The 116,746-nt window shown below is 35.6% G+C and overlaps 5 protein-coding genes across 8 annotated transcripts in view; 1 reads left to right on the forward strand and 4 right to left on the reverse strand.

Moving 5' to 3' along the window:
- The window catches only part of LOC121376294 (poly [ADP-ribose] polymerase tankyrase-2-like), a 6,622-nt gene extending 1,084 nt beyond the window's left edge, over positions 1-5,538 (reverse strand). Inside the window, exons 1-4 of one of the 2 annotated variants that reach the window (XM_041504131.1) lie at positions 5,479-5,538; positions 4,558-4,823; positions 3,727-3,862; positions 1-223 (exon numbers count right to left, since the gene is read on the reverse strand). The exon at positions 1-223 is cut by the window's left edge and continues 1,084 nt beyond it. In XM_041504131.1, the coding sequence (XP_041360065.1) occupies positions 1-223; positions 3,727-3,862; positions 4,558-4,821 (623 nt within the window). In that variant the 5' untranslated portion in view covers positions 4,822-4,823; positions 5,479-5,538. Of the gene's footprint in view, positions 224-3,726; positions 3,863-4,557; positions 4,824-5,314 lie in introns of both variants that reach the window. The other variant, XM_041504130.1, reaches the window with a different exon arrangement.
- Positions 5,539-6,831: 1,293 nt separating this feature from the next.
- Positions 6,832-20,367, reverse strand: LOC121374945 (vacuolar protein sorting-associated protein 28 homolog). Its single transcript, XM_041502090.1, has 9 exons — positions 20,230-20,367; positions 17,530-17,564; positions 15,105-15,142; positions 14,476-14,565; positions 12,545-12,647; positions 10,357-10,458; positions 9,837-9,890; positions 9,272-9,363; positions 6,832-8,848 (listed from the first exon to the last, which is right to left on the reverse strand). The coding sequence occupies exons 1-9, from the start codon at positions 20,261-20,263 to the stop codon at positions 8,728-8,730; spliced, it is 669 nt and encodes a 222-aa protein (XP_041358024.1). The 5' UTR covers positions 20,264-20,367; the 3' UTR covers positions 6,832-8,727.
- A 293-nt stretch (positions 20,368-20,660) lies between these two features.
- Positions 20,661-32,833, forward strand: LOC121376355 (calcium and integrin-binding protein 1-like). The gene is made up of 7 exons (XM_041504203.1): positions 20,661-20,794; positions 24,177-24,211; positions 25,336-25,435; positions 28,934-29,081; positions 30,338-30,450; positions 31,498-31,586; positions 32,269-32,833. Exons 1-7 carry the CDS (start codon positions 20,744-20,746, stop codon positions 32,288-32,290), a joined length of 558 nt encoding a protein of 185 aa, XP_041360137.1. The 5' UTR covers positions 20,661-20,743; the 3' UTR covers positions 32,291-32,833.
- Positions 32,834-39,287: 6,454 nt separating this feature from the next.
- On the reverse strand, positions 39,288-67,136 carry LOC121374087 (protein FAM166C A-like). 3 transcript variants are annotated; one of them, XM_041501005.1, is made up of 5 exons: positions 66,969-67,136; positions 54,900-55,173; positions 49,745-49,857; positions 42,296-42,380; positions 39,288-41,137 (listed from the first exon to the last, which is right to left on the reverse strand). In XM_041501005.1, exons 1-5 carry the CDS (start codon positions 67,037-67,039, stop codon positions 41,042-41,044), a joined length of 639 nt encoding a protein of 212 aa, XP_041356939.1. In that variant the 5' UTR covers positions 67,040-67,136; the 3' UTR covers positions 39,288-41,041. The 3 variants fall into 3 exon arrangements, with proteins under 3 accessions (XP_041356939.1, XP_041356937.1, XP_041356940.1); XM_041501003.1 differs by having other exon boundaries at positions 42,290-42,380; positions 66,969-67,134; XM_041501006.1 differs by lacking the exon at positions 42,296-42,380 and having other exon boundaries at positions 66,969-67,134.
- Positions 67,137-74,235: 7,099 nt separating this feature from the next.
- Positions 74,236-116,310, reverse strand: LOC121376091. The gene is made up of 6 exons (XM_041503869.1): positions 116,241-116,310; positions 105,716-106,103; positions 90,515-90,665; positions 89,256-89,545; positions 87,451-87,623; positions 74,236-75,711 (listed from the first exon to the last, which is right to left on the reverse strand). Exons 2-6 carry the CDS (start codon positions 105,779-105,781, stop codon positions 75,600-75,602), a joined length of 792 nt encoding a protein of 263 aa, XP_041359803.1. The 5' UTR covers positions 105,782-106,103; positions 116,241-116,310; the 3' UTR covers positions 74,236-75,599.
- Positions 116,311-116,746: the final 436 nt, after the last annotated feature.

Raw genomic sequence — 116,746 nt, forward strand, 5'->3', positions numbered from 1 at the left:
TTTGTTTTCTTCACTAATGAAGCACCTGCATCTAGTAGCACCTCGACGACTCTCTCCTGCCCGTAACATACTGCAGTGTGCAATGCTGTCCACCCGCCATCATCGGCCTTGTCCACCTCGGCTTTGTGTTCAATTAACAGTTGGCAGGTTTTGTAATGCCCAAGACATGTTGCTGCATGTAGTGGAGTGAACCCATCAAGCTGAGTCATATTTACTGAAGCTCCTGCAAAATAAGATACAAATTCAATGTGGGTATAATACCATATTAGCAGCTGTTACACATGGTTCTCATGGAACAAAATTTGCAGAGAATGTGTTCATTACAGATTGTGCGACATATTATCACAGGTACTAAATGAATATTGGATATTTTATTGCTATGTTATTACACCAAATTTATTTGACCAATTATAAAATTTACACATATCAGTATGTAAAGCAAGTTGTAATCTTACAATTTTTAAAAATGTAAATCTGATCGAAAACAACTTTAGCGCATTAAATATTTCAAGCCTAGATTTTAAAATCACCAAATTCAATAAATTTCCAGGACACATAAGAATCTTGTTAAAGAATTATTATATGAGAAGAAAGGACAACAATCAATTTTGTGTTCAGTATTCATCAGTCGGTAAGATTTTACCTGTGAACATAAATCATTCTGTGTGAAATGCAAATCACAAAATGGTCAATGAGAAACTTTCATTAGCAATGCTACTAACTCAATATTACTTGTTTTAGTAATACCAAGTATAAAAATACAACACTAAACTACAATGATTCTTCTCATGTGGGTAACTTAATTGCATGCAAGCAAGTTAAATCAATTCCTACACATCCCCCACACCTTTTTTTTTTATTATTATTTTTTTTTTTACAAAATATGATTACCTCACCAATAAAACATAATTTCCGAGAGTACTGCTAAATCAATACATGACCCCTACATGATCCAACAAATTTCTGTATCTCCTATTTTCACAGGTAATATGTCTAAAAAATGGGTAAATCATTACGTAAGTCAAACTTGATCTATAATAGTACATGGTAAAGCTAAATCAACAGATGGACGGAGACAAAATCTATAGCAGCAGACAAAGTGAGTCCAAACTTCGCTTTGACAAGCGTGCCAGTCGTTACATGGTGAAATCGGTGTCACTTTTTGTACAGAATCACGGATGAATGGTGAAGAACTTGAGGGACACCTATTCATAGATGATAATTAAGTGTTGTGTGTCCGAGAGTTTGAAGCGACTCTGGTGCCACAAAATCATGCAACAGGCTTGTACAACACCCGTGTCAGGCACTACAAGTGGGAGAGACTAGATCAGGCCTAGATGTGCTGCTGACTGTTGAAGTGTGTAACTTTAATTCTATTATCAGGTGTATCTGCTGGAAATTGTACTAGGGTGGGGATCTAGACTATGGCAAACGAAAGTTTTATATAGAGGTTGAGTTATGCTTCACCCAAAAATACATTGAAAAAAACATTTGACGTAGAAAAAGGGGAATAATTAACTAGTTTCACACAGACTTTTTCATAATAATGAATAAATTCAACATACAAACAAAGATGTCAAAATTATAAAATAACACAGGCAAACCTGTTCTAATGGCCACCTGTAATCAGCTGTCTCCTGCAGTAAGTGGCCACCTTTTCCCTACCAAAAGATGTTTTAATGTAAATGCACTTGTAATAATAAAGCGGTCACTTATCTAACGCACCTAGCAGCCACCTAAACTGGATCCCAAGTTGCTAAAATGCCTGTGTTAAGCGGCCCCTGTAAATTAAAAATGTTAAAATATACAGCAACGATGTGCAGCAAATAAACAATCTTCACTATGTATCGTGGAATATTTAATTGGCTCTGGGTAATCTAAACTTGACGTTGGTAGATTAATCCATTAGGACAACAATCTACATGGAATAGTAATTAAATAAAAAGAGACGACAAACTTGTGAGATAATGAATTCCAAACGGTTAAATTAGTGTTTTTCAGTTACATTTTATTATTTTTGAAGAAGGCGACATGTGGAAATGTGATGTTTAAAAAACTCTAGAGCACTTCCATCATTTAGCAGTACTGACGGTAAAAAAGAAAAGAAATTTGTTTACAGAATGTAAAAGTTACACTTGTATGCAGCAGCGACTTATGCGGTCACTTTTGACTACCCACGTGTCGTCGTTTAATACAGGTTTAATTGTATTGGGTTAATATAACTCTTTTTGCGTATTTGGGGGTTCTTTTTATTAAATAGTAAAGTCTCCCTCCTGTTAAAAACTTTGCCCTCTCAAGTGTCAGAGAGAAGTGACTTCGCTCTATGATTCTGACCTCGCATGAGGCTTCCTACAGTCCTTTAGAGTGCTGCTAAAGCAAAAAAAATAAAGAGTTTGTTTTTGTTTAGTGACACCACTAAGCTACTTCCCACCCCCTGCTAAAGCAATACATGTTCCCTACCAGGCCCAACAAATTTTAGTATCTTTCCTAAACTTAAGGGCCATAACTCTGAAAAATTGGTAAATTGCCATGAAAGTCAAACTTGATCTGTAACAGAATGTGATAAAGTTATCCACATCATTCAGCTCAATATCTCAAAGCTTTTGCAAACAAAATAATAATGATAATCCAGAAAACAAATGTTTGTATCAAGGGCCATAACTATTGTTGAAAATGGGTAAATCGCCATGAACATCAAACTTGATCTGTAACAGTACACGATAAAGAGCTATACATAAAACTTCAGCTCAATATCTTGAGGCATTCTTAAAAAAACCTGCATGTGAGACAGACGGACAGAGATGAAACCTATAGTCCCGTCTGGTTGGACAGTTAGGGGACTAATAAGATATTATAGCAGGGTACAATATTTCACGTGAACCATTGTTCTGTTCGTGTGTAGGTTACACAACTTAAAAATCACGAGAACTGCCAATCGGTTACATGGTGAACAATTACATTCTAAAATTAAAAGTAAAAATCAGTTTATGTTTTTAAATACATATGAACCACCAATGTAGCACAGAACCGTAGTTCAAGTGCTTTAGAATTAGGTTACAAGAACTATATTCACGTAACCAAACAATCGGTTACCTAAGTAAAACTCACGTGAACTGATTTCTGGTTACCTAAGATTTTTAAATACTGTCCCCTGTCGTAGGTAAATATACCGGCCTCAGTGGCATCGTGGTTAGGCAATCGGTCTACAGGCTGGTAGGTACTGGTTTCAAATTCCAGTCGAGGCATGGGATTTGTAATCCAGATACCAACTCCAAAGCCCGAGTGAGTGCTCCCCAAGGCTCAATGGGTAGGTGTAAACCACTTGCACCGACCAGTGATCCATAACTGGTTCAACAAAGGCCATGGTTTGTGCTATCCTGCCTGTAGGAAGCGCAAATAAAAGATCCCTTGCTGCCTGTCATAAAAGAGTAGCCTATGTGGCAACAGCAGGTTTCCTCTAAAAAACAGTGTCAGAATGACCATATGTTTGACGTCCTATAGCTGATGATAAGATAAAAAAATCAATGTGCTCGAGTGGTGTCGTTAAATAAAACAAACTTTACTTTAATTTTACTTTAGGCAAATATAATACTGAAATGGCATAAGGGAACGGCAAAGTCTGGTTAGGCATTATGAAAAAAACATTAGAAAAACTATATGTGAGACGGACGGGTGGTAGGATGAACAGACAGACAAGGTTGGAGACTAATAAATGGATTAGGGTACCTGATAACAACAGATAGCGTGCTATCTCAGTGTGACCATATACTGACACACAGTGTAAAGGGGTTCGGTGATGGCTGTCCTGGCTGTTGATGTTCACTCCATTTTCCAATAAGCATTTAAGTACTTCTAGATGGCCCTGAAGCAGAAACACAACACAATTTCATGAAGTATTAATACTATATAAACTTTTCAGTATGTCAACTATTGTAAGCTCTGCATATTCTTAATTATCAGCATTTCAGGATCTGATGTCTTGCAAAAACATTATTAAGTCATAAGTGTCCGAGATAAAGTAGAAGGGTGGCACTGGCAGCTCCACCCCATAGGAAATGGAGTATTTTCAAAGAAAAGTGGGTCAAGTACATTTAATTGTTATATTATTATAAGCCTTTAAGAATATGTATATTCTTTTCATTATTGTTGTTAGCATTTCGGTCATTATTTTATGCTATTCAGTACTTCGAATTACTCTAACCATTCAGCCTTTCTAGAGGAGTATAAAAACATTCTATAAATATTATTTTAAGCATTTCACTACATGCAATTACTGCTATGCATTTTGACCCTGAAGGGAAAGTAAACAACATGTACACCTCTATTACCGTAAGAATTTCAGGACTCATCAGGGCTCACACTGGAACAAATTTTATTTTAGTAGAAAAGAAGTCAAATATTTTCACACCAAAAAAAGAAAGATTAAAAATGATTATTTTAAAGAAAAATTTATTAGCCAGACCAAATGTTGTAGCCACTTTGTATAAAAAAAATTTGCAATTGGTGATTACTGAACATTATATATCAAGAGTTTTTGTCAAGACTACTGATGTTTACCCTTGATGCAGCTATATGGATGGGCTGGCGATGCCACTGGTCGGATATATCACACTGAGTTGCATCAAACTTGTACTGTAGCAGCAGTGACAACATCTGGACATGTCCACTGTATGCTGCCTCACACACAAGATTTTTTCCTCCAGACACAAAACTGGGTGTAACTTTGCCATTCTGCAAGTAGTCTCTCACTGTCACAAGATCGTCGGATGTCACCGCATTTAATATGAAAGCATGAGCATCATCATCATCTTCATCTTCCATATCTGACATGACAGGACTGTTTATTACACATTCATAACATGCATACAATTATTCAACAATGCATATAATTATTTGACAAATTTTCCAGGATTTCATTCTTGAAAACCTATTGTGGGTTGAAAGTGCAAAGTGAGATGGAAACCAAACCCAAAATATGAAAATAATAGAATCCTAAACAAAATATTCACCTATTTATTGCCCAACATATGTATTATGTAAGTCTAGACAGTTCTGAAGATATGAGTAAATTAATGCAAAAATAATGTCTTGTATTCTCTGCTAGTTCTATGAATAGTAGCCTACTAGTAGGCCTATTGTGAAAAATGTAGCGGTTTCCTCTCTAAGACTAAATGTCTAAATTACCAAATGTTTGACATCCAATAGCTGATGATTAATAAATCGATGTGCTCTAGTGATGCCGTTAAAGTTAAACAAAACAAACTGTGTATAATTAAATCTGCTATAAATAGGCCTAACTATAGTACATGCCTACCATAAGATCATAAGTTATAACGGGCACTCTGCCAATCATCACAAATGTCGTCTAAATTAATTGCTACTTTATGAGAAAGTCAATATTATTTTATGTCTGAACTCGTGACAATTATAATGGTATATTACATATTGTAATAGATATTTTTGTAATGGTTTATACACCTTTATAACAAGAAATTCGTTCAATCCCTCTTTCTATTGTTAATAGGAAAATTTGTGAGATTTATCTCCCCCTGCCCCCAGCATTATTTCGTGGTTTCACACCATGATTAATTTTCTTTTCTACTTTGTAGGAACTCTCTTTTTGCTACTATACACATGGCAGTTGTGTATTAGGGTTATCATTTTGTTTGATGTTAAGTAATTCCTTTATTATCACACTCAGGTGTATAAAAGGTAGATTGGTAACCTGATGAAAAAGTAAAGTTTGTTTTATTTAACGACGCCACTAGAGCACATTGATTTTTTATCTTATCATCGGCTATTGGACATCAAACATATGGTCATTCTGACACTGTTTTTTGAGGAAACCCGCTGTCATCACATAGGCTACTCTTTTATGACAGGCAGCAAGGGATCTTTTATTTACACTTCCCACAGGCAGGATAGCACAAACCATGGCCTTTGTTGAACCAGTTATGGATCACTGGTCAGTGCAAGTGGTTTACACCTACCCATTTAGCCTTGCGGAGCACTCACTCAGGGTTTGGAGCCAGTATCTGGATTAAAAATCCCATGCATCGACTGGGATCCAAACCCAGTACCTACCAGCCTGTTAACCGATGGCCTAACCGCACCACTGAGGCCGGTAGTAACCTGATGATGTCCTACCACACTTCTGTTAAGTACTGTGTTGAGTAAATGTCCAGGGTTCATACAGATACCACCAAAATCCACAACTTTTGAAAGGCATTTAAAAATTTTGATCATCTTTAACATTACAGTGTTTTGAACTCTCCCCGAGTTATTTTATACTTATAATTGCTAAATGTCTTGTACAGTGTAGAACATCTTCATCACACAATTCAAACACTGGCATAAATTTAGAATAGCATTCTGTTTAAGCTGTTGATATTTCCTCTAGTCAACTCGAAACTATTCACTGGCATAGGGGCCCCTCACTTTTCAGATATTTTGCTTTATATTTGCTTCATAATAGTGTAAGTGTAGGCTAAATATCAAAGTGTGCCCCCCCCCCCCCCCACACTTTTTGGCACCTTCCTACACTCGTGCTAGTATTTATAGTATAACAAACTTTAGTGGCGAGCATAAATCAAAACTTCTTATTCACTGCATGTGGGTTGAATTAACACACCCTCCCCCCAACTCCCTTTTCGAAAATAAAATAAATAAATATTCATAAATAAATAAATATTTATAAATAATTAAATAAATAATAATAATAAAGAAATTTAAAAATAGAAATAATAAAATTATTCTATGGAAATTCTTCCAGGAATTAAGGATGCATAACAACCCCTACCTCCCTCAAAACACAACAAACATATGTTCATGCTAATTTTATCATTTTATTGTAGTGTCATAATTAATAAAGTAACAATTTTATGACAATTAAAAACATACATGACAAGATTACTTACAATAAAACATACTGTCCTAAATAATATTAACGTAGACACCCATGTGTTGAAAATCTGTTCTACATATTCATACATAAAGAGTTGTGTAGCCGAATGGAGTAGTGGCGATGTGTGTGTGTGTGTGTGTGTGGGGGGGGGGGGTTGGAATGGTTGATTATTTATTACCATGGATGAAGATGTGAGTTATATAATGTAGTGAAATTAAACATACAAAGATGTAATAAATTATTATTTATTCATAAAATCATACGAATATCATACAAAGGTGGCGTTACAGATGTGTGTAAAATTTGTATAGCATGTGTTCTATATGACATCTATAGCAATAACCATCTAATGGATGGTCTCAGAATGTTATCACTTCTCCCTAAACGAATAACCCATGAAAGGGGGGGGGGGGGGGGTAAAACACCCATGCGGATAAAAAGTTGAAAATGGAAGTGTCAAAAAGTGCATGTTTATTTATTTATTTATTTATAAAGTGAAATTTGAAATCACAGTTAAAGAAGAATTTCATGAAATACACATGAACAGTATAATTATTAGTCTTGGCAATTACGGTTTGAAATTTCAGGTTTCGAGCACATCCGAACGCAGCATAAGACTTCTCGTTACAGTGACACGTTTCACACACAATGTCAGCATGGGATGTTCCTTTTCATATATGATGGGTGGTATGAATAAAAATCTAACTAATTTATTAATGTATGTCAGTTGTTTTGTAGAACATAAATGTCTTGATATATCCATTGTTCTTCTGCACAGATTATCTAAAACAAGATAATTGTTTTCCACTAGTCTGAGACTCCAGTGAACTGAATTGACTGTTCATTGTTTTAAATGAATCAAAATAATAAACATCACCTAAATACCTTTGCCATGCATCTGTTATTTGTTTATTGACTGTAGGAAGGTACAAATTTTGTGGACCAAAAAATTTCAACACCTTTGTTCCTGACTGAATTCATTTGGAGGGGGGGGGGGGGGGGGGGGGGTTGAAAGGTATTAGAGGGTTATTCATTTAGGGAGAAGTGATGAAAATTTGAGACAGTCCCTAAAACATTAATACATATGTGTAACCAAATGTAAAAAGTTAAAATCAGCTGTTTTGTTTACTCAAGAAGTGGTGCAATAGTCAAAGAATCGATCACACTCAGTAGATCCCACGTCTTTTCCATTAGCATAGCCTCTTGATCCCCTACCACCATTTATATTTGCCTGTCATGGTGTCACCCCATAACATGTGTAGCAGTATGTGTAACCCCCTCCCCCAATATAAAATCCTGGCTATGCCAATGGCCTTTCCATATTGAAATAGGTGTTCATGATTGACATATCAAAGCTTGTGGTATCTGCTGTCTGACTATGGCGAAAAGTTTACTAAGTATTAAATGCACTGATTCAGTAATAATAGCCCATATGATAGCAGCAGATTTCTACACACCAAACTGTCATAATTTAAAAGCACAAACATTCCTTTCCTTTTTCTCATTTACTGAACTTTCTGTCAGACGTACATAACATATTCAGTAGTATCATACATATAAAAGACATATTATTTTCTAATTTCTGTATTGGCACACGTACACATACACATCATCCTAATAAACCATTAAGTTTGAAAATGTTTACTGATAGCAATGCTGATCAGATTTCACAGTTGATACATAAATGTGTTGACATTTTATGGACTTGAGTGTGGACATACTGAATAACTTGAAGTTAGCTCTTGAGATCATCCTGCTTTATAAACATTTTGTCACAAGACTGAAAAATAGTGTCTGCATTGTTGAATGCCAATTGCTTGGATCTAATGGTCATGAAGGACTTGGTTAAAAGCATTGTATGATGATTCCAGATCAAAGAGCATCTGTCTTACTTGTCCATCGTCTAATTCTTCTGATGCCTTCATGGAGCTTAGTGTGTCCAGCCTAGCACAAAAAAATACATGGGAAAACATATTAAAATGGATGAATATTACAAACATTATATGACCACACAGATAGCATGCATAGATATTTTATCATCAGCGATCAGATAGAGAATATATTTAGAATTTAATAAAAATGTTGTATAACTTCAAACATTTAAGCACATCACCAGATTAATGTTATCACCCTAAATGTTTCAGAATCATTGTAATAAGTTTGCGATGGTGTAACTTTGACAGTCTGTAAGCTTTGTTCATACTCACTATGTTGTTTTCTTCCTCTGGTTTTTTATTTTTACAATATATATGACTATAATATGTTAAGAAATGAATTAATAAGTATTACCTATATAATGGTTCATCAAAACAACATTTACTACATGCATAAAAACATTTAAACATTTTTAATTCAATAAATGTTTACCATTTTTTAACTTTCTGTCTCCCTTCAAAATCCCTTGGAAGAATGCTCAGTCTGTTCATCGTTTCCATCAGATCTCGTAAATCAGGATGAATCTGAACATTTACAATAAATAATTTTAAAAAAAATCATAAAATTAACTTAGATAAAATTATATTAATAAATAGAAATTTGTGTACCAAGTAAAACACAAAAATTAAGTTAAAAATTTTTTAGTGAACAAATGCACTCCTTAAAATGTTTAGGAATTTAAAAAGATTGACTTAAATTGTGGTTGACATTAATCTTTGTCCCTAATAGTACATTCTAGTCTTAATTCTTCTAATGTTTATTCTATAGTAGTTAATTATTCACAAGACATGTAATTTGTTTTGCATATCTAATTATGCTTAGTTACAAATAAATGTGAAAATAGATGAACATATACAAAATTACATAATAATTCTATGGACTCCCATTCATGCTGGAGTTATATTATTGGCAACTCATCATGACGTTAAGAGTTTATTAATGAATATAATACAAATGAAATTGAGAAACATTAGCACACTTATGGTTTCACAGTTACCTCATCCATGGCTCTTATTTCCAGTCTCAGTTTGTCCATCACAGTAATAAATAACTGAAATACGAAAAAACCAATAACTTTTATAATGCTGGGTTTTGGAAGTCCTGCAAGAAAGAGATTACGCTAGTACTGAATTGTTGACTACACAACCTATATCATCAGTTTTAAATGAATGGAAACAACTCCTCTCAAGGTGACATCTCTGATGTTCACCTACTAAAAATAATACTGTATCAAAACGTTTCACAAAAATAAAATAATTTTGTTCTTGCTTATTGCACCTTTCTTTCGGTCAACTGACTAGACGACGATTACTGTTTTACAAGTTAATTCTATTAGTAAGGCTCCAGATAGGTTGTGTGTCTCAGATAATATGTATTACATGATATCCATCGATGCAGTCAGTTAATCCACCCACACATCATAAATGCCTATAGTATGTCAGAGCACCACAACATGCACACATAAACATATCACACATCTTCAATGCAGGATAAATCTAGGAAGACGTCAAACTCACCGAGACAATATCAGCAATACACTTGCTGGTGTTTCCTTTGTCATCCTTGATAGTTATTGGGCGATCTTCCTTGATCCTCTCCAGAGCTGCAGGGCAATCCAGCTGTAAGAATTCACAATAAGCCAGTCATTGAGACCACAGTCCAATAAGACATTTTGACCAATCTTAAATAACAAACTGGTCGAGTAAAATGAACTGCCAAACACTAGCACATGTTTTAAATATGGAGTGTGATCTTTGCAATGAGATTCAAAGTAATACTGCAGACTTCACACAACGATATATGACAAAAAGGAATGACTTCAACTTTACAAATCAGTTTGCCTGCTACTCAAGCATAAATAAAGAAGTCAGAAACATTCTTTAAAAATACATACTGTATAAGATGATAGGCCACTATCTCCACTGAAATTATATATAACATATTGTTGTCTGAAATCAGTGAAACAGAACTGGTCAAGGGTCAACACTTCCTAGAAATGGCTTGTTTATGTTGAAAGAATGTCGCCAGTGTATTTTGTTAAAGACTTGCCTGATGTCACATGAATTTTGTAAATCTATATGAAAGAAATGTGAAAAACTTTGTCGTTTCCAGAATATTTTTAAAATGTATTGATTTGTTAATCAAGGTTTTGGTCTTGATTTTATTTGCCACTTGATGATGATTATTTAATAATAAGTGTCCTTAATAATATATATATAGAGGTTATTACCAGAGTGTTTTTCGGTATCGTCAACATCATATATTAGGAATAAAAATTGTATTATGTGAGCCTCTGGCGAGCATAATACATTATTTTTATTCCTAATATATGATATTGACGATACCGAAATACACGAGGGTAATAATCTCTTTATCATATAAGCTCAAGCTTAATACAACATGTTTTTGTAAACTGTACACGCAACTTTAATTCCAGTCCGTCATTGCTAGATATTCAAATGATGTAAGAATATGTGGCGCGGTGTATTTTTGAATGGAAATGACGTCAAACTCGAATGACGTCATTTTGGATGGTCTTACATCAAAATAAAGTTATGCCAAACATATTTTGTTTTCTGAATGCTGGACAGCTTTCAGTGTCAAATTGCCATTGAAATGTTTTTATTTGATGACTATGAATGCATACGTCAATCATGGAGTGTCACCCAAGTACATTTGCTTAAATGTCAATAAACCTAGTGCTGAGACCTCGACTAATTTACATCTAATTTGCAAAGTTATCAAATTCTCAAAGTATGTGATCTGAAAAATATCACATACTTTGATTGCACTGAAAATGTAAGATATTATATGATAAATAAATATATATATATATATGTGTGTGTGTGTATATATATATATATATATATGTATGTATGTATGTATGTATGTATGTATGTATGTATGTATGTGTATGTATGTATGTATATAGTCAAACCTGTCTTAAGCGGTCACACAAGGGAGTAGATAAAAGTGGCCGCTTAAGACAGGTTGCCACATAGTCTTTAAAACATTTGTTGTTGTTTCTTGTTTTACTGTACTACTAATCAATGGATGTGTGCTTCACAGTTGACTATAAATCAACTTATGACAGGTCTCCTTCAGAAAAAAATGCAGATCGAATGAATTAAATTAACCGTTCTCAACAAGTTTGTTTTATTTTTCTATTTAATTATTTAATTCCTACTTCATGCGGTGTATTGTCATAGTAATTTAATCTACAAATGCCAAGCGTAACCTGCCCAGAGGCAATTTGATGCATTGCAGAGTCATACTTTCTTAATTGATACACAATAGAGATGTCGGGACTGAATGTGGCCACTTAATACAGGTATTTTAGCGATTTGGGATCCGATTTAGGTGGCCGCTGGCCACATTAGACAGGTAACCGCTTATTACAGGTGCATTTACATTATAACTCATTTGGGAGGGAAAAAAGTGGCCGCTTAAGGCAGGTGACTGCTGATTACAGGTGGTCGCTAAGACAGGTTTGACTGTATATATAATCTGAAGTGAAGACTGTGTATATTATATTGTTAAACAATAATATATTGTACTATAAGCTGGCGGACTAGTAGATTCTAGTTGGTTCTGATCCGGTGGGCTAGTGAAACATTTTCCATTTCTGCACCCCTGCTAAAATTAATCTTTACTTTAAGTATGTTAGAAATAGAGTTAAAAAAACAAACTATAAAATACACCAACCCTATATTTTTTCATAAATTCTTCAATAGTATGGAATTCACTCTGGACTTGTTTGAATGCAGCTTTATACTGCACAAGCAACTTTGAACATGCAGCTGTGTACCTGTTAACAAACAATATATCAACTGAGTAATTTTGATTGCAAGCCATGAAGTACTAAGTATGCAATAAACAACTGTGTTTTGGGGACTATATATACATATGTAATATAATTTCACAGTTTATCTGACCTTTACGTAACTCAAAATAGACAAATCAACCAAATAAAGCTCTTGGACTAAATTATTTCATATCTAACCAACATTCCTGTTCTATAATTAAATAAGATATCATAGGCAAATATAATATTGAAATGGCATAAAGAAACGGCAAAGTCTGGTTATGCAAAACTGACTGAGGGGTGGATTTATCAGTTGGTGACTTGTCCATGTTTTCCGTGTGGGGGATACTGGATTATGCAAATCCATAAATAACAAAATACAGTCAAACTTTAATAACTCGAACTTGAAAGGGACGAGCAAATAGTTCAAGTTTCAGGGAGTTAATGTTTTTCAAAATTAATATATAACAGTTCAAATTTGAAACTGTATTGCAACTGGATGATTTCGCTTGATATTGTAAGAAGTGTATGCTTCACTGCCTACCTCTAAACTCTGAAAACTATGCATCCCCAGTTGAAAGGAGAATTAATATATAACTGTCACCCCACCCCATCCCATCCCAGCTAAAGTAACTAAATGATTAGTAATTGATAAACATAAATTGATACATAAATAGGAAAGCTAAAGTTTGACATGATTTACACCTTTGAGAGTGAAAATAAACAGCGCTAACAATTATTACAAGTGCTCTCTGTCTGTAATTACGGTATGTATTATGTAGCGAGGCCCTCTGCCATGTATGAACACAGACGACCAAACACAGGATCATTTCGTTCTGCTTAGTCAGCGATCTATTATTGTGTAATTATCACCTTAATCCTCAACAGCCAATACCACCCGAGATAGGCACGCTTTGCCTGACTGATCCGATTGATAATTCATTTGTCTTTAAAATACTAGTGGCAATTGATCAATCCACAGGCGTCGAGGTATAGAAGTGCATAATCTATTAAATTTTTATGGTGGGACCAAAGAATTAGGTCGAGAGATCGATTTTTCTTCTTCTTTTGAAGGTCATTATTACTAGTTTGTATAGCAATTTGGCTGGGACCATCGCTTCAATTCAAGAGTTCGAAAGTTGAGTTATCGAAGTTTGACTGTATATAATATATATTAAAACAAGCATTCTGAGAGTACTGCTAAAGCAATGCATGTCCCCTACAATTTTTCGTATCTCCTAAATTCAAAGTCCATAACTCTGAAAAGTGAGTAAATCACTATGAAAGTTAAACTTGATCTATAAGAGTACATGATAAAACTACACAAAATGTCATGTCAGTATCTTCAGGCATTGTGGAAAAACAAAATCCGGAAAACTATATGTGGAATGGACAGACTGATGGACAGACAGACAAACAGGACGGAGATGAAGCCTATAGTCCCTTCCAGTTGGACCGGTCGTGAACTAGTAAGCACAAGATAGTCTTGTGCAAATATGTATTTGATAAGTGTAACCACATAATCAGACAGCTATGAGGCTTTAAACTGTTACACATGCAAGTCTCTATAAATGTGGTCTTATTTTTAAATCTAGGCCTGTAATTTTTTTTAATCTGTCTGCTAAAATGTTAAAAGGGTCAGTAAAAAACCCCGAAACACCCATACTGACCTGGTTAGAAAAAATGCTAATTTTGTACACTGAAAATGACATCTCTGTTACAACTTAGTTGAACAGATATGTATTAAGGTCATACTAGATATGCATAACAATAGAAAAAAGAAATGCAAAAAACTCACAAAAACTTTACATGTATGTACCCCAGTACTTACTCTTTAGCAAGAATTGCATCTTTGATGTAAGCTTTTTCTAAACTCTGTAGTGTATTAATGAGGGCATACAAATCTGCCATGTTGTCATATCTAACAGGAATAAGAAATAGATCATATTATTATTAACTGTTAATGTATATCAACATAGTAAAATAAATTATACAATTCATGTAGTTCTGTTAAAGTGTTTGTAATAACATGAAACAGAACTAAAAATATTGCATGCACTAGAAAATAAAACACTACAACATATGTAAAATTTATTTTAAAACTCATAGAGCCTAGAAATATTTAGCATGAAATTATTGCATGAAAACTAAATTAGATAGAACTCTAAAGACAAGAAATAAACACTAACTGAACTTTGTTCCACAGACTGTTTTATATGTACATGTATATTAATTCAATAAACAATAAATATTACTAACCTCTAAAAAAAAAATCAAACATTAATGATACATGTAATACATATATAGTAAAGTCACTATTAGCATTTAACATGATATAATTAAGTACTTTTCTAATTTACTTGCATCCTAATAAGCCAGAGAGAAAATGCTAGTACACAAAAGTGCATGAAATACTTATAGTAACACATGTATGCATGATGAAGATTGCAGCTTGCTTACTTTTCTCTTTCCCTTGCTGTCTTGTATAGCTTCACCTCCTGTAAATAATAAATTATAAGTCATAACATAATATTATGTTCAACAACATTTTACCATTAAGTTCAGTGCTCAAAACAGCAATCAGGGAATCAAAATCCCATCGCCCGACGCCCGTGCCAAGTGGAATTTTCATGTCGGGCAAGTAATTATGTTAACTGCATCTGCCCGATGACAAGTGACTAATGTAACACCTAAAACTTATTTTAATTTTGTTACAAATCTCAGTAAAACCTTTGGAAAGAGTTCCGATCGTTCGAGCATTTACATAGATTCTATGGAGAACTAACCCTGAATGTTGTAACAATCGGAACTCTTGCCAATGTGTTAATACACCAAAACAAATATTTTGTTGAAAAGTTCGATAACAACTTACAATTATTCCCCTTTTACTATCGACTGAGATCGGTAATTTCCGCCATTGAATGTTTGATTGAATCCATACAAGTAATCATTTCGATGATCTTCAAATTTGGAAATAGCGTCCAATATGCTTTACAGCTTATATAAAAATAAAGTATACATGGTTTGTGTTGTAATCAAAATATATAATCGTTGCAAACATGGTATATGAGGTGGGATACAGTTAAAAATTATTATATTAAAACGTTAACATGGTTTTGGAATCTGCTCTTTGCAAATGAAAAGGGATATTATGAACTGTATTCTTATAAAAGTTGTAAGATATTTTAGTTTAGATGTCATAAAACTAGTAGCAGAACATACTTAATGTTTCTCAGTACTTTGCAAATGTAAATCTACATTCGTGTAAAATGAATGTCTATAGTACATCCCATCATACTATAAACATCTTGTTTTTGTAAATAATTTTAGTTTCGTTTGACTTAAGAAGAAGAAAAGTAAAAGTGTTTTGGAAATAACAAAAAACAATACTATTTTGTGTACAATTTACAAATCAATCGGCTCAGAAATAAATAAATTGTATATAATTTCATAGTATGAAAAAAAGCATTCCTGTGGGACGGACTATAAGGTGAAAGTTAGATATCATTAGCCCTACGTGATAATTGTGACAAGTTAGATTTCATTAGCCCTATAAGCAATAATCATGATGGTGCGATGCCCTCTAAGCATACATGAATATATCCTCTTTTTTTGTTTGCTTTATCAATAGTTTTTAACAAACAAATTATGTTCAATAAATTAAAAATAGGCCTACAAGACTGCATTCGAGGTATGACCCCCCCACCCCACATAGTTGTTTACCAAGCCTGAAAGATTTAAAAACATTTGCAAATAGAGCTAATGTTTACTTGGAGCCCAGCCAAGAGAAGTGTTTTGGGGCAGAAAGTGTTAAATAATATACTCACAATAATGACACATGGTCCAAAATCCCTAAATGATTTTGAACGAATGCCAGCCATAAAATAATGGCACATGAGTGGAAAAGGTTCTCACCACATCCACAGCCATACAGCAAGTGGTCACTAAGACATACACTGATAAAATAGTTATATTTAGATGAACAAATAACAAAGTTTAAATCAACAAAGAAACACTATTAAAAACTTAAAGTTTAAATCAGCAAGTAGAGAAGACAGACAAAAGTACAATAAACAGTGGATACTACTGAACAGACATATAAATTTAGTACGTCCTTGTAAGTGATGTAACCTATTGCCAAATTCTTTATTTATGCACTTAAACCAATTACTTTCAAGGTTATTACATTATTGAGCACTGTATTAAATTAAGTACAGTAACAAAATTGGTTACCGTAAAAAGTATGGGCAAGTGGAAAAATATATGGGACAAGTGAATATCTGATTGACACTTGCCCTATGGCAAGTGATTTTTGTGAAAATGTTTGAACCCCTGTAGCAGCCTGCAAAAAGTAGTCCATATTTAGATCTAGCAGTTGACACAGAAATTGACAGGTCTGCTAAAACTACAGGTAATTAATTTGTTTTATGAAACAAATGTACAGTCCATGTACTAGCTCATGATTTTGTTATATTTTAATTCCATAATGCTCTAAAATACATCTCAGTGGTCCTAATTTGCCACACACTGTCCAAAATCCTCCACACACACATACCATGCTAACTAATTTCCAGCAGGTTACATATTTTCTTAGTAGGACATATTTAAAACAAATAAAATTGGCCTGCTATTTAAAAAACCAAAAAAAACCCCAGCAGACCATATTTTACTTCCTATTTTGATCCCTGTAAATTACAAGAGATAAACACTTGGCACATAATGCATGCATAACAACTCATTTGAGAACTACATGTACTAGACTAGTGGCCCAGATAAGCAACTAGACCTGAATTTTGATTCATAATCATGTATCAAACAACATGCACATATATGCAGTTAACTTTCTCAAAATCCCTGAACAGGGATTAAAAATAAAAATGGTTACCTCATATAAACCAACATTATTTGTTGAACTTGCAGCTGTAAAAGAAAAGTAAGAACACTAGTAATCAAAAACTCTAGCAGGGTTCGATCAATGAATAAGTAATAATACAGGTATTGTTAGTGCCAGTATAGGCTGCAAAAGACTTACCTTAACAGTAAGTTAACATTCTGCAAATTGAGCAGTCGCCCCAGTGCTCGATTACTTCCATTAATTGGTCAACTGCTGCTAGGGATTTAAAGATTTCACTATGTTTTCAGACTATAAATTTGTGACCATGTGTACATAAGATATCAGTTTATATGCTCAATCAAATCAGCTGATGCATATAACATTTACATCATCCTCAGAGCCCAGCTCATGGCATATTATTAATAAACAGTACAGAAGACAAATACATAAACATTACAATATTTAAAAATAGAAGAACAAAATTTGACCCAATTATTAATTTTTGAAAAAATACTGCTCAGGTCTACATTTATTTTCAGTGCAGTCAACCAGTGAATGAGTGATGTGGCATAAGACATTTGATTCATTCTGTTAAAGGGACATTCCTGAGTTTGCTGCATTGTAAGATGTTTCCAACTAATAAAATATTTCTACAATTAAACTTACATATTAAATATATTTTCTTGTTTAGAATATCAGTGTCTGTATATTCAATGCATTTCTGATCATCTCAATATTTGTATGAAGCCTAAACTGGATTTTGTCTTCAAATAATTTCGTACATACGAAAAGTACAAATATTAGAATGATTAGAAACACGCTTAATATACACCCAGTAATATTTTATGCATAAAAATATATTTCATATGTAATTACAATCATTAAAAAGTCTCTGTTAGTCGATAACATCTTAAAAATTGCAGCAAACTCAGGAATGTCCCTTTAATATTATAATAAATCAACATGGCAACTGCAAGCAACTCCTTTGAAAACATCTCATTCTTAACTGATGCTAATTTTGAACCAAATTTTACTAAAAATGTTAAGCTTTAAAGTGACAGATCCTAGTTTTTAAATACTACAACATAACTTTCACTATTAAAGCTGTTTTTGATCACTGAAATCAAACACTACTTAGATTTTATTGCTTAGATTAGCTATTTCTATGCATCCAAAGTGTTTCTGGTCATCCTGAGTGGTCTTTCTAATACCGCAAAATGCATTTTTCATAATGCTAAAAAGGCATGTTCGTCTGAGAAGTAATGGTTATCAAAACAGTCTCTAGTTATTTCTAGACAATATTTTAAACATCACAGATTTTAGCTTCTCTCTGTTATAACCAAATCCAAATGTGTTGCAGGTTTGTAGATTAACTAAACTTAGTAAATAGTATGACCCGAAAATAGGGTCTACGCCTTTAATTTGACTAAAACAAGCAATCTAAGAGTCCTACTTAGAAAGCAACTGATATCCTGTACCAGTCCCAACAAAAGTCAGTATTTCCTAAGTTCAAGAGTCATAACTCAGTGAAAAGGTGGTGAATTGGCATGAAAGTCTTTAACAGTATATGAAAAAGCTATACACAATTTAAGCTCAATATCTTTAGGCATTTTGAAAAAAGAAATTGGAAAACAAATTTTCATATCTCCAAAGTTCAAAACTGTGTGAAAAATGGGTAAATCACCACGAAAGTCAAATATGATCTGTAACAGTATGTGATAAAGCAGTATATCAAGGCACTGCAAAAAAAACAGTAAACATAAAACTGTGTGGGAGAGACGGACAGACAGATAAACGAACAGGACAGAGACAAAACCTATATTCCCCTCGGGCTGGACCAGTAGTGAACTAATAACTTGAAATTTATTTCTGAATATCCACAACTATTCAGCAGCTGTAGCATTATTGCACTATAAAGATCTCGTGATTACACAAAAAAAACCAACTTAAACAACCCAGATGATACAATGCTACTCAACGACCAGGATCACAGGCATTCGGGTCCTGGTTAGAATTTCTGATTAGTTAGTTTGTTAGTATCACTGGTGTTGTATAGTTAACATAGTATTATCGAACACAGACTCCCACTGGCTAAAAACATCCACAGTATTATAGAAACAAACAAAAAACACATTTACAACATGTAACTTACATGTATCAGTCAATTTCAAGAATGACAACTTTAAGTACAACAATGGACCGACAAGGTGTTATGTGAGATATGACACTAAACAAATCAGTGTTCGGTGTCTGTTTTTAAAATACTTAAATAGGATTAGGTAAAACAAAAACCCTCCATTTCCCCAGCTAAGTTAGTGCATTTAACTTGTTTGTAAATTAGTGTCTTTTACTAATTTTAGTTTTCAAATAGAATGAAGTAGAATTGTGGCAAATTGATCAATCACTGTGATGAGTAGGCAATTTTAGGGAGTGAGCTGACTATGCAGATTGGAGTGACAAGACTTTCTTTTTAGATGGCATGTAATGAAATAGTAACCAGGGTTACAGGGTTACACATTGACAATGACACAAAAATGTCAAAGATCTACCCTGCAAAATGACTTTGGTATAAAATAACATAAAGTCATTGTTAGAAATTACTAAAAACATAATTATGATGATAAACTTCATTATAAAGTGAAAGTACCTAATTTTGTAAATTATTTTGACCAGCTGAGCTCCCTTTGTAAAGTTGGTTACCATAATAACAATAATTGCACTATTAGTTACTGAAGAAAAACAACAACTTACCGCTGATATTTGAAGACTGCACTTGTGCAAACATAATTGATTTTGCTGTATTAACTTAATTTTAAAGTGTCACCTTAGACTTATTGAATGTTAGTCATGACTAAAATTGTTTTTAATCGTGACTTCCGGGTATCTGTTTCCTACTGGTTGTGTAGATTGCTCCGATATATATAACATGTCCAATATTTAGAATGAATGAGGACCAATCTATGACTACAAAATATGAAATAATTCTACGAAATACAAATACATAATTAAAATACCCATTTATAATTAACTAGCAAATCTATGAAAAATATCAAACATATCAATGACTACAATGCTATCTGTACATTGAACATGCTTTTTCTTAAACAAATTTTTAATAAGAAGTGGTGTGCATAAATCCTAAATTGCCAAATGCAATTATGTTTTTATATTATCTCACAAACGTCATAACGGGTGATGTTTTGGGTTTCTGTTTGGGTAGAAGTGTCACCAACATTGAGCAATATTCAACAATATTTTTTTTAAAATGGGAAGTTCACAGAGTGCTTTTACGGAACAAGAACTTGAAGACTACCAAGTAAAATATAAAAATATATGAATACTATACAGTAAAGGATTTGTTTACGATTTTATTTTTCAGGTTGTTCCTAACTACGTTATGCTTCCATCTCCATTCAGTAGACAGTTCGTTCCCTCGTGCACGGATCGCGCAATCATCATCCGATTTGTTTTTCTTTTCGTGTCATTCATTTGTGAGGTTTTTCTTATAGTTCTATGACATTTTCATCAACAATAAAATTCAGACAAGTATCGTCAACCGACTCAACGTCCCTAACTGCGTTATACTTCCAACTCTGTTCATTTTGTTTTCTCATGCACGGTTTGAGCAATTAACATCTGATTTATTGTTGTCTGCTTGTCATTAATTTGTGAGGTTTTTCTTCACAGTTCTAGAACATTTTTATAAACAATACATTTCAGACAAGTAAGTTACTAAGTAAGTATCTAAATACAAAACTTTACAAACTCCTAAAACTATTAATTTTATTAAGTGGTTTTTGTTTATTCCTTAAAGGGACAGTCAACTCGAACAAGAGCCTTATGTGTTGGAAAGATGCATACCCGGACCACCAACACATACTGACACTTTAACAAATGAAAAACGCATAATTTTAGAGTTAATAAAAAAACATGATTATTCCTGCTAACTCGGGGCAGACATTTTGTTTTGTTTTTGTGACGTCCAGTGGTATAGCTTGGGTCGAAGTGACGTCAGCTCCGTTCAACTCCTTTATGCACAGTGTAAGCAAACGCACTAATTTACGACAAGGCGCTTCGCTTTCATCAACCTGACTTGTAAAACAACATAAATGACTTGATAGTATAATAAACTATTTAACTAAATATATTTCAATTTGCATCAATAGAACGAAATAGAGTTATAGTATTTTTCTCTTTTAAAAAATCAAAAAAAAAAGGAGCATATTATTAGGTCTATTGGTAGGGTACGTTGGAGCAAAAACGACCACTAACGTTACCCAAGTGATAATTTTCTTTTCTTTAGGATTACGTAATTGGTCAGTTTTTTTTATTTTGGATGGGAAAGTCTATTTAATCAAGGGTTTTACAGAATTACTTACAGTAATAAAGCAGGACGGTTGATAATGTTCATTACGATTTGAGGGGTGTCCGCACGGTTATCACACAGTACCCTGTGATCTTAACCTTTAGACTACTGGATTAATTTTTAACAAAAACCACGTTGAGTGGGTACAAGTTTATAATTTTTACTCACATATATTCACTTAAATCTTTTATAAATACATGAAATAAAGTTCATATATGAATCGGTAAGTATTATTTTCGTGTCCTTTTTAGTAATTTTTATTATTTTAGATCGGCTAATGGTGATTAGAATTAGGCAAAAAATCGAAAAAGTTGCGTTTACTTACGGGCATTTGTGGCCAACTGTCCAGTATTTATGTCCATTATTCCCGATAACAGTGGTTTTCTGACCAGAATTTTTTTTTAAACCCGAACTAAGATTCATATTGAAATATTTGGTAATTTTCGTTGTTGGTAAAACTATCAAATTTATTATCAAATTAGCTGTCACAATCAGCTATCGATCCCTGAAAATGACCGCGACGTGCCGCCATTGTTGTCAAGCGAAAATACTTGCCGAAAACCACTTTATGAACTAAAAATTTCAAGGTATTTTCAATTGAAAAAAACAAAACAAAAACCACCATTTTGAAAAAAAATCTTTTTTCTTTAATTATATTTCCGTTTCCGGTGAGTGTCGTGTGCAAAACGGTGGGAAATATGAATTGGGGAATGCACTGTATACAGTGTACAGTATATCGACTGGCGTGACGTCGGGCGAGATATCTCGCCAGGTTAATAAAAGAGGCACGTCTTTTTAGTGTCTAGACACAGTGTCTGGGGATCGTCTAAATATACACCTGCCAATCAGGAACCACAGGTACAGGCCACGGAAAGAAAAGACCAATTAACCAAGAAAACACTCCCAATTATTATTTCAGTATGTGGGTTAATTTATGTACAAAACATAATACAGTTATTTCAACACTTTGACAGTGGTGGTTTATTTTGTATTGAAAAATAATATATACTTGTTGCTGGCTTACTGGGATGGATATTATTACAGAACATTGCGATGCATCCACAAAAATCAGGTATGTTTTGTTTCTTCAGTTCGAAGACTAATTCTTGATGTGACACGTTAGGTATTACGTAACCACCAGCTCGCCAGAAGGCATATTTACTGGGATGGTACAAAAATGCTGTGCCCGTTATATGTAATAGCCATCACATTTAACCGTTTTATTAATTAACTATACGATTATACTTGTTGATATTAAGCAATAATGTGCATTATATATCGTTGATTATGCATACCAGGCTAAATGCCTTAATTGTCCCTTCCTTTAAAATTACCAATATGAGGTCCATATGACTCATAGAAATTGATTTAAAATGGTCCATATGACTCATAGAAATTGATTTAAAATAGAGGAAGATGAATTAACACTTGGTGCTTGTCACATTAGCTTACAGTTTTAACTGGCATACTTGTACTATTTGTGGAAAGTATCGTGAATAAATCGAAACGTGAACCAAATATCGAAAATGAAATCAAAAATAAGAAAATCAAATCGTGCCAACCCTAACACCAACCCTCATCCATAGTCAATAATGCTGTCTGCTATGCAATGAATGATATTGTAAATTTATACTTCATTGCATTGTCCAACAAAACTATACTTGATTATTCTATTGTTAATCTGCCCAACAAAAATAATTTCATTTGTCTTATTTCTCATTTTATTTTGGTACAGTTTTATAAGTTCACAAGATTTATATTTTGACAGTGCAGGTTTTGAGCTGTTGTTCAACTAATTGCCAAATGCAAATTAAAATTGAATTTAAATATATTTCATTGTTAATTTGCCAAAAGGCCAATTTAAAAAATTGCAAGCCCTACTTCTGTGTAACTGAATTTTGACCAGAAAATAAATGAATGCTGTTTAAAAAAAAAATCACTTTATAATAGTAGGGTTAGGTATATTTTATGACTGAAATATGTTGCTTCAGGATCCAGAATTGGGGGGACATGCATGCATGCATGCGTGCACGAGCACACACACACACACACACACACACACACACACACACACACACACACACACACGAGACAGACAAAAATAAAAGAGCAAACAGTATTTCAAAATGTGTTTTTATCCAAATAAATTTTGACTCCTAACTTATTTTCTTGACTCCCATTTTTCAGTTGTGGGAGTCAAGTGTGGCTGTTTGGCTAATTAAAACTTTAATTTGGCTACCAATTTTCTGACTTAATGTCATCAGATTACTAATAATTTTGGGGTCCTGTTTAAAACGTGATAGTGAACAATTTTTATTTTATTTTTTTGCAGACTTTGACATATTTGACAAAGAAAGAAATTTTGCAGTAAGTATTTTAAATGCTGTGTATTGTTTTCTGTTCATAAATTACATAATAAGCCTGAAATCTACATTGTACTTGTTTGCCAAAACATTATACCTTGATCTGAATACTGATTGGTAAGATGGCATCCTGGACTAATTAATGTTTGATATGTTTATAATTATTAACCTTAGGTCACCAAGTAATGTGGATACATGGTGATAATTTTTACCACGATGGGGAAGGGACTACATATTCAGTGTACAGAATGTAAAAATTTAAAAAACTGTCGAATACCATTTGTGCATCACTCATGCAAATTTAGTTTTGCATAACCAGTTTTTGGTGTATGCATTCAATTTGGGGCATCATTTATATGTACATAACAAAGGAAATCAGTTACCCAAAGTTTCATTTCTCAGAGGCCTGGTTATTTTTCGTGCTGGGGTGTCGTTAAACATTCATTCATTCAGAAGCCCTGGTGTACATCAAACAGGTTGAGCTATGATTGCTATGGTTTCATTAGCTAAAGCACAATCACATTGTTTTTGATATCTTATAGCTACAGAGTGTTCATTAGTAGGTGGGAAAAGACATCTTTTTTTTTTAACATTACAAACATGAATGGTGAACCCGCATTACTTTCATTTCAGTGTGGGACTACTTGACACACTTGCTATTAGTTAAGCTATCTCGGTATCATCTGAGCCCAGGGTCAAGGGAACCTGCAGTATATACTCTCTATTACTGGGTAATCATACACTCAGGAGACACACCAATAATGGCGAAGAGCCTGAAACTTGGTGTATGTGGTCTTACACCTCCCCTTTGAGCCTAGTGATACAATCACTCTGGGTTGGAACCTGTAATGGAATGAAAAATCCCCCATTGCCTCAGGTGGGATACAAACCCAGTGCCTACCATCCTCAAATCTGATGACATAACCACTACACCACGAAGACCAGTGCTGTTGTTAATGTTATCACTGCCTTCTTTTCATGCTTACAGTTGTACAGATCACTATGCTCAGTAAATAAGGCCATCTACTTTTGTCAAACAGCCCCTTTCTTTTAAAGATAATGATGAGTTGTAAATGCTTATAATAAAACCTCCACTGTTATGTTAAATTATTGTTCTTCATCTTTTAGTGTTTTCAAGCGATTCTCTGCCCTTTCCCCAGATGTGGTGTCAAAGAACAAAAATGTCAAACTTGAAAAAGACGTTGTACTTAAACTTCCAGAACTTGAGGTAAGTATTTAATATTTTCTCGAACACAATATTGCTCATAAATTATGTACACTGCAGGGCATATAGAATACTGTAGCCTAACATAGTGTTTTTTACCATCAGGCAGTCAAAATTCCACACCTACCATTTATATATGAGTATTATGACTGGAAATTGGCCTGTGTCTTTGAATAAGCCCATATCTCCTATTTGACAACATTTAAGAAATTACGCCTTTATTTGTAAATAATCCCCTTATCACAGTAAATAAAACAAAAATGCAAGTTTTCTCAATTTATTTAAAAGGTCATACTTCCTGTAGGAACACTGTAGCAAACAATTAAGCCCCAGTTACAATTTCTGGATCGTGCGATTGGTGGCGATTTGGCAGAGATACGACCAATCGGCAATGTTTGCGAAGATCTCCATAGCGGTCACATGCTGCGATTGCTTTTAAGACTGGTGGTAGGTCATCGTACGATTGGTGGCACGCTTGGTCGTGCGATCACCAACGATTGGAGAAGATTGATCGCAAGATCAGTCGTAGGTAATCGTGCGACTAGTCGCATGATCAGTCGTGTCTACCTGCGACCACTCGCACGATCAGTCGTGTATACCTACAACCAGTTACACGACTGATCGCATGCAGTCGCAGCCAGTCGTGTGATCGGTCGCAGGTCATTCAATCAAATATAAAAGGCTCTCAATCGTTCATCAGGATCAGTACCAGGGACGCACCTAGTACTGGCGCCGACGTCTCTCTATGCGCTGGTTTCTTCTTTGGAGAAGTACAGCTGCGGCTACAGCACCCAGCTGTTGTTGCTGTTCCATCTGGAGCCGGACCGACATAAGTTCGAGTCTTCCTGGTGGCATAACGATATTCCCTCTTCGGGTGTCGTAGTGGAGAGTGACCTGAATCCCCAGAAGCGCTCCATATATACTGGTTTCAGGCAGCTAAAGACAGGTGGTACCACCAATTGTAAGGTCGTGCAACCAGTCGGGTCAGGTCGTGACTGGTCGCACTACCGATTGTGAGGAAGTACCACAGGTGGCACCACCAATTGTCAGGTGGCACGACCAATCGTGCGACTGTGGGACCCGCAATCATCCACGACTGGTGGTACGACCATGTAAGACCTGTCTGCAACCTCTTACGATTTGGAATCGCAGGTCAGAAGTTTTGAACATGACCATCGACCTTGCTGCGACTGATTTTGCTGTGGCGATCACCCACGACCTCTGCGACCAGTCGCACGCTCTTTGTACGATTTGCCCACGATTGCAACATTTTTCAGTCGTAACCTGGTTGCAAGCCCGGTGTGACTGGGCCTTTAAGCACAAATGTATAATAACATCTTATTACCACCAGTGAGATTTAGCAATCTAACCATATATAATATTGTTTTCAGTTTCATGCCTGCAGTGTCTCTTTGATCTACCCAAGCCCAAGTCTGAACTAAAACCAATGTCTATTTCTACACCTTTGTTGAAGGCCACTTTTAATGCTAATTAGGCAAATACGTTATTTTCAGTTGCAATGACCTAGATTGACAACTATAACTGGAGAGTGTAAGCTATGAGAGTCCCCTCCCCCTCCCCCTTCCACACCCACACACACATGTGTGTCTTTATCAGAAAAAGTTTGTGTCGGGGGGGGGGGGGGGGGGGGAAAGCATGTATACACAAATGCCAGTTTGTTGTTAATTGCTGTTGAAAGTCTAATTTTGGATGTAAATAAACAGCAGTGGTAAATAATTGTAACATAGATTGTTTTGATAATTAAATACTATTTAAAAATATATATATATATGTGTGTGTGTGTGTGTATGTGTGTATATATATTGTGACAAAATCCCCACATCGTTGTTACGCGACTGTGGTGATATACCTGGTGTTGTGTGATTCATGTCGAGCAGTGGCCACTGTAACTTATAAACTCATTCCCTAATATTTGTACTCTTTATTCTGTATTATTTGTCTATTTCCTGTACTATATATCTTTAATCTGTATCTGTTTCCTGTACATTACTTCTCTAATCTGTATTCTGTATCTCTTTCCTGCACATTACCTCTCTACACTAATCTGTATTTCTTTCCTGTACTATATCTCTTTAATCTGTATCTCCTTCCTGCACATTACCTCTCTACACTAATCTATATTTTTTCCCTATACTATATCTCTTTAATCTGTTTACTTACAGTGGCCTTAATTCACAACACAGGTTGTCAACAGAAAATAATTTAATAAATTTGAGAAATGTATATTCTCAAATTGGTAGATGGGAGGCACACAAAGTGCAAGATAAATAAAGAGTAATTATTACAGTAACTGTCCTGTAATATGAAGTAATTAAATGAAAGAAGAACAAAGTCAGGTAGAGTTAAACTCAAGAAATGTATTCTTGTAAATAATTAATAATATTAACAACAGCAGTATAATAGTCAGAATATATAGCCTATATATTAACTACACAAAACACATCATTTTAGTATTTAGAATTAAATTGTGATTTCATTAATAAACTTAATGCCAACTGTCATGATGTCGCACTTTTTATACCCCATACCAACGCCTTATTTAGGCAAAAAGGGTCAGATAAAAATAGGAATATTCCATATACGGTAAAAAAGGTCATGTTATAAATAGCGCATACTATATAACATAAATAATGTCAAGTTAAAAATAGCACTAAGTCGTAATGCTGGAAATTAGTAATTAATAAATACAGCAAACTAATATTTAAGGCAACCACTATTTTTCTAATAACTACTGTACACTAGCATATTTAAATAATATCCTAAATTATCTGAACAATAGTCCGTTTACAACCTAATTAATATAGCAAAAGGCTGAAAATCATTCATATGTAAAGTTCAAACATGGCGGCTTCCATGCAAATAAAATTGTGCTATTTTCACAGCTTCGACTGGCTAGAAATGGTAAACACGATAACACGATAACGACAGGTAGTGACTGATACATCATTTGGTTACATAAAAATTCTATACTATTTCTTAAATAGTAAGAGTAATAATGACAAAGAATATTTTAATATTTCCTTGAAAAACAATCTCTGAGCCACTAGTCTGCGGTCCGTCAAATAACCGTGAAGGCCTGTAATGGGAACTTTGTCATCAAACAACAACATTAATAATTACTAAATGTCCACATTTTGTTAAAATATATATATATATTAATAAGAAATGGAACACTGTAATTAATAGATGTGGTACTAAAAAACTATTTCAATTTTTTTTCCTGGTTCATTTAATTATTATTTATTTTTATTTATTGTTTATGTATTTATTTATTTTTAACTAACCTGGTCCCTTGTCTAGGAATAAGCCCACCTCGTGCTAAACTCATAGTGAGTTGTCTTGTCCCCCTAGGCTTATTTCTGGTCAAATACGGTATTACTGAAATAACACTTTAAGTTTGTAACAAAATGATAATTACACAAATATTATCTTTTTGTTTTTGCCTGAAACAAATCAAATACAGTTTCTTGAACTTGCTAGGTGAACCCATTTCGAGAGAGAATCTGTGAGGTGTTTTCTTCTGCTGGAGATGGTGGTCTGACCTTTGAGGATTTTTTAGACATGATGTCGGTATTCAGTGACCAAGCACCCAAGAACGTCAAAGTGGAATATGCATTTAGAATTTATGGTGAGTACTAACACTATTTAAGAAAGCTTTTCAGTTATTTTTATAAGAAACAAAATTATAAATTACAAACCAATTAACACAAGTCTTCCAGATTGTGTTGTTGTCATTACAAAATAGTCTTTATATGGCAGTTTATTACTGATATGAGGAATCTATTAATGAGTTTTTGTATATCTCACCAGAAGTTGTATATCTGATTGGTTAACAGTGAACCAAGACCATTTTGACCATTTTGGTTGTACAGGCTAGATCACATTATACGACATGACTCAACTGGATGGTCACGTCATGATCCACGACCTGTTCACACTATACTATTTCCATCGTCTGCGAACGAACATGTTCAGTTGTGTCAAATGCCATCTTGCTAACTAAAAAAACCTACTCACGGATGTAATAGAACAATGTATTGATGTACAGTCATGGTAAAACTTTGTGATCACCAAATCGGTTGGTACAGTTCTTTCACTGATTGGCCTTAACTTAGGGATGTATTGGGATGTTAAACTTGTCCTTTTGAAATGATTTCATATGTGTACCCACTTGATATTGACGATTTGTTAATGTGATGTCACGTGTCGACTCCCTAAACACGGAAGATCCCTAGTATCCATAAACTGTCAAAAACATCTCCGCAGACACTGCATAGTGTTCTGATGAACACCAATTAACACCAAAATTACTAACAACAACATTTGTGCCATTCTAACCTCAATCAAACCCATCGTTCGAAGAAGTTCATTTTCTTGGAGGCGTGGCATCACACTGACGACGATCAAATACCACCAAAAGTATTTTTCTGAGTGATGAGAATCCATACAGTAGTTTTAGAGTTCAAAGATAAGTAAAATGATGTCAAACAGGAGTACATGATCAAGAATGCAATCACAAAGCATGAATAGCTCATGCAATTGACAGGACACCACTTAAATATCGAAGGGAGTGGTTACACGTTCATTTACTCATTTTTTCATGAACAGATTTCAAGTAAATTATATTCTATATAGAGAATAACTGGTTACTGTCTTAAGATATCGGCTTTATTTTGCGAAGGTTAGAATGGCGAATGCAGCGATGCTCTGCCGATAAAACTGATCAAACATCATAATATACATTTCATTTGCAAACTGTATTTTATCACAAACCTTACATTTAGTTCTGTTATATACACAAGTTGCAGCAGTGTATCATTTAAACAGTTTTGTACAATCAGAAAACCTAAAGTTAACAAGGCTGATTTTTGCTTTTTGTTGAAGATTTTGACAGTGATGACATGCTGTCGAGCAATGACCTAAAGAAAGTGGTTGAGAAGCTGACTGGCAGCCAGCAGAAACTGGATGATGAAGACATGCAGCAGCTCATTGATAATGTATGATGATGTGTGCACTGTTAAACCTTAACGCTATTTGTCGGAGTGCAGGGCTCAAACTTAACAATGACACCAATGGCAATTGCTGTCTAAGCGATATGAATTGCCATAGGTTAGGGACTTTACCAATGACAGATTTTTGCCTCCGGATAAAAGTTATTGTCTTTGGTTGAAGGGGTAGTTTTTGTTTTTATATTTGTTGCAAACTTTACTGGTTTAAAATTTCTTTGGGTGAGCCAAAATGGCAGTGGCAAAAACATCTCAAAATGGCCGAACATTACAAATTCTTAAGTTGAATTGGGGCATAGTTTACATGGTTTGCTTATTGATAATGTATGTAGTTTACTCTGTTACACCTTCACGCTGTTAGTGGGTGTAGCTTGGTTGGTTGCTCATTGTTGATGTATGTTGTTACACCTTCATGCTGTTAGTGGGAGTGGGATGTAGCTTGGTTGCTCATTGATAATGTATGTTGTTACACCTTCACACTGTTAGTGGGTGTGGGGTGTAGGTTGGTTGCTCATTGATGATGTATGTTGTTATACTGTTACACCTTCACACTGTTAGTGGGAGTGGGGAGCAGCTTGTTGCTCATTGATGATGTATGTTGTTACACTGTTACACCTTCATGCTGTTAGTGGGAGTGGGGTGTAGCTTGTTGCTCATTGATGATGTATGTTGTTACACTGTTACACCTTCACACTGTCTATTTGATTAATTTCACTATAGAGGAAGCAACATGAAAATAATCAGGGTTATCTCATTAAAGCAAGACAATACCAGTCCATAAAACCAAAATGGCATCAATAGCATCGCTTTCTTACTACCGTATATATGTATTACAATTTTATTTATTTTTAAACAGAATATTTTTTTAATTCACACAAAAATTTTAATTTTTTTTTATTTCTAAAAACACTTACTTTTTTCTTAAGTCAGACCAAAGTGAAATTATTTACAAAAAACATTTTTACAAAAGGATGGGACAGACTAGAAAAGTACCTGATGGATATCAATATGTAATTATTACTATTTTGTTCTTGTTAGATTTTAAGTGAAGCAGATCTGGATGATGATGAATCCTTGTCGTTTGCAGAATTTGAGCATGTTATCTCAAAAGCTCCTGATTTTGTCAAGTGAGTATATCTTGGTAATAGTCATCACAGAAGAATTTTCAGCAAGAATCTTTCAATTTTTTTAAATATCATTATTAGCGATGTGATTAGTGATTAATCAAATTTGGTCAAACATTGATCAGTTTCACCATTTGACCAGATAATTGAATATATGATTCATCATTGAATACAATGCTGAGTTCATTCCTTTCTAATCCCTTGGTTCATGTTACACCTATATTACATACAGAAATGAATTGATTAATATTTGATCATTGATTGCTTTGTGTAATCATAAAATTCTATCCCATTCCCACTACTAATGATGATTTGAACATAAGAGTTATTTGTGGGATACATTTGGGGCATTTTTGTGTGAATTAAAAAAATATTCTGTTTAGAAATAAATAAAATGCCCCATTCACTTGTATTCCACGTTTTCAAACAGTATGTAACAACTGCAAAATATTCCATCTTGTCATCAGATTCTGTTTGACAAAAAACTTTAATACCAAGCATCTTGTTGTCTTCAATATGTTGCATGTTGTTCATTGTTTTTTTAAAATCCATCTTCAATTTTCAAGAAAATAATTATATATTTTGAGCTTATTACAGCATTACACATTTAATTTTTATTCGTCTCCATAAGAGATTTTTAATTTGATAAATTTTGACTGAATTTTGTTTTTCTTTTTTCTGACAGTTCATTCCGGATCCGACTTTGAGAGCATCAGCAGAGATTGAAAAACAATATTACAAACTATTTCCTTTTATAAACTTTTATAATATGGTTTATTCATTACATATATCAAGAATAGCAGGTGGTTTTAGAACAAAGAAATGCATATTTGGGTTTGACACAATCAGATATATTTTTAAATATTAAATATATAAAACTAATTCCTTGGTGTGCATGTAACCTCCTGCTAATGTATTATGTTAGTTTATGTTTACTTTAACACAACTAACTCATGACAATTCACCCAGAATTACTTTTATCCAAATCATATACTGTCAATTAGGGAATGTTAAGAGAACATAACATTTTAGCTAATTTAGCAAGGCCATCAAAAATACTATTTCATGACACTAAATATAAAGGGACATTCAAAGAAAAACTTCTGAATGTATGTTTTGTCAGTGATTAAAGGGACAAACCCTAGTTTTTAAACACTACAGCATATTTTACACTGTTAGAGCCATTTATGATCACTGAAATCAAACATTACTTATATTTTATTGTTTAGATTATCCATTCCCGTAGAACCGAATTGTTTCTGGTCGTCCTGTTACCGTTATTTCTAATATCACAAAATGCATTTTTCATATTTTTAAAAAAGCACGTGTCGGAGAAGTAGCGGTTATTGATTCAAGTTCACAGACTCTTGTTTCACTCTGTTGTAACTTTATCCAAGTGTGTTACAGGTTTGTAGATTAACTAAAGTTAGTGTCCATTTTTACGAGTTGAAAATAGGGTCTGCACCTTTAACTGAACAAACAACAATGGTTATACATGCTTTAAACTAACTACTAAGAATAGCAGACAACAATAGTTAACAAACACATTACTGCAAGTTTTTACTAAATTTAAGCTGCATAACATAAAAATAGATCCAAATAATTATTTCAGCCGATCCAACAAGTTGAAGTTTATGTTTTTTAGTGTCTGATACACAGACCTCCCTAAAGTTCTATGTCGCTAATATGTCACTTATTTGGATTTTGCTACATTTTAAGATCACTAATATAGTATGATTTACCGTACATCTTCCTTTTTTGGTCTTCTTCAATATTTGGACCGAGGAAAAGTGGAACTGGCATACACACATTTTTTCAGTTTTTATCAGTTTATTTTTAACTAGTTTTTATTGCTAGGACTAAAAATTGGTGGCAGGGAGTCATCCTCTTAACTGTGAATCATTACATTTATAGGCTATTACATTTAATTATGTACATTTATTACAAACAAGCCAAAAGTAGTAACTTAGTAAGATACATGTAACTCATTGAGGAAATACAATAAAGCCTTAGAATCCAATAATTCGATTTATCAGATATAGGACATAAGTGGATCACTAGTTGTGACTGGAGACAAATGTAAATTTACTTACAAAATGACAATCAAGTTACCTTTCCACTCATGGAAGTCTTTGATAAATAATTATGTGTACAACTATGCTTACACGTTTTTCAGAAATGTATATAGTTACTAATACTTGAGATTGTGTTCTGACCAGTATGTACTCACTCTTACAGTAAATTATAATCTGATAACTATCAGTATATTGAAATCTGTCTTCATATGCTTAACATTTAGCCATTATTGCTGATAGATTATAGAATTCAACATTGTCATGAAAGTTTATGAACTGTTATTTCCAGTCATCTCCTCATCGGTGTTTTGATCAATGTACATGTCTTACAATGGCATACTTGTGATTGAATGATTTGTTTTTCTAACAACATTCCTATATTATATTCATATATTTTTATATGTACTCACACACACATATACATATATACATATATTTAGTATTGTCACTTGGCATGAATGATCCAGCAATTGGTCATGGTGGAATACATTCCCAGTTATTAGTCTCATAAAAATTACATATTGCAAATCATTGGGGTTTTTTCCTAAAAATATTAAAGAGTGAAACAAACATTAGAGCTAACATTTACCTATTTTTCTAACTTTCAACACAAACACCTCCACTGCTAATGATAAGTGAACACATATACACCACATTAATCTACAAGGTTTGCTTGTCCGAATAGTATACAATATGATGTGATAAATAACAAATACAGCACTAAATAGAACAGATTACTGACAGAAACCATTTGATTTTCAAAACCCCACTATCTTGTAGGATTGGCGATATGTCATTATTCTAGTTCCTCATTGTTCCTGTATAATACATGGTGAAATTAAATATTTTAATTTTAGAGAGATAATACATTCTATCCATCATTTTTTAGAAACATTACAATGGCATTGACAGTTTCTACTTCATTTTCTCTTCTACACTGCAGAAAAAAGGTAGAATATTGAAGAGGACTCCGTCCATAATTATGTCCGTCCACATGAAATAGTTTTGTTTTCACAGCTGAGTAAAGCAATTCTACCAATACCGTTTGTTTTAAACACATTTTTTATTACTCATGGTTATAAATATTAGAACAAAAGTATCAAATATAAGCACATTTAGAACCTAATTGTGGTACAAGACATAAAACGTTTTAAATTTTAATTTGCCTTTAAATGGTACAAAACCTGCAAACTTGTAATACTTTTTGACAGCTATGACATGTTAAACGTAATTTACACAGCCACTCATAGTTAGTTAATGACAATAACATACACTTTAGACTACATTGCAGTTGGTTGACGAATAGCGCTTGCTATGATATAAGGGATCACTTGTATATGTTTGTGCAATCTTTTTGGCATTTATTAAGATTCCTTTTTTTCATTCTGCATCTTAGTCCTTTGATCAGTTGTTTGTCTATTATACTGCGACTTATCTGTGTCTTAATCCAAATTCTTTTATTGAGTCATTGTCAAAACAGTTACTGTATTGACATAAAGAACTGCAAACATAAATTCTGCAAGCAAGAATTAAATCTGAATGCTGTTACAACGCTTATTTGACAGTCCTCCAAAGACAACTACAAAACATTCTCTACAATTTAATTAAACATGGAATACTCTACCCCATCCCACCCCACATTAATGGAGACGGTAACGGTTACTTTTAATAATGACTTGTTGGTTGTATTTGTACATACTTTGCTTTTGTTTGTTACTGATGTATTTTTGGGTTGATTGCTGGTAGATCGTCCTATGGTTATAAATAATAATATATTATGTAAATAAATCATCTAGTTTTTAAATGTGCAGTAGTTCTGTTGTTATTTAAACACTAATTGCGAAGTTCCCACCCTTGCTACATCTCTCATGTCTCGTCACAGAGTCGGACTAAAGTCAAGCTCAACAGGGTCTTCTTTCCCTGGCAATTCTGCCAAGCCTGTTCCCTTGGCTATGGTTTCACTGTATGGTAGAGAGGGACAGTGGGAATCTCATTAATTCATTCATGCACGTCACTAATTAGACGACGAGGCATTTGGCTACCATGATGGCATCATGTTAACTGTTGTCTGTGAATATCATTGTAATCACTAGCCTTTGTTTTATGCAGTGGATTTTTTGAACAAAATACAGGACAATTTTTCTGGTTAAATACTGCCAAGCTTTTTGATAATCAGCCTTTTTGTTAAATTTCACGTTTTGTTATTTTTCATAACAGTTTGATTGCTGTTGTTCATACATTGCCATTTTAATAATATAGAATTCTTTTCACATTGCATCAAATATACTGAACATTTATTTTTTATTTTTATTTGGAATAGTTCAGTTATCACAAAACATTCTACAGGGTGTATACTACCAAATCAAATCCCATAGACGACAATAGTAACATATGTGGCTAAAACTCCTACCTGCAACGTATCAACCGACATAAACGCCACGGATATAAATACTACCACCCCTTACACTTAAAGTGAATCAGAAAAAAATGGGGGTCAAGCTGCTCGTTTCTGAGATAACGGGTAGCGTCTATATGACTACCCTAATTTCGCACAAAATTCGAGTACTTTTTTTTACAGGTACCCCATACATGTTTCAAGCACAAGGCTACTTGACACATTGGTACTAGATGAAATAAAATTGCAATTTTTTTTTACCCAGATGAAACTATTATTTTTTACAACCAACCACATTTATAACCAATCACAGGACTTGTGGTGTTCACTTCTCTATCAAAAGTTCGGTGCACCTCGCACTTTGACCCAGCCGGAAGTTATTTGGTTTAGTACTACCTATAGTTGTCCCACAAAACATAAAATACCAAATAAAAAGGGAATAATTGAACACTGTTTTCTTACTGTCAGCAGGGCCGTTGAATCTGAGAGCCAATGAATTTCTGGCTCTGATCGGAGAGGTATACAAGACTTCATTAACACCACTGCTTTATTAGTCCCCCACCAGGCCAACCGGAGGGGATAATAGCTTTCATCTTCATCCTGCTGACCGTCTGTCCCACAAAGTATTCAACACTATTTTTCACCCATGCCTCTAGATATTTAGCTGAAATCTGGTTGGTAGCTATATCATGTAGTTAAAGATCAAGTTTGACGTCGGTGTGAATTTACAAATTTTTCAGTTACATCCAAAATTTGTCTTCCAATTTTTTTTTTTGGCAATGCCTCAAAATAAGATGAGCTGAAATTTTGTGTATAGTTTTGTCATTAATGTTACAGTAATCCAGATACCGACTCCAAACCCCGAGAGTGCTCCGCAAGGCTCAATGGGTAGGTGTAAATCACTTGCACCGACCAGTGATCCATAACTGGTTCAACAAAGGCCATGGGTTGTGCTATCCTGCCTGTGGGAAGCGCAAATTAAAGATCCCTTGCTGCCTGTTGTAAAAGAGTAGTCTATGTGGTGACAGCGGGTTTCCTCTAAAAAACAGTGTCAGAATGACCATATGTTTTGACTTCCAATAGCCGAAGATAAGATAACAAATCAATGTGCTCTAGTGGCGTCGTTAAATTAAACAAACTTGACTTTTTAATGTTACAGATCAAGTTTGACTTTCATGGTGATTTACCTGCTTTTTGTAGTTCTTGGCTTTGAAATTTGTTTCCCAGACTTTTTCACAATGCCTCAAGATAATGCCGTTAAGATCAAGATTATAGCAATTTACACCTTGGCCCTTGAAGCTGGGAGATATGGTAGGGACATGTAGCATTTTTCTCAGAATGCTTGTTGAAAATGTCATTAAGATCCACAATAATGAGTGCATAAAAGAAACAGTTGGGGAGGAAACAATGAGCTTAGAACAATATATGGCAAATGCCTCAACTACTTTTCCTTGGTGTTACTGTCGCATGCCATCGACCTATCTGCACCATCAATCAACCCGTTATTCCCATAGCCATTGGTAGATGGTGCAAGTATCAATTGATTGTGCTGCACCACCAATTAACCTGTTGTTCCCATAGCCATCAGTAGATGGTGCATGTATTAATCGACTGTGCTGTGCCATCAATCAACCCGTTGTTCACATAGCCATTGGTAGACTGCGAATGCATCAATCGATCGCTCTGCACCATCAATCAACCTATTGTTCACATAGCCATTGGTAGATCATGCAAGCATCAATTGATTGTGCTGCACCATCAGTCAACCCATTGTTTGCATAGCCACTGGTAGACTGTGCAAGCATCATCAATCGATCACTGCACCATCAATCAACCCATTGTTTGCATAGCCACTGGTAGACTGTGCAAGCAACATCAATCGATCAATCTGCACCATCAATCCACCCGTTGTTTGCATAGCCACTGGTAGACTGCAAGCATCATCAATTGATCACTCTGCACCATCAATCAACCCGTTGTTTGCATAGCCACTGGCAGACTGTGCAAGCATCATCAATTGATCGCTCTGCACCATCAATGGATCCATCATTGGCATGCACATTGAGAAACAGCATAGCAAATTGAAGTGTACGATCACTACAATTGTGCTTTAATAAATTCTTCACCTCGAAAGTATTGAACATGTTCTGGTTATGTTTCCTTTTTTATTATTATTAATACACAAATGATGAAAAGTAGTCCAATTCAGATTTAGTCATAACTTCTTTGTGACAAAACATACTTTATAAAAACATTTTAAGTATCAAATCATCATTACATAATGTATTCAAAGTAACAAATTGTTATCATACTGGGAGTAAATAATGGAACTCTTTCATTATTTCCTATCATTACAATAATATGAAGTCTGGAAGACGGATCCATTGATGGAGCAGCGCGATCTACTGATGGCCACACTAATGATGGATCCATTGATGGTATAGTACAATCGATGATGATTTCAGAATTTACCTATGGCTATGTTGATAACAGATTCACTGAAGGCACAGTATGAGCAATCGATGCTTGTGCAATCAATTGATGTTTAAATGATTTATCGATGGCCTAATGATGGATCCATAGATGGTTCTGTGTGATTGGATCTGTTGTTAGACTTTAGGTAGGTTATGTAAACATCAATCAATCACACTGCACCTTCTATGGATCTGTTGTTAGACCTTCGGTAGGTTATGTAAACATCAATCATAGAATGTGCAGTGTGATTGATTGATGTTTACATAACCTACCGAAGATCTAACAACAGATCCATAGAAGGTGCAGTGTGATTGATTGATGTTTACATAACCTACCAAAGGTCTAACAACAAATCCATAGATGGTGCAGTGTGATTGATTGATGTTTACATAACCTACCGAAGGTCCAACGACAGATCCATAGATGGTGCAGTGTGATTGATTGATGTTTACATAACCTACCGAAGGTCTAACAACAAATCCATAGATGGTGCAGTGTGATTGATTGATGTTTACATCACCTACCGAAGGTCCAACGACAGATCCATAGATGGTGCAGTGTGATTGATCGATGTTTACATCACCTACCGATGGCCTAACGATGGATCCATAGATAGTGCAGTGTGATTGATTGATGGATCCATAAATAGTGCTGTGTGATCGATCAATAGCACATGACATTATCCCCTAAATAATGCATGTTTTTATACTTATATATGGACATGTCAAAATGCTGTCTGTAAATGAAAGAAAAAACTAATTTTATGATAATCAATTTATTTCTCTATTTGAATATGTCATGTTTGTACCAGACCATTATACATTTTAAGCAGTGAATCTGCTAGGTTATTATAAGGCATACAGGAGCAACACAAAATTTAACAATCACATTGATACAAAGTAACAAATCACCTATAAACAGCATCTCTTCTTTCATAAAAGTAATAATTAAGTACACATCTTTAACAAGTTATTCTTGATGAAATTTCCTGCAACAATAATAAAAACATCACACTGAAGCTTAAAAACAACTACAAAAGTAGCTTTCTGACTGATTATTAAGAAAATGCTAAAATGAAATAAAGATATACAAGGTTTAGAATAAGGACAAAAACCCAACAATACTGAATAGTATTCACATTATTGACTGAAAGACCAGCTGAAGCAAACAGAAGACTATCAATACAAAAACATGCAGTACCTTCACCTAAAACACCTAAATACGTTCAAGTTGAACTTGTACCTTTAGTACACCCACTATCTAATCCCCTACTACTGGCCAATTTTTATCCAAAATATCTTTTGTAATTACTTAAAATGTTTATGATTTGGCTTAAGTAATTATATATGTAAATCATCAATATAATGTATTACATAATTATATATTCTGTACAAATATATTTTATTACATTACATTAGTTCATCAACCATCATTTGAAGGTGAACTAGTTTATCATGACCCTATACCACTAGGGTTTCAAGCATGTCCATCCCGGGTCCGGACTCTGGCAAAGCCAGGGACCTGACCTGGGACAGAACCATCATTTGAATATACTGGTGAATGTTTGTTTTTTTAAACATTTCATCAAGTAACCTAATATACAATTAATTGGAAGAAAAACAATGATCATAATTCACTTGAGTATTCAAGCTGGTATCTTTGTAATATATATTTATGTATAAAAATTAACAAAAAATATACAGTGAAACCCCTCTAAACAAGACATGCCAGGGATTGAGTAAAACGTCTGGTATCCAGTTTATACGGTGTTTTTTTCACAGGTAAAGGCCTCTTGTGGTATAATTCTCATTTATAATAATATGACAAATGTGACCCAATTGTCAAAAAACCAATACCAATCACATGTTCTGTCATTTTAAAAATTATTTAAAAATGAAATGTTATTAACATATTTCGTTTCCACCAAGCCAAGTCAAATTATACTTTTATATCATTAAATAAATGTTGCCAAAAAAAGTTAATTAAAACAATGAATTAAATCCATAGATGGTTGTAGGGCATTGTGGTAAATCAAGTAACTTGTGAAGAGATTGCAATGATTATTAACTCGACACAACATCAAACTTCAAATACAGAGGTTTACTGCAAACTGGATTTCAATTACTTCACTGTTATTTCTCAACAGGACGTGAGCAACCTGTCAAAATGACCATACAACTCTGACAGCTAACTCAAGCATCAACCGTCTGTTCGTAACCACATAATTGGTTGAAAAGTCAGAGACTGTGAAAATGTCCGGTTTTGAGAGAATTCCAGTTTACCAAGGACTCAGGTTGGAGGGATTTCACAGTACATTAAACAAACTGTGAAATACAAGAATTTTGTTTAAACTATTATTATCTATCACAGTAAAGCTTGCGAAACAGGTCTGTATACTGAAAATGATATAAAAGTTTTGTTTTATTTGAGATCGTTTATTTTTGTGTACTCTGATGGATTTTTATCGCTTCTCCCAATGTGCATCCCTTAACTCCCGCTCTCTCTGTGACGTCCTAGGTATTGCACGCCTTAAGATCGGTCCCCGTCGTGCTATGTGACTCACAAAAGGGAGGCAAAGTCGTTCGGAATGGCGTGTTGCCATTGTGACGCTAAAAATGGAAAAATTATATTGAATGAGGCAAACTCCAGCAATAATGATTAGTTTCACTGAAATAAAAGGAAATGAATGGAAATTGTTAGATTTTCGTGACATTTTAAATTTAGCAAACTGAATAAGGCAGGGAGCATGTAGGGAACAATGGGTCTTTTAAAATGGTGTGCACTTACCCATACACAGGATATCACAAACATGGGTATTTTAATATGATAGTATGATGTGCACTTACCCATACACAGGATATCACAAACATGGGTATTTTAATATGATAACAAGGTTTTTGCCAGAGGGTAAAACAGGTATGGAGCCATACCCAAATTTTTGGCAGATTTTATATTTTTAAGATAACTTTTTGACAAAATTAATTACTCTTATCATTACTGTCTGATTTTCTTAACTCTAACCCTAAACGTAACTAATTTTCTTTCTGGGGTAGGCCCCTCATACCCCCTGTTGACTGTGGTTGCATTCAATTCAATAGCGCCATACCCAAACATTTCTTTTTGGCAGAAACACTGGATAATATGATGTGCACTTAGCTATACACAGGATATCACACACATGGATATTTTAATATGATGTACACTTTCCCCTGGGTCTGGTAAGTTGATGTGTACTTTCCAAAACACAGGATATCATTTTCCCATATTGAGGATATCACATATATGGGTCTTGTAATGTGATGTGCACTTTTCCATTCATAGGATTTTACATGCATGGGTATATTAACATGATGTGCATTTTTCCCAAACACATGATATCATGATGTCTGGAGCAGACAATGTTATTGTCTGAAGAAGACATTAACATGGTCTGGTGGAGACATTAACACAATCTGTAGGAAACATTGACAGGGTCTGAAGAAGACATTAACACAATCTGTAGGAGACATTGACAGGGTCTGGAGGAGACAATGTTATTGTCTGTAGGAGACAATGACAGGGTCGGGAGGAGACAATGTTATTGTCTGTAGGAGACAATGACAGGGTCTGGAGGAGACATTAACATGGTTTGGAGGAGACATTGAAAGGGTCTGAAAAGACATTGACAGAGCCTGGAGTACACATTGTGAGCTCCATTGTATGTCCCCATATCAATATCCAGTTATGTTCATGAAACATACATATTTAAAACATAATAATACATTTACTATCCGCAAGATCGGTTTCCGGCGAGCTATGTGGTCCAAATATGGGAGCCATAGTTGTTCAGAGCAGCGCCTTGCCCTTGTGATGCTAAAAATGGGAAAATGATTTTGATGAGATGAAAAAAGCAGTAATGAATAGTTTCCCTGAAATGAAAAGAAAATGAACTGAAAATAATAAGTTAGATTTTTAAATATATATGTATTAAATTTTGCAAACTAATATGAATCAGAAAAGAAGTCTGTTGCAATGACAATAGGTCGTTTCCAATTAACAGCCATTGTAAGATGTATACCTCCAAATCAAATCTCATAGATGACAACAGCAACACATGCTGCATAATTCAATGTTTGATGCAACATATACAACATGGATATAAATAAATACTACACCCTCACTGAGTCATGTGTTAAATACTACACCCTCACTGAATCATGTGTTAAATACTACACCCTCACTGAGTCATGTGTTAAATACTATACCATTATTGAGTCATGTGTTCATATTTGAGAAGGGGAAGCTATCCAATTTGATTTCTAATTGTTACTTGATGAAAAAAAAGGTTTTCTGACATCATCAAAATCATATGTTTTTCTGTGTATTTAATACACATTTATAGTAGGCCATTGTGAACAGGCCCAAAATATTTACTTTGTTTGGCCTATTAGAGGGTGTATACTACCAAATCAAATCCCATAGATGACACTAGTAACATATGTGGCTAAAGCTCCTACCTGCAGCATATCAATCGACATAAACACCAAGGATATAAATACTACCACCCCTCACCTGAATCAGAATTTTTTTCCAGAGATAGCAGGTAGGGTCTATGACTACCCTAGTTCTGCACAAAATCTGAGTACTTTTTTTTTACAGGTACCCCATAGATGTTTCAAGCACAAGGCCGGCTACTTGACACAGTGGTACTAGATTAAATAAATTGCATACAGGTTTTGCCCAGATGAAACTAATTTTTTTTACAACCAACATACTCACATTTATTACAAATCATAAGACATGTGGTGTTATCAAAAGTTTGGTGCACCTCAAACTTTGACCCAGCCGGAAGTTATTTGGTTTAGTACTAACTATATATATGTAAAAAAAGTTTCTGTGCCCCTCTCCCACTATAGCATACCCCCCCCCCCCCCCACACACACACACACATATACACTTCACATATTCATTCCCTACAGGCCTGTATAGTCTTTCATTTGCTACATTATTAAATCACCTATAAAATATATAACAACTATTTTAATTTCATTTTTATATTGGATGCTTTTTACCCATCCGGCATGCACTGTGGAAAATAGTATATTAAAGACAAAGTTGATATGAATGCAAAATGCATGTTCACACCATGCCATGGAATTTCCAATTCACTTCTAAACTGGTGTGAGACCACCTAAGTCATAGGCACAAATTCAAATCCATTACACTGAACTGAACACAAGGACAACCATAATGATAGGGTCCGAAGGAGACAATGCTAGTGTTTGAAGGAGACACGATAGTGTTCGAGGAGACATTGAAAAGAGTCTAGAGGAGAAACTGGTTAGAGTCTGGAAGAGACACTAATATGGTCAGAAGGAGACAGAACATGGTCAGAAGGAGACAGAACATGGTCTGGACATGTCATTGACAGGGTCTGGAGGAGATTGATAGGGTCTGGAGGAGACAATGACAGGGTCTGGAGGAGACAATGATAGGTTCTGGAGGAGACAATGACAGGGTCTGGAGGAGACAATGACAGGGTCCGGAGGAGACAATGACAGGTTTTGGAGGAGACAATGACAGGATCTGGAGGAGACAATGACAGGATCTGGAGGAGACAATGACAGGATCTGGAGGAGACAATGACAGGGTATGGAGATGACAATGACAGGATCTGGAGGAGACAATGACAGGGTATGGAGATGACAATGATAGGATCTGGAGGAGATGACAATAGGGTCTGGAGGAGGCAATGATAGGGTCTGGAGGAGACAATGACATGGTCTGAGGAAAACATGGATAAGGTCTGAATGAGACATTAACAAAGTCTAAAGGAGACATTGATAAGGTCTGAATGAGACATTAATCAGGTCTAAAGGAGACATTAATAAGGTCTAAAAGAGACACTGATACGGTCTGAATGAGACATTAACAAGGTCTAAAGGAGACACTGATAAGGTCTGAATGATACACTGATAGGATTTGGAGAAGATGCTGACATGGTTTGGAACAGATATTGACAAAATCTGGAGGAGACATTGATATGGTCTCTAGAGAAAATGGTATGTAAGAGACAATGATGAGGTCTGTGGGAGACACTGATAAGGTCTGTAGGAGACAATTATACAGTCTGTAGGAGACACTGATAAGGTATGTAGGAGACAATTATACAATCTGTAGAAGACACTGATAAGGTCTATAGGAGACAATTATACAGTCTGTAGGAGACACTGATAAGGTCTATAGGAGACAATTATAGTCTGTAGGAGACACTGATAAGGTCTGTAGGAGACAATTATACAGTCTGTAGGAAACTATGATAAGGTCTGTAGGAGACAATTATACAGTCTATAGGAGACACTGATAAGGTCTGTAGGAGACAATTATACAGTCTGTAGGAGACACTGATAAGGTCTGTAGGAGACAATGACAGGGTCTGGAGGAGACAATGACAGGATCTGGAGGAGACAATGACAGGGTATGGAGATAACAATGATAGGATCTGGAGGAGATGACAATAGGGTCTGGAGGAGGCAATGATAGGGTCTGGAGGAGAGAATGACATGGTCTGAGGAAAATATGGATAAGGTCTGAATGAGACATTAACAAGGTCTAAAGGAGACATTGATAAGGTCTGAATGAGACATTAACAAGGTCTAAAGGAGACACTGATAAGGTCTGAATGAGACATTAACCAGGTCTAAAGGAGACACTGATAAGGTCTGAATGAGACATTAACAAGGTCTAAAGGAGACACTGATAAGGTCTTAATGATACACTGATAGGATTTGGAAAAGACGCTGACATGGTTTGGAACAGACATTGACAAAATCTGGAGGAGACATTGATATGGTCTATAGAGAAAATGGTATGTAAGAGACAATGATGAGGTCTGTGGGAGACACTGATAAGGTCTGTAGGAGACAATTATACAGTCTGTAGGAGACACTGATAAGGTCTGTAGGAGACAATTATACAGTCTGTAGGAGACACTGATAAGGTCTGTAGGAGACAATTATAGTCTGTAGGAGACAATGATAAGGTCTGTAGGAGACAATTATACAGTCTGTAGGAGACACTGATAAGATCTGTAGGAGACAATTATACAGTCTATAGGAGACACTGATAGGGTCTGTAGGAGACAATTATACAGTCTGTAGGAGACACTGATAAGGTCTATAGGAGACAATTATACAGTCTGTAGGAGACACTGAGAGTGTCTAAACAAGATATTGATACGGTTTGGGGTAGACAATAACAAAGTCTGTAGGAGATACTGTGAGCCCCAGTGTATGACCATTTCCAGATTCAATTCCTTTATGAAACATGCATATTTAAAACATAATAAAACCTATAAGTATTATGCACAAGATTGGTCTCAACTATGAAGCAGACTTTTTCAGAGTAGATAACTGCTATTTCAAAAAATGACACTGAATGGGGGTAAATGAAATTTTCATTAGTTTCAGTGTAGACAATGAATGGAAAATATGTTCAATTTGACAAAATGAAATGAAATATATAGATATACTAATATGGTATGGTGAAGACACTGGTAGTGTATGAAGGAGACACTTATATGGTTTGGAGGAGATACTGATAGGATCCACAGGAGACACTGATAGGAATATGTCGGAGACACCGACAGGATCTGTAGAAGAAGCTAACAGAATTTATAAGAGATATTGATAGGGTCTCGAGAAGACATTGATAATATTTGCAGGACACATTGTGAGTTCCAGTGTACATCCATTCGCAAATCCAGTCCCTTTAAATCTCCCCCTTCATGAAACATGCATATTGAAAACAATAAAACAGTTATGCATAGTTTAAGCTGTTATTTACCAAACTATCGACCATGAAGTTGAACAATCACATTTAATGAAGTTCTCTAATGTTATTACATTTTCTATTGTACAGATTAACTCAATGATATATTTTCAAACAATCAGAAAGACTATTCAGTATGGTAAGTTTAGCTTGAACACTACTGCGGTGTCAGCCCACAAAACACTGCAGCAAGTATTTGCATCCAGTCAGAAATTCCCAGAGTTTATCTTAGTCTATCTACTTATAATATATACACATCTTACCTGTGACAGTCTGGAAAACCAACAGCGAGAAACACTCCACGCAGCACACAGCAAATAGCTGGGGCACATTGTTTACATCAAAGAACATCTTATGATATCAATCCAATGTCAAAGTGACATATCACTCAGAACACAAATTACTATTAATAAAAATTCTATTTGCATAGAAAATGCAATAAAGCTTTAGTTTATTTTTTCCCCAGTTAAATGACATTTGTATTTAAAATAGTGATAATATAATTTACATTGTGGCGTGTTCTGTTTATCTTTTAATGTCAAATGTCAATTTTGTTTTACTTTAGTTAATAATCTCTCAAAAATAACAAAATTTGTTTTGTATGGGTGTACAAAAGGTGACTAATGTGCTACTAAAGACCAGATTCAAAGCAGAAGCAGCTATTATGAAATAAGAGAAATACTACATAACTAAGCAAACTACACCAAGAAAGAAGCTGTGAAAAGAGAACTGAATTCAGTATTTAAACTATATATTGTATGATAACTAGTAAATGACAAAGTGTTTTGGTTTTATTTTAAATAGCCCCAGAAGGAATATTAATTGGGAGTCACCAACCACCAAGTAACCAAGAAATTAATGAACTAGTTCTATATTCAGAAACTAAACTACCAAAGGACAGATCAAAGAACACCAAAGTAACAGCAGTGAGTACAACAATGAAAGCACCTGTATATCCCCCAAATATTATTCTGTATCTCCCCCTAATATCCTGTATATCTGCCTAATATTATCCTGTATATCCCCCTAATATCCTGTATATCTCCCTAATAATATCCTGTATATCCCCCAAATATTATCCTGTATATCCCACTAATCTTATCCTGTATATCCCACTAATATTATCCTGTATATCCCCTAATATTATCCTATATATCCCACTAATATTATCCTGTATATCCCACTAATCTTATCCTGTATATCCCCTAATATTATCCTATATATCCCACTAATCTTATCCTGTATATCCCCTAATATTATCCTATATATCCCACTAATATTATCCTGTATATCCCCTAATATTATTTTGTATATCCCACTAATATTATCCTGTATATCCCACTAATCTTATCCTGTATATCCCCTAATATTATCCTATATATCCACTAATATTATCCTGTATATCCCCTAATATTATTTTGTATATCCCACTATATTATCCTGTATATCCCACTAATATTATCCTGTATATCCCCCATATATTATCCTGTATATCCCCCTAATATTATCATATATACCCCCTAATAATATCCTGCATATCCCCTAATAGTATCCTGCATGTCCTAATAGTATCCTTATATCCTCTTATTATCCGTATATCCCCCTAGTATTACCCTGTATATCCCCCATATATTATCCTGTTTATCCCCCTGATATTATCCTGTATATCCTCCTAATATTATCCTGTATATCCCACTAATATTATCCTGTATATCCTCCTAATATTATCCTATATATCCCACTAATATTATCCTGTATATCCCCTAATATTATTTGGTATATCCCACTAATATTATCCTGTATATCCCCTAATAGTATCCTGTATACCCCCTAATATTATCCTGAAATATCCTCTAATAGTATCCTGTATATCCCCCTAATATTATCCTGTATATCCCCCTAATATTATCCTGTATATCCCCCTAATATTATCCTGTATATCCCCCTAATATTATCCTGTATACCCCCCTAATATTATCCTGTATACCCCCCTAATATTATCCTGTATACCCCCCTAATATTATCCTGTATATCCCCCTAATATTATCCTGTATACCCCCCTAATATTATCCTGTATACCCCCCTAATAGTATCCTGTATATCCCCCTAATAGTATCCTGTATATCCCCCTAATATTATCCTGTATACCCCCCTAATATTATCCTGTATACCCCCCTAATATTATCCTGTATACCCCCCTAATATTATCCTGTATATCCCCCTAATATTATCCTGTATATCCCCCTAATAGTATCCTGTATATCCCCCTAATAGTATCCTGTATATCCCCCTAATAGTATCCTGTATATCCCCCTAATATTATCCTGTATATCCCCCTAATATTATCCTGTATATCCCCCTAATATTATAGGAAACATTACAACACAATCAAGTCTAAACTATATATACAAACATATTTGGAACAGAGAATTACAGTCATATAATCATGCCATGCTTTTTCTAATGACATGTAGATAATCCATCTAGTGCCACAGATGTTTGTGATACATGTCATATATTATGCAACATGATATCTTGTGGCACTGTTATAACATCCAATTTAGTCATAAACATTTAGTATTTTTGCATTAAAAAATATTAATAAATGATCTCAACTTTAAATTAGTCCAGTGACATGTAATTCTTATGGCTATACTAATAAAGGAGTAATGCTTCTGTTTATTAAAATATGAATAATTTGTGGTATGCAATCATACAAATATAAATAATTCATTTTTTTTTAATATCCAAATTCTGATGTTTACATTATACTTATACAAATATGAATCATAATTTTTTTTATATCAATAACAAGTTTTCAAAGATGATTTTTTATAAATATAATAAATGTGCTTTTGAATTTGTCAGACTTTAAATTTTCAGTTGAGTTCCAGTCTATTCACTATTTAGGCAGTGTGAGGTCTGCCATTATTTGTGATATATAACATAAATAATATAATGTAATCTATCTAAATAGTGACACACAAACAAGTAATCAGATATTGCAAGTTGAGGTCATTCAACTTACGGCAACATTCCCCATTCATATAATGTTATACCTATGATTTAACACTCGTCCAAAATTAAATAACACTAGTGTCACCCCCTGTTTTGTTACCCTGGATGTGATATACTTTAACCAAATGTTTTACAAAGTCATATATTAATACATTTTTAAAAGTTCACAAGTTCAGTTTGACAAACAGCTAATTGATGAATTATTTTGCTTAGCTAAACATTTTCAAAAATGAAAACTTTTCCAATTTGTGTTTGACAAGCCTGTCGTTGAAAGCATTAATGCCATTATTGTTGAATGAGCCTAAGCTGGTGATTATATGTGCACAGACAAACAGAGAACTATGAAAGAATTAAGTGGCAGCAGACTGGAGTCGTACACCCATACTCACAATGCATGATTTTTCTTAAACTGATCCTCGTTAGACGTAGGCAACACGAAATAATCAACACGCCTCTTCGTCCCACTCTTGTCCTGGTAGTATTCTCGGTGGGACTGAGCTAGCTGGAAACAAAAACATAAATTATAGTGTAAAACAGTGAAATCCATCTAAGGTCTCACTACACAGATGTCATCTGACATTGAAATCCATGTTAAATTGCCGAACTTCAAATGAAGATTGCCAACAGAACCGGTTCTCGTTGGCACTAACATAATACACCATTGGGAACATACATTATGTAAGCATTTATTTTCACTCCAACATTGAGAACATTTCTGTCTCAGTTTTTTGCTATATGACCACATCAGGCTGTAGTATCGGTCTGAACAGGTGGTTCATTAACCGATTCACTCCGGCTGTCTCTTTTGCTATACACCCATGTCCCAAAAGGTCAATGCACAATATTACAAAATAGCATGAGCAAAATGGCTTTCCTCTGGACGTTTCGTCCACAGATGATTCATCCACCATACAATTCGTCCACCCACCTCGTACAATTCGTCCACTTGATTACATTTAGACCAATAAATCTAAAATGATATTTCTTAGCCATTGAAATGGTCAGTTATTTTCGTTTTGTGGTAAACTACTATAGTATATGAAACGAACTAAATTTTAGTGGCATTATCAACTTGTTATTGTCTGTCTGTGTCCATTAAGGTCTGTGTCCATTATGGCCTACTACTTTATTGATATGTTGTTATTCATATTGCTCTTCAATTATACCTATAATTCTGACATACTATTTAGAAAACGAAGCTAGTAACTAAATCAAAATTTCATCATTTATGTCAAAAATGCCATAACGTGACATCATTCGAAGTAACCAATCAATAAACAACAATATTATCTCCATTTCGCTACCAAGTTCCAAATCTTATTTTTTATTTTTTTTATCCCACTGCCCTCTTTCCTTTCTCAACTTTTTGAATTCGATCTCATTTCTTTTCAATCTGGCAATTCCTCCTATCTTTCAACTTCTTTCAGTCCACCTCCACATCCCAGTCCTTGTCTCTCCAACCCCAACATGTCTCACTACACAGATGTCATCTGACATTGAAATCCATGTTAAATTGCCGAACTTCAAATGAAGATTGCCAACAGAACCGGTTCTCATTGGCACTAACAACATACACCATTGGGAACATACATTATGTAAGCATTTATTTTCACTCCAACATTGAGAACATTTCTGTCTCAGTTTTTTGCTATATGACCACATCTGGCTGTAGTATCGGTCTGAACAGGTGGTTCATTAACCGATTCACTCCGGCTGTCTCTTTTGCTATACACCCATGTCCCAAAAGGTCAATGCCTATTACAAAATAGCATGAGCAAAATGGCTTTCCTCTGGACGTTTCGTCCACAGATGATTCATCCACCATACAATTCGTCCACCCACCTCGGACAATTCGTCCACTTGATTACATTTAGACCAATAAATCTAAAATGATATTTCTTAGCTATTGAAATGGTCAGTTATTTTCGTTTCGTGGTAAACTACTATAGTATATGAAACGAACTAAATTTTAGTGGCATTATCAACTTGTTATTGTCTGTCTGTGTCCATTATGGTCTGTGTCCATTATGGCCTACTACTTTATTGATATGTTGTTATTCATATTGCTCTTCAATTATACCTATAATTCTGACATACTATTTAGAAAACAAAGCTAGTAACTAAATCAAAATTTCATCATTTATGTCAAAAATGCCATAACGTGACATCATTTGAAGTAACCAACCAATAAACAACAATATTATCTCCATTTCGCTACCAAGTTCCAAATCTTTTTTTTTTTTTTTTTTTATCCCACTGCCCTCTTTCCTTTCTCAACTTTTTGAATTCGATCTCATTTCTTTCCAATCTGGCAATTCCTCCTATCTTTCAACTTCTTTCACTGTCCACCTCCACATCCCAGTCCTTGTCTCTCCAACCCCAACATGTGCTTGTCTCTTGTGGCTATCTGTGCCACACACCTGCCATTCCCCATCAGCTTTTAGCTGTAGGCTTAGTCTCACCACTTCGGGGAGTGTTCAGTAGTTACTTCTGGCACTGTTAAGAGGCACTTAATTGTAACCACCTACTATGCACCCCTACTAGTTACCGGCGGTCGTTAGTTAGTACCGTAGGTCAGACCAGCTTTATTAGCGGCAGAGGACGAGGATGCCAGGTGGGTGCAGGGAAATACACAGAGAATGCACCCGTGGAGGAAGTTCTAAATTTAACTATAAAAATGATAGTGGACGAATTGTCCAAAAACTATTTTTGGTTGTGGATGAATCGTCTCAAGTTCAACAGTGGACAAATATTTAGTGGACGAAATGTCCAGAGGACGAATAATCTGTATCCCGCAAAATACATCCAGAAGGCTTACCATTAAACATACATATTGTTTTAATTCTTCACCATTTCCAAGAAGTGAATATGTGAACCATAACTTGTGTCACAATTAGAAACTATAGTGGACCGTGATGAATGAACTCTCACCCGGAAGTGATCTGTGTAGTGTGACCATACCCAATGGTTTTCACAGTAACAAATGACAAATTAGAAAGGCAAAAACTTTTTAAATCTTAGGCAAAAAAAAAGGTTGGTCTCTGGTCAAGATGAAAGTTCCAGAATTGATGCGATGATGTAGCTTTTTCCCCCAAATTTTTTGTAAAGCATGGATTGCACAGAAAAGGTAGGTATATTTGATACCGAAATAAGGGGCATATTTAAACTGAAATCAGAATGCATATCCTAGTGCCTGCACCATGGTATTTGGTTCCAAATGTGTTTTTGAGGTCTTAGCAAGAAAAGCCCGGAAAAAATGGACGTCATAATGTGAAAAATTATCCCCCAAAATATTTGACCTGTGAGGGTTAAAATCGACGAGCGTGCTGACCAGAGACCAGAAATGTATTTTCTTTGGCCTTGCCAAAAAGGATTTTAATTTATGAACTATTTACATTTTGAATTGAGCAACTCATCATTTTATCATCAATTTTGTATAGAAAGAAAGGTATAGCTATGAATGTATGCATGCTGTTTTTAAAGCCAAAGATGGCAAAATGGTCACTACATCATTAAAAGTGGCAAAATATGTATAGTGTTAGCATTACCGTGAACTAGTGTTTTCAGGTATTAGAAAAGGAAATATCTACTATTGTGACCACACTCATAACCAAACATGTGACATGATGAATCAAATTTGATACAATCCCTGATGGGTGTACTCCTACAGTGCTAAGGACTATAGCCTGACCTCTGGTAAGCAAAATGTGACTAGGCGGGTCATGATTGTACCTGAAGTGTGGCTACTGTGATCCACTAACATGCTCACATAAAACGAATCATACACATGTATCTTAAAATACACACTGTGTTATTTGAAAACAAATCAAACACATGTATCTTAAAATACACACTGTGTTATCTGAAAACAAATCAAAGACATGTATCTTAAAATACACACTGTGTTATTTGAAAAAAAATATCATACACATGTATCTTAAAATACACACTGTGTTTTATGAAAAACATATCATACACATAGATCTTAAAATACACACTGTTATTTGAAAAAAAATCATACACATATATCTTAAAATACACACTGTTATTTGAAACAAATATCATACACATGTATCTTAAAGGGACATTCCCGACTTTGCTGCAATTTTAAAGATATTATCGACTAACAGACATTTTTAATTTTTAAATATATTTTTCTGCATAAAATATTAGTGGCTGTATATTAAATGTGTTTCTGATCGTTTTAATATTTGTACTAGGTTAAATTTCATCTTATTTCCTAAAATATTGCTTTTTCGTACGTACAAAATTATTTGAAGACAAAATCTAGTTTGGGTTTCTTACAAATATTAAGATGACTAGAAACACACTGAATATACACACTGATATTCTAAACAAGAAAATATATTTACTATGCTAGTTTAATCGTAGAAATATTTTATTAGTCGGAAACATTTTACAATGCAGCAAACTCGGGAATGTCCCTTTAAAATACACACTGTGTTATTTGAAAACAAATCATACACATGTATCTTGAAATACACAGTTTTATTTTGAAGAAATATCCACTAAAAGACATGAGGAACTTTAGACTTTATCTGCACGTGTATGCTGCATGATGAGACAACAGTCTGTGATGACATGAGGAACTTTAGACTTTATCTGCACATGTATGCAGCATGATGAGACAACAGTCTGTGATGACATGAGGAACTTTAGACTTTATCTGCACATGTATACAGCATGATGAGACAACAGTCTGTGATGACATGAGGAACTTTAGACTTTATCTGCACATGTATGCAGCATGATGAGACAACAGTCTGTGATGACATGAGGAACTTTAGACTTTATCTGCACATGTATGCAGCATGATGAGACAACAGTCTGTGATGACATGAGGAACTTTAGACTTTATCTGCACATGTATGCAGCATGATGAGACAACAGTCTGTGATGACATGAGGAACTTTAGACTTTATCTGCACATGTATGCAGCATGATGAGACAACAGTCTGTGATGACATGAGGAACTTTAGACTTTATCTGCACATGTATACAGCATGATGACACAACAGTCTGTGATGACATGAGGAACTTTAGACTTTATCTGCACATGTATGTAGCATGATGACACAACAGTCTGTGATGACATGAGGAACTTTAGACTTTATCTGCACATGTATGCAGCATGATGAGACAACAGTCTGTGATGATATGAGGAACTTTAGACTTTATCTGCACATGTATGCAGCATGATGAGACAACAGTCTGTGATGACATGAGGAACTTTAGACTTTATCTGCACATGTATACAGCATGATGAGACAACAGTCTGTGATGACATGAGGAACTTTAGACTTTATCTGCACATGTATGCAGCATGATGAGACAACAGTCTGTGATGACATGAGGAACTTTAGACTTTATCTGCACATGTATGCAGCATGATGACACAACAGTCTGTGATGACATGAGGAACTTTAGACTTTATCTGCACATGTATGCTGCATGATGAGACAACAGTCTGTGATGATATGTCTAAAAATTAAAACAAACAAATAAGAAACAAGATGAGAATACCTCATTAAATCTGTACAACTCTTCCTTCCTGTCATGGTCTATGTTTGTAAGCTCATATCGTGGCGCCAGCGTCCACCTGTCCCATGACCGATTCCGATTGCTGATGACAGAGTCCGGGTCATGAGTATAGTAGGTAGGGAAACTTCCTCCTTTACAGTATGGACTTGCAGAGCTGTTCAGGACTTCTGACCGGTAATCTTGAAAATACTTTTGGGTTGCATTGCCAAATGTTTCACCATAGTCAAACTTTATTGTAGGACAATGACCTCGATATCTGGACAGAAAAAAAGAAGAAGATAATATCATTTATCATATATTTGCTAGCATATCCAGTGTAATCAAAATATGTGATATTTTTCAGATCACAAACTTTCAGAATTTGATAACTTTGTTGACACTCCATAACTGACATATGTATTCATAGTCATCAACTGGGATCGATCCCTGTCTGTGGGCCCAGTGGACTATTTCTTGTTCCAGCCAGTGCACCATGACTGGTATATCAAAGGCTGTGGTATGTGCTATCCTGTCTGTGGGATGGTGCATATAAAAGATCCCTTACTTCTAATCGAAAAGAGTAGCCCATGAAGTGGCGACAGTGGGTTTCCTCTCTCCATATCTGTGTGGTCCTTAACCATATGTCTGATGCCATATAACCATAAATAAAATGTGTTGAGTGTGTCACTAAATAAAACATTTCCATTTCCTTCATAGTTATCAAATGAAAACATTTCAATAGCAAGGATATCCAAAATGACATCATTCGAATTTGACGTCATTTCCATTAAAAAAGACACTGCGTCACATATTCTTACGTTATTTGAATATCACGTAATGGCTGACTGGAAGTAAAGTTGCATATACAGTTTATAAAAACATGTTGTATTAAGCTTGAAAATATATGATAAAGAGATTATTACCCCTGCATGTTTCCAGAGGCTTGCATAATGCAATTGTTATTCATAATATATATCAGCAATGCTAACAAACACTCTGGCAATAACCTCTCTAGTTTTGGTGTTTGACAGCAAAGTAGAAAATTTGGCCCAATTATCTAAAAAAAAAAAGCTTAAATTTTTTTTACAAACACACAATTATTTTTCAACATAACAATCACTACATTCGCAATTGATGAATATTCAATATGGAGAATGGTAGTGCTAGCCCTGGGTGTCACTGTAGAACATTGGTTAATCAATGGTTAGTTAATTATATGTCAAATACAACTGATACTTATTCTTTCAAACATACTTTTACAAAGACAGGAACACACCATAGTTTTTCATATACATGTACCAATCATGGAAAACTTAAGACAGATTCATATTCATATATAGGTATTTTAAAATAGTTTTGTCTCAGGTTAAACTGTTTTTAATATACTTTTCCACTGGACAACTAATAAATGTATTTCTCTATGCTCAACCCCTTATTTCAAAGCTTGTTGTTATGGAATGGTTTGATTTGATTAGTTTTGTTAAACTTTTATTATTATTGCCCCAGTGCTTCAGTTACATAGTGGAGGTCATTTTAAGAGAATAATTAAAATATGATTTACTATTTAAATATTTTAACACAGCTCACACTAAATAGAATTTGTTTTCAACAAACCCTATCAGTCTTCAACTGAAGGGAGTGGGAACTATTTTCGCGTGCCCCTATCCAAAACGGTTCAGGCACGTCCACCATGGATCCGCGTTCTGACATCGTCAGCCCACGGTTCCATGGCGGAAGGGGGGAGGGGTGTGTGTTTGTATGATGGGGACATATAATAAATGGTAAGACCTTAAATATAAAATTCCATTAACAGGGACAACTGCATTTAACTTTACTTATATATATCAAAGTGATATATTACCTATATTTCTTTATTGTTTAAAAACACCATAAAATTTGTAGTCAGGCTATATCATTTATCTTATTTATTAGTTGGTGTCATTTTTGATCGGGCTGTTCAAATGTTTATTATTAAAATAATCAAAAATTAAAACAAATTATACATTTTATTAGCCTATCTTTTAGCCCTAGGGAAGGAGGTTGGTATAGGCGGGCGGGGCATCGCGTCCAATCCAGCCCGCGCGTAACCCCAGGGTAAGGCCAGAAGCCGGCCGGATTTCCACGGGGAAGGCGCGCCGGGGGGGGGGAGGCCTCCTACCAGGCATTCTATTGGTCAAAACCGCCTACGCCCTACCGCACCCAAAACAGCACCCTACCACGGCGTCCCCCCCCCCATCCCGCCTAACCCAAAGTTATCCATACAGCAGTCTGGTCTCAATTAACGATGTTGATATGAGGGGTAAGGTAGGAGGGAATGATAGGGTTAGGAATGATATGTAGTGATTACCCGCCAATCACGTCCGGACCGACGAGGTGGAAACGTATCTCCGAACAGTTGTTTCAGTTGTTGGCTCCGAGGTGTCCCATGGATTTCTTCAGCATTCGTACGCCTACACCCGCAAGGGTGCGTCACCCATACATATGACATAGTCATTGCTATATAAACCCAAGGGACGTCCAGATGACCACTTATTCGTTAGGTGGACGACCCCGGTAGCAGTCCGGTTATTTTCATTTTCACACTGAAGGTATGGGTGGATTAAGCTTAATAGTATTTATCATGCAGTGGTGGATCCAGAAAATCCATTTAGGGGGGCCCAGTGACATGAGGCAGAATGCAAAGGGAACTTTGGGGGAGGTTTGGAGGGGGATCGTAAAAAAAGAAGAAAATTAATATATAGAGAGAATAATACATGAGTGGCCGTTAGATACCATTTATCTCACAACGAGTTGTTTTAAAATGTATCTAACAAGCGAAAGCTCTCAATCTGGAGCTCGACGCGGTAAGACGTGTTTGTTTCACTTGTGTACACTGCACGTGCTTTCGTGTGCTCAACTTGGGGATCCTTCATTTCGTTGTTTTTGTCCGCGAAATGAAGTTTTCTACTGGGATGTATGCGGCCATTGGAACTGATTGAATGCTGGAATGCTTCTCGTTTCGACAGCCTGCACCACCAGGTTGGATTCTTTTTTAGCGAGATTCCTTGCCTCCGTGTCATTTCTCCGGCTGACTATGTCGACTTGTTTTTTCATGACTTGTATGACGGTCATTCTGCAGAACGCCACGGTTGTTCGCGTTTAGTATCTACATGTCCAAGCCTGTCCTAGCAGCAATGGAAGATTGACCGCCCCACTCTAAGAAGAAATAGGAAGCAGGGTCGGCCCCTACTACTCTTTTCTAGACTTTACTTTGCTTTATAGTGATACCATCTCGTATCCTCCAGAGTCGGCCCATCCGCACCACTATACCAACCCATGACGACTGGACATACCCTAGTCTGATACTCTCTCTCGTTCAGATGGATCCGGCTTCTCAAGATCTGTATTTCAGCACAGCACTACACCTTCAATATCTAACGACTGTCAATCTAGGGGTTTTCTTGACAGGATGTGACCCATCTCGTCCCTATAAGCTGTACACACAAACAGCCTTTTTTTTCCTTTTCTTTTTATTGTCCCCAGAATATAAAATGGCAGTGTCAGGGTTGGGGTGCCCTGAGCTCACCGTCTCACAATATTTTTTAAATTTCATATGGTATACACAGTTTTATATACATACATATAAATGGCAAAATGTATACACACGAATAGATATAATCCACACACTTTATGTATATTGTTGTTGTTGATATTTTGTTTGGTTTTTTTATTTATTAATTTTTTTAAATTATTATTATCTGGGGCCAAGAAGGAAAAAAAAAAAAGATAAAGGAGAAGATGTTATGTACGGAATTAGTATTGATACAAGAAAGTATTATGAAAAGGTGTGTGAAGGAGTAGAAAGTGCGAAGAAGGTATTTTAGAAATAAATATATCTCAATATTTGATAGATTTAATAAACTTTTATGATGTTTGAAATAAATTATACCACTGCTCCCATTCTGTCTTAAGATACATTTACAAACGGCCTTAACAAGGCCACTCATGTGGATATATAGATCTGACTTTAAACTTTTAGATCTGCGTTCAAAAGTTTATGTCGAAATTACTTTCTGTTTTTAATATTATTAAGTAGTCCGATCCTCTCTTCTCGCTCTTATTAATTTTTAGACTGTCCTTCTAAAATGCTCCAAATTATATAAATATTCCGCCGAGCAGTCAATTCTTTTTTTGGGGGCTTGTAACTTTTTTTTTTTTTTTAAATTCTATTAACTTTTTTTTACTAATTGCCATTTTCAAAATTCTGCCCATTTTCAACTCTACCCTCCCCCTCCTCCCATCCCGAATCAGGCCACCAATCTTATCGGAGGTCGGACTCTGGATGGGCGTGTTCGAAACCCTAGTGGTATATGAACACGTTAAAGTAGTTATCTATCTATTTTACATATCCTCAAAAACCAGGTTTTAAGCAAATTTTAACATCTTTTTAAACTAAAAGTTATTTACAGCTGTTGCACTTGTAGCTAACTTATGTGTCACAGACACATGATTGTCAGGTTAACTATATGTCACAGTGTAATCAATTTCCATTGTGAAGTTTTTCATTGGATGTATGCACTGGTGACCTGGTCATCAACTAGGAGCAGCCAGTTGTATGTCTTGAAATTGTTAACACACGTACGTGTGTAAACAACCCATGTGTTATAAAAAAATAATGCATGATGTTCTCACCAATGTCATAAACCCATGTCATAATTTAGTGTATTAACCTGTGTAATAATAGTATGCAAATTTAAAGGTATATGCAAATTTGCAAGGTCTCTAGATAATAATATCAATGGGTCATTTGTTTACAAGCCAAGATCTGTATACATCAGCGTAACATTTTCATAAGATTTAGTTAAAATGTGTGATGTCAAACTAATTTGTGCTAATTGTGATGACATCATTTTACCAATGGAGGCAACAAGTTCACTATGATTTACTAAATATCGAATGAAAATATTATTTTAGAAGTGTTTTTTAATATATAAAATATTAACCGTGTCTAGTTAATAAGTATTTGTCTCGGCAGAGCCTCGACAAATACTGATTAACATAGACTTGGTTGATATTTTCCATATTAAAGGGGAAATAAAGTCAAATATGAGCCTTATGTGTTGGAAAGATACATACCCGGACCACCAACACATACTGACACTTTAAAAAATGAAAAAACACGTAATTTTAGAATTAATAAAAAATGTGATTATTCCTGCTAATTGGTGGCAGCCATTTTGTTTCTTTTTCGTCACATTCGGTACTCTACCTTTGAAGAAAGTGATGTCAGCTCCTACCAACTCCTGTATTCACAGTGTAAACAAATGCAGTAATTTACAACAAGGCATTTCACTTTGATCAACCTGACTTGTAAAACAACATAAATGACTTGATAATATAATAAACTATTTAACTAAATATATTTCAATTGCAATAACAGAATGAAAAAACATGGTACATCATTGATGTGTTTTGTAGCCAGTTTATTTTGTATCGGAAAATAATAATAAATACTTATTGCTCACTTACTGAGATGGGTATTATTACAAAACATTGCGACACATGCCTGTTCACCATTCCGCAAAAATCAACAAGACACTATGTTTTTTTTTCTCCAGTTCTACAAATAATTCCTGACTGATACATTAAGTGTTACGTAACAATTTGCTAACCAGATGGCGCATTCAGTGGGATGGGGCAAAATGGGTGTGTCCATTATATGTAATAGCTGTCATATGTTTACCATTTTATTAATGAAATATACCAATATATCTGTTGATTTTAAGTGTTAATGTGCATTGTATTGTTGAATAGGCATATCAGTCCAAAAGCCTTGCTTAAGTATTCCTTTAAAAAACACTTGTCACAAATCCTCTATATATTATATTATTTCGCATGCACATGTACTAGTCCATCAAGATAAATATTTTAGCCTGTTATTTATTATTGTGATATTTATTGTGGAGGTCGAATAGTTGTCAAAATGTTATAAAAAAACCCTGACAATAGATGTTGGTGAACTAGCCCATGTACATGATTAGTGAGATTTCTAGTCAGCTAATGTTGTAAAATTTAATAGCGATCTCTGAAACTTACATAGCGATTCGCGATGTGATACTTAACAAAATGTTCCTTGGTACCCAATGCACACTCACTGGTTAGCTTGAGTACTCTGCTGTTCGAGAAACTATACAGACATTTGGACCATTGTAATCGCTCTCTCAGTAAGAGATATCTCTATATTAAAAACACAGAATTGCTGCCTACCACCCACGTACTATAATACAATAATAATCCTATGTTTGACATTAAATACCATTACATTAATAATTTTCTAGTTTGTTGATAACAAATATTTCACATATTAACCACCAATACATACATTACAGGTGCTGACAGTTTCTTCCTGTAGTGTGTGTATTAGTGACGGACAGTGAACTGGAACATAATCGCTATAAAGCAGTGTTCGAAATAAGCACTTGTCCGCTTGTCCTGACAAGAGAAAATCTACTCGGTTGTCCAGAGAACAAGTAAAAATGTTCAATGCAGCAGGGCTCATGCGAGCGGGTGAAGTGAGCCAAAACTTCGTCTTGACCAGCCTGACTTCGCTGTGCCAGTCAACGTAAGGCAAAATCTGTGTCGCCTTTTAAAAATAGTGACCACTTATATTGTACACAATCAGGGATGAATGATGAAGAACTTGAGGAATAGCTATTCATAGATAATAATTAGTGTTAAGTGTCTGGGAATCCATAAGCGACACTGGTGCCACAAAATCATGCGCCGGCTCACAGATAGGCAGTGAGGCTCAGACAACACCTGTGTGTGGCACTAAAAGTACTGACTGTTGAAGCGTATAACTTTCATTCCATTGTCAGGCATGTGTCAGACGAATATTTTAGGGAGGTTGGGTTATGCTCATGATACATAGCATATAAATATTGTCTATTGCGTTGTTTTGACAGTTGTAAATGAAGTAAAAAAAGGATGGAGGAGAGTTTTGTAAAGAGTGAGTTATGTAAGTTTCACTAAAATAGTTTTAAAATTTACATGTGTTGATAAAAAAAAATACTAGCAAGACCATAGAATTTTGTGATTTTGACATTAACATATTTCGCTTACTTTAGTGCATCTGTGCTAGTAGTAAGACATACGAATTCATGGTTTTTTCCATGCTATAATTTCACATAAGCAAGTTCTTAAAATTATCCAGTTTTTATATTTCACTATGGTAATGGACACCTTGATTTGTAAAAATGCTATGACATAAAATAATATGGTCCTGTTTTCCATAATTTAACATGAATAAATTTCGCTTACTTTTCTTAACATGACGACGAAAATACAAAATTGATTTGCCAATGAATGACTTCTTAAAATTGTCCATTTAGCTAAATTTTGACGTCAAATGTAAATAACATCTTTATACACTACATCTATACGACGCATGCATTTCAAACCATGCAGGTGTTGTGTCTGTTTTTAAAATACAAAATGAACGAAGAACAGCAACAAATATTGAAAATGATTAGTCAGTGATGGTGATGCACTTTTATGAGACATTGTCAGGAAAGATTGTTGCAGTATACACTGACCAATTAGATAAATATTATCTTCTCAAAATATTAAAAGTGCAGACTGGGGAAATTTATTTCCACAAAAGTCACATGTTATCCGTGGCTTGTATTATTATAAACTAATTACAAGAAAGTGCACTCTCATCCACATAAACTCACTGATGTAGACCTACTTTGTAAACTAATTACAAGAAAGTGCACTCTCATCCACATAAACTCACTGATGTAGACCTACTTTGTAAACTAATTACAAGAAAGTGCACTCTCATCCACATAAACTCATTGATGTAGACCTACTTTGTAAACTAATTACAAGAAAGTGCACTCTCATCCACATAAACTCACTGATGTAGACCTACTTTGTAAACTAATTACAAGAAAGTGCACTCTCATCCACATAAACTCACTGATGTAGACCTACTTTATAAACTAATTACAAGAAAGTGCACTCTCATCCACATAAACTCACTGATGTAGACCTACTTTATAAACTAATTACAAGAAAGTGCACTCTCATCCACATAAACTCACTGATGTAGACCTACTTTATAAACTAATTACAAGAAAGTGCACTCTCATCCACATAAACTCACTGATGTAGACCTACTTTGTAAACTAATTACAAGAAAGTGCACTCTCATCCACATAAACTCACTGATGTAGACCTACTTTGTAAACTAATTACAAGAAAGTGCACTCTCATCCACATAAACTCACTGATGTAGACCTACTTTGTAAACTAATTACAAGAAAGTGCACTCTCATCCACATAAACTCACTGATGTAGACCTACTTTGTAAACTAATTACAAGAAAGTGCACTCTCATCCACATAAACTCACTGATGTAGACCTACTTTGTAAACTAATTACAAGAAAGTGCACTCTCATCCACATAAACTCACTGATGTAGACCTACTTTGTAAACTAATTACAAGAAAGTGCACTCTCATCCACATAAACTCACTGATGTAGACCTACTTTGTAAACTAATTACAAGAAAGTGCACTCTCATCCACATAAACTCATTGATGTAGACCTACTTTGTAAACTAATTACAAGAAAGTGCACTCTCATCCACATAAACTCACTGATGTAGACCTACTTTATAAACTAATTACAAGAAAGTGCACTCTCATCCACATAAACTCACTGATGTAGACCTACTTTGTAAACTAATTACAAGAAAGTGCACTCTCATCCACATAAACTCACTGATGTAGACCTACTTTATAAACTAATTACAAGAAAGTGCACTCTCATCCACATAAACTCACTGATGTAGACCTACTTTATAAACTAATTACAAGAAAGTGCACTCTCATCCACATAAACTCACTGATGTAGACCTACTTTATAAACTAATTACAAGAAAGTGCACTCTCATCCACATAAACTCACTGATGTAGACCTACTTTATAAACTAATTACAAGAAAGTGCACTCTCATCCACATAAACTCATTGATGTAGACCTACTTTGTAAACTAATTACAAGAAAGTGCACTCTCATCCACATAAACTCACTGATGTAGACCTACTTTGTAAACTAATTACAAGAAAGTGCACTCTCATCCACATAAACTCACTGATGTAGACCTACTTTGTAAACTAATTACAAGAAAGTGCACTCTCATCCACATAAACTCACTGATGTAGACCTACTTTGTAAACTAATTACAAGAAAGTGCACTCTCATCCACATAAACTCACTGATGTAGACCTACTTTGTAGACCTACTTTGTAAACTAATTACAAGAAAGTGCACTCTCATCCACATAAACTCACTGATGTAGACCTACTTTGTAAACTAATTACAAGAAAGTGCACTCTCATCCACATAAACTCACTGATGTAGACCTACTTTGTAAACTAATTACAAGAAAGTGCACTCTCATCCACATAAACTCACTGATGTAGACCTACTTTATAAACTAATTACAAGAAAGTGCACTCTCATCCACATAAACTCACTGATGTAGACCTACTTTATAAACTAATTACAAGAAAGTGCACTCTCATCCACATAAACTCACTGATGTAGACCTACTTTGTAAACTAATTACAAGAAAGTGCACTCTCATCCACATAAACTCACTGATGTAGACCTACTTTATAAACTAATTACAAGAAAGTGCACTCTCATCCACATAAACTCACTGATGTAGACCTACTTTGTAAACTAATTACAAGAAAGTGCACTCTCATCCACATAAACTCACTGATGTAGACCTACTTTGTAAACTAATTACAAGAAAGTGCACTCTCATCCACATAAACTCACTGATGTAGACCTACTTTGTAAACTAATTACAAGAAAGTGCACTCTCATCCACATAAACTCACTGATGTAGACCTACTTTGTAAACTAATTACAAGAAAGTGCACTCTCATCCACATAAACTCACTGATGTAGACCTACTTTATAAACTAATTACAAGAAAGTGCACTCTCATCCACATAAACTCACTGATGTAGACCTACTTTGTAAACTAATTACAAGAAAGTGCACTCTCATCCACATAAACTCACTGATGTAGACCTACTTTGTAAACTAATCGAGCCGTGCCACAATATATGTTAACCATATGTTTGTGAAATACAAGTATCACCAGTATAAAACAATGTGTTTTTTATTACAAACTGAATATACAATATACTTCTGTCATAAATTAAGTTTATTTAGAAACAATTTGATTTTTACCCAACTCGCTTGACATTTGCTACACAGAAATCTCATCAAACAGCCACTCACAATAATATTTATGACACATTTTGAGTATCTTCATGTCACGTATAAAATGAAACTACTATCAAATAAAATAACTAATTAAAGATGTCATAATTTATATCACCCGTACATCTTTTAACGACTATGCATTTATTTCTACATTTTGACGCATTTTCGTATTACAGTCGTGGGTCTCAACTTTTGATGTTACGTCTTAAGACATGTTTGGTGGTATTGGGTTAATATCTTCTTTTTGCAATTGTTTTTTTTTTAGATTAATTTTCAAGTCTCCCTCCTGTTAAAAACTTCGCCTCTCAAAAGTTTGCGAGAGAAGTGACTTGGCGCAATGATTTTGTCCTTGCATGAGGCCTGGTGCAGTTTAATTTTGAGCAATCAAAATGACAGTCCTTGTACTTCAATATTTATTTAGAAAATATTGCTGGACAAGTAGATTTCTCGATGTACTTGTCCAGTGGACAAATGAAAAATTCTACTTATTTCTATCGCTGTAAAGGTATTTAATGTCAAACATAGGTTTATTGTACCCAGTGGTAGGCTGGAATTCTGTGTTTTCATAAATAGAGTTATCTCTAACTAAGAGAGATTATAAATGTCCAAATGTCCTTATAGCTCTCGAACAGCAGAGTTCTCGGGCTATCCCCCTGGGCCCTGGTTACGGGAATATTTATTAATATTATTAAAAAAACACTTGGTTTAAACAATATTTATTAGCAAATCAAATTTGGGATTGGCCAACAGGCAAGTGCCTATATTAAGGCCTCTCCCTACATTTAACAAATATACGTGTTATACATCAAGATGGCTAGAACAATATTACAATAAAAATAACACGGATAGTTGGGGGAATAGAAGAGAGGAGTGAGTAGAAGAAACAAAGAATAAATAGCAAACAGTTAGAATGGTTAAATGATCTTGAAATGCTTACTATTAATAAGAAAATTCTGAACAGATTTAAATATAGAGATATTTTCTTGGACACTTAAATTTGAATCTCCAAACAGCAAAGTATGACACTTGGGATTATGATAGTTCAGTAAATGGGTATTGCGAGCTGCAACATATATTGGGCAAAAACATAAAAAATGTTCTGCATCTTCAACTGGATGGCCACAAATACAAGAAGGGGTATCTGTCACATGTCGTACAAATTTGTGACCATTCAAATCACTGGTACCCAAACGAAGTCGGCTATGTAGAATCTGTTGCCATCTATCACCTTCATAAAAATAAGATAGAACAGCAGGGTCGTGTTTGTTCATTTGTATTTTAAACAATTTTAATGAAGAAGAATTTCTAATATCAGGCAACAGATTATTCCATAATTTTACTGCTGAAGGAAAGAAGGAGTTCGAAAACAACTTTGTTCTACAAAAATATGTTTGTAGATTCTCCGCATTATGCATATATATTATTCATTACGTTCTGCTGCAGAGCGAGGTAGTTGGTAACATGTTATTTGAAAGTTTATATATCATACAGAGTTTATGTCGCTTCCTCCTTTCTAGTAAAGGTATGAAACCGGTTTCTCTATATAACAATTGGTGAGATGTTCCTCTTACAGGAGCATCTAATTGGAGATTTTCCCAAAAACACTTAATTTTAAACACATAATTAATTATTGAAATATTGAAGTTCTAACCATTAGTCTCCACGTTCACAAACAGTGAAACACCCATCCTGCTTATTGCATAAGGGACAGTGCCTACGCTCATGCATCAATTCAATAGCTAAACCAAATATCTACTGTGAATGTAAATATGACACATACCCTGGCATAAATCTTGGGGGAATATAGTTGGCATTATGGGTCGTTATTAGTGTACCGGCTGCCCGTGACATCGTGAACAAGAGCTTGAATGATGAAAACCACTTATGGAAAGCGACCCACAGAAAGCAACGTGTTGTTTGTTTACATGTTAACCGCTCTGAACATAACACATCCGCAAAGAATATAATCCACAAGAAATTCGATACTTCTTTAGAGCTCAATAGAAAATAGAATTATTAATACGCATATCAGTAATTTAATGTCATTACAAATAAGGTTTTCAATTTTATTAAGTAATTATGATTTATGGGACATTGCCAAAGGTGTAATAATATGCATAAACGTAATCATGACAACAGAAATAGTGCCTTCGGTGTATGCATTATTTCCCTTGATTCGTTTTACCGTAAGAGATATATTTTTCAGTTATTAAAAGCATTTCAGTAATACATATGATGCAATGATAGGATACCAATACTGAGATTGTGTTATTATTCTGCATAACAATTTATGAAAATAAAGAATTTAGTTTGAAATTGTCTCCCTTGATACATTTGTTGTGTGGCGCTTTATCTTTTACATTGAGGGGGTGGATATAATATGGATGGCTGTAGCTCTGGTATAAGGTAGAGTTGTTGCTTTAGGGGCGATCGGTCGTGTGATCGACTCATCTCGATGGACTCGGGGGGGGGGGGGGGCTTGCCCGTCCCCACCCAGTGCCTCTGATTTAAAGACCATGGGAAAGTGCATCCGTTTTTTATTTGCAGTCCTGAGTAACCTGCGTGGTAGACCGAATATTAAAAAAATATATATACTACTCAAAAAAATTTAAGGGTCAGACGATATTTTCGACATTATTTTCTGAATGTCAGTTATATTAGCTAGACCATAATGTCACGCATGGTATTGTTCCATTTTGACGAAAGTGGATCTAAGCAACCCATAAATGAATTAAAATCCACTGTCATTGACACTGTCGACTAGTTCTAATGGCGAAAACATGCTTACATTTGCACGTAAATTAGGGCGAAAGCGAAAGGTCTGCTAAGTGCCCATAACTTGCTTTTTCACAAAGCGCTTCATTTGCACGCTTTACATGTGTATTCCATGTTCCCAATGCTGAATTTCCGTATAATTGGAGCTTGCGTTCGTGTACGGTGCACACTCCAAATTCGACAATGGTACGACGTCAACTGACTATCGAAGATCGAGGAAGGGCTATTGCTTGGCTTCAGGATGGCAATACGCAAAGAAATGTTGCTCTGAGACTTGGTGTCAGTCAGAGTGTTGTTGGCCGACTGTGGCAACGGTACCAAGCAAGGAATTCTGTTTGAAATCATCCACGTTCGGGAAGACCCCGAAGCACTACAAATAGAGAGGACCGCTACATCACCAATATGGCTCTACGTCAACGCACAACCACTGCACGCCGATTACGTGACAATCTGCGGACTGCGACTGGAACTCGAGTGTCTGATCAAACCATACGCAATCGTCTGAGAGCCAATAATATAGGCCTACGCTGCCGTCGCCAGGCTGTTCGACCACCACTCCTACCACGTCACAGAACGGCCAGACGTCACTGGTGCACACTTCATCTGCGGTGGCAACGTGTTCAGTGGGGTCGAGTGATGTTCACTGATGAGTCCAGGTTTAGTCTCCAGTTCAACGACGGTCGGGTTCGTGTCTACAGACGTCCTGGAGAGCGCTTCGCTGACGTTAACGTCATGGTGTGGGGCGGCATCTCTATCCACCACAGGACCCCCCTCTATGTGGTGGATGGCAATCTGAATGGAATCCGCTATCTGAATGAGATTATCCGGCCGTTGGTTCTCCCAGGCCTTCAGCAGATTGGCGGCGGGGCAGTTCTGCAGGATGACAATGCCAGACCCCACCGCGCCAGGGTGGTAACGGACTTTCTCAGACAACAAGGTATCGCCAGGATGGATTGGCCAGCATATTCGCCTGACTTGGCCCCAATAGAGAACGCCTGGGACGAATTAGGCAGGAGAGTTCGGGATAACCATGCCCCTCCGGCCAACCTTCATGATCTAGGTCAACTTCTTATGGCAGAGTGGCAGGCCATTCCCCAAGAGTTCTTCAGACGTCTGATCAACAGCATGAGGCAACGATGTGTCGAGTGTATTCGCGCCAGGGGTGGATTCACACACTATTAAACGAATGTTCTAATGTGTAAAATCCATGTTTGACAACCTTCAACTTTGACAGCATGTCATGTGACTTTCTTGTATACAGTGACGTTTATTTGTTTTTTTTTTGTAAATATGGAACAATAAATTAAATTTTTGGTGTAGTTTACATCATCAATCTAATACTCTGAAACTTATTTGGTTATAAATTTTTGACCCTTAAATTCTTTTGAGTAGTATATATATATATAAAACATGAAATAAAGCTTTACAGGTCTACCTGCGTGGAAGCTGCGGTTTTGCTCTTTCAGTTGATTCTCGACGTCGCTCCCTTTCCCCTGATTATACTATTATAGGCCTACTATATGTTCTGAAGCTGTCTTTTCACACTTTGGTGTATTAATTTAATATTTAATTGGTTTTTCTATCTTACTCCATTTGCTGAAATATACAAGTTCTTTTCTCACTTCGGTGTATTAATTTAATATTTAATTGGTTGTCTATTTTACTCCATTTGCTGAAATATACAAGTTTGTTTCATGTTCAGTTGTTTCAACTACCTTCTTTACTGTTGATTTTTTTTTCCCAGCCAGCAAATTCTTGTAATTTGTCTGACGCATGTTTATGAAGGTTTGAAGGTCTTATCCCTGATCCATATATTAGCAGAGTGTTAAACATTTACAGGTCTCTAGATAAAGCAGATTTATGAGATTGGAAGAATTAAATTCCTGATTTTTGCTTCAGATGATCGATTTTTCAATCACCTGCAAGATCCACAAGTAACCCAGTCGATCACCTGAATCGATTACCCTAAACTGTAGTGAAATAAAGGATGATTTATAGTTCATGAACCTAGGAATATCCAAGGATTTTTTAATTGTTTATTTTATTATTAATTAAAAAAAAAACTAAATTAGGTACGGCCCAAACACTAATGTTAATATAGTTTTATACATGTATGCATTCTTAATGTTGATTTTTAAATATTCAAAATATGTTGGTTTTGCTGGGTTTTTTAAATCAAGATAATCGTTCTCTTGAACGAAAAGATTATCTTATTAAAGGGACAGACTAGTTTTTAAATATTATGTACAGCATTTTTGTCACTATTAGAGCCGTTTACAACCACTGAAATCAAACACAGTCTTATATTTTATTGTTTAGCTTATCCATTTCCGTACATAGAACCGAAGTGTTTCTGGTCAACGTTATTTCTAATGCCATAAAATGCATTTTTCATTTCCGGTTATTGAATCGAGTTCTTGTCTATTTCTAAGGATATTTCCCGCTTCTAACGTCACAGACTCTTCTTTCACTCTGTTGTAACTTTATCCAAATGAGTTGTAGATTAACTAAACTTAGTGTCCATATTTACAGGTAGAAACTAGTTATGCGACTTAACACAGGGCTCCAAATCCTGACCAGTTCCAGAGTTCCAGTTTACTGCCAGACCCTTCTCTTGTGTCCACGGTGCTTTCTAAGTATGGCGGGGATGGGTGGGGGGGGGGGGGGGGGGGAAGTAGAGAGGTGATGATGTCTGTGTCATGCTAGTCTATTCATGCGCCTCTATCCATTCAAGGTTCAGACATGTTCATCCCAGGCACAACCTCTGTATCCGGGACAGAAGTAGGAGGAGTAAATATGGAGTAAAAATATTTTGAATATATTATGTAAGTTGGTCGGAATCCTGACGTTATCATGACTGAAGTAAAACTTAGAAGCAAACACACAAACAGAAACAAACACAAATACAACAAAAAAACAAAGCCAAAAACAACAACATAGACTGCTTTTTCAAAACGTTTCAGTTGATTTAGGAAATAAAATGAAATTTAACGTAGTACATATATTAGAACGATCAGAAACACGTTTAATATACAGCCACTAATATTTTAAATGTTTAAAAAGTCTCTGTTAGTTGATAACATCTTAACAATTGCAGAAAACTCAGGGATGTCCCTTTAAAGACTCGGAAACGTTAACTAGCCTGCGTGTGACATCATTAGATATTCAAGTCTATATTGTAAAGTTTTTTAAGCACGAGTCCAGGCCTGGTGCTTATAAAACTTTTAGAGTCTGGACTCGAGACTAATAGAGTCTGAGACACTAATGTCATGACAACGCCATACAAATTGTATGTGTGTGACATCATTAGAGACCGAGTCTGGACTCTTAAAGGTTTTATAAGCACGGGCCCTAATATCAGTAGAGTTTCCTATGACCAAGTGTTGATAGTTCGGCCGGATCTCATTATCCAGGGATTGATCTGCTGCTGCTTCTTCCATGGCGACCTTTCTTCACTTTAGTACTTCCTGGACCAAATGGTAAACATGACCGTAACCACCCGTGCACGTGAAGTCGGGAGGTCGTGGAGCGGTGGAGCCGATGGGACCGTCGTCGTCAGCTGAACCGTCGGTTTTGATCCCTTTCCCCACTTTACCGCCCCGGGCGCTCTTCTTCTCCGGAGTCGCCTTCTCTTCCACGCTTACCGTCCCCATAAACTAAGGTGGGGTGGTTGTTTTTCAATTTTTCAAACTTTAGCAATCTCTCACCAACCACCCCACCTCCAAAGTGGAGGGAAAGGGATCAAGATGGGTTCCAAATTAACTCTAAGCTTCTAAATTGGCTGAAGAGTTGGGAAGAATGTGTTTCGTCTATCCTTCTTGTACCTTTATGGGTTTTATTGCGATTTTTATTGTCTTTTTTTCATTTTATTCATATTGTCTTGTATAGTCCCTCGTAATATTATGTGTGTGTGTGTGTGTGTGTGTGTGTGTGTGTGTGTGTGTGTAATAATAATGTTATTATTATTAATTGTTGTTATTGTTATTGATGTTGTATGTTTGTTTCTTTTTATCTGTTTGCTGACACCAGTTTGTTTGGTAATATGCAATACATTGAATTGAATTGAATTGAATTGAATTGAATTGTGTAAATGCGTGAACACTGGACACTTTAACAAAAGCTATTTATTTTGTCTATTGATAATAGAATGTTTACTTTAACACATAGTTTTACTTTTAAAATGGTGCTTGATACAAAACCTAATGTCAAAATATGCTATACCATGTCATCATGAGAATCTTACAAACGATCGTCGATTGGCCCAACATCTTCTTTAATCTGTAGTCTTCTTTTTCAAGTTTTCAGTATGAAAAGCACTTCCTTACTGTCATTTATATGTCTAATCATGAATTTGTCCACACGGCCATTGTCAACATTTTGTGGAAGAGTGTCCTGTATTAAACTGTCTATAAGTTGAAGTCGGGTAGTGAGCGGGGGACAAAAAGAGAATTAAAATATCGACCCCCCCCCCCCCCCATGACAAACACGAGAAAGTTATGGCGTGTATTTCATCTTAAAAAAGGCAATCTCTTCTTTTCTCCACCACCTTTTATATTTTCCTGTCGCCCCCATAATACGACTTATGGACGGTGTGTCCTCCCCCACCCGTGATGTTGAACAGCTTCCATTGCTTTACCTATAATAGTTAAAAATACAAGACACATCTGTAGGTATTAAGTCAGTTTCCTACCTCGTTCCATGCATAGAGATTCAAAGCGACACTGGTCTCCAAATTAAGATGTGTGACAAAAGGGATCACTTCAATTTTCCAGCAGTCAATTTTCCATTATGTCGTGTAACATACCTTCTTCTACATATTACAACTTCAAAAAACCTTAGGTCATGCTCATTGAATGCAGATTTCAAACAACATTCTGGCACAGAAAGTGTTCAATCAGAGTTATGAAGAAGAAGTTTGTTTTGTTTAACGACACCACAAGACCATATTGATTTATTAATCATCGGCTATTGGATGTCAAACATTTGGTAATTTTGATACAGTCAAAGAGAGGAAACCCGCTACGTTTTTCCATTAGTAGCAAGAGATCTTTTATATGCACTATCCCACGGACAGGATATACCAGTCGCGGTGCACTTGCTGGAACGAGAAATATCCCAATGGGTCCACCGACGAGGATCGATCCTAGACCGACTGTACATCAACCGAGCGCTTTACCACTGGACTACATCCCGCCACAATCAGGGTTATGATGTCCAGGGACTCCTGAGGGCATTCAAGAAAAAATATGGTAGACATTTAGAGGCTGTACCTACTAAACAGGCACGGCGGAGCGAGGGGTTGGGGGTGGGGGCTGGGGCTCCACTAATTCTGAATCAAACATATTATTGGTAGTAAATCTTAACGCAGAGATGAATTTTACTTGCATTTCAGGACATCTATCTTTCAAAATTTTACGGGAAAGCATGCCCACGAACCCCCTAAAAACTTTGCTTTGATCTCCATCTCAATCAGCTTCCCACCTCCCCCAATGTCTACTTGCTTCTGCCGTGTCTGCTAAATACCGACCAAAATCATTGCTGACGCTATTCTATATTTTGAACTTGTGCATACATTTTCATCTGTTTGGTGAAATTTGTACTGAATTGACAGCTGTGGTGGCTGTACTCACGACAGGTGACAACGGTATGGCAGGATATGTTCACCTTTCACGTGATATCATCACAGTTTGGACGGTGATTCGTGATGGCATATCATCACAATTGTACTTATTCCAATGGGCTCTGTCCTGTGCTCGTTTTGATTCAGTAAACTAGTCTGGGAGTAGCAGTCCTCTCTGGCGGTACAGGAAGGATGAAATCTCCAGTATAGGATCCCCTCTGCAGTGGCTGTCTTCCTATAGACATTAGATATTCATAGAATCAACCACTATTTTGCCAAATGCCCATTCGACTCTGCATTATACAGATATACGGTCTTGATCACGTATTACGGTTTTGTCGTCCAGAATTATTAATAGCATTTATTGACTTCACATTTTGTATCGGGCGCCATTTTAAAAATAGGTTATGTGTTGAAGTGAAAATACAATCATCTGTAGACAAATACTTGAACCGGTCTTGCGCAAATTTGTAATTTTCTGTGTTATATAGTTTCCCCGCTATTCAAAAATAAAAAGAGAAGTAGAGCCTCTTTATTATCAAATGATATACTAGTATTAGTTTTACGAAATAGATACATCACACTTAGATGTGAAACCCATGTTGATGGGAAAATGTATTCTATTAAGCCAGCACCTGTTGTTATTAAAAAGCACACGAAAGATTGGTGGATTACTACATTTTATTTTTGACTTTGACTAGACATCATTATGTACAGTGTGTGTGCATGGATACATTTTACACACACACACACACACACACACACACACACACACACACACACACACACAAATACAACTGAAAGTACATTCACATCTGGTTAAGCAGCCAGCCTTGTCATGCAGCCGTTTGTTTCAAAATGTCGTATTACTATACTCCCAAACCAATGTATATTGTTAACACATAGAAACACTTTTACACTTTCCTGGGAGGCAGCTTAACATAGGTCTGACTGTATAAGATACACGTACATGTATACATTTAGACAAAATGAACCCGTAACGGGCAAAAGGCCGCTTCTTTCAAATAAACCTTTTTTGTCAAGTAATGAAGTGAATCAACTGGTAGATTAAATTTATTTCTACCGAAAAGAACTTTATTAAAATATCTATATAATAAAATATAAAGCTAATATGTCTACTCAAGGCCTATTTTATCCATTGGCAAAGCAGTTTATTGTACCACTAGTATACTGGCCGTTTAAAAGGTCTCTTCAAGAAGTCGTAAAAAATTAATATTTAAAAAAAAAGTTTTCCATAGTCGTTTCCTTACCTGAAACATTTGGTTGCCGCAAGTTATTAGTAATTATGCCCAGTTTTGAGCATCCTATTAAGTATTAGTTACATACTGTGAGAAGACTGTCTTTATGTCATTAAAGCATAAATTTATTTATTTAGATTGTTGTATTACATAATAAATAATAATATTGTTTTTAAATCCATAAATAATGTCAATATAAAATAATATTTTCTATATATTAGTGTATGCTTAATCCCTATATTTTAAACACAACTGTATCTCTATTTTCATTAAGTATTTCATGGTATATGTTATTCATTTCATTTGTTTATACACAATTAAACAGAAATGAGGTAATGGAATAAAACTATTTACAGTACTATCAATAATAAATATTAACCACAACTTGGTATCAACGAAATGTCAACATATTTTGTACAAATAAAAGACAATAATTTGATATGCTTGTCAAGTTGCTTTTGATAAACCATCCAGTATACATATTCTCTTGAAGTCAAAAGAAGATCTCCTTATTCCAAAACTCATTCTCTTTTCTATTCATACAGTGGACACATTTCAAGACTCTGAGTGTCTTTTAAGACACCTTGTTTGTATAACAACTTCCTTCATTTGCAGAACAATAGATAATCTTGGTCATGCCAAAAATCGCTTGCAAAACGACCATCCGTTTGCATTTCCGGTTTAATTTGGGACAATGCGCCAAACAATATGGCGTATCTGTACAGTATGGGATCAGTATTTTCCGTGGTGTTCACCATTATGCAACAGGCTCTGGAGTTTTGGGTATGTCTTTGTTTGCAATCCGTTGCTTCAGTTCCAGGATTCTCTCTCGTGTCAGCTGCGCCTGCTTTTCTTTAGCCTGGGCGAGTCTGAAATAACAGAACCAAACATATTTTATTCAAACACTTGTCGGATAAATAAAAATTATCTTCGATCGTTCACTCTTGAAAAAAGTTTAAAATAAAACAATTACAAGTCGGAATCAAATCAAAACAAAGCAAATAATAAATGATGTTACCATCAGTTTTGAAAACAGCAATGCTGAAATGTATCTGCATCTGCATATGCCATGTTTGAAAAAAATCCATCAAAACCTATTCGTGGAATTAAATGCTCAAGAAGCAAAGTATAATACGATCCATCAAATATATTGGAGAATACAAACAGAAACTGTTACTGATCATAAAATATTTGTTTTATAATATCAGTATTTAAAAAAAAAAAAAGGGAATTAACATTTTGAAAAAAAAAGCAACACCAATGAAATTATGAAACAACTGTCAAATGCCTCAGAGACATATCAACAACACGTTGCCATGTAGGATGCTTCAAAATATCTACTGAAAAACTTCACATGCATTGTTTTAACGGGTTTTTTTGGGTTATTTTTATGTTATTATTTTGTTTTTTTGTTTGTTTGTTCAACATCGTACGTTGTTTTCGTTTGATTGAGCTTCTGTGAAGTAGCACTATTGTTGCGTGATGACGTATTTTGTTTGAAAGGCGAACCTCGAAAACTAACAATGAGCATTTCAATGGTGTGACACGTTGGTAAACTCTAATTGTTTTCCACATCAATAAAATAGCGTGCGCGGATATTTGATAACAATACACAGGTTTCGCAATCGATCAACACTGAAGGATAGTGCATTAGATCTATGAAAGTATAGATATTTCTAGGACGATTTAATTTTTATTGCATCTTGTACCTGACAAATTAATTACCAATGTAGCCTCGCGACATTTGAATCTGTATACTGGTCAAGGCGTGCGGGTAAGACTTAATTAACAGTTGGGGGCGGGAGGTAGTCCAGTGGTAAAGCGCTCGGTCTATGATCGATCTTCGTCGGTGGGCCCATTGGGCTTTTTTATTATTATTATTATTATTATTACAAAATGTATTTTTATTATTATTATTATTATTATTATTATTATTCTGTAAACTACCGTGTCACATTTATTCAGTTTATTGTGTGTGTTCCTCTAACGCCCTTGTGGATCGGCTGCACTGTAAACAGTTAGGTTCTTAGTGGCGCATCTAAGGGGTCCCTGTGGGCCATGGCCCTGTACATTTTGCGACAGTTTATATTTATTTATTTATTTTTATATTTTACGTTGAAGAATCCGAGGAATCCCTTCGCAGACGCATGTGAACTTCGGGCACATGTCATTGCCCCCCCCCCCCCCCCAATGAATTTTCTGGATCCGCCACTGGTTCTCTTCTGACAAGGTTAAGGATATACAATATTCCTCTACGTCTGCACCAACACGTTGTAACTTCACAGCTATATGATGGATTATATAACAGTCCCACTGATTTAATGGGCAAAACGATAATTGTAACACACGCACCTTGTGCACCAATTTACTACTATATGAAACACAGCTAAAATAGTAGGCCTAGGGCTATAAACTACTACTACAAAGTAGTTACACGCTGTGTAGTGCGATAGGCCTACCAATTTACTGCTATATGAAACACAGCTAAAATAGTAGGCCTAGTGCTATAAACTACCATAGTTACACGCTGTGTAGTGTGATATGCCTACCAGTTTACTACTATATGAAACACGGCTAAAAGAGAGGGCCTAGGGCTATAAACTACCGCTACACTGTAGTTACACACTATGTAGTGTGATATGCCTACCAATTTACTACTATATGAAACACAGCTAAACGAGAGGGCCTAGGACTATAAACTATCGCTACACTGTAGTTACACGCTGCTGACACATCTTCGGACAAATCTATCCGATGTCTGTTAGATCGATTGTCCACAAACACATATTGTTTTTAGCTGTTATGATGTGATCATGGAGACGTCATAAACTCTTCGATCTATCTACAACTAAACATTCAAATACAAATATACATAGATCAGCTTCCTTGTAATCGTGGGTATATGTTTCTAAGTGACGTGTACTATTATTGTATTTCTGAAAAAGCTAACGGTGAAATACGTACGCGTATATATAATTGTAAACAGCTGGCGAGTGTGTTCTGTACTGTGATTGGTTAATTACATTATTTTTCTGGGATCAAATGAAATTAACACCCGGAAAGCTAATGACGTCATTAGAAAGTGACGTCATTACCAACTGGAACAGGGCAAGTTCACGTTTCAAAGATCTACAGTTAGATTGTATTTGTAGCCAGGTATTGTTTAAAAAAAAACACCCCAATTATACAGTTAGTTCCATAGAAAAACGATTCAGTTTACAATGGACATAATCATATGGAATTTTTAGATTTAAGGGTGTTATTCGATGCCCATAAATGTTTCATTTTTAACCTCAGGCTAACGCATGCGGTTCAAAATGGCATTTACGGTATCAAATAAACAATAACACCCGCAAATCTCAAACTTCATATGGTTATCTCCTAATTAAATTACCGTTACAATCATTACAATAATTATAACGGCATGCCATTGGTCCAGCCATAGCAACCGAAATTTGTTCATTTCTAGATGAACGTAAAATCTATGTCGTCATGGAACGTCATATCTGATGATGTCATTTAAGAATTTATAGGATATTAAACGAGCTTCCATTTCATATCATGTTTATGTCCCGAGTGAAATAATTTTCAGTTGTTACGAGCTTTCAATAAAAATTATTTCACGAGGGACATAAACATGATACGAAATGGTAGTGAGTTTAATATCCTATATATTACCCATAATCAATCTTAATTTATATCACTCAGCTCGTTTGGTTAACGGTCCTGTAAGGTTGTAGTGAGCCAATCGTTCTAGTGGAACGTATAACTTTGTTATGTACCAAGATAGTTTTAACTATATGGGTAATAGTGTCTGTTATTTGTTATTTCTTTTACGTTCATCGGGGTATGGAAAAAAAACAACAAAAAAACAACAACAACATCCGCAAACTGTGAATTGGCGAAACCGTTTTCACATAAGTTTGCAGTTGATTTTTTGTTTGTTCATTACCCAGATGAACGCAAAAGAAATAACAGACAATCCGTATAATTAAGTTTAAAATGTACTCACAAATGATGAAGTTAAAAGTTCTTATTTTATTTTTGTTCTATAAGCAATAAAGCTCAATAAGACAAAGTACCAATATAAAATGACGTCATCAGGTATGACGTTCCCTGATGACGTAATTTTTACGTTCATCGAGAAATGAACAAACTCCTAGTCCAGGAGCCAAATGCCATTTGTTACCTTAACCTTACAATGTTGTATTAAGGTTTTTTTTCTCTGTTGATTTTGGTAGCCCAGTGCCTATATTTTCAAAAACTGCTTGATGACATGTTGTCACCCTTGAGCAATTTGAGATATTCAAGATGGCGTCCAAGATGGCCACCATTACATATAAATGACCATAGCTCACAACCTATTCATCCTAGAAGGGTATTTTTATGTCTATACCTAGGTTTAGGGGTCAACCTATCCATTAAAACCAATTATTATATTGAAAACGTATTACATTATTGTCAATTCCAAGATGGCTGCCAAGATGGCCGCCATTACACTAAAACTGGCCTATCTCCTATACTATTTACTCTAGGACAGTTATGAAGGTGTCTACCCCTGGGTATCTGGGGACAACAAATCTGATTTTACTAAATCAAGGTGACTGGCCACTTCATCTGGCTACCTACAAGCAAATGCTACCATACTTCTTTGCTGCGGGACATGTGAACTATGCTAGGTATGGGTTGTGCTACCAGCGGGAGATGGAGCGGCTACCAGAAGAGGTATTGTCACACTTCCTCAAGGGTGAGCATGTCATGCACCATTCTGCTGGATTGTGGAATGGCATTTGGAGCGATATAATGATTGAGACTACCTTCATGCGGTATGGTCATGCTCCTGGTGGGATAATTGGTATTACGATTAAGCCAGAGACCCTGAAGGTATGGACACTTAGTCTGCATACATGCAGCCGATTGGAATCCGACCTCGATGACATGATAGATGAGGACACTCAAAACAAGGTGGTAACAGCACACAAGGAAGAGGCAAAAGCCAAGATCGCTGAAGACAAGAAAGACCGAGATGGTATCAGACAAAAAACTGGACACTTGCATTGATCCTTTAGATTCTGCTGCACACCCAAGTTGTACTGTCAATGTAGTGAGCGGACAGATTGGTTCAACTGAAGTCAATGTCCACAACGCAGTCACAATCGGGGTTGAACAAATGAAAGCTTTTGAAAGTCGGTTACCGGGGGGACTTTACGAAACCATAACAAAGAAGGTTGTTACAATGGACCATGCAAGAAATCATGTGAAGGTCGGAGCTGTGAAAGTATTTGACGCCAATCTGATTTACTCAAGGGTGATTGGCCTACAGGCTAGTGGGCGGGACATTGACATTAAAGATGTGCTTGACCATGAACTTGCCCCAGTTCCAACATCCATGTTTCATGATTCTGGAGAAATGAGGATTGTCAAATTGAAATCAAACTTGAAGAAACTTCTCCAGGTTGAGGTGTCTGATAGGGTGGCTGGTGGTGCAAATGTTAGTGTGCTCGATGGCTCAGCGATACTCTGGGTAGTTCCTTGGCCTGCTGATGGGACTGTAAAGGACTATATCGCGAACTTCAAATGTGCCATAGGAAAAAAGGTTACAAGTTGAGGACGTACACCTGATATTTGACAGATACTATGAGTACAGTACAAAGGGTGTCGCCCGAGGAACTAGGGCAGCTGGTGTTAGTAGGGTTCATCACTTGCAAGTCAACAGCAAGCTTCCAGCGCAGAAAGTCTTAATAGCCTCTTCAAAAAACAAGAAGCAGCTCATGCAACTGATAGTTGATGATTTAGTCCAGGATAAAAAGTTTCATGAGGAAAACACACGAGGTCACACGCTAGTGGTAACGGGAGCCGATCCTGTGCCGATAGAAATCAGCCAGGCGGAATTGTAATCTCACGGGCTGATTTGGCAACCTCTCATGAAGAAGCGGATAACATCATTGTTCAACAGGTTTTGAGTTGTGCTAAGGCAAATGCAGAGAGTAAGATCACTGTGGTTGCTGATGACACTGATGTCTTTGTACTGTTAGTGCATTATTATCACAGGGTGAATCTCAAGAATGTTGTATTGATGGAATCCCCTATCAAAGGAAGGACGGTGATTGACACTGGCAAAACAGTGCAAAAGCATTCTGAGATAGTAGAAAGTATATTGCCGGTGCATGCACTTTCTGGATGTGATACCGTTGCCTCCTATTTTGGAATTGGAAAGGCAACTGTTATCAAAACGCTTCGATCAGGGCACTCACTCTCATTGTTGGGTACACCAGGCAATTCTATGGCATCTGTTATTCAACAGGCTACTTCCTTTATTTCCGCATGCTATGGACAAACGAATTGTAGTTCAATGTCGGAGACAAGGCTAAAGGTTTGGCTGTCAAAAACGGGCAGAGGGTCATCAACACCGAAGTTGTGTACATTGCCATCAACAACTGAGGCATTCAAGGAAAATGTTAAAAGGGCGCATCATCAGACCTTGGTGTGGTAGTCACTTGAAGCAAACATGAATGTTATAATCAAGGTTGCTGTAACCCGATATCATAGTTGATTGATGAATCTGGTAACTGAAGGTACTGACATAGCTTGTAATCGATGTAGTATAGAAGATACACCAACTGGCAGCCTTGGATTTCCAGATGACATGATCAGTATATGAACTTTGATTTAGTAAAATCAGATTTGTTGCCTCCAAATACCCCGGGGTAGAAACCTTAATAACTGTCCTAGAGTAAATGGTATAGGAGATAGGCCAGTTTTTGTGTTATGGCGGCCATCTTGGAATTGACAATGATGTAATACGTTTTCAATACAATAATTGGTTCTAATGCATAGGTTGACCCCTAAAACCTAGGTATAGACACAAAATTTACCTTCCTAGGATGAATAGGTTGCGAGCTATGGTCATTTATATGTAATGGCGGCCATCTTGGACGCCATCTTGAATATCTCAAATTGCTCAAGGGTGACAAAATGTCATCAAGCAGTTTCTGAAAATATAGGCCCTGAGCTACCAAAATCAACAGAAGAAACCCCTTAATACAACATTGCAAGGTTAGCCCACTCTGCTCCCGGACTATCCTGTTGCTACAACTGGATCAATGGGATGACGTTATATTGTAATTAATGTAACGGAAATTTAATTATTTAAGGATTGTCTGTTAGTTCGTTTACATTCATTGGGGTATGAACAAAACAAATCCCGTAAACTGCGTGAATCGACGAATCCGTTAACACATAAGTTTGCGGAAGATATTTTTGTTTGTTCATACCCAGATGAAAGTAAATGAAATAACAGACAATACTTATAATTAAATTTGAAATATACCTACAAATACTACTACTAAAAGTTCATGTTTTATTTTGAATTATATTTTTAGTTCTAATTAATAACGCTCAATAAGACAAAATGCACATATATATATTATAGTGACGTCTGCAGATTTAGAGAATACTCAACGAGCTACGAGGCAATACCGTTTATCTTGCACGAGTGAATTGATGTTGTCCTTCCCGAGCCTTTGTTTTTAATATATAATTTTTGTTTGTATCAACGTAGGAACAAAGAAAAGAAAACAGTTTTAGCAAAAAGAGATGATGTTTTGAGAAATTAAATAAAATTCTATCAAAACTTGTATGATTTAAGGAGCCTGTGGTGTACTTCCATGTTAGTCCTAAAATGGATAGGACTGTCATTTTGGCTTTATATTCAATAAAATATCACATATCTTAGTGTAATTTGTTTGACTAGCTCGTCACGTTTGACAGGCTGGTTATTTTATAACATTAGTATCAGTTCATACAGATATATGTGGCAGTGAGGACCCCCCTCCCCATCTTTCACCCCGACCCCAGCCACACCCACACCCACAATGAATTTTTTAATAACATCGTTGATCACTCCAGTGAAGCAGCTTTTTAAAATAAAAGTGCTCAAACGATTTGTTGGAATTTTAATGAATTTGTATCTATGTATGAGGAATTTCAAGCTCTGACTGTAAAAACGTTTCGTCAGTGACAGTACGTTTTTATCTTATATTGATTTACTCACCCAGCATTACTATCTGTGCCAAAATTGTAAAAGTAAATAGTCAGTAAATGTTTTAAAAAGTCACATTTTACTTTAGTTCCAATGTATTTAAAACTCCATTTTAGTAGTGAAGATATGTATTTGTTACAGAAAAGTTAAAATTAAATACAGTATGGTTAATGGGTATAAAACATGATTAATTCGACTACACACGGCAAAGAAAACGTCATTGTGATTCATACACTTATTCACTTTATGGCCCGTGGATAAAAAAAAATTGTCCCTTGACATATGATTTTTTTTTTGACATTCCAGTAATATAAGGATATCTTTATAATATATGAAACTTTCAACTTATTATTTGATTTGATCAAGTTACAAAGTAAGAATAAAAATAACAGAGCACCACAATGTTATTTGCTACTAAGATTGAACATAACAAATGAAAAGTGAATTTTAAAATAATTCATAAGTTAGGGGGAAAAAACCCAAGTTTAAAAATACGAAAACTTTGACTATAGGTCCAGAATGTTAAAATAATAGACTTACATAATAGAGAGCGATTAAACTGGACACACAAAAACTTGGCCATTTCGATAATTTTCTTATTCACAATCAAATCTTTAGTCAAACAAAATGTGACCAAATTTGATAAAACAACAAAACAACACCATCATGTGGTGTTTGCAAAGGGTCTTTCTACCTGCTTCTGAAAGTTTAATACGATTTTGCAGTTCACGGTGATTTTGAGGAAATAATGTAGGGTTACGTGTTTTCATAACACAGGACTGAGCTCACCAGAGTACGGGTGAAATGGGTTGAAATGAGTGACAGGCCTGTAGCCAATGGGGGATCGACCCCCCTACCGGTGGCTTTGTTTTCAATATGCCCCCGGACCCCCCTAAACAATAAATGACCCCCCTCTCAAAATCCTGGCTACGGGCCCGAGTGAGTGACATGTCTGTTGTCCCAGAACACAAACAGTGCTTATTCCACGTATAGACTACGTCATTGACCATTTGGAAGATAATCTTGTTCGCATTCTAGACCGATAAATGTCAACCTCTTGTGCTAAAGCTTCTTATTTTGAGTGGGATCTACATGCTACCTGGAATACCAACAATGCAAGGCTGCTGAAATCGACCGAAGCTCCGCTGCTTTTCAGATTCATACACTCTGGTCAACAACAGTCAAAGTGATTAACGATTGAAAATAATGGACAGCAAAATTACACTGGCATTGCTTTTAGAACTGCAGGGACAAATTGTCGGAAAGGTTTTGATCGTGGAATTTTAAAATTATTTTTAAATTTCTTATTTAATGATTTAAAAAAAATAAAAATATCCATCGTAAATAATTATAGGGCTCCTACCTAGATAACGTAGTAACAACTCAATGGGTAGATGTATGCCCACTACACTGATGTTTTCTCCACTAACCACCAACCCACTGTCCTGGACAGAAAGCCCAGATGGCTGAGGTGTGTGCCCAGGACAGTGTGTTTGAGCCTTAAAAGAAAACAAGTATAAATGAACCTTCTTGAACTCACCTCACGGAAGTTACCAAGGTTGCAATTTACGTCATTAAGGAAGGCGGATATCAATTATCTCGAGTTTTGAATCCGATTGTTAGCTCGGAAGTTCCCAGTCTCCATCGACAAGTATTATTTCTAGACAAGAAGCAATCAATAAGCAATTGTAATGGAGTCAGAAGCCGATCGTTGGAGGACTTTGTGAACACAACAGACGACTTTATTTGGTGCGTAGTCAAAACGATTTGTTTCAAAATTAGATTTTAGATGCTGGGTGCATATAAAAGTGATACAAAAGGACCGACCCTTTGCATAATAAATGCATGAGGTTTGTTAGAAATTACACAATACACGGCATCTGTACTAACGCGAACTACAGATCTGGCGGCAGACAACATAGGCCATGCGTGCACTGTTTTGACAGCGCCTGACTCTCCAGACCCAGCTCCGGTGTATTCTGGGCCTGGCACAGCAATTGTTTATATATAAAACACAGCACTTTTAAAATCGTTACACCCCTCGAAGTATTAGGCACTACTCTAACTTCAGAACACACGAAGCGGGACTCAAAACGTAACGTGATTATACAATCTGATTAAAATTAACTCTACTGGTCTACCAGTAGATCTAACAGCATTGCGTGGACTCTCATGTCCAGGTAACATTTCATCTATAAATAACAATTTAAATATCGACCAATTACACTTGCATTTTATAGCGTTATTCGGGAGCATACAAATTCTAAAAATATCGGGCGAGACTATTTATGCAATAGGCAAACTTGTTGGTCTATTTCAACATTAAAAGACACGGGGAAAAGTGCAGCAATAAACTCTGGATTGTATACTGGTATAAACAGATTTTATGGCTATACCATCACGGTTTTATTTTTATCTTGAAACGAATTTTATATAAAATTTTATATTGAAATTAGTTTCCGGCATACTTCGTAATTCACCCGAATCATTTCGTATACCCTCGGCATAATCCCGAATGTTTTCAAATTCTTTTCAAATCACTGCATTCCCAGTCTGGAGCTCGACGTGGTAAGACGTGTTTGTTTCGCGTGTGCACACTGCACGTGCTTTCGCGGCTCGACTTGGGGATCCTTTACTTCGTTGTTTTTGTCAGCGAAGTGAACTTTTCTACTGGGATGTATGCGGCCATTGGAACTGATTGAACGCTGGAACGCTTCTCGTTTCGACAGTCTGCACCACCAGGATGGATTCTTTTTTAGCGAGATTCCTTGCCTCCACGTCATTTCTCCGTCTCACTATGTTGACTTGTGTTTTCGTGACTCGTATGACGGCCATTCTGCAGAACGCTACGGTTGTTCGCGTTTAGTCTCTTCATGTCCGAGTCTGTCCTAGCAGCACTGGAAAATTACCGCCCCACTCTAAGAAGAAATAGGAAGCGGGGTCAGCCCCTAATACTCTTTTCTAGACTTTACTTTGTTTTATTGTGATACCATCTCGTATCCTCCGGAGTCGGGCCCGTCCGCACCACTATACCAACCCATGACGACTGGGCTATACCCTAGTCTGATTCTCTCTCTCGTTCAGACAGATCCGGCTTCTCAAGATCTGTATTTCAGCACAGCGCTACACCTTCAACGTCTATTGACTGTCCATCTAGGGGTTTTCTTGACGGGATGCAACTTTTTTTTTTTTAAATTCTATTAACTTTTTGACTAATTGCTATTTTCAAAATCTAATTTCTTTTTGACCACCCGATATAATCTAGCGACCAAATTTAATGAGTAGAATTTTCTTTATTAATTATATTAGAGATGCGCATCAAAATTTTAAAGGCCCACTATTTAATTTTTGGATGTAAATTTCAAAATTGTCCGCTTAATTTTTTTCTGTCCCGGGACAAGCCCCTGGCTATCCAGAGACAGGCCCCGGGACGGACATGCTCGAAACTCGTGGTATATGAGCATGTAAAAATTAATCGCACTCGCACTTTAATCACTGGCATGATTTTGCAAGTAAGGTTTTGATTGGTCAAATGAAAGGTCAACTGGAGTGCTGTTAGATCCACTGGTAATAGTAATTAATCAGTGAAGCTAATTTTAATTAGATAGGTAATTATAGGATATTAAACGAGCTTCCATTTCGTATCATGTTTATGTCCCGAGTAAAATAATGGTCAATTGTCACGAGCTTTAGCGAGTGACAATGAACATTATTTCACACGGCACATAAACATGATACGAAATGGTAGCGAGTTTAATATCCTATTTATTACCCATAATCTACCTTAATTTATATTACTCATATCGTTTCGTTGACGTTCCTGTAAGATTGTGCGCCAATTGATGACGTCGTCGTGTGACATTAAAAGTGTTGCGTCCCACTTAGCGTTGGGACGTATCACTTTGATATGTACCAAGATATTTTTAATCACATGGGTAATAATGATCAGTGCCACGTGGTCAAATAATACGTCCCCACCCATATAACCATAAAATAAATTCAAACGACCCTTCGTTCACATTCCTTCTTCCTAATGTCCAACCTTGATGGCAATCCTAAGTATGATGCCATCTCGTCAAACGTAACCTGTCATGGTTATTTCGCCTGTGAAAGATAGCTGCTGACCTTATAGTTTTTGTTTGTGTAACGACTCCACCAGAATACACTGATTAAGTTATTGGCTATTGGATGTCAAACATTTGGCAATTTTCATACGTTGTCTTTAGAGGAAACTTGCTACATTTTAATATAAGCAGCAAGGGATCTATTATACCTACGTTTCCACAGACAGGACAACACATACTTCGGCCTTTTAACAACTGGTTTGACAGGTGAACGTAATGGAGGTTCGATCTTATGATGCCAGCACTTTAGGCGAGCACTCTACTGCCAAAACAAATAAACTAATTGTTAAAATGGCACTCTCTATAAGAGTCTCTGAACACAGTATCAAATTTCCCCGTCCCCTAATAGTGCAGTCCTCATTACGTCATTGACCACGATCACGTCATCAGTAACAACAATAACGATGCCGACAATAATAACGAAAAGAAAGATATCAACTTACATTTTATCCATTTTTAAGGCCTCTTCCAATAGTTCCATAGCCCTTTCCATCTTATCCATCTTTTGCTGTCGTATCTTGTCTTTTCGTTCTTCCATGACCTGTTTTTGTCGGTCTCTCTCACGTTCTATCGAGGCATCCATGTGATGCATGCTGCTGAGAATAGCTCGAGTTTCCTGTGAAACAACACGACATATTACAATGAAAATTGTACATGTTTCCTGTAAAACAGTATTACATGACATAACGAGAATTGTACGTGTTTCCTGTAAAGGAACATAACAACATTACATGTCATAACAAGAATGGTACGTGTTTTTTTGTAAAACAACATTACATGTCATAACAAGAATGGTACGTGGGTTTTTTTTGTGTAAAACAACATTACATGTCAAAACGATAATTGTACGTGTAAAACAGCATTACATGTCATAACGTGAATTGTACGTGTTTCCTGTAAAAGAACATTAGCCTACATATAACGAGAATGGTACGTGTTTCCTGTAAAACAACATTACATGTCATAACGAGAATAGTACGTGTTTTTTGTAAAACAACATTACATGTCATAACAAGAATGGTACGTGTTTTTTTGTAAAACAGCATTACATGTCATAACGATAATTGTACGTGTAAAACAGCATAACGAGAATTGTATGTTTTCTGTGTCATAAAGAGAAGTGCCTAAAACGTCCTTTTTTGGAGGTAATCTTTTTAACTTTGTACATCAAATTTGAAACTAAATTTTAATCATCATTTCGGGATAGTGATTATTTAGTCCGTATATTATGTTATTTCTGAACAAATCAGTATTCCATAGCCGCTATAACAAAGGCCGTGGTGTGTGCAGGCAGCACAACAACGTTTGTAATAGCTGCTGTCTTTTAGAAAATTTACAAAAGAAAGACCAACCATGTGGATGATGGCAAATTTATCTGGACGCTACTAAATCTATGTGGATGCTGCCTAGGCTCAACATTAATCGATGTTCACAAGTATTATTATCCTGGAGGCTTGCCGTCATAATAATATAAAACTTAATAATAATAATTAATAACTTTAATAATAACAAGATATGTAGCATTATAATATGTATCATTTGAATATGAATTATTTTGTGTTTGTTTATTGATACTCACGACGACAAGGTTTCAGGCGATAAAGCAATCAATACGCGTGGACCTACTACTGTAAATGATAAATAAAACAACTGGTAACTGTCTTGAGTTATTGTCTTTATCCTACTTATGTTGAATTCTAACAATCGCAAGATAAAGCCGTCGTCTTCAGACAATAACCAGTTATTCTCTATTTATCCCACAATCTAAAAACGCAAGGCTCTTTTAACAGTTCTGGCCGCTTCTCCTCTTTTGATCTGCACTGCCGACAGCCTTCTTTGTACTTACCTGATGCCGCACTTCACGGGGATCATTTAGTGCGCAGGTCCAGTTGACTGGTACACACATCGTGTAAATATTGCGTTCAAAGATGAATTCCACAAATACAACGGGCGTGGAAGCAGCCATCTTTGTCATTTAAACATTGAAGTGGCTATAAACACTGCGGTCGTGTATATATCCTCGCCTAATGAGGGCTAGCTATCTACACGGCGGTCTTTCTTCTTTCTTTTTTTCTTTTTTTTTGCAGGTGGGGGAGGGGGGGGGGCAGTGTAAGGACAGTCACACTCCATCTAAAGTTTTCTGTGCTAAACAGAGCTGTCATCTAGTCACTATATCATTATATTAGCAAGATTTGATGACTAGATATAATTTTTTTTTTATTTTTGGTTACTGAACAAAACTACTTACTTGTTCATATATCGTAGCTTGAGCGATGCCTTCTTTGCTGTCTGGCGCCGGGGACATGGGTAGGCTTCTGATACTACGCCTGTCCGGGGATACGCTTCGCCTGGAACCATATTCGGGGACACTCAGGGAGCTGGCACTTCTGTTTTCATCCGAGAGGGCGATCTTTCTCCGCAGACTTCGTCTTCGCATGAATTCTTCCGCCCTTTCTTTCTCGTTAATGTAGGATATACGAGATGAATTTCGCGAATGTCCCCTGCTCTTGCTACGTTCTCTCTTTTCGCGCCTCTCTTCTGATAAACAAAAAGAAAAAAGAACAGATGTTTAACAATACGTTGTTCAAATGTCGACACTCAGATGTCAAACATATAATAATAAAAAGTGAAGCATGCAAATCCTATCAGCTGTTCCGAGAGCCCGGACCACTCCCTTCTTTTGAAAACTGATCTCAATAACAAGTCGCGAAAGTGATCAAATATAAAACATTTAACAAGTATCTAAATCTGAGGCCTCTATTGAGGTTTAGGTCTGGTCCCACAAGACCCTTCCCCAATAGCCACGCCTAATTGGCTCTGAGCACACGAACACGAGCACAACAGTAAATCATAAAGCGAGTTCTAATAGAATATACTGCGTACATGTACATACCAGTAGTAGAACTGACATACAGGTCGGATACTTTCTGGTAAACATAATAACGTCATAAAAAAATCTATAACCATATTTGCATATACTATGTTTAAAAGTCCCTATTGTGTAAATGTTCTAGCATAACGTCCCAATATGTAAAAATTAAATCGTGTAGTTGAAAGAATATGTACTAATCATAAGAAGAGCAATTTATTCTGCATATTTGGAAGGTTTTTTTTTTTATCAGATAGCCGTTTATAATTTGATGATTTTGTAAAGACGAAGATATAAACGTACTGGTGACCTGGTTTAGTTCGTCTCCTTCCACATCCGTTGGTGAGAACATCATTCGTTATTTTTGGTAACACATACTTGTTAACACATGTACGTTTGTTAACAATTTCAAGACATACGACTGGCTGCTCCTAGGTGATGACCAGGTAACTAATGCCATATATCCAATGAAAAAAACAGCACGATCGAAATCGGGTACACTGTGACGTATAGTTAACCTGGCAATCATTTGTCTGTGACACGTTAGCTACAAGCGCAAGGGCTGTAAATAACTTTTAGTCGAAAAAGATGTTACAATTTGCTTAAAACCTGCATCACAGAGGCTACTGCTGCCTTACCTAGCATCCGAGATCTGGCTCGGTCTTCCTCGGCGTCATTTTGGAACTGCAGCGCTGCCAAACGGAGGTCATACCTGCAGTCTTCAAGGACATCGATGAGCACTTTCGTCTCCTGCTCAAACAACCCGTTAAGGCTGTCCAGAAAGTATTTCTACAAACAGAAGCAATACACTAGGTTAAGTTAAACCAAATATGAAGCATTGCAAGGACAACTTTCGCTTTTCAATAATATATTTTTATAATAAGACAAAATGGCAAGCATATTTCTAGTTTAAACCAAACTAAATACTGTGTACGTGTGTGTGTGTGTGTGTACGTGTGTGTGTACGTGTGTGTGTGTGTGTGTGTATATATATATATATATATATATATATATATATAGAGAGAGAGAGAGAGAGAGAGAGAGAGAGAGAGAGAGAGAGAGAGAGAGAGAGAGAGAGATTCTTGTGACAATTAGTTTATATATCACCTACATTGATCATAGCTAAAATAGCTATTCTAAAATACATGTGGCATATATTCTAAATTCTGACAGTGGAAGTAAATAATATCATTATGTATGGTGTTTTAATGACGTCTAAATCGCTGTTCATCATTACAGTTAAGGATTGCTGCTGTGTTCAGATGTATAGCTCTAGACCCTACGAAACTCGCCGACTTTATTTGTAATACTTACTTTTCAGCATGTTTTCTTTACATACGCATGAAAAGAAATCGAAGCCTCAACCAATATTGAATATTGTTAATCGTAGTACTCAGACTTTGGGCGATTTTCAGTATGTTTTTCAATACTGTTTTTCATTTATCTATTTGCGAAACGACGCATACTCTATAGGTATATTTCAACATGTGCATATCTGAATCACATATCCTGTGCGAAAGGTCCTAGTCCTTGAATGTAACGAAACAAGCTGTAGCTAGTCTCGGACTAAACAACCGAGTTAACTTAACTTAAGAGTAATTAATGTGCATATTCAGAGCAAGCTGTTATAGCACACGCCTGCCCTGGGCACAGGTTCCGGCTTCGGCCGGCTCCTCCGTCCAGGACAGGAAAGGGATGGGGTGGGGTGATTTGAAGGTGGGGGGACCGCCTGCACTGGCAGGTGCAAGGGATCACCAGCAGTCCGACCGTAGCCGGTAATAGGCGGAGGGTGGTATGGTGCTATGGAATTTGGAATGTCCCGTAGGATTAAGCCAAAGAGAATGGGTGCGCATTTTTGATGAAGGATGTTAGGCGCAATTTTGAACGGTGAGCCAAAAGGTAAAGATAGGGAGCTACATATAGTTTTAGAAATTAGTAAGCCGAGAGTAGCTCGTTAATTGGACCTAGCTGGTGTTGATATGTTTCCCTAGGTTGCCCATAGGGCCTGATCTATTCAGATCGTAACAACCGAGTTACGCAAACAGTAGTATATATAGATCTACAGCCACGCATGCGTAAAGAGGAACATGTAGGAAGTTGGAACTCGTTTAAAGTTAAACTAATTATACTTGAGTATTTTAGATGATGAACACATTAGTGATTTTCATGGATCTATCCTGCTGAACACAACAACAGGTCACTGAATGCGTCCACTAACTCATTTTTGTTAAGACCACTTTATTCCCTGCTCACCGACGTGCATGCTGAACTGAAATTTAGGTCGCTGCACCACTATCTAGGCCTATAGTTCGTTAGCGTGAAAACGGAACTGATGAATTGGCATAGAACACTATATAGAATAAAGCTAAAATAATGGCGTCTCTGTCCGTTGAGCTGACAATATGGGAACTGCTTAGCTAAACATTTGCTAAGGATCATGAATTCTATAATTCTAGAACGTCTAGGGTTAAAGGGACATACCCTAGTTTCAACCCGTGAAAATTAACACTAAGTTTATAATTAATCTACAAACCTGTAACACATTTGGATAAAGTTACAATTGAGTGAAACATGAGTCTGTGACTTTAAAAAGGTGAAATACCCTCTAAAAATAGACTAAAACTCGACTCCATAACTGTTACTTCTCATACGCACGTGCGTTTTTAAAAATATGAGAAATGCATTTTGTGATATTAAAAACGAGAGAGAGAGAGAGAGAGAGAGAGAGAGAGAGAGAGAGAGAGAGAGAGAGAGAGAGAGAGAGAGAGGGATTGAGATTGTCATACAAAATTTAGCTGAATAGGTTCAGTCAAAAATTCATCAAATGATGATGAACAAATTTTATGTAAAACATCTATAAACGCCATTAAACAGTATTTCCAAAATGTGTTGTATATTTTTCTAGTTAATATAGTAGGATAGAAGTTTCCAAAATTGGCAATGTTCTTAAAATTGGGGAAGACTGCAAACAGGAGATTTTTCCATTGTTTTATATACTTCTAATCCAGATGAGTTTACGTGCTTTCACCTAGGGAACATATCTACCATACCCAGACCACCTTCTTTTGACTGTCTGATTTCGTACTACAGAAAAATTTAAAGAGAGTTGTACTTGATTTTTTAAGAAAGTCACCAGCAGGATTGAGAAGAGTAAGAAAGAGATAATTAAGCTTTAATATAAGTAAGGATTTAATTACAGTAATTCTCAAGAGGCGTTAAAATTCCCTAATAAAAAGTATGTAACTGGTATTCCAACGATCTTTATAGGATTTGTTTTAGCATTAACATATATGTGGATACATTTAATTATAAAATTCTATGTTAAAAATCTGAAAATGGAGTTTTATGGTCAAAATGTCGAAAAAGAAGACGGCGGAAAAACAAAATAGGCCATTTGTCATAAAATTTATAAAATCGACATCGAAGTCTTATGAAGGGGGCATTATTTGCTGCCATAAATGCAATAATGTATCGCAGAATACCACACAAATGAGTTCAACATATATGTGTGGTATGATTCAAGATGGCCACCATATCATAAATATTTGCAATGGGGGAAAGATATCGTCCAAAACGTAGTTTGTTTAATAATACATTACTGTATATTTGATTTATTACATCCAATATGATGCTGGGTTTTTTGGGGTTTTTTTTAAACATGTATGAATATTTACTGAAAGGGTTATTTTACAACAGCAGCAACCTTCCTACTACTTTAACACAAACTGGAAGCAAAATCAGATAGCATTCTTAGGTTATTCATCTGTAGAGTCCATTCACTGCTGAAGGTGATGTAAGGTCTAGTGTGATACATGTAAGCTTGCTTTGTATTGTAATGAGACGAAACAAGAGGCTCATCTGCAAACACCACGTTTTCAACCGTTGAATTTCCAAGGTGGAACATTTCGTACTTTATCAACGCTGTCTGCTGTCAGGTCACACACTTTACAAATTAATTGTCTAAACCATTCCTGTTTATTCTCAGAAATATTAATAGCAAAAACGATTAAACGTTGGAGTGCTCGAGTTGCTAGCTTATGGGCTCTCATTTCTCTCGTGTATTGTTTCTCTGCCAATACCTGATCAGCAGCTACAGGGCCAAATATATCAGTCTCTATCCATATTTTATATTTTATCTATGCTTGAGCCTTTCCTGTGATGTCGGATAACTTTAGTTTAAAGCGTTTTGTGAACCTCCTATCATAGGTATAAGTTTCATATATAATATTTTCATAATGCTCATATCAAATCTTAAATCTCTGAACGATAATTTAACAATCTAATTAAAATTAGCTCCTCTATTACATGTGGATCTAACAGCAGCCAGTTGGAGCTCACGTCCACCAATCAAAACCTTACTTGCAGAATCAGGCCAGTGATTTAAAAATAATTTGAAAACATTCCGAATTATTCTGAGGGTATACGACATGTTTCGTGTGAATTACGAATGCCTTAAAACATGTTTTATTTTATAAAATAAATAATTTGTAATGTAAAACTGAAGACTGATTTAGTTTTTTTAATAAATAAATAATTTGTAATGTAAAATTGAAGACTGATAACCCATCCCGTACGTATTGGTATGGTTGGCTGTACTGCGGCCACTAAAATAGACTCGCCCGATATTTTTAGAATTTGTAGGCTCCCAAATAACGTTATAAAAGGCGAAGTGTGATTGGTCAATATTTAAATTATTATTTACAGACGAAATGTTACTTGGACATTGGAGACTACGCAGTGTTGTTAGCAATCTGATTAAAATTAGTTCTACTGGTCTAAATAAGGCATTCGTAATTCACATGAAACATGTCGTATACCCTCAGGATAATTCGGAATGTTTTCAAATTATTTTCAAATCACTGGCATGATTCTGCAAGTAAGGTTTTGATTGGTGGATATGAGCTCCAACTGGCTGCTGTTAGATCCACATGTAATAGTGGAGCTAATTTTAATTAGATTTATAATTTAAGATATTGATTTTAGGGGTTGGAGGTTGCAAAATGAGTAGATATCTGACATTGGTAAACTTGGAATTATTTTAATAGACAAACTGAAGGCAAATCTTTGTCATTTCATTGCCAGGTCTGGCATGATTTTATAAATTTGCTGATCCAGTTTAGGACGTTGGATATAAATCAGGCCTCGAAACATAAGCGTTGGGAGAGACCGGTAACTGGGGAGGGTAGCAAACTGGACGGATCAGTTATTAAATGTAAGGTTGTGCGTGCGTGCGAGTGTATGTAATTATTGCATAATTATACACATAATATGTACACATATACTTGTTATAAAACAATATAGATTGTCTGTAATCAACTTTGGTCGTACTAATGTATACAGTTTCTAACAATCATTAAGAGAGTACTGCTAATTATACACATAATATGTACACATATACTTGTTATAAAACAATATAGATTGTTTGTAATCAACTTTGGTCGTACTAATGTATACAGTTTCTAACAAGCATTAAGAGAGTACTGCTAATTATACACATAATATGTACACATATACTTGTTATAAAACAATATAGATTGTCTGTAATCAACTTTGGTCGTACTAATGTATACAGTTTTTAACAAGCATTAAGAGAGTACTGCCATGGGCGTCATTTGCAAGGGAAAAGTGTGGGTGGGGGGGGGGGGGGGGTGTACAATTGGGTTCTAACAATATTTCGTGCGACTAATCGCGAGCGCCCTAGGAAAAATGAAGGTCATTGTGGCTGTCTGAGAACATTATTGAGTAAAGTGGGGGGAGGGACATCAGATATTCTGTCCCTCCCCCCACTGCTAAAAGTGTGGGGTGGGGGATGTCCCCCCTGTCCCCCACCAAATGACGCCCATGAGTACTGCTAAAGCAATACATGTCCCCTACTGAACACAACAATCTTTTTATCTTTGTAAAAAGTGGGTAAATCACCATGCAAGATAAACTTGATCTGTTACAGTACATGATAAAGAAATATACAAAAGTTTTATTTTAATATCTTCAGACATTGTAAAACAAACGTCCGGAAAACAAAGTTTTAAATCTGTTATGTTCATAGGGCCATAAGTCCGTCAAAATGGGCAATTTGGAATGAAAGTCAAACTTGATCTGTAACAGTACATTATAAAGCTATACACACAATTTCAGCTCAATATCTTAAAATCTTCGGGAAAAAAGTCAGGAAAACTAAGTTTTTACATCTCCTACGTTCAAGGGCCATAACTACGTCAAAAATGGATAATTTGCAACGAAAGTCAAACTTGATCTGTAGCAGTACATTATAAAGCTATTCACAAAATTTCAGCAAAATATCTCAAAGCCTTCTGAAAAAAGTCCGGAAAACTAATTTTCACATCTCCTAAGTTCAAGGGCTATAACACGTCATATATGAGTAAATCGCCATGAAAGTCAAACTTGATCTGTAACAGTACATTATAAAGCTATACAAAAAAATGTCAGCTCAATATCTTAATGCATTCTAAAAATTAACACCCCCCCCCAAAAAAAAAAAAAAAAAAAAAAAAAATAATAATAAAAAATAACAAAAATAACAAAAAAAAAAAAAACATCCGGAAAACTATAATATATGTGGGACAGACGGACGAACAGACAGACAGACAGACGGACAGAAGAACAGAGATGAAACCTATAGTCCCCTCCGGTTTGCCCGGGCGGGAATTAAATAACATAGAGAAGTATGAGCTATAGTCCGTCCCACGGGGAACGCATTTTTTCTTACTATGGAATTTACTACACGTTATATATTTCTGAGCCTATTGTTTTTTAAATTGCACACAAAAATAGTATACTTTCCAAAACACTTAACTTTTCTTTTTACGTCAAACTAAAGTGAAATTATTTACAAAAAAAATATATATTTAAAAACAATTGTAGGATGATAAAACGGACTATAGGTCTACATTCTTGTATTTAGATGGCCGTATTTAGATTGCATTTCAACCGGGGATGGTGTGGAGTTGACGCATGCTCTGATCCATCCACGCCTATGCAAAATAAATATTTAAAATACCAATCCTCTGATATTAGCTTCAGGGCTTCAATTTTTTATCACATAAATCCAAACTTATATTAGCCAATCGATCCCCATTACCTGGCACATTACCACCTCCCCTACCCCAGCTAAAATTAAGATGTGCACCTATACATAGTAGGTACATACATAAATTCTTCCAAAAACAAATGTTAACATGTAAATTTAGGCATACATTATTTATTTATTTATTTTTAACTATTTAAAATACATCTGCGAGATAGTAAAATCATTTTCCCAAACTTTCGTTTAAGACGGTAGCCTTTTACTTCGATGCCTGTAAACACATTTGTATTTACATTGTTTAAAAACATAGATGTTTTCTTTCTCTATTCTAATATAGATTTGCTAAATACAAATAAATATGTTGCCCATCTGAAAGATTACATTTATGGGGGGGTTATAATATGGCCAACTACAACATTATTATTGTGTCGAAAATACGTTGTATCCCAGTATAAAAACGTGCTTTTGTTTTCGTTATTTTCACTATATAAGCATTATTTTGCAAATGACCAACAGAGAGCATATCGCTGTGGCGGGTGTACCAGTGCCGCAGAGAAGACTCGAACTTATGTTGGAGATGGAGCAACAACAACGGCTGCGTTCTGTGGCCGCAACCGTACTTCTCACGACTGGCTGCGATCGATCGTGCGAGCGGTCGCAGGTCGCCACGATTTATCGTACGATTGGTCGTTGATCGCCACCACTAGTCGCACGATTACCTACGATTGATCTTGCGATCGATCTTCTTCAATCGTTGGTGATCGCACGACCACGCGTACCACCAATCGTACGATGACCTACCACCAGTCTTAAGAGCAATCGCAGTATGCGATCGCAAATGGAGATCGTAGCAAACATTCCCGATTGATCATACCTCGGCCAAATTACCACCAATCGCACGATCCAGAAAACGTACGATCCAGTGTGACCGAGGCTTAACGAAATGGGACGCCAGTTTTGTAGGAATCCTTTTAGTTTATCCCCTTTAGGAATCCACGTAAAAAGACCTTGGGTTTTTTAGTAATGAAAGGTTCGCTCTTTTTGAATTCCTCATTTAAGGACCTAAATAAATAAAAGCCTATGTCCTTCCAAATTAAACAATTAAATAAAATTCGTAGGTAAAACTATCTAATTCAAGACTTTTATTATTTTGTGGGTGTTTGTTTTTTTGTTTGTTTTGTTTGTTTTGTTTTTTAAGCTTTAAATAATTCCTCATGTGATTTTACCCTCAAGACCACCAGCCTCATCATGGTTTAATTTGTTAATCGAGTTCTGTTAAAAAGGGCGTCAAGATTATAGTTGTGAATCAAATGTTCTTTTCAGGCAAAAACGATGTTCATAGTTTAAAGACTGATATCCTTGGTGGAAGTCAAAAGAGTGCCATTATTAGTTTCAATTTGGGTCGTGGCTTTGCTGATAAAATGTTTGCTTTCCAAATTGCAAAAGTATTTACCGATTTCTTTTTCTCACTCATCAATCCATTTGGCTCTAGAACTCATCTGTTTTGGTTTCTTGTACGAGGAAATCTATATCATCACTATAATTATTCTGCAAGTTATTTATTTTAGTTATTAGGGATTGTTATAATTTGTTCCTTTCCTTATTTTTAAAAATGCAAAAGAGATGATTTTCTCTGATCTCCATGAGAAGAGTTTCTAAAAATAATTTATAATTAATTTTAAATTGTAAATGACATGGGGATAGATCATATCCTTTCACTGAATATTGGTTTATAACCTTAGAAATCAACTCTCTTACAGATTCTACATAATTATTGTCATACAATAAGGAATTGATTGTCTTTGTTATTTGTCAAGTTGAAACAAGGCCGTAGCTAGCGGAGGGGGGGGGGGGGACAAAATTTACTGGTTACTGATATTGACGTTTTAAGTATGTAACCTCCTTGAAATGGCTGCAAAATGGTATTTCAGAACCTAGCATCCTAGTTACGGCCCTGTGAATTGTATGCTTATTACAGAATGATCAACAAACATTTATATACCATGTGAAATTCAATTATTGCAAGTAAACTAGCCTACGAATTGAAATATTTTGGTAGTATTTTGATAGTATGATTCGGAGGGGTGAAGAGTGAATGGAGGACAGAATAGATAATATTTTTGCGGTGACCGTGCAAGAATTTGTTTTACGGCAAATTATTCCAAAATTATTTTTTGTTATTTGAGTATCAGAAATGCAAAGTATTCCAAATAATATTATGTTATACGAGGGGAATTAGAAATTAAAACTCCACATAGGAACCCTTATCATAATATGAATTCGATTTGAGGGGGGTGAGGTTGGTGGGTAGGGGAGGTGGTCAGTCAGTGTAAGCTAACAAACAAAACAAGTATATTTATGAACGCAGTTGTACAACATAAAAATATGACACCTAGATGATCAAAACATTAACTCGGAGGTTAAATAATTTATGAAGGTATGGGCTGTCGAACAAGGAACATTACAACTAGACATTAATCAACTCTCATATGACCAGATATGTGGTCTGAGACTAAACTCGATCACTGTAATGCACACGAAGGCACACATGAGTAAAACCCGACTAAAGGTGCTTTAATACCATAGTAATCAATACAACGTACAATTACCATTTAATGTTTTTTAAAGTGCCGTTTGTAATGATGATGTGTTATTGATGAAAATGTCACAATTTTGTATTCCCGTGGAATAGTAGTAAATTATTTTTTTATTATTGTATTGCGTAGTAAATAAACTAAAAAAGACCTTGAAATCATATATGAGAATTTAGCCAAACTACATACACGGTTGACTGAGTATTTTCTAAAAGTCGGGCGTTTGGTTGGTTACACACTTTTTTTTTGTCAGAGAAATGTTATTAGGAAACAAACGGGCGTTAAGGAGGCAAAACATTTATAATTAACTGGCCACCAAAATTATAAAAACACGTGTTTTTCAGCTTGTGATTGTCGTATGAAGATGATTTCGATGTCTAAATATATGTCTTAATTAGGTTTTTACTAGTCAGATAAATCAAAACAAAATAATCTGACTAAAAGGTTTAATTTCACTACCCGCTATGATGTCGATTATATATACAAACTAAGCTATATGTCAAAACAGATGATTTCACCTTTTCATTAGTCCATGTTCCATTATGTCGAGCAGCATATTTTAGCTTCGGCTTTTATTCGGAAATAAAACTTTCAAGGACTCCTGAGTCGGTCTTAAAGTATTGTGATACATGTATATATATTTAAATGTTATTGCTCGATATAATACATTACGGATTGTAATGATATCTGATGTTATGGTCTAGTTTGAACTCAATCTGATTAAAATTAGCTCTACTGGTCTTAACCAGTAGATCTAACAGCATTGCATGGACTCCCATGTCCAGGTGACATTTCATCTATAAATAACAATTTAAATATCGACCAATTACACTTCGCCTTTTATAGCGTTATTCGGGAGCATACAAATTCTAAAAATATCGGGCGAGACTATTTATGCAATAGGCGAAATTGTTGGTCTATTCCAACATTGAAAAAACAGGGAGAACAGTGTAGTAATATACTCTGGATTGTATACTAGTATAAACAGATTTTATGGCTATAACATCACAGGGTTTTTCTTTCGTCTTGAAACGAATTTTATATAAAATTTTATATTGAAATTAGTTTCCGGCATACTTCGTAATTCACCCGAATCATTTCGTATACCCGCGGCATAATCCCGAATGTTTTCAAATTCTTTTCAAATCACTGGCATGATTTTGCAAGTAGGGGTTTGATTGGTCGAATGAAAAGTCAACTGGACATGAGCTCCAACGAGCTGCTTTTAGATCCACATGTAATAGTGGAGCTGATTTTAATTAGATTGGTTTGAACTGTTATATATGGTTAATATATGGTGACGACATACTTAGATTGTTCATCCCCCGAAAAAAAATCCAGAAAGCATTAAAGAAACTTAAAGAAAATTCTCTTCTTAACTGTTTAAGGAGTTGTAGACTATTAACTACTCAGTTGCCCCCCCCCTCCCCCAAACAAAAAATCCTAGCTACGGCCCTGATTAATAACGAATGATGTTTTCGCCAACAGGTGTTTAAGAAAAATTGTATTATCCTATATCCACATTAATATTAATACAAATTATGTATTTTCAATAATACTTTAACTGATTTTGGTCTAGCATTAATGTTTTGATCAATTAGTGTCTAAAGTTGATCGATGTCCAACATGGAAACAAGACGTTCAGTCCTAGACAAATAGAACTGCAGAATGACGTGACGAAGACGGAAAACAAAGGAATGTTATTTGAACAATACCTCAGCACAATAATTTTTAACTACGGCCATTTGGTGTCAATTCACTTAAACTTATTTTCGTACTTATATCCAATTAAGGTTCAACCACACGGCCACTTGGTGTCTAATATATGGTATATTGTGAATATAGATAATAAGAAAGAAAACCGGCTGCCATCAATTAGCCTACTGCCACTGAATAATAGAAAAGGGTATTTTAATAGTCCTTTCCCACAGCACAGGATAGCAAATATACCACGCACTTTGATTTATCATGCAACCATGCTTCCTGTGACCTGATAACACCTATAATTTAGTGTTATTACAGCACTGCCTAATAACATCTTCGTTGCTAGCATGATACCCTTGGCGTTGATATGTATTATCATGTCACTAGGGTATGAACTGTGCGCATCATGGATAGTTGCTCATTTTTCAGGTACGCCTAGGTCGTTTCCTAATTTATCAAACATCCATTTTCAGCAATAATTGTTGAACTGCACAAACAAATATAGCATTTACACTTTCCACAACATCAATTTATCTCTTATTTTTAACTCTCCATTATTCGCTCCCATTCGGAACTAGCCAGCGTTTTGAATTAAACAGTTTGAAACAGTGTGTGACAAAATTGTTACTACTACACGTTCATATTAATTAATATTAATCACTTCATGACCCAGTTTTATGCATAGAGACAAGAAAACAGAGCGTCGTTAACGATTTTCCAGTGGGGATACTTGTGATCATAATATAGATATACACACGAATGATATTAATTAACAAAAACCCATGCGGATTGTCACCATCGATTTTTCTTAAACAGTTGTAATACGATAAGTTTAGGTTAGTAGAGGCAAATTACGGGGTCAAGGGTTTGAAGGTGTTTTTCATATCTATACAGCCTTTTGAATAAAAGTAGCGTGGGTGACCCTCTCAAAAGTGTGGGCTAACTCCGGCGGGTGGTGAAATCCAAGATGGCCGCAAAAATTACCAACACATGTTTTTCATCTTCTGCTTGTCGTATGAAGACACTTTTGATGTCCAAAAGTTAGACAGATGATTTGGGGGTTAAGCATTTCCATTTTACACAGTAGAACAGTACTGAATAGTACACAAAATTATTTCAGATGATAATCCATAATAGTTGCCAAAATGCAGTTCAACTATTATTCAATGCACATCTGTATGTTCATCCAGACGTGTCTGTTTACGGAAGCTGTAATAGGTTTTAGTACATGTACAGTGACAGTCCCATAGATAAAGTTGGAAGCATACGTCTTGATCAGTTCTCTGTAGACAAATCACCTGACAGCGAGTCATGGCTGCATACCTTTGTGACTATCATAAGTTCTTTTGGAATCAGTTTTGTGCAGAGATAGTGTACTGAATAATCTAATGGAAGATTAATAGTCGCTATATATGTTAAGAAGTACAGAATGCAGAATAAGAAAGCTAATCCAATTCACCAACTCATTTAGAGCTCGAGTAGGATAGTGTCATCTTCATTTATTCCACTATTGATGTGTTAAACATTTATTGGATAAGTTTCATTACATTTTTCATATATCCAAAACAGGAAAAATGCAAATACGAATAACACAGCAACTGTATAGGCAACTTTTTTTCAGATTAGTTGTATAAAAATTAAATATATTGTGCATTTTGGCAACTATTATGGATTATCATCTGAAATAAACAGTGGTTTGTTCGAGAATCCTTGGCAAAACTATAAAGTACATAGAAAATTAATTGTGTTGTCCCGTCACTGTAAGTGATTAGTTTGTTCAAGATTGCCCCAAATAGTTACCTTTTCGGGTAGTTTTGATTAGACAGACGATCCTCGATGGTCGCATTCCTGGACTTCAGAGTGTACTGTTGCATGTCTAGAACTTGACCAATAACTAGCAGAAAAGTCAACCACTATTAATTACTCTAAACAGTTAAAATATATTTTCTATGTCAGAATATATTCTGTGAAAAATACAATATCAAGGGGTTCGTGACACTACTGTTTTAGGAAGCACTCTCCCTTGACAAGTATCTTGCAAAAAACATCAACAGGTCGACGAAGAATATTTTTATTTAGCCACTTTTATGCCAGGGCACTCACTGTCTCGTGTTGCCGTTATACAAGTGGTAGTATACTACTTGCACAGTTGTTATCCGTTAGTACTAAATATAACAAGTAAATTCAAACAAATGGGCTATTTAAATATTATACTACAGAGGCCAACCTAGTTGTTATCATCAAAGAAAGGCATATCAGAACTATTTCCTAAACCGGACTATATTAAGTAATGACACGACAAATGGTCGTATAATACCTTAAAGGATAAAGAGTTGGCATATAATATAAGCAATTATCAAAAATGTAACTTTAATAACTTTTCAAGTTACCTTGACCTTGCTCTAAATCAGATGAACCCCAATGGCTACGGTGATAGCAATCTTTAAAAAGTTGACAGAGCTTTAACAAATTTCCAATTTACCTTTATGGATAGAATGATTATTTTAAACATAGGTGTCCAGAAACAAGAGATAGTGTATGTTAATATGAATTTAACTTGTTGACGCTTTCAGTTGGTCGGACTATTTTTGTCTCAGAGTATCCGGACGGCCGAACATAAGAAAAACGTCATTTGGTGCACTTGCATTAAAGTTACATTCTCTGGTTACCATATTATAACATCATGTACAAATATGAAATACAAGCTCAAATGCACTTTTAAAAACGCGTGTGTGTTCGCTATAAACGGAGATCGTCAAAAGTATACACTCGATTCGTCGCCTGTGCCGCCATAGCTCGGCAAAGCACAAACGACGGCCTGTTGTCAGTTTCAGTTAACACGTGCATTTGCCAATTTCAAATTGTAGGGTTCGTCTCAAAAAATTAAAAGAGAAATCTTGCGCTGTACGAAGAACTTTCGGTTGAGGATACGGTACTAGAGTCTTTCGTTAAAACCGGTTTGATCTTGACAACGTATTATCGACAATCGTACCTTCCTATTTCAGAATTAATATTTTATAAAGTGTTAGTAGAACTTTCAAAGTTTAGTTTGTATAACACATTGATCATGTATATATTTTTAAAATAAAATATACTAAAGTAGACGTATACTTAATTTTACGTGTTAAAATCGACAAATTCAAATAAATATTCTTTCGTTTGGAAAGGGTAAAGTTAGTGGGGGGTTGTTTAACGACATCAAAGTTAGAGCATATTGATTTAATAATCATCCGACGCCATACAACCGTAAATAAAATGTGTTGAGTGCGTCATTAAATAAAACATATCCTATCCTTCCTTCCATCTGCTGTTGGATGTCTAACATTTGGTAATTTTGACATATAATCTTATGCAAGGGGAAACCCTTACTTGCCCAAACTTAAAAAAAAATTGAAATGTATTTTCTGGGGGACCATGGCCCCATATAAACTTCGCTAAACACAGTCTATAACCCCAACTCCGCTGAAATCCCTGCACACGCGCCTTGGAAACCCGCAACATTTTGTTTTTAGCAAGGGATCGTTTATATGTACCATCTCACAGACAGGATATCACATAGGCCTACCATGGTCTTTTATATACCCGCCGATGGGGATCGATCATAGACTGACCGCGCATTTCCAAAAAAACACCTTTTTAGGTCTAAGTAATTAATAAAAATAACATATAGTCTTGAAAAATGTTACGTAAATCGAACACAGTACCCTCTTCCTCTACCCCTAGAGCGTTACGTAATTAGTAACACCCCCTTACATGTAACGCGTATGCCAACAACTGGCCACTGTGAAAATTTCAAGGCAAATCCCCCACCCACCGACCCCTGGAAAGGCGTTATACCATACCTCTATGGATATAAATATGTTTTGGAGATATGAGACGACCCCTCAATCAAGACAGTTAAATTTGTTCAAAAATTGCGAAAGCTCACGTGATCTCTTGTTAGGGAATTCCACACTTGTGATAAGCCAATGAAAACCGAGATCGGTAGGAGCCCGTCAAAAGTGTCCCACTTTCAAAATACTGGCTTTGTTTTTGACCTGGATAAGCCAGCGTAGTGAAACCAATGCGGAGTGCGGCGTCATATATGCACCAAACGTAATTGGATTTTCTGTTCTATATGCTTAAATAATAAAAATATTCCGGATATAGCCGCTTTAAAGGAAACTACATATCACACCAGTACACGGTTCTGATCACACACTTTATAGTTAGTTTTCAAGTAAGTAATTATGTTGGAAGATCTATATGACATCATAACCCCAAGAGTTATTTGATCGATTAATACATGGAAAAGAGAAACTAACTGCACGGTATTAATACAAAATATAACTAATATTGATAACAAAAGGCTGTTCTCTTCAGAAATTAGAAGGGTCGAATAGCAAGAAATATTTTTACAATTGCAGATTTTGAATCGATATGGCATTTTATTATTGTAAGTGAAAAATAAAATACTTTAATCTGTTCTGTGAACAGAAATACTCAATGCAATTTACCTTGACAGGTGGCGACAAACCCTTGACTTTCTCACGAAATATGTCGTTTTTCCATAACTCATCCATCTCAGCTTGTATATCAGTTAACAGTCAGTGAAGGTAAAGCGATGATGTTTTACAGTCGAGGTAATCAAAACAGTTCCAAAGTAAATGTTGTCAATGAAAGAGGTATGTAACAGATTGTAAAATCCGGGTCCTAGAATCCAACCAAACGTGCCAACAATTTCAGGTTAATGACTGACGTTTTGCGAATTAATTATCTCTGAGATGACAATAAAGCGCTTCCATATCTTATCTCTCTCAGTCAGATTCAGTCTATACCTGCCAATGGTTCCTCATTCCACAAGTCCGAAAACACGAAATGTTATTGATGGAAGGAAGCGTGTCCCTGAAGAAGAATGAAAGGAATTATAGTTATGGTGAAATAATAATTATGAATGCGTTACCGTCAGGTGCCTACAGCTGCCTAGTGGATTATTAATGATGGCATTTAAAACATGTTCGTTGTAGTTGTGACACATCACCGTAAGTCAATAGGTCGATTGGGTCCCAACATAAACACTTTGATCACCACGACAACCTCCATTGTGGTGACAGATCAATGAACCAGTATTGATGTCGTCAAGGTAACGCTATTTTTGAGACCTACGCAACAACATAAGGCCTACCGGAATCTATGCGTTTTGTCGCGTTCACACCACAGATGGTGACGATAAAGAGAAATCAAATGAAGCTAATGACATAAAATACCGGGTTATTGTCCCATGTTATGATCCATGTGTGCTAGTTAAATTTGAATCACAGAGGATATGTTTTGGTTTTTTGTTCTTGTTTTGTTCATTTTGTTCTTTATTTGTTATTTTGTTCTTTTCTTTTCATTTTAATTGTTTTTTTAGCTTGGAGATATATTAAGTCCTACCAGTAAGAAAAGAAAAGAAAAGAAAAGAAAAAGCTTTACTTTTCTAGGAACGCCAGTTAGCTAGGCTATATATACTCTAGGGGGTTATCGTATAGTTTACAAACATATATTTATCATAAAAAAAAACCCACAAAGAAAACAAAACATCATACACACAGCAAATAATATTTTCAGGAAAGTTTAACATGTGTACTTAAACAGATAGATTATTTCTACATTGAACATCAGATCTCCTATTTACACGATTTATATATTTGCTAAAGTGATATTATACTTACTGTTTATAGAAACATTAAAACAAAATCCTGTTAATTAAATCAAACTTAATTAAAAAGAAAAGAGAAAAAGAAAATGTATTCACTTGCTTCTAATACCATGGCAAATAGGCACCATTTTTAAATATGATCATTCCCTTGCAAATTTAGTTGTGATATTATTTTTTCTATCATATAATAATTCTTTACCATGGCTGGAAGACGAGGAAACGATAGTGAACTGTTAGCTACACAAACATTATGTATATTGCTTTGTTATTAAAATTAAATGATTAAGTATTTTAGTCCTGTTTGTATGCCAAACATTATTACGGCATCCAGTGACGTAAACAATCCATGATTCCAAAAGTCACATATCTAATTCCGTGGGACTTTAATTTAATTTTTGGAACCATCCATGATTGTAAGTGTTAGTATGTAAATTACAAAAACATTATGGTTACATTTTTCCTAATGAAGGTCAAGGTAATTTTGACGTTCACGGTCAGTACCCAAAATCGACTTATAGCATAAATGTGAAAGGTGGGGGTTTTTTCTTTAGAACATAGCCATGTAGTATATCAGTAAAATATTGGAGATTTATTCGGTGATTGTTGTAGCAAACATTTTTCTTTGGCTGCCATGAAAGCCAATGTAGGTGTCAGGGAGCTGGCCGTGACCATGTATCAGCAGAATACACCGGTTTACTACAAAGGCAATTAGAAAAAGTACAATTAAATACCAGTTGGAATGTACAGGGCATGTATTCTAAACTTAGTCAGGGTAACTTTCTACAGTTCTGTCAACAATTTGAAATAATAAATTTGGTAGAAACTATGCAATATGATTGTTTTAAACTTGAAACTATTTTTCCAGAGTACAAGTGTTATTATGTACCTGTTAAAAGACAAGCTTCTTATGGTAGGTACTCTGGAGGTGTTGCAGTGTTTATTAAACATGAATTGGTTAAATATTTTGTTAGGATACATGAAGAATGGGATAACTGTGTATTTTTTTTGTGTCCGTCCCCCATCTGTAAACAATATATCTTTTATTCTAGGATGTGTATATATTTTGCCAGAACGTTCTCCTATGTATGAGAGTAAAGATAGTAATGGGACAGATGAACTTGAAGCAAAATTATTTTGTATTAGAACAGAAAATTACTTTGACATTGACATAATGTTAACAGGGGACTTTAATGCTCGTATTGGTTTAAATGAAGATTATATTGTGGAACATGAAGATGAGATAGACCTGTTAAATCTAGGATAGATGTATATAATAGAAACATTCTGTGAACCTAGATTTTCACAAGATTTAACTGTTAATAAGTTTGGTTTAACTCTACTAGAAAGGTGTAAGGTGTATTGGATTTATGTTGTAAATGGCAGGAAACCGGGAGATAAACATGGTTGATTATTTTATTGTTTCGTCATCTATATTAAATGATATGACAGTACATTCTAGAACTGAGTCGGATCATCTCCCAGTTTCCTGTGTTTTAACATTTACTGAAACTGACCATAGTAAGTGTATTGTTCCAGAAGTGGTAGTCACAGAACCAGTAGTTAGATATAAGTGGTCTGATGATAGTTTTCAAAAATTTCATCAAATGCTTCACTCGGATAGGGCACAGGTTGTCTTTGATTAATTTGATCACTTAGTGCATATAGATGTAAATAGTACCTCTGATTCATTAATTGATTTATTATGTTTTGCTGGAGACCATATGAAGTGTATATCTTCCATTATTATAAAGGAACATAATTTAGGACAGCCTGTTTGGTTTGATAGAGATTGTTGTGAAGCTAAACAAAATAAATATCGCTTATTAAATATGCTCAGGAAGTGCCCAGTTAAATCAAATGTGACGGCTTATAATAATGTTAAGAAATGTTTTAGAAAATTATGTAACAATAAAAAATGTTGTATAACAAATGATTCTGTTGTTAAAGAAAAGGATGGTCAAACATTCTGGAAAAAGGTAAAGTCGCTATTATTTTGCAAAAGTAGCCAATCAAGCATACATGTATCTCTAGAGAAGTGACATTCATATTTTAAAACCTTGCTTAATCCTAGTGTTTGTCATGGTTCATCTTTTGATGATGAGGTAAATGATTTTATTTTACTAATCTTGATCCTGTTGATTGTGTTGACTGCATTACATATAATTCTACCTTTGATGCTATTAATGATGAAGAAGTAAGAAGTGCTATAAAATCACTTAAGTTAGGTAAAAGCCCAGGTGTGGATAGTGTGCCATCAGGTTTTTTTAAGAATGCATTATTTATTATACCATATCTAACGATGTTATTTAATTCTGTTGTAAATAGTGGCTTGGAAAGTGGGCTTAATTATTCCATTGTTTAAGAAAGGAGATATTACAAATCCAAATAACTTTAGAAGTATTTCGTTATTATATATTATTTGAAAATTATTTACTTCTATTTTAGAAACTAGGATTAGGACATGGCTTGAATTTAATAATATTATCCATGAAGCACAGGCAGGTTTCAGAAATTATTACTCCACAATAGATCATATATTTACACTTCAGGCATTGTGTCAAAAATATCTTAGAAAGCCTAGACATAGATTTTATGTTGCTTTTATTGATCTTTGCAAAGCTTTTGACTTGGTAGATAGGAAAAAGTTACTGTCTGTGTTGCATATGAGGGGTATTCAAGGTAAAATGTTTAACATTTTAAAAGATATGTATGAAAAAGTAAAGGCTTGTGTTAGAGTAAAGAATGTTAGGACATATCCCTTTACAACATCTAGTGGTGTCTGTAAAGGGTGTATGTTAAGCCCAGTTTTGTTTATAATTTTTATAAATGAATTTATAAATGAGATGAATAATAGTAATGTTAGAGGAATTTTTGTGAATGAAAATATTGATATACTAATGCTTCTCTTTGCTGATGATGGTGTACTTATTGATGATACAGTAATAGGTTTGCAAAAAAAAGCTTGATGTATTAAATAAGATTTGTGTAAAATGGAGATTAGAAGTTAATGTTGATAAATCTAATATAATTGTATTTAGAAATGGTGGGTACTTAAGATATAATGAGAAGTGGTTTTATAAGGGCAGTCAGTTAACAACTGTGTCATATTATCAGTATCTTGGTATAACATTCTCTTCTCGTTTGAAATGGTCTAAGGCTTGCGAGACTTTATCTATTCAAGCGAGAAAAACCTGTTTTCCTATTTTTACTTTATTCAAGAAATACCCTACATTATCATATAGTACTGTCCAGAATATATTTGACACTGAAATAGCTCCTATTTTATTATATGGCTCTGAAATATGGGGATTTACTTACCGAGAATCTATTGAAAAAGTACAAAGTAATTTTTTAAAAAGGTTTTTAGGAGTTTCAAAGAGAGTATCATCAAATGCTGTACTTGGGGAAATAGGTAGAGATCATTTGTGTGTGAAATACTTTAGCCGTTGTATAAAATATTGGTGTAAATTGTTATGTTTGGATTGCTCAAGAATGTGGCCGTATCAAGTTATTTATGTCCAGCTTTGTACAGAGGTGTAAAGACATTTATTTTCAACACTGGCATGATAAAATTAACTCTTCTAATTTTTTAAAGGCATATTCTTCTTATAAATCTCTATTTGAAACATAAAAGTATATATTATATTTGTCACAATACAAAGATCTCTTGAGAATTTTTTCTAAATTTAGGTGTGTGTCACATAAATTAAAAGTACAGAAAAGCAGATATAATCCAGTAATAGAAAGAAATAAAACTATCTGTTTAAAGTGTAATCTTAATAAAGTGGAAGATGAATATCATTTTCTTTTAGTATGTCCATATTATGCTTTGAGCAGGAAATATTTCATATCAGAATACTTTATAGTAAATCCTTCAACAGAAAATTTTTATATATTGATTTCTACCCAAAATATAAAGTGTATTTAAGGAATAGCCTTGTTTTTAAAAATAAATCTGCCAGTTTAAATTGATTATACATGTATTGTAATTTGTACATGCGTAGCGCACAGTTAATTTGTTTTTAAAAGTAGTTATCTTGGTCATGTGGCCTCGATAACTGAATAAATACCTTGTCTTGTCTTGTCTTGTCTTGTAGGTGTCAGAATTGAACATACTTATTGTTATTTATACACTTAATTACACAGATTTGCATATATAAGTCCATTACATATCTTGTAGTTTACTACTTAATGACAATTTCATGCTTCTTTTTTTTTGCTTTTTTTTTAAAATAGTTAACATTAAAGATTTATAGAGTTTATACTAGACTTGTATTTCAAGGGCAGCATCAGAATTAATGAAAAACATGGTTCTTTGGAGAAGGGTTATGTCCACCTTGTCTCTGGAGAAAGTTACTTACATATTTAATTATGTTGCAAACATTCGCAGGATTCATATTACTGGTTAGTAGGTATGCCCAATACACATATTGCAGGCATGAACCTTGTATGTCATATGAATCACATGCACCTGGAATAAGTTTTGAATGGTGTGGTGGGGACGAAGGTAATATAATTTCGTGGGCTGTACTCCATGATAACCATCAGCTAGGAAGTACCACCCCTGAGAGGAATGTGACCTTCGTTTCTCAAATGCCTTTTTTGTGGCTCTGCCTATCCATCACTCAATGTGTGTGGTGAAGATGGACGTTGGCCTTCTGAATCCCAACCAAATGTTCATAATCATCCTGGACAACCCTTTGTATGCCAATGACAAACGGATCGAATGTATATGTCCATTAAGACATAGTGAATATCACTTAACTGTGCTTCTCGGATGCCTTCATATGAAGATAGCAGCACTCAAAGTGGTAGCAGATATTCTTGACGGTAGTGAATTAGTGGATGTCCTAGTATATATAGGCTGAAATTGCCTCTTCAGGAACGACAGACTTCCTTCCCAAAAGACGCTAATGTGACACCCCACCATCCTACAGTAAAAGGCATTTATGATTTATATTTCATGTCGGTCAAAGACTAATGCAATGACAGAGCTGAATCATGAACCCCGTTCCAGTTTTGTTTTCCATTTCTGCAGTTGGAAATAAAAGTAATGCTCTTTCTCTGAACATTTATAAAGCAAACTTCCTTTTGTATATAAATATTTTATCATTATTGGTTTCTTAAAACAACACAAACTAGATGACTTTCAGTCCATTCTTAAGATTTGGCGACACTTAATGAATACAATGTTGATGTATATATATGCTTCACAGTAAAAAAACAACCCCATGATAACCATTCTCTGCTGTTGCTATTTACCAGGAACATGAGCAGAATAATGCTTCTATGAAAGGTGGTAGTAGAGCTGGAGTTATCTATGAAGATCATTCAAAAGTTGGAAAATCTCAGACCCCATGAACAGACCAAATACACCCAGAAGACATTTCTGAGAGATATCAGGTTGGAACATGGAAAATATATTTAGAGACAGCAGCAAATAGATGAGGCACTGAAGTCCAAGCTTTCAATGATATGATAAACAGACTTGTTAAGATGAGCAATGATCAGTATATTTATGAAGGAATGGCTTATTTCTCAGATTGTTTCAAGATGAATAAAAAATTTTCCAAATGACCTCTAGCTTATAATAAATCCAGAGAACAACAGCATCTTTCTTCAAGGAAGGCTTTATTACATTTGTTTTGCCAAAGTACAGACACATTGCTTTACATAGGTAATGCTGTCAGTGAAGGACATTCTAAGATCCAAATACACACAATGGGCAGTTAACTTGGTTATATTGTTATAGCCATGGTTTGTTTTTGACACTGGAAACACTTTTTCGATAACTGGATGCCCATGTGGTGTCTTAAAGTCTAGGACTTGGCAGGTGTCTTTCATTATCCATGTTCCTTTGACTGCTGTGACAAAATATTTTTGTTTATTGGTAGGAGCCAGAAAACATACTGGACCATTGGGGAGACAAGAATTAATATAGATTTCTGTGCTTTAACCAGACCAGCATCCTTAGAGCACGGAAAGTGCTTTTAACCTTAATACAGCATGAAAGAAAATGAAGTGTTCCATAATTGCCATTACCAACTAAATCGATACATGCCTTGCGTTGGAGTAACATAGAGCTAGAAAGTTAAAGTTTGTTTTGTTGAATAACATCATTAAAGCACATTGATTTATTAACCATCAGCTATTGGATGTAAAATATTTTGTCATATAATCTAAGAGGAAACTACTATACTTTTCATTTGATGTACCAGGTCTTGGGTTCACCTAAGGGATTCAATTCTTTGACTAAAGCATCTCAGGTGAATGCTCTACCGACTCAATTAGATCCTGCTCTATGGAGAGCTAGAAGTCAGTGTGGACAATTCTACTGTATGTCGAAAATTCAATTTATATTGCTGCAAGAAATAGTCTTTTCAATTATGCAGAGACATGTTAAATTAGTATGTTACACAGGCCGATCCTGGGGCTACAAGAGATGAAAGCACTTTTATGACATACTAGTATTTGCTGTATTATGACAGGCTGTCGGGTCGAAAACTATTTGTTATTAACTCTTTAAAAAAAAAAATATATATATATATATATATATTTTGTCTTGCAGCAAGGGGCCATCTATAAAGTACATTTGCCCAGAAGGGGACGGGGGTTCGGACATATCTAGTACAGTCTATGATTAATTAATCAATGTGTTCCAGTGGTGTCATTAAAAAAGAAAAAGAAAAAACAGTATGTATTATGTATGTATGTATGTAGGTAGGTAGGTAGGTATGCGCTTGTCTGTGTGTCTGTATGTATGTTTGTGCTTGTATGTGTGTCTGTGTTTGTATTTAGTTATTTGTAATAGGTAATTTGTCACTAGGTAGTGAAATTATGCATTAGTCGTAGACCATATTTCACTATGCATACTATCGAAACTATCGATAGTTGAGCAAACAATTGCAATAGTTATTGATAGTTGAATTAACTATCGAGGCACTGACTATCGCAACATGTCGATAGTGCGATGTATTTTTACACCACTAATGAACACCATGTGTGACTACTCTGCGTTGCGGCTGTTGCAGGGTTTTTGTAACATTGCAATATATTTTCAGAAATCAAACATGTTTGATATTGAACGGATCTGACTGAAAATGCGCCGTGTGCGCCAATCTGCGTCTGCGTTGCGTTAAGATTTTTAGATGAACAAATCGTCTGTCAAGGCTTTTCAAAACGGCACCATCCACAGACACCACGAGGATACTGAATTGTATATCAGGAACGACCTTATCTGTACCAAAGTTTATTTTCTTTAATGATACCACTAGAGCACATTGATTAATTAATCATCGGCTATTGGATGTCAAACATTTGGTCATTCTGACTCATAGTTACCGGGGCGGGGATCGATCCCCGTCGGTGGGCCCATTGGGCTATTTCTCGTTCCAGCCAGTGCACCACGACTGGTATATCAAAGGCTGTGGTATGTGCTATCCTGTCTGTGGGATGGTGCATATAAAAGATCCCTGGCTGTTAATCGAAAAGAGTAGACCATGAAGTGGCGATAGCGGATTTCCTATCTCAATATATGTGTGGTCCTTAACCATATGTCTGATGCCATATAACCGTAAATAAAATGTTAAATAAAACATTTCATTCCTTTTCTTATCTATAGTCAACAGAGGAAACCCAAGACATATTCCTAATGCAACAAGGGATCTTTTATATGCACTTTCTCACAGACAGGAAAGCACATACCACGGCCTTTGACCAGTTGTGGTGCACTGGTTGGAACAAGAAAAACCCCCAATCAGTTGAACATATCCATTGGTTTGATCCTGCGAAACAAGCACCTCAGGCGACCACTGAACCGACTGAGCTGAATCCCGCCCCTGTCTGTACCAAGTCAATACACAGTGACAGGATTTTGAAGGCGGCAGCACTTGGAGAAATTGCACTGGCCTCGGTGGTGTCGTGGTTAAGCCATCGGACTGGTAGGTACAGGGTTTGCAGCCTGGCACCAGCTCACACCCAAAGCGAGCTTTAACGACTCAATGGGTGACCACTACACCCTCCTTTCTCTCACTAACAACTAACAGTTAACCCACTGTCCAGGACAGACAGCCCAGATAGATGAAGTGTGTGCCCAGGATAACTTGCTTGAACCTTAATTGGATATAAGTACAAAAATAATTTAAAGGAGCGATTGCAGAAAAATTATAAAAGGCTGGTCCTTCGGTGTACATAAAGTCAATGACAATATGTGGCACCATCTTTTTGATTTCAAGTTTTCAATCCACCTTCACTCTGTTTTTTAAATTTAACTTAATATTTTTAGCCATTTTGTACGACATAATTACATCACATGACTGAAAAAAAGATACAGAACTTGACCGATTGCTAGTTTAACGTTGATGCGACACAGGGCGAAGCGTGATCTGGACCTGGGTGGTGTGTGTGTGTGTGTGTGTGTGTCGAATATGAACCTGGGGTGGGGGGTGGGGGGGGTCTGAATGGCCGTTGATTTCACTAGAGTAGGGACTTAGGACAATAGGTACAACCTCAACATGAAATTAGGGTTCACAAACAGACAGCATGTACACCACATCAGTACATAGGGTGCATTGACTAATGATAACAATGCACCCGCCCCCATTTAATGACCCAGCATGTACTCTAATAAGGAACCGGGCAAAAGAATACCGGTTCCGAGTCCACAATTGCACTGCACCCAGGGGAAGCTGGACAAAAGAATACCAGCCTACCCTATCCCACCCCCAAATACTTGCTGCTAGTAGTCTTAACTTGGTACTTGGTGATACTGAAGAGGAGGACGTCGTTGACCGCTACAACAACAACATCTGGACAAACCCCCGGAACAACAGCGCCTTGGCACAGCATCATAGAGGTCTAATTAACGAGCTACTCTCGCTTCACTAATGTTAAAACCTATATTAGCTCTGACACTTTCATTTTGACCGACCGTTAAAAATTGCGCCCAAATTCCTGAATGAAAATTGCGCACCTTTTCTCTGGCATAATTTCTGCTCCATTCAAAATTCTATAGGACCATTACCCCCCCCCCCCCAACCCCCTCCTCCGCCTGTTACCGATCAAGGTTGGGCTGCCGGTGCTCACTCGCCCCCCCCCCCCCCCCCTTCCTGTCCTGGACGGAGGAGCCGGCCGAGGCCGGCTCTTGTGCCCAGGACAGGCGTGTTCTACAACAGTTTGTTCTGAATGTGCACGTAAAACCCTATGACCTAACCTGACCTAACGCAAGTCAAGTCAGGTGATAAGGTTTTACGTGCACATTCAGAACAAGCTGTTGTCCAGGACAGGACTTTTTAACGCACGTCGCTGCTTCTTTTAAAGACTGTCGTAATGATGCAACTCACTTTTTGTGTTTCCATTGCATTGGTTAGTTAATAAACTCAGCTTAGCCGATAGCACACTATACACACAGATTTATGCCCCGCAAAGCCAAAAATATCAAACACGATAGATATTTTCCTCACGACCACGAGAGACGAAAAACTCAATAAAATTGCCCACACACAATAGCTATCAGCTGAACAAAACAAAACAAAACAAAAATATCAGTGAAAGTGTTACTTTTTAAAACAATGTTCCAATTTACCTAGGTTAAAGGGACATTCCTGAGTTTGCTGCAAGTTTTAAGATGTTATCGACTAACATAGACTTTTTAACGAGTGTAATTACATATCAAATATATTTTTCTGCATATAAAATATTAGTGGCTGTATATTAAATGTGTTTCTGATCGTTCTAATATTTGTACTAGGTTAAATTTCACTTTATTTCCTAAAACATATTTTTTCGTACGTACGAAATTATTTAAAGACGAAATCCAGTTTGGGATTCTTATAAATATTAAGACGAT

Source organism: Gigantopelta aegis, chromosome 6, assembly GCF_016097555.1.
Source record: "Gigantopelta aegis isolate Gae_Host chromosome 6, Gae_host_genome, whole genome shotgun sequence".
Lineage (NCBI taxonomy): Eukaryota > Metazoa > Mollusca > Gastropoda > Neomphalida > Peltospiridae > Gigantopelta > Gigantopelta aegis.

Coding starts and splice junctions, on each gene's coding strand:
- LOC121374945 (XM_041502090.1), bottom strand. CDS start 20,263: ATGTTTGCACAAGTGCAGTCTTCAAATATCAGCG. Junction 14,566..15,104: donor ACAGCAAGGGAAAGAGAAAA/GTAAGCAAGCTG, acceptor TATTCCTGTTAG/ATATGACAACATGGCAGATT. Junction 9,364..9,836: donor AAATAAGAGCCATGGATGAG/GTAACTGTGAAA, acceptor GTAAATGTTCAG/ATTCATCCTGATTTACGAGA.
- LOC121376355 (XM_041504203.1), top strand. CDS start 20,744: ATGGGAAGTTCACAGAGTGCTTTTACGGAACAAGAACTTGAAGACTAC. Junction 20,795..24,176: donor AAGAACTTGAAGACTACCAA/GTAAAATATAAA, acceptor ATTTTTTTGCAG/ACTTTGACATATTTGACAAA. Junction 24,212..25,335: donor ACAAAGAAAGAAATTTTGCA/GTAAGTATTTTA, acceptor TTCATCTTTTAG/TGTTTTCAAGCGATTCTCTG.
- LOC121374087 (XM_041501003.1), bottom strand. CDS start 67,039: ATGTCACGGGCAGCCGGTACACTAATAACGACCCATAATGCCAACTAT. Junction 49,858..54,899: donor AGTTGTACAGATTTAATGAG/GTATTCTCATCT, acceptor TTTTGTTTCCAG/CTAGCTCAGTCCCACCGAGA. Junction 41,138..42,289: donor CGATCTTGCGGATAGTAAAT/GTATTATTATGT, acceptor TTCCATTTTTAG/CGTCACAATGGCAACACGCC.
- LOC121376091 (XM_041503869.1), bottom strand. CDS start 105,781: ATGGATGAGTTATGGAAAAACGACATATTTCGTGAGAAAGTCAAGGGT. Junction 90,666..105,715: donor GTTTGTCGCCACCTGTCAAG/GTAAATTGCATT, acceptor TTCTGTTTGTAG/AAATACTTTCTGGACAGCCT. Junction 87,624..89,255: donor AAGCTACGATATATGAACAA/GTAAGTAGTTTT, acceptor GTTGTTTCACAG/GAAACTCGAGCTATTCTCAG.